Source organism: Vidua macroura, chromosome 2, assembly GCF_024509145.1.
Source record: "Vidua macroura isolate BioBank_ID:100142 chromosome 2, ASM2450914v1, whole genome shotgun sequence".
Lineage (NCBI taxonomy): Eukaryota > Metazoa > Chordata > Aves > Passeriformes > Viduidae > Vidua > Vidua macroura.
The window spans coordinates 14,930,857-15,056,035 of NC_071572.1; the positions used below are offsets into that span (position 1 = coordinate 14,930,857).

At 37.9% G+C, this 125,179-nt stretch overlaps 2 protein-coding genes across 4 annotated transcripts; both read left to right on the forward strand.

Moving 5' to 3' along the window:
- Nucleotides 1–38,287: 38,287 nt before the first annotated feature.
- Nucleotides 38,288–109,520, forward strand: RPS6KA3 (ribosomal protein S6 kinase A3). Of its 2 annotated transcripts, none has more exons than XM_053969929.1 (22): nt 38,288–38,483; nt 51,298–51,354; nt 69,901–70,017; nt 72,145–72,226; nt 75,905–75,985; nt 76,949–77,028; nt 79,495–79,601; nt 82,591–82,628; nt 83,004–83,146; nt 86,244–86,314; nt 90,625–90,713; nt 90,979–91,043; nt 91,142–91,244; nt 91,429–91,553; nt 93,305–93,430; nt 94,888–94,977; nt 99,337–99,495; nt 102,113–102,274; nt 102,460–102,536; nt 103,615–103,732; nt 104,447–104,587; nt 105,710–109,520. In XM_053969929.1, exons 1-22 carry the CDS (start codon nt 38,412–38,414, stop codon nt 105,830–105,832), a joined length of 2,226 nt encoding a protein of 741 aa, XP_053825904.1. In that variant the 5' UTR covers nt 38,288–38,411; the 3' UTR covers nt 105,833–109,520. The 2 variants fall into 2 exon arrangements, with proteins under 2 accessions (XP_053825904.1, XP_053825905.1); XM_053969930.1 differs by having other exon boundaries at nt 93,308–93,430.
- A 1,461-nt stretch (nt 109,521–110,981) lies between these two features.
- EIF1AX (eukaryotic translation initiation factor 1A X-linked) lies at nt 110,982–120,232 on the forward strand. Of its 2 annotated transcripts, none has more exons than XM_053971259.1 (7): nt 110,982–111,134; nt 112,007–112,090; nt 113,681–113,784; nt 115,153–115,203; nt 116,622–116,703; nt 116,811–116,902; nt 118,520–120,232. In XM_053971259.1, the coding sequence occupies exons 1-7, from the start codon at nt 111,119–111,121 to the stop codon at nt 118,523–118,525; spliced, it is 435 nt and encodes a 144-aa protein (XP_053827234.1). In that variant the 5' UTR covers nt 110,982–111,118; the 3' UTR covers nt 118,526–120,232. The 2 variants fall into 2 exon arrangements, with proteins under 2 accessions (XP_053827234.1, XP_053827235.1); XM_053971260.1 differs by lacking the exon at nt 110,982–111,134 and adding an exon at nt 111,427–111,505.
- The last annotated feature ends 4,947 nt before the right edge of the window (nt 120,233–125,179 follow it).

The window sequence follows — 125,179 nt, forward strand, 5'->3', positions numbered from 1 at the left end:
ACTGCGTCATGACAAATGTGTGAACTATTTTCACCCAATTATGCAGCATGACGCAGTCAGGAACCAAAGCATCACACCCTGAGCTCTGCTCCAAGATGATGGAGTCATGCAAACTCATTTGAAAAAAATATGGCACTTGGCAATGAGCTGGAAAAATTGCACCTTCAGAGGAGAATCCTCCCAGAATCCTTTAAGAATCATGGGCCTTGAATATGACAATTCAATATTTTACCACATATATTTCCATTTGCATATCATGTCAGCCTCATAATCTTGTGCCATTTTCCCTTATTTAAGAAATTTTGTCCTGATGTTCCTTTCATACATCATCACAATCAGCTATACCTATACCTATACCTATACCTTGAATATTTTCATTACTTGCTATGAGGAATGCATACATGCATAGTGATTCAGGAAATCTACTTCCGTTCAGGTGAAATTATATTATTTTTAACTTTAAAACTGAAGTATCATGGAAAATTGCTCAGTGAATATATTTTTGTGGTCTGTAAGTGGTAGTGGTTTTTTTTAGAAGGGGAAATATCCAATGACAAGGGTTTAAGTGAAGTCAGCAAAACAAATTTTCTTCTTCCAGAAAAAAAGAGAATGTATTCTAGAGCACAGGAAGTAAATCAGTACCCAAAGAAAAAAGCCAAGCATTGAATAGGGAGGTCTGCAAAGCTGCACTAAAATCTTGTAGACTTCATTTGTATGTATTCTACAGCATTGAGGACTGTCTATTCTAAATAGACTGTCTATTCTAAATATTCTATTCTAAAGAATTTATTTGTGTATTGAGAACCCTCTCATTGAATTCACAGCTTCTAATGTAATGCAACAATATTTTCTTTGTGACAGTGATTACTTTTACTCTATGTGCACAGGTATGTATCTGTCTATTTTTATAGACCATTCAGTAGTATATATGACCAACTCAATTCATATAATTTCAATAGTTTGTCCATAAAAAAACCAAATCCAAATAAAAAATGTAAGAGGGAAATCCTGTTTCCATTAAAGTTAATGAATACTTTGCTATTGTTTCCAGCACGAGTGAGCTTTCCCCATAAAAGGGAACACTTACATAAACTCAGTTTGATTACTTTGCAGAGTCACACAATAGGATCAGCATAGCTTTAAGGAGAAGAGACATCTTCTTGCAGTCATTTTTAAATTTGAACTCTATGTGATGCTATTAAGAAAGCTTTATGTACTTTCCTAGTAGCTGGGATATTTTAAAAATCAAACAGTGAAGAAGCCAACCAACTAAGATGCATTAGACACTCTTGTTCTATTGCTTTTCCTCTTTGATAATCCAGTGATGAATAGAGCTATATAGATACAGATATATGATCATAAAAATATTTCAATTTGCTACAAATCCCCTGTTGGAGTGATTCTATTGCCAATATACCCAGGTGATTGATCAGCTGACAGCTAACAGCTGACAAATTTGGGTTTCATCCAATGGGAGCATAGAAGGCAAATAAAAGGATTAGATTTAAACTGGTTTTCTGGTGTTTCTATATATGTCAGGTGTATATTTGTGCTGCTGAGGACAGTCACTTAAATTCATCTTCCACAGATTTTTTTCTGTATTCCTGCAATGACGAGTGCAGCCCTCTGCTCTGACATGAGATATGTCAGTGTCAGTAGTGGGGGCCTGAGACTGGCAGAAAGCAGCCAGCTCAGCCCCCTGAGCCAGTGGGCAGAATATGTGTCAGCAATGAGCTGGGCAAGTAGCTGGAGGGAACCAGGTGTGGACTTCAATTATACTGCTTCACCTTTTCTGTAGCTCCTAACTCCTCCTCTGCAAAGGAGCAAGCTAAACTAGAAGGCACAACTAAATTAGATGCATCTTAATCCTATCTATGGCTGTATAGAGAAATCGCTGTAGCAACTGTGCAGCTTAGAGTGTCCCACTGAGCACTGCCCTCAAATCCCAAAGTAACATCTGAAACTAAATCCCAGCACTAAAATGCAACTGTAATAGAAGTGTCTGGTGTGTGTGCTAGCAGAAGGGATAAAATGTCTGAGAGTGCAAAACCAGAAAGTAGTAAAACAGACAAATATTCTCTGCATGTTGCTCTCCACGTTGGCAACAGCAACTCTACAGGTCTCATCAAGTTGTTGTAAAAAATGGCATTAAATTTTAGGTACCTTGTTGCACAGGTTAACACCACTAACTAATATGATGAAAAACAGACATGTAGACAGGCTGGCAATCAAACAGAGGAAAAATAAGCACCAAAAATAAACTTGTGGAGATCACGGAGAGGAATGCTCCAGATAGAGAAAACAGATATGCTAAATGTACACAGAAATATGCTTAACATACTAATATGACATGGAAAATAATATTTAGATTTAATGTAAATCTAGTTTCTAACAGTCAATTCTGTCATTCTTATAAATCATTGTCCAAAAGGCATACTAAATAAATTTTTAAAAACTTCTTACCTCAAACATCTTTTGGTAATTCTGAAAAAAAAGGCTTGGATCAGAGTTTCATTAACATGCAGGTAAAAGTGATGACCCCACAGGATCAGTAATTTCTAATTCATCCAGCTGAACTGTATCTCATATTTTCTGGAAGTCTGACATCACATGGTAAATACTACTGGGGAAAAAAATGTTAGATCAATTAGCCATCCACAGCTCCTTATTATCTGTGTGCTTTTTCAGCTTTTTATAACATGAAAGCAATAAAAATGACAAGAGCCATTTCACAGATATTTATGGGTAGATGGTCCCTCAAGAGAAGAAATTATTCCCTGCCATTGGGATAATATGTTCTCCATTTAGCAAAAGCTACAGCTTACACTTTAAATATTCATACAAACACTATGCACACAGATTGCATCATTAACAGTAGGAATTTTTTTTATAACTGTAATAAAGTGAATATATTTATATATCTTATATACAAAAGAGTGTGATTGTATAATGTGGACACCTGTACATATTTTATATAATTTCTTCCCAAGAAATGAACCATTTACAGTGTCTGAGACAGAATTCAGCTGTCAGACTATTTCTGTGCTTTCTGTAACATTTATTTCTCAATGGTTATATAAATAAAGTATCCTGTAATCCGGCTGAGTCATTATTTAAACAATACTTCACTATGGACAGTTGATTTGCTCTCTTTGCTGTTGTGAATTTGATTTATTAGGCAGGGGAAGAGTTAGGGAGCAGTAACCATGTGTTTATCCGAATCAAGCTTCACTAATTTTCGATTCCTCACTCACACTAAGTTGCTGATGCAAGCAAAATGTAAGTTGTTTCATGTGTATTCTGCAATTTGGGCAACTTTCATAAAAATTAATAGAAGATACAACCAAGAAAAAATAGCTGTTAAAATACAGAGGGAAAGGGGCTGAGTAGACAAGTCTCCTCCAGACAGATCTCAATGCAATCCTCAGTGGTTGCTGACTCAATCTACAACAAGAAAAGTAGGTTTTGGACAGGAAGAACAGTCCTGAAAGACTGAAAAGTCCTGAAAGAACAGAAATTTTTCTGCATTACAGAATAAAAACACAACCCAAGCATCCAGCCAAGCAGCTTTAGTTTGGTCCAATTCAATCAAGAATCTATTTATGATTAGTATAACTTTTCAATTAGACTCTCCTGTATATATTCTTACTGTACACAAGGCACTGAGGAAAACAGCTGAAGAGCCAGGAGAAACAGGGACTGAATAAATATCCAAATTAATTTTAATAAAATGTAAAACTACAGCAATATCAACCTCCTTGAACTGTCTCTCATTTTCTGTTGGAGGTGTACCTGAGCAGTCCCAAGGGCTTAAATAGGTGGAATTGGCTCCTCTGCCTTGACAGCTGATTAATTTGCAGTCATTCCAACCATTCATGTTTTTTTTCAACTGGCAAGTTGTGTTAAAAAAACAGATGGGTATTTTATGCATTCAGTTTTGCTTTCACTACAGTGCAATTCACCATATTATTTTCCAGACTGGAAATGATTATTGATTATGGCCAGGGATGAGGAATTGGGAGGAAAGATAACTGAGAGGGGACTTCATCAAGGTCTGTAAGTATCTGAAGGGGAGGTGGCAAGAGGATGGATCCAGGCTCTTCTCGATGGTGCCAAGCAGTAGGACAAGAGGCAGAAACTGATGCACAGGAAGTTCCACCTGACCATGGGGAAGAACTTTCCTGTGCAGCGACTGAGCACTGGGAGAGAATGCCCAGAGAGACTGTAGAGTCTCCCTCCCTGGAGATATTCCAGAGCTGTCTGGACACAACCCTGTGCCATGTGCTTTGGGATGACCCTGTCTGAGCAGAGAGGTTGGATCAGATGATCCCAATGTGGTCCCTTCCAACCTGATCCATTCTGGGATTCTGTGAGAGGGTTTCAGAATTCTGTGGGTTTCAGAATTCTGAGGGTTTCAGAATTCTGTGGGTTCAGCAACAAAAAGCAACAAGCAGCTTAAAAAGATAATAGATAGAAATGGCCATGAAATATGAGTTGCATGTTTGTCATTTCTCAGAGGAACCCTGATAAGGAAAATTGCTTAGGAAGCATTTTAAAACCCTCCAGTGGCAACACAAACGGTTATTACTATTATAATTCCCTTCCCTCCTGCAGGTTGGATGGGTTAGTCACTGGAGGTTAAAATGACTCATCAAATGGTCATGCACTTGTGCCTGATTGCAGGCTTGGAGAAACCTCCTCTGAAGAGCCCTGAAGATCCCTGGCTTTAGCAAGGAAACTTAGGAAGAAACTGGTGTGCTAGTGCTGCTATGCCTGCAGCAGGCACCACAGAGCCCTAGAGAAAAGCACAGGGGTTCAAAAACTGCTTTGCCAAAGTTCCATGTCTTTGTTTCAACAACTGCATGCCCCCAAGAGTTGAATCAAAGCACCCAGAAAAGAGGAAACCCAGAGAAGGGCCTCTCCAATGACAGGTCCTCAGGCGCATAGGCTGGGCTCTGCCACTCAGATACAGTCTCATTTTGGGTGCAGCCATTGGACTCAGACTAGAGGACCCTCAGATGATGGCTCAGCCAGCCAGTGACAAATGAGCATTAGAAATAGGCTCAAATAATCCTTCCTGTGGTTCTCCCAATCCTCACATTGTATTTTTTCCTGTTTACAGGCACCCTGCACTTGTGTGCATACACTGCCTTCCCACTGCCAGCTTGAACACAGTCCTTGTTTCCCACTGGGAAAAGCAGGTTGGGATGTTCTAGCTAAAGGTCAGGTACAGTGACCTGAGGGAATTAAATGACTCAGAGATATTTTGGGAGACAATGAGGGACCTCATGCTGAGAGGTAATGCAGGTCCAACATCTGTACCCAGGCAGGCAAATAAAAGAAACTTCCTTTGGCATTCACAAGTGCAGCCCTTGGCAGCTGTTAGAGCTAGCCAATGCCCTGTGTGGATGCACTAATGAAATATGCCCTGTAATTGCTAGTAACCCTGTCAGTAAGTGATTGTTCCTTAAATGCTGCAATAACATTCATGCATGAGGAGCACAACACTGAGCAGAGGTTTCACTCCTGGCCAAATCTATCCTTGCTCCGTATTCCCTGATAAAAGAGGTGATAGAGCAGGCGTTAATTGTGCCTGGTATGTCTAAGTGCTTTGGACATTAAGGCAATTGCTGTCTTTGGCAGAAGGAGGAATGTGACTTACATAAGAACAAGAGAATGCATATCCTCTTGCAAACTAATAAGTACATTTTGTCCCAAGACAAAGGCTACAGGAAGCGGAGGTGGCAGCTATAGCTGGGACCTCCAGTGTCCTTGGCCATGCTTCTAATGTGTCCTTGAGCACTTACTTATGTGCCTGTGTAAGCTAAACATATCCCAAGAAATCTGTAGCTGTGAGGATGAGTGGAGCACAACATCTCCAGAGGAGCAGAGCACAGCCCTGACAGATGTGTCCTGTGGGCACCTGCAGGAGCAGCCTGGGCTGCATCCTGGCTCACTTTCTGCACCATTCGGGTGTGTGGACCACTCAGGAGATTGAACTCTCCTTTGTCAGAGCACGGGGTGCACCACAGGCAAGTTCTTCTTCCATCCCCATAAATAGAGATAGATTGGGAGGGGAAGGAAACATTGAAACTCCCCTGCAGGGTAGGAAGGGAGGATGTGGGCAAGTGGGCAAGTGGAGGATGTGTGCAAGTGGGCTTTTCTGCAGGATTCCCATATTTTCTGGTAAACTCATAAAAGTGACCACCTTCAGCACTTTCTTCATATGGAGAGCATTAATCCCAACAATGGAATAAGCAGAAGACACCTTACTTTGCATTTTCCAAAGTAAGAGTGATATGCCAGGAATATCCTCATGAATAATTCAAGAAAAAAAATCCAGGAAGCTTTGTCAAATGCTACACATCAGGAAGCACTTTAATCCACATGACCATAAAACCTTGTGTTCATCTCTGCTTTCATGATAACAGGCTTTCCTATGCTTTAAAAGCTAAAATACATTGTTACATCTACAAAAGGACTGGTGACAGTTGTTTTGCATGCATTTCCTACACTTTGTCTCACAGATCATTTCTCAAAAAGGTGATTGATCCAGGCATTTATACACATATGAGATAATAGTAATTCAATATTGCAAAGTGAAAATTGCTTCCCATGATTACCTCTATAATCTCAAAATTAAATGGGTTTGAGGATGAGGATTGTAACTCCCACTGTGTTATGGTTCCTCAAACGAAAAGCTGATGTAAATCTTCATCTGCTTTACTTTTAGCAACAAAAGAACATAAAACTGCCACCCAGAAGCACTGTTCTTTTTCTCACTTGACCAGCTAGCTGTTGAATGGAATTTGCCATGTAATTTACTTCTGGGTCACATTTGTACCAACCAAAAGGGTCCATATGCCACAGTGGGAACCCCATGACTTTAGAGTATATTTCTGGCAAATGCAATCACCACCATTGCCAATGTGACGACACCTGCAGAAGAGGCCTGTGTGATCTTCTCTAGTGAAAGGGAGCCTTGGAAGAGACCTGAGAGAAGCAGTCGTCCCATTGTAGCTCTTCTGAAATTTCCTTGCCAGGGAATTAAGGTAAAACAGTTTTGAAATTTCTACCCCAGGACATCAGAAGTTTGCACAAGTATGCCTACAATGTTACTTGGAAGTAACATATATATATACATATGTAAGCAACAGTGATTTTGTTCCTTTTTCAGCCTTTACCATTATAATGAAATTACTAAAAAATACCTGTCCTACTTAACAGCTTCTTAGGGTGACTTAGTGTCATTGCATAAGGCACTGGAGAAGTAATTAGAGCCCAAATAGTGGTATACAACTTATATGCCCTCTTCAAGGCCATAATTTACCAAATTAAGAAAATCCTGATATGGGGAGAGGCTTTCCACGACACTGCTGTGACTTTGCAGTGAGTGTGATGGTCCCTAGCTGCAGTTTATTGGCTTCACTGTAGGACGTGATGGGGACAGTGAAGGACTGCCAGCAGTGAATGATGGGAAACTCTATTCCTGTCACTTGCCAATTTTTCCAAGACTGAATGCAGGCCTGCCCATAAAGAGCACTGTAACTTGGCTAGCAAGAGAAGAGGGAGCACAGGAGGGCAATAGGAATTAGTACAATAAGAAGTGAAGTGCCCTGTCCCCTCAGGGTGCAGGCAGGGAGGCAGGTCTGCTGAGGGAATGGAGCTGGGGTGCATTTTATGTGGACTCAGGGAGGAGGTCATGCCATCCCTGCGCTGGCAGCTCAATGGGCTGCCCCTGCTCTCCCTCCACCTGGAAGGCTTCACTGGGCATGAGCAAAAAGGGCACTTTTCTGCTAGTTTCATTCTGCTGAGCAGGAAGAGTGTGTGTGTGGTCTCCTGGCTTATGAAACGCTTGGCATGTTATTGCTCCTCAGCTTTAGTGTAACTGAATTGCAGCAGTTTTTCTGCCGTCCAGGCCAAGCATGTCTCAACTTGCATAAAAGGAAATTAACACTGAGGTTTTGAGCTAAAACCATTTCTATACTAAGGCAGCACTAAAGCACTTTGATACATTCATCTAATCTGTGCTGTAATCTCAACAGTAGGAAAGAACTCCCTCATGTTAACCCGTGAGCAGCCAATATTCACTACAGCTCCAGTTCCTTCCTCCATATTGGGACTGAGTCCTCTCTCATTAAAATTTTGCCACTGGCACCAAGATGGGAGGAATCCCTGAGGATTTCAGCACACATTCATTCATACTCATGAAATGCCTGTGAAGCAGGCACAGACCCTCATCTAGGCTGAAACATTCGTGTACAGAGAGTCTGGAGGGAACAGGAAGAGCTTCACTTTATTAAACCACTGCAGTTGGACTGTCTGAGCTGTGCTGAGCATTAATCAGCTTTATTTCATTTATTTCTTTATTTTAGGATGGGCTAGTGAATCTCACCTACAGTAAGAACTATAGCAGTGAGCTATCTCCACTAAGCATATTCATCAAGCATTCAGACAGGTTTACTGTAACATCACTGACAGAACATAACGCAAAGGGCAGGCCACGTTTTCATCTTTAAGGTATTGACTGTGGCTGTTACCATTCTTAGAAAAGCAGTGAGATGCCAGTAACAAGCCAGACCACGTTACAGTTTTGCTACTAAATTATCAACATAATTCTAAAAAAAATTAAATTATTTACAAATAAACCACCGAAAGTTAAAAAGCAATGAGCTATTTATTTTGCAACACCACCACATACAAATTTACATCTACCCATTTCTGGGAACCACATTTGTACAGCAAGGGAAAGATCATGCAATTATACACACACAATCTGTTCCTGTGGAAATTTATACTAGCTGGAAAAGGAGTTGCAATCATACCTCACTACGTGGGATGGGGAAAGACTCTCTCTTCAGCTGCCCCAGGAGGAAAATAAGCCTGTGCTCTCTGTAAGCCTTCAAGTTTCATCTTAGGTCCAGTACTAGCAGGAGTGTAAGTTTTCTGCAAAGCATGTCTGCATCTTGTCTTGTGGCTTCTGAGGGTTTCAGCTACAAGCCAGAAGCTCACGTTGCCATTGCTCTTCTAGGAAAGGAAATGTTTAAACTACAGAGAAGAAGTCAAGAGTTAGAGCCCAGATCCTGTGGCCAACCTCTTGAGACAATGAGCTCCTGTACACAGAGGAGCCTGTCTCTGCTACAGCTACAGAGCTGGAGTTTCCTGAGGGATCCAGCAGCTTTGTCCAATGATTATAATTTGCTAACAGATCAATGAGGTCTTTCAGTTAGGCAAGTATCACATAAACTGTTAGCAGTGGAGTTTGTAGTCAGGCTATGATTGAAAACCAGAAATATTGAATGCTTAGAGAAAAGTAATTATTCCTACTATCCGACAGAGGTGCCATGGTGGTGAGTTAGGGCCTGCCTGAAGCTGAAAGGTGTCTTTCAAATACCCACTCTTCACTGCATTGAAATTCCTTCCCAGCCCAGACCAGTGCTACTGTTTTGACAAATCTCCACTAAACACATCTCGAGGTGGAAGTGCATGCTGGCTAATTTGGCTTTACTGCCTCCAGAAAAAGAAGACAAACCAAACCCACTGGTTTTACTCTGGACTTGCCTCTTTCCAAGTGATAATAGAAGGGGCTATTCTAGAAGAGCCAAAGGTTGATGTCTTTGTTGCAAAACTGGAGATGAAGTTCCTGGAGGCAGAGCACAGCAATTAACCAGGTTCTAGCCTGGCTTAAGCTGCTCACCAACAGATTGCTTCAAGACCATTTTCGTGTCCTTCATCTATGATTCCTAAGTCAGGACTCAGTCAGTCAAAGTACAGCATTCAACTACTCCAGCAGCACCCCAAGAGCTAAATGCCAGCCTCTCCTACACTCTTTCAAAACTCCTTCCTTAGTACAAATGAGGTACTCAAGCTTTACCTGGAAATTGTTGCTTTTAATACTTCAAGGTTGCTTTTGATGTTGATCTTCTTTGAGCTACTGGTTCCTTCTACCAGTTCCCTAATTGAGGTGGAAAATTACTTGTGTGTATCATGATCAGGTCCTAGAGACCTGTTCATGTACAGGTGAAGAATTCATGGCTTATCTTGGGTTGAGAGTTATCTCAAGTGTTCAAAGCACTTCCTTGTTATTACGACATTCCTAAGTCTGATCCTGTGCACTACTAATTATATTTTAGTTGTACATACTCTTACTAACTATGTGTCATCAAACAATCTTTACCATTAATTTGACTTTTCATAGAGATTGCACATGACACACAAGTATTCTATGTCACAGACTTTGTTAAAAGGTTTTTAGTCTAAGTAACTTCCACTCCACCCCACCAAGGCACATAATACTACGGCGCCATGCTGAATGCTTCAGATAGGAGGAGATGGTAGCCATGAAAGCCACAAGTCTGACATCTGCCAATACTGATCTTCTGTTTTGATAACTGCTCTGCAGTTGCTGAGACTGGCGCTGCTTGGATGAACTAAAACCAGAAAGGAATTACTCCTTCTCCCGAATTTAAAAATTAGAAGAAAACTCAGCTCATAACGGATTTTCAGCAGAATCTAATGCTAGTCATAGATCAAGACCTGAGTACATGAGCCTAATTACTGTGCAGGGCTGTTTCTCCAAGATTATCAAGTGCAAAAAGAAGTCACGCTGCTTGACTCTGATTCTAAGCTAAACAAAACTGGCAAATACTGCTTCATGATCCTGAATCTGCTGACATATTTATATTAGTTGCTGTGTGATTTCCTATGCAATTTTTAAGCAAATTGAGAAAAGTGGCACACACACAGACCTAGAACTAAAAAGACTTTTAAATTCTACATTTAAAATACGAGGATACCCAGAGAAAAAGAAGAGTTTAAGTCTGCAAGATATTTTGTTGTTGGGTTACTTTCAAAAGCTGATCTGTGCAACCTTGGCTTCCTGAAGTGAAACTGTTTGGGGCTACTGGAACAGCATGAGGGGAAGATGTCCTGGAGTCAGAGCCACAAAGAGGGCTGTGCTGCTTGACTGTGCCAGTACATCCCAAGAGCAGCAAACACTCTGCACTCTATAATAACCCCAATGCAAGCGTTGGGTCCCTTTGGTTATGCTTGACCTAAAGGCATAGCTTGTGTCAGGTCACTTCCTCTGGCATTTTAGGCCCTCTCTGTGATGGCTGGAGTCCAAGACTGGCTTCAGGGCAGGTACAGCCAGCAGTACATACCAGGGCACCAAAACCACCAGGAGCCAACCGCTGGCTCCATTCCAGGCTCTGCCCCTCACCAGACCATGGGTACAACTTATGCAGAGCTATAACCATTATGCCTTTAACATTAACAGCAATGGCAATATGAGTTATCTTTGGGGTGCAACAGGTGCAAGGAGTGTCAGCCTTGGCAGGCCATAAGCTGGCGCTGAAGATGCCATTTTTTCACTTGCCCTCTAATCTCTCTATTAGTGTTTACTGTCTTTAACATCTGCAGCTGTGTATGGGTGGTTCTTAAATTCTACTGGTGACCATATATTTTGTGAACTCAATCTGAAACGGAACTCTTGCTTTCCTTGGCATTTATTTTTATCATTCTCATTTCCTTTTTCTGGGTATGTCACTATAGCACATCCCTGGGTGTTAAAACTTTCCAAAAGCTGTGGTAGATTCCTCAGGAACTCTGGCAAGGGGAGCTGCGTATATTTGGTGTGTATTCAAGAGGTGAACACAGAAGTATTTGACTCCTGAAGACCCCAGCTTTTAGGCATTGCAAGATGTGGTTTCCTCACCCACCAAGCTGGCTGGCAGACAGAGTGGTCAGGGCACTTGCGGGACAGAAGCCAGAGCTGTTAGACAGAACTTCAGTGTTTTCAGCAGCATATCCACAAAAAAGATAATTCCCCCAAGAAAAAGGAAAAAGTCCCCACAGGGTTGGGGATTTATTGTCAGCAACCTCATTTACTAGTAAATCTGCAGCGCTATCACATACCTGTTTCCAGGTTCAAACCTTATTAAATAACTTTCACATTCTGCAAAATTTCCAGACCTTGGGTTGTGCCATCCTTCATTTTAAACATCTTAAGAAGCTTGCTGAGTCATTGAGATGGCAATCTGAAGGGAAGCTGTTATTTCTCTGAGCCAGTGCGTCCAATATGAGTTTGTGAATATGACTCTTTGAGGGCTCTCAGAATGAAAAAGGAAAAGGATAATGTTCCAGATAATTAAAAAAAAAAAAAATCAGGGAACCTCTCTAAAGTACTTCAAGTACATGCTAAGTGGAACAGACTGTTGAAACCTGGATCAAGAATATCATGGCATTATGATATAAAAGCAAAATAAACAGAAATAAAATCCAAAAGCCAGAACAAGGAAGACAAAAAACTGCTTGCTTGCATACATTAAAAAAGAAAAATCCCTTTCATGAATCATCAATTGGAAAAAATGGGAATGATTCTATTTATAAATATGCTGCATACTTTTTTTTCCTTTCTTTTTCTTTTTCTTTTTTTTTTTTTTTTTTTTTTCCCCTCTACCTTCCCTTTTGGGACACTTGCTTCTATTCCTCAATAGTGAAACTGGTAAAACCTTCCATACACAGTGACTGGTTTTGATATGTATTATTTATTCTAAAACTATTATCCTGTCAGCTCAAGAATTGTGTGTGCAGGTTGCAAGATAAAATTCATTCATGAAATGTCTGCGACACTCACTGATCTGGAGTTTCTCAAAGAGGTCAGTGCCAAGTTACTGTTTATTTCTATAGCAACTATGTGCCAAAAAAAAGGTAAGTGCTGTCAATGTATAACACTTCTTAAAAGTTAGAGTCATCATAAAGGACTGCTGGGAGAGGCATTGCCAAAGTCCGCTAATGAGACATCTCTTACTTTACCTCAGCATTAAATAGAAGTTTCTGTTTTACTTCAGTTTGGGATTTTTTTATGTTTATGAATTTGTTTAATCACTTTTTAAATCAAAGTTAACTTTTAGTACTTCATATTTCCCCATGTCTGGTTTCTACAGCTGAGCTATTGCATAGTGATTTCCTTGGATGCTCCCTCTTATTTTAGAAGAGCAAAATCATCCTTCCTTATTGATCTTCATCCCATATATGATTTTACAGCTCTCTTTCATATTTTCTCTGAGTCAACATTTTTCATAGCTAGAGTCCTTCCATGCTTGATTTTTTTTGTATTGAGCCTTTTTACCTACAGTTTTCCTTGTCATTCAACCATACTCTTTTATAAATACATACATATAATGTATATATATATATATATATATATATATACACACACACACACACTCTGATATGAAGGCTAAAAAATGTCCACAGCCTTCAAGATACCATAGCGTAATATTGTTTTATGCATCGTTCTCCCTCCCTTCCCTAGTAATTTGCTTCATACTTGCTGCCATTCAGGACTATGCTGATGTTCCTGCAAATTTGCTATTATAACTTCAGAATCTCTGTACTAGCTGATAATAGATTCTTCAGGGTCTGCAATAAAATATATTAAATTCTAATTCCTCTTGTGAACTCTTTTTACATTTTCACACATTCCCTTTCCCCATCCTGCCATGTTACTCAGTATCACAAGATGTTACAGCAGTCCTTCAAACTTTGCTAGCTTTTGGTTTTAACACAAAGAAGAGTTTAGAACAGTCACTGAACTTTGTCACTTCATATTCCATTCATTTGTGAATGTAATTAAAAGCAGGGCTCATCAGATATACCCCTATCGGACCACAGTGTTAAGTTCCCTCTGGCGAGAAAAGTAACTTCTTTTCATTGTTCTCCTACCCACGTCAGCACTGTCCATCTCATCCCAGTCTTAACTTCTTTAAGACCCTTTGGTGAATGATCTTGTCCAGTGACTTTCAGGAATCCAAGGAGACTGTATCAGCTGTATCTCCCATGCCAGCATGGCTGTTCACTCCTTCAGAGAACTCTGACAGATTTATGAGAAATTTATTACCTTTACAGAACCACCAAGAATCGTTCTGAATGTAGCATATTTGCCTACATATCCAGTAATTCTGCTCTTTTATTAATGTACCAAACCAGTTTGTAATCTTCTAAGACGTCTGAAACTCCATTCAACATCAGGCAGCATGATTTGTTACATTTCCTTTCCTCTGTTATCCAGGTTACTGGATAACAGTAGGATACTGGATAAGGTGAGAAACAAGTGGCTGTACACTAAACTAGTAGTTCATTTGCTTCCATTTAGAGCTCTCAGATGAAAAATATGGTCCTGCTGGTAACTCTCTACTAACTCTCTATGCAGTGGCCATTTAGGGTAATTTGAGTTTTCATGGGTTTGCCATTGCCAAGGCTCGGTTCTCCAAAACTCCTTCAGGTCAGGACATTTTGAAGTCATTCTTTTATTCCTATAAAATTAACTGAAATGAGAGTTGTGAAAAGCCAGGAGAGGAGAAAAAAGTCATAACAACCTGTCAGTTAAAGACCATATCAGAATGCTCATTTAAAGGCTGAATGTTTAAAACCTCCTGATTTCATTTTCCCATTGAAAAGCTCTGAGAATCAGCAGGAGAGAAAAACAAGAGCCTGTGTTCACAACTGCCTCTTTTCCTTTTCAGTTGTGTTTTCCTGTCTAGATTCAGACCTGTCTGGATTCAAAAGGAATGAACAAAAAGATAGATCATGGCACACAGGCATGCTTTTCTCAATTAGGATGGGCCTTCATGAAATGAAAGTTTCTGTAACAAAGGCTTTTAGACACTGGGGCTTTTTATACATTGCTCACATATAATTTAGCAATGAGTAGTTACTAATGTAGTCAGGCAGTTATGGACCCAATTATCCAATTACTGCAACTGGCACATAGACAGGGTAATTGTACAATGAACGCACTCGCGTACTTGGCATTGGTGCCTTTGTGAGCCTGGTGTCACCCTTTCAGTGCTGTGCCAGAGTAGGGATGTTTCATCTTGCTTATTAACACCTCTGTCCTTGGGGAAGTTTTAGCATGTGGTTTGGGGAGAAAACATTCTGGGTTTTCAGAGAAGACAGCTAACAGTGGAACTACCACAAGATAGCTGGCAACCAGGAGCCTTAATTCTCTCGAATTTAGATGACATTGAAATTAAATTTGCTAGCTTCTCTAAGCTTCCCCTTGTCAAAGTTGTTCGTTGTGATAATTCTATTCCTTATAGATGTCGAAAAGTTATAGCAGCCTCATCAACCAGAAATTTGCATGTGACTGAAACAAACTCAGTTAAAACTGAATTTTATGCTTTGTCTTAACAGAATATTAGTTTAGTGTATGCCACAGAATACAAACACAGACGTAGCTCAAAACAAATTTCAGCATTCTTAATGTTATTTCTCTTGATATTTGAGTTTGGCATGAGAAGGGAGAGGTGCATCCATCAAGTCTGTGCCTGTGCAACAGCAGTATAATCAGGCAAATTTTTCTTCAAGACACAAGTTCCTGTGGAAAGCTAAATAATAAAAGTAGGTTGTTTGGGCAGTTGCAAATAAATCAGATCAGAACTTCATTCCAAGTGGAAGTGGGATACATATTCTTCCACAAACTGAAGCAAAGCATTTCCCTTCACACTTACATTTCTGACTGTGAATTGTTGTGTGGGAAGTCTAATAACTTGGGACAATTACTGAATAAAATGGTACTGCAAGAAAGGAGATATTCTTCGTGGGATGCAGCAAAGGTAAAATCACAGATTGTTCTAAATTGCTTGTATAGAACATACCTTTATAAGCATAAAATATACATGTATTTTTGCCTTGATACAATATCCTTACAGTGTTCATCTTTTCCCCATTAGTCTCCTGGATTCCCACAGTGCACAGCTCCCTTCCATTGGTCCCTTATCCTAAAAAGTAGTTGATCAAAATCCAGACCATGTTTATCTTGCTGGAGGCAATTAGTTGGGACCAGCTGTCAAAGCCACAGCCGGTTCCTTGCACATGTGTGCAGCCTGTCAGCAGGCACAGTAACAGCATATGCCTTCCAGAAGATAATGACACTGATCTTAAACTGAAATCACGTTTTGTTGGGTAGAATAACACATGGAGAACCAGATTACACCATAACCAAATACTATGGTATTTCAATAAATGATTCAACTTCAGGCCTACTTTTTGTTTTGTAGACGGTTAGCACAGCAGCTGCTTGTAATATAAGCTCAGTTTATCTACGCCCTCCCAGTATTTAGAGGTTTGAAACTTCTTTTGAATTTACTGCCATCTCTATTTTTAAAAGCTCATTTATCAGATAAGCACAGCTGAAAGACCAAGAAACCTCTAGGCTTTGAATGGATGGATTAAAGTGTTGGGCACAAGAAGTGAAGATTTTTTTCAATTATGCAACTTCCCCTGCACATCAGTGTTTTCAACACTCTGTCATATTTAGAAACTGTTTTGCTGCTATATTATTAGAAACAGTAGTTAAGTGTTACTTATGAAAGAAAAGCAAAATAATGTTACCCATTTGTGAGCCAGAACTGTCTACCTCCTACTGAATGAGAACTATCAAATAATAAAAAGCTCTTTGAAATCTATAAAAATACTCCTGTGCTAATTATGTTTTACATCAAACCTTTGTAATTCCCAACAAATTCATTATGTAAAATTGATAAAGAACGAGTGAAGATTAAGCTCGCAGCGATTACTAAGTACAGGTCAGAGATTCCATTCCAGGAACAACTATCAGGATTGAGAAACTTTGTATCTGGATTGAGATACATTTCTGGGGATGAGCTTTACTCCCTTGCATTCTGAAATACGCTGCCTCCCCCTGAGCGGCTGCAAAAGCCCCAGAAAGGAACCACAAAGGCCAGAAGATTTTCTGTGAAATTGTCTTTAGGAAGAGAAAGTGTTATTAGACCCAACATGACTAAAGCAACTTAGTGGGAAATTGAGACAACCATCTGGGAGGGAAGTCCCAACCCAATGCAGTGATCTCTTCTGAAACTAGGAAGTAGAAGAAGAGCAACAACAAACTGCTAAAGCTTTGAGCCACTGGTAACCACATTACCTTGCAATCAACAGGGACCTAATTAAAAGCAGACAAGGTAATGTCTTGGAAAGAAGCAGCACAAGGAGGACTTTCCCCTTTTCTGAATCACTAGTGTCTCAAGCTCGTTTTGGATGTGTGGATGTGCATCATTGGATTTCTGCCTGTGCATCATTTTGACTGTTAACTTTGTTTAAACCAATGCAAAACTCCTGAGCAGCAGAGGAGTTCAGATTTTGTTATTTGCTTTTGAATTGCTGAGTTCTAAACTACAGAGATGATAGCCTCTTTAACAGAGGCTATCCCTTTTTTAGAGAAGGGAAATGGAGCTGGAAGCTCACAAGTGGGGTAATTTTGAAACTATCTCCACACTAAATCTAAAACTATTGCAGCAGAAGAGGCAAGATCATAGCAACCTCTCTCTTTTTTGGATAGCCCTCTGTGAAGTGCAAGACAGAGAAGAATATAAGCAAGAGAAAAAATAGGAGATAGGAAAGGAAAATTTTGAGCAGATTATGAAAATTATCCAAGTAATTTATTAAATGAAAGTAATCCTTGACTATGAGCAGCAGAGGCTGCAAGTAGATGAGACTTTTGGGTAGAGAATTCCTCTTACTAATCAGAAGGAGAAGCTCTGTGCAAGCAATATAAAAGGAGAGTAATAGTATTAGTCACTCCTCATGCTCTGGGATTAACTTATTTCAAAACACTGATTACAGCTCTAAGTACAGCCCAAAACTGGAATTTATAAATCAGATGAGAAAGTGGCATTTTTGGTAGTTCCATTTCAGATCCCAGCCATTCTCTTTCTGCATAACCAAGATCAGCTTTTGTAAGCTTATGAAGTTCTACCAGGTATAGTTACTCATCCTATATAGTGAATATTCCCTGTAAGTCACATTGTGCTTCAGCTGATTTCACTGCTTATTGCCTAGAACTGGAAGTTGTGTGGAATATGGCAGTCCAACAGCCAGCTCTGGCCACTGCAGACCTCAGTGCAATGTCTTTATTTGGCTTTTAAATCACATCAGGCATCTGCATACCAGGCTCAAAACAATTGAGCATGGGTTTCTTTTGCCTCCTTTCCTGTGTTTGCCCTCCCAGCTGACACTGAACCTATGGGAGGACACAGGGCCCATTCTTGCATGGAGCACAGGGTGAACAGGAACAGTGAAGCCTGACCAGACACTTCACATGCCACACTTGGAAACCCCTGGCTCTTGGCCAGGGCAAAGGAGTTTTCAGCTCTGAATACTCAAGGTCAGTGATAGCTAAGCAATAAATTATGTCATAAGAAGATGCTGAGCCCCTGACTAATACATCTGGATAGAATAACAGAGAAGATCCACTTTTGGAAAAGTACAGGAAGAATTAAAAACCAGAAGCAAGGAAGGTTGTCAGTCAGTGGACAACCTTCTGTCAGAAGAGGCCTAGTCTGATTTTTTTTTTTTTTTTTTAATTATAGCCTGCAAATTTAAGCACATTAAACCTAATGTAGAAAAATTGCATGGATTCTTATTTAACAAGCCCATGTTTTCTTTGACTTCTCAAGGAACTAAGTTGCAATGTCAGGTCCTGCCTGGTTCATCTCCAGATATCTGGAGGTTGCACATTGCAGGTATCTAGAGCCATTCTGAGGGTCTTAGGAAGATGAATTTGTCTCAGAAATACTTCTCCCCTTCTCTCTTTACGTTTTTTCTCTTGTGCCTGAATATGTGTGATGAATCATGGCATCACTAGGCACAACTCCAAGAAGGGGCATGTTTGTCCAGCAGAATTCACATAACTTTAAGCTCTTGCCCAAATTAAATGTTTAACCACTGTTTAGCTCATACCCTGCCAAATAAAGGCATAAGGACTAATAACCCCAGTGCTCAATGGTTATGAAACTGTGTGGTCAGACTAACAAAGCCAGTGCTCATGCTGTGCTGAATCTGAAGAAGCAGGTTGAAAATTTGTTAACATGGATATGTCACTAGAAAAGATCTAAGAAAATTTTGGACTTAAATATTAGGAGACCAAAGCTCAATAATGATATTACAGTCATTCAGAATGTACAGCAGATAGCCGAGATGAAAGTGAATTTATCTCAGTATATACACAGACACTGTATCATCCCTATGTTCATTAAAAGCAGTACATTCAAAGAGCATGTAAATTGCCTAAGCACAGCAAGATGTAAAACAGTAATGTTGAGGTTATGCATTCAATCTTAAATTAGTCCCTTTCACTGTTTGTTAACTGGTAATAAAACATTTCTCTCCATTTCTCTACTTATTCCAGTGTATCAAGTAATTTATTTTATATTGCCACCTAGCTCCAAAGGAGCCGTTTTTCCTTTGTTTCTCAAAACAGTTATTAGTGTGTCAATAGATGCCCAAATATTAATATCAAACAGAATTTTTTTTTAAAAGGAACAAGCATCATTGCTTCTTTTATATTGTCTCCTCTTTACTCTGTTTAAATTACAACTTTTCCATTTATGGTCCAAATTAAATATTTTTCTTTGAAATGCCTAGCTGAATTAGGGTCCAGGTCTGTTCCTATTCAAACCTAATGATGGAAATGAAAAGGAAAATGAGACATTTTGGTATCTTTCATTCCCAGCCTCAGCTTCCTTTTTTCTCTTCCTTCTTAGATTCACTATACATTTATATTGGTTTCTGAAGGAGATAGGGATTATCTGACCACATTGTCTTTCTGCTCACCTTCACTTTTGAACCCTCTAGCTTAATGTACTTTAACTTGAGAGTGCTCCTGATCTCCAAAAGGTTATATTTCTATGCCTTCTGGGGAAATAACAGAGACATGCAGATTAGTCATTCCACTAGGAGAAAGGTGGCAGTGTGAGGGGGGTTATTACTCCCCCCCATTTTGCCAGGCTGCAATCCCTCTAGCAAAGGCAGTACTTGGAAGCACAGATAGCACCGTTGATAGCTGGGTATTACAGAACACACAGAAGGATGAGTCAGGATGAGTGTGATAGGAGCCTTAAGCAGATCAAATGCCAGACTGGAAATCAGGATTCACAAGTGACAACTCACAAACTGGATGTTCTGTTATTTTTTTCTATTATTTTACTTTTATTCTTTTGAGGAGGAGGAATCAGCTTGATTATGACTTGCAGTCCTTTGGAATATCTAAGTTCTGAAGAGGAATCCACATGAGTCGGACAAGCGTTTCGCTGAGCTAAATCTAAGCAGAAACTTAGCCCAGTGGCCTTGAGAGCTCACTTCCTCACACCATTTCCTCCCCAGATTGCAGATGAGTATTTCACCAGGGTACCAGCTTATCTTACCTAGGCCAGCTGTGAAAGCTCATACCAGGTCCAGCTTCTAAAAGTACTGTTTCGCCTGGTGTTGGATTTTTCCCTCTTCCCTCAGTGATAAATTCAGTAAATCTTTCATTTTTGTTTCAGAAATATGAAACACCAAATCCCAGGTCTTAATGAAAGCTGCTATATGTAATATCTTATAAACATAAAAGTAGGACAAGAGATATGAAAATCAAATCCCATGGCCCACTCAGTTGTGGGAATTTCTTTCATTATAATAACCAGTGCAGCTAACATAGCTCAGCTACATCTAAAATTGCTCACATGCCTGTTCCATTTTCTTCTTCATAGCAGCTTTGCTATTAAAAAAAAAATTAATTTAAAAATGTTTTGTCCATATACTGATCCCACAATTACACGGGTCAGGTTCTCCAGCACCTTCAGATAAATCCTTCCTAGCCCTATCCCCTGGTATTGAGTACAGCCAGCTTCTTTCAAGTCTCTAACTTGTTTGATCTCCCCACTGAGGAAGGGCTGTCCTTCTCCATCCCACATCATGCCAGTTCCAAATCAGCTTTTCCTTGTGAATACTGAGGCAAAAAAGTCACTGAATACTTAAGCCATTCTTGCTCGATTTTAACCAGTGCTTCTTCTCCATCCATCCCTGGGTCCTGAATTTACTTTGAAACTAACATTCCCAGAGTCTATGCTCCTCAGTAGTTTCAGCTCCAGCTGGGCTTTGGCCTCCCTAATTTTGACACTAAGTTTCTTACACTGCTCCATCTATACTACCTGTACTTTCTACATCTTATCCACTTCCTTTTCGTGAGCTACTTCAATGAGAAGCTCCCCACCTAGCCATGCAGACCTTCTCCAGAAATTCAGTCTTCCCACATGGTGGGATTCATTCCTGAGCTCTAAGTAAGTTACCTTCAGAAACCAGACAGCTTTCCTGGGCATTCTTCCCCTTCACAGCAGCTCCATAAGGGATCATGCCAGGTAAACCTTGAACCAGTCCCTGTTTGCTACCCGAAAGACCAGGGTCCTCTGCTCACCTTCCAGCCTTCCTCTGTGCCCCAACCTCCAGCATCTTGTGTCGCTGCATCCTGGGCTGCCCTGTGTGACCAGAGCTGCCACCAGCTCTTCCCTGCTTGTGAGGAGCAGGTTGAGTAAATCACTGGGGTTCTGTCAAACCATCACCCCGAGGAGGAGAGCCTGCCTGCAGGGTCATGCTGCGGGTTTGGAGCTTGTGCCTGTTCCCAAGGAGCGAGCACCTTTCTGCACAGGTGAGTGCTGCCTGTCTGTACCACCATGTATTGCCAGCCACAGACACTATTAAACTTCATAAGATTGTTCCATAATAGTTGTCTTGAAGAAGTGAGCTGGTCCTCTAGTTTTAGGTAAGTGACAGCTTTTCTATCGATTACAGTGATACTTAATACAGTGAAAATGGTATTTCTTTTAAAATCTGGACTTTGAATGCCTTTCTGGAAATAACGGAATATCAGCTCAAATTACTGCTTATCAATTACTGATGTAACTGTTTCATGTGAAATATAGCTTTCCAGTTTGTTTTCATTTTTAACTATTTTCTGGCATGACAACCACAGGTCTTACTGTGCTCCAGTCTTGTTTTTAAATTTTGATACAGCATCTGAGTCTTAGAAGGGGATTCTGACAGTTGAAAAAACAAAATAGTATTGTACAGAGATTTTTTTTTAGATCTAATTAAGAAAATTACCATGTCTGTAATTCAACACTTTATTAAGCACAACTACACTTTGCTCAATATGTGATTATGAAACCATTGTTTGTACAAGCAAATATACATTTGAATGCATTGTGGGGGCAGAAAAAAGTTTGCAGCATAGTGGTAAATGGAGTCTTATATCCCCGAGAACAATAGCTTGTCTGAAAAAATCTCACTCAGGGATAAAAATGGTATAATTGTAGGGGGAAAAAAAGATACATTGGTTTGGCACCGGCAGCAGTTTACCAGGCTGGGTGGCTAAACCAGTACAGTCTGCACCAGTGAGACATGATCTTAATACCATGTTGCACTTCAATAATGTTTTTATAGCATCTGCAATATTCAGTATTGAAATTTAGATCCAAAAATGTAAAACGTGATGAAAAAGTGGTTACCTTTGAGACTTTTCTCATCTAAAAGATTTTAAGACTTCTTTTTCTACAGGAGAAAAAGATAACAGCTCTGTCAGAGCTGCTGAGTGTGGTACATGTGTTTTAAGCAAGTTTTAGCCTGCAGGGCCAAAAAATAAAGGTGCAGAGTGTTGGTTTAATTGTTACCATCTATATTCTTCCTTGGCCATTCTTTTTGATCCTTGAGGTTCACACTGCAGATTGTCATTACCAGAAACTCTAATTTTATCATCAGAGATCCTAAAAGGAGATCCTTATTCTGGGGGATGAAGAACACACTAAAGATAGATAGAAATGACAATAATTCTCAGGAATAAGTATCACAGAAATTTAGGAAGAGACAATTTGGCCCATCTAGTCCAATATTTATTATTCCAGTCATATGTATCAGCCACCAGTAAGGTTTTCTTTTAGAGCTCAGAAGGTGTGTGGTTCTTTGTTGCCTTTGTTGCAGTAGAGTGGAACTCTGCAGTCCTTGAGTATTTTGATTCCCTATTTTACCCTAGCTGTCTTTATCTAATCAGGTTTGCAGGTTGCTACTCATGACTAAGTACCTGAATGCTACCAGCAGGAACTTGATTCTAGTATCTACAGGAGCATATTGTGTCCTAAATAATCACTCACCCTTCCATAGAAAGCCACTCATATTTCAATTTTAGTTTAGCTTTATTTTTTTCTGTTATGGGCACTTGCTATATCTGCCCAAGTATAAAGGTTAGAGACTGACCAGGAGCAATGGACTGGATGGGATTTCCTAGTGCATCAAATTCTACCTATCTCGTATTACTAGCAAACAACCTGCATCTTCCTTTTTATAAACTGACCAACTTCTGGTTTAAAAACATGTAGATTCTGTCATCCCTTATTTCCACTGTGGTTTCAAAGCAACCAAAATCTTATTCCTCTGGTAGTTATAAACCAATTTAGTTTTATTCACAGACAATTTATACCCATTAGTTCCTGTGCCAGTATTGTTCTCTAGCACAAGTAGCTCTTTCCCTTCCAGGTGTTTTACCTGTTTAGCATTCCCAGAGAACAACCAGGTCCTCTTTCAGCTTTTGCTTTTCTAAGCTGAGCAAGCTCTCTAATCCAAAACACTTTCCATTACTGTAATCCATTCTCTGCACCTGTTCCAGTCTGAATTCTCTCTCCCTCAGTCACTGATGCTCAAAAGTGCACACAATACTCCTGATAAGGTTTTGGCAGAAAACACACCTGCATGAATATGTCTCTTTTTTCCTTACAATTATTTCAATTGACAAATCCAAGCACTGTGCTTCAAGGCAGCTTCTCATTAGTAGCTCATATTCTGATTCTGATCAGTTAATACAGCCCATAGCACTTATCTTTTCTGTAATTCCTACCTGGCATTCTCACAACACTTTCTCTAAGATATTTCTGCAGGAATAGTTTCATTCATACAATTTTAACAATTTGAAAGTTAGTGGTCAGGCTCATCAACTTTAAAGTCAAAGGCAATTTAGATAGGTATGTCCCACTGCAACTCATTCCATCTATCTCCAGTAGATTTCTAGTACTAATTTGATGTCTCCACCCAAAGGTCACACAGAGTCTGGGACACATGGGTCATATTCCCATGTAAATATTCAGCCATTGCCTAATACATTGGGGCCATTTTGTCACATGTTGGCCCTATAAGTCTCATTTCCTCCATCATCTTCCCAGTTCTCTCTGACTTTACACCATCCCTGGCCAACCCAAACATGTAAAAACCAAAGCTCCCACACTGACAATCAGGTTCACTCACTCTGTGTAAATACTATAACCCTAAGCCATGAATTACCCAACACCAAAGAGATACATAAGATGTTTTTTCACAGAAACCAGTTGGGATTGAGCAGGATGAACTGGAAGACAGCAACAGAGCTTGGAAGGGATATTAGCAAGAAGATAAGGACTGGACTACAGCTCATCTTCCTGAACAGTTGTGTGGACAGACCAAGACCTGAGACAGCTTTAAAGTTTGGTGAACCAGGGAGAGCAGAGACTATGGGACAGCCCAAGCCATGGCTGCAGGGGGAGTAAGGGGAGCTCCTGAGGAAAACACTTTCTCCTAGATATTAAAGAAACAATTGAAACTCCTTACCATGGCCTTTCTCACTCAGAAACATTAAAGACGAAAATGTTTATTGGCATTTCTTTATGATCAGAGCACAGGCCTTTTTTACAGAATCATTTCTCAGATGATTATTGAGTATAACATGGGAAGGCCAATCAGGACCAGAGTAGTGTTTGGGGAAACAGCCTTTGACTACACTTGTCAGCTTTTTTGTCATTTTTTGCAATGGGCAAAGCCAGAACCGACATGGGACAAGCCCACACTATCTCTGTAAAAGCTGTTGTTGCTGTCTAAAATAAAATCATGGTTAGAAATTAATTGACTCTTTTACATGTATGAAAAACCCAGGAGCCCAGCAGTCATGTCTAATTTGATAGGCAGATCAGTAAGGTAAGACTAAGTCTGTCTGTTCATTCCAAGGTCAGGGAAGCAGGGCTGAATCTGCTTATCTGAGCAACTCTTGGTTGTTGTGGTTTACTTAGCTGTCGCTCCAAGTTTTGCTCTCAGGCCCACACCCATCCTTTGCCCTGACCACAATCCCCCCCTCCCCATTCTTATCACTGCAAGTATTCTGGCACTTGGAAACGCTAGGAGTCACTTTTTCAATTTCTTTGGTTTTGAGGTTGTGTTGTTGTTGTTGTTTGGCATTTCAGTCTAAGGAGTGAAGGCTGATCAGCATATTGCTGACCTATTTAGATGCAGCCACCAATCTGCTCCTATCAGTGAGGGTCAGCTCTTACTGATGCAGTAGGACGCCTCTTGCATCTGTCAGCTTTGAGGCTGCTGTCAAGTCTGTCCAGACATCCAAGGCTATCTTTAAGACGTGGTGGGCTGGAAGGCAAATGGGCATCTCCTGCCATGGCACCTGACGTGTGGCTGAGATGAGAAAGGAAAAGCGACTCTTGCATTCTGGGCAAGAAGAGTTCAAAATCAGGGGTAGAGCTGTGTGGGACTACACTAAAGGATTCCCAGCAAGTCCTTATAGTGTCTGGGTAATTTTCTTGTACAGATTCTGTGCAAGAGAAGAGACTTCTGCCACTATGGTCTCTCTTTCTCACATCTGCCTTGCCCTAGTGAAAAGGAATTCAGGGTGGTAAGAAGACCTGTGTGTAAGAAGAGCCTGAGACATGGGCTGTGCCAGTGGCTGTCCAGGGGCTTGAAAAGCTTGGAAGAGGCTAGATTTTTCTATAAGAAAAATCCTAATTTCTTGCTCCACTTGAGAAAGCACTGTCTGAGTGCAGAAAGCCTCGTCCAGATACAACACTAAGCTTGATTTCAAGTGACTGACATTTTTCCTCACATTTTCAGGTTCATCTTCAGCCAATGACACAATATACAACTACAGGTGAGCTACGTGTGTACCATCTTTCTATTGTTGGCATGATTTAAAGACTGTTAAAAGCTAACAATGCATGTCTCAATATTACAAAATTTCCAGTGATAATGCCACATTATACTTTACAATTTTCAGACAGTGAAGTTCAGTTGCCTTACCATAAAAATGTGCTACAGATGTGCTAGAAGAACCAACATTTCTCAGTCTTAATGAACCCTGCTCCTCCACCCCAGAGAAGTTTTTTTTTAAAGTATGTAATCTCAATGCCTCTGAAAAATAGGGCCTCAGATATGTTTCACAAAGCAATACAAATTCATAAAACTGGGATTGCTCTGCATTTCTTATTCTCTCATAGTCCATGCATCCACCTGGCATTTAATGCATCATAAATGATATAATAAGCATGTCAATGCACGCATCTATTTAATTTTGGCAAGTTCTTGATTGCAGTCTTTTGTATGGAGGCAGTTGCAGATAAGAATTGTGACAGACAGTAAATCTAACAGACTTTGAATTGGCAACAATAGCTGTAATGAAGATTTGCATTTTTAAAGGCGTGTAATTAACACCAGTATTAGCTTCCTCCTCCAGCTAAAAAGCTGAACTACCTTTTGCTGAACTTGTGTTGGGTTTTGTATTTCTTTTGCTTTGCTGACAAGTATAAAGCATACAGATCAGCTGCTGCCCAGGTACTGCTCTGAATATCGCTGTTACAAATGGTTAACCTGTGAGAAAGAAAAAGCAGGACAAATGGGCAGATGTGCTGGGAACCAATGGATGGAACAAATACTTAGCTTATCTCAGGGTCTGATCTGAGACGTTACCTTAGAAAACTTGGGGTTTACTCTGTTTTCTATGGCAAAATTACACAATGCATAAGGCAATAAGAATTTTCCTTCCATAGTTTCTTCACTTTTATTGTATTGTATTGTATTGTATTGTATTGTATTGTATTGCATTGTATTGCATTGTATTTCATATGCACATAATGAAACATAGAAATGGCTTTGGTGTCCTTTATGTTCCCTCAGCCTTTAGACTCTCAGTTTGAGCACACCCCTATGAAGGCATGACATTCAATCCATTATTTCAATTTTTGTAAACATCACCAAATACATGAAAGAATAATATTATGGTAGACAAAGTACTAATGATAATGGTTTTGAACACCTTAAAAACTACATATCAATCAGTAAGTCTAAATTTCCAATTTTTTTACTGCTGTTTACTTATTATTTCTATAATTTTTCATTTTCCAGATATTGTTTCTTTAGATGAAATCTCCTTCAGCTTGTTTAACAAGCTCAATAACTGCCAGTAGTAACAATAAAGAATTATTTACTTGAGCTTTCTCTGGGCCAGAACCTGAGATTTCTACCTAAAGTTTAGTCAGTTCTTTGTCAAACAAAACATCCATGAGATTTGATTGGTCCTTGTTTTTTGAAAGCTATGAGTATAAGCTGTTTTATAGGATGCAGAGCAGCTTATGTGAAGAATTCATCAAACTGTACAGAGAGTTAAAAGCAAGACTAAGCATGAACCTTGTAGATGCCACTGTGGGATCAGTGAGATGAAGTCCTTCCCAGTCTATGACACAGCATAGAAATTTTGGTTCTGTAAATTAAAGCTCTTCACATGTCTTTTAAATGCATGGTGTTATACCAGAAAGCTGCTTTGAAAACTCCTAATTTGAAGGATGCTATGCAGCAATCCTCTATGACCAGATGAACTGTCCCATTTAAAAATAAAAGTTTAAGAGCCAGATTGATTTTTGCTCCTGTAGGTATTTATTTGCATTATGCTTATGGTTTCAATGAGAAAATAATTCTATTCATTGTTTAACTGTGCTAGTATATTACAGAATCAGAGAATCACAAAATATTCTCAACTGGAAGAGATTACCTTTCCATGTACCTGATATTTAAATTAAATGTTGACATTAGTTTTCAGCTTTTTTATAAGAAAGTACATTATACAACTGACATTAATGTCTAGAGGGAAACTTCTGAAAGAGTGAATTCATCAAGAGGAAAACATGCTTGACCAATCTGACATCCTTGTATGGCACGAATGGCCAGGTAGATGAGGGAAGAGCAGTGGGTGTTGTCCACCTTGACTTCTACTTGGAGGGTGAAAAAGCACTGCAATACACAAAGCACTCCTTCTCTGGTCATATTTGAAACTTGCCTGGGCACAATCCTGTGCAGCCAGATCTAGGTGAAGTTGCCTTAGCAGGAGGGTTGGACCAGATGACTTCCAACTCCAACCATTCCCATTCTGTGATTCTGTAATTCTGAGATTCTGTAAGTACTGTTAGTGTTGTTGTGACACTAATTTCTAGAATTCCTTGTGGGTTTTTTTTTTTTTTCCTACAGAAATGCACACACATGATTAAAAGTGTGACAAACTAAAAAATAATTCATGGAGTGCGTCCATGAGAATTTAGAAGTATGCCAGCATGTTTTTCTTCTGCATCCTAACAAAAGGGTGAAAAACAGTAAGGAGCAGCTTCCAACCTAAACTTTAAAAGGAGAAACCAAAAACAAACAATCAAAAGACAGAAAATTAGATGAGATCTGATATGAAATAACTTCTAAGGCTTACAGAAAAATAAAGTGAAAGTAAGGCAATTCTACTTAAACATCCTGAGGAAAAACACACAAATGAAACAATTTCTGTATTTTTGCTTATTCTTATTTCATATGTGTGTTCTACCTTGTTCTGAATATATAGAGCCATTCATTGCATTCAAATATACCTTATCTTTTGATTATGGACACAACTCCATTCTGCTTAGGCGAGTCAGTGGCATCCCTGAAAATGCAAAGTGGTCAGAAAAGCTAGAGCCCCTTTCATCATCTGCCAGCAAATGATCTGACTCCTGGATACTTACATACATAAGGAGAGCCAAAAAAAGTATGCTGTCAGGAAAAGCCTCCATTTGCTACTATTTTGTTCATCCAAACTAAACTGCAACCTTTTTTTTTCCTGTATAATGTGCATAAAATATGTCATGTAGAAATCAAAAATACTCTTTGTGAGCAGGAGCAATTCTGCCCAACCTTACAGCTACATGGAAAAAAAAAAAGATAATAAAACTGACAAAAGAGGGTGCATTTGCACACTCATTTTCCACAAGACGTTTTCACTTTAGCTTGCAGAGGTATTTTGGGGCAGGCCAGGAAGGAAAAATAAAAGCATCTGAGCAGTGGATGTGCAGCCAAACCATCACTTGCTGACACCACAGGCCCTGTGTCAGCTGAGGTGAAGGTAGCAATTCAACCATTCCAGACAATCAACAACTAGACCAACACTGTGGCCTGGTATGGAAGGAGGACAACTCTGCAAAAATTGTATATATTTCTGCTTTCAACAACATCTGCTGTATGATAACAAAGTGCAAAATTATTTCAGTCTTTATTTACATTTTCCTTCATTAATAGGAATACCTGTACCTGCTACAAGGAAGGTGGATATTTAAAGACCCAAACTCATGGCCAAAATAGATGAAATAAGCATAACTACTTGCTTCAGACCTAACAAGTGAGTCAGCAGTCAGATTCTATTTCCTTTGTTGAAGTCAGAAAACAAATTAAGCTGACAGCATGCCTCTAATGGTGATGACATCAGTGAGAGCAGTGCTATTTTCAGTCTCTACAGCACCGGTAAAGGAGAAGCATAAAAGTGAGAAAGGGAAACTTTTTAGACATGCCTACTCCCAATACATTTGCTTTACATCCCTTCCCTCAGGTTAGGTATTTTTTGCTTTTGTCATTCTGTGTTTAAAAGTAGACATGCATTTTTCAAAATCTTGTAACCATATAAAACATTTTCTTTCTTTCTTTAGGAAGCACCAAAACATAAGATTTACAGCAATTTTATCATTGTATGAAGTGGGAACAAGGCCTCCAAATACTTTAGAATTGCATCTAAATAAAGCAGAGAAGAGTCTAAACCATTTGCCAAAATGTTCAAAAGTGACCTTATATGAAATCTGTCAGTCTTCAGATGCCCAACCTGTGAGCCCTGTGGGCAGTATAGAATGTGGCTCTACATCTGCAAAAATACCTCCCTCTCAACTGTGTTGCTTTCTTTTAAAGTGAAGGTGGAAAGGTTTCTGCTTTTTGACAGTACAAAAATTGTGCTTTGAAGAATTTTCTAACTTGGAAAAAAAAGACTTTCTGGGACAGTGGCCGAGAGACACTATTAAAAGGTGGATACAGGGAGACTCAAAGGGATTTGGGGAAAAGCAGGCCTTTCTACATAAGAAGCCTGAAGCACAGAGTGACATAAAAAATGCATTAGGCTGAGAAGCAGTAGAAAAGAAGATGCATGAGTATACAGGTCCATGAACAAGATAAAGGAGAAAATGAAGAAATAAGCCAAGACAGGAGTTCTGCCAAGCTATGAGGCTGAACCTGAGTAAGAAGCAGAAAGAAGTGAAAGTGTAGAAATGTCAAGGGAGATGGGAGCAGCCTGGCTGTGTTGGTGAGTGATGAGATGTGAGGTGATGAGAACATTGCAGCAACAGGACTGCAACTCCTGGCATTGGCAACAGACAGGAAGGAAATGCTGAATAGCCAATATGCAGTTCCTGAAGGTACATGATTTAGTGAGAAGCTGATGACTTGGCAAGGAGGATTAGAGAGGTTGGTTTCTTGTGCAGCAAGTAGGAAGTTATTGAGAGAAGGGGAAGAAAATTTTTGGATGCACCACATAAAATATGCAGACAATTAAAAAATAATGATGACAGGGCAGAAAGAGGAGTCATAGTAAGCAAGGAAATAGATGTACATGAGGTGAGTGGGCACCTCAGATCTACCTAATATAATGCAAGGAGAGCAGGCAATCTTCTGCCAAGTGCCAGATTTAAGCTGTGTGACAAAAATTAAGAACACCTTGAAAGAAACACGAGAATGAAGTTAAGAAAACCATGTCTGTCTTCAGAAGCTGAAATGAAGAAGAAGAAATGTACAGAGGACTAAGAGGACTGAGAAAGGCAGTCAAAGCTGGCCGGAAGGAAATTAGTGACAGATTTCCTGCTTGTCTCCAAGGAAAAAATAAACCCAGTGCAAAATGTCACATTTCAGACAAGAACATTCATTACATGATATGTTGTGAATGTACAAGGTGTTCTGTTGACTAACAGAATTTAGTTGAATAACAATAATTTGTTGTGTACAAATTTTGTCATACAGATGAGTGGTGCTTTAAGGAGCTAATAAAAAATTTCTTTGTCCTGAGAAACTATTAAACCAAAAAAAAAATCTGTAGTAATGAAATTAATAATTAAGGAAGCCTTGCAACAGACCAATTCAGCACTCTCTGGAGAGATGGCCATCTTATTGCAGTTTACACTCTCTCTTAACCAACATCATTAGTAGGGGTTCTAGAAAGCAAAAAGTAATGAAGCACTGAAATACTGCAGGAACACTGTCAACACTGATCAAAGCCCTCATCATAGCTTTTGTTCTACTAGGGCAAGCAGTGCATTTGTGCACAGCAGAGGAGCATTCATTCTGATGAAGCAGGCAAAATAACTAAAGTCATTCCTTCCTGAAAATTGCGATTTTTAAAATAGCTTCTTTGAAGTCAGACAAAGTTTCAGTTTGCTGAAATTGAATCAGTAGAGGAAGAATATAATCCTGACAACTCATTTAATCCCTTCTACTGTCTGTGGTGATGTAATACCAAAAACTCTATTAACTTATACGTCCACTCTTGAGCTGAAAATTTACTTCTTAGTGCAAGCATTAAGCTAAGGCATTGGAAATTGTATCCAATTGTAACAGATTTAATGAGACAGTGAATGGTTATTTGTTTCATTAATCTTGTATCAAGTGACTTTAAAAAAGAAAATACTGACTGATTTCTACGAATGTTTAGAACATCTGTCTGGCTTATCACTATGAACACAACAGCCTTTATGATTTTCTGTGACTCACTAAATATATATTGAAGTATATATAGATTTAACTGGCTATTCACATCCAAGACACAAGCGCTCCTTATGGTCTTTAAAACTGTTCTGCTCTTTTCTCTGTTTAAAAAGCCACCTTCTATTCTCAGCATTTCCTCTCCATTTTATCCTACATCTTACATTACCATCCTTGGCACTTAATGAAGAATGACCAACAAGCCAAAAATCTTCCACAATCTCCCCTCCTCCAGTATCTTGCCCATCTAGTAGTAGATCAAGTCCATACCCCTCATCAGCTTAAGCCCAGAATCTTCAACAAGTATCAGACAGCACAGACTTTACAGTTTCTGACTCACCTGTCACATATATACCATTTTGCAATACTAAGGCTCTAAATAAGGAACCACATCTTAACACAGTCTTCAGCTGCTCTGCAATACAGGATAAATGTTGCTTCCTCCCCACCCTGCTACTCCTTTTGGCAAGTTTGGGACTCTGGAGCAAGACCTTGAGCATGTCTTTGCTCCATCAAATAGGACAAAGTGGGTCAACACAGCTGGGGCAGATTGAGGGGGGAACAGGGTTGTTTCATCTAACATATTTCTCTTCACTGCTTCCAGATAATGCTTCGAGAGCTGTCTTCCATCACAGTCATGCTTCCCTTCAGTAAGCGCTGACTTTGGGGGATAGAAACGTGCACTCACTGTGGAACTGTGTCATTGCAATGTGCTGAAATGATTGCTGGGGATGTAAAGTATCCATATTTAGAGTAGGCACCTTTTCACCAGTAATATCACTTGTAGGACACAAGGAAGGGTGCCAGTATACTTTGGAGTCTGATAGCTCCCAGCCAATACTGACTGCTGAAAAAACATTTCAGGGTAAGACAGCCGTCAGTGAAGTTCCTTTTTGATGTATCAACAGCACATAGGAGTGTGAATCCATCATTTCACTGAATCACGGAGGGGCCCAGGGCTCATACAGGGAGCTGAGGAAAATATTACCTCTACACAGCCTCTTGTACAATGTACACAATTATGATCCTTACTGATTTACATCTGATGATGTAACAAGTTCTGTTGATCACTGGAGAATATTTTTGGACGTGATCACAAATCTGGGCCCCCTCTGGCACTGCTTTGCTCACCGCAGGGCAAAAGTCAAGGCACAAAGGTGAGATGCTGATGGAAAAGCAAGTGAATGGTCTTGAGAGAATACGTGGATCTTTCAAACCAGTAGAGGTAACAAACTCTATTTTTAGGCGCTTCAACAGCACGTATCTTGGAAATATCCCCAGACTACTGGGAATGAGCATCAGGTGTTGTCAGGTAGGATAAAGGACAGCTGTTAGCTCAGTCTGGAGAATCCTGTTCAGTATAATTAAGGGCCAGTAAAGAGAAAGTGAAGCTTTCTAGATTGACAAGGGATTCTTGGTTAAGAGGTGCTGGATAATCTATAAAAGGAAGTGAAGAGTAAGATTGTTAGAATAGATTTGGTAACTAGTTTTCAAAGAGACCAAGGCACTATTCAATTGTGAGGGCATAAAATCAGGAAATTTAAGTAGTGAGGTTAAAGAGCAAAAAAGTGAGATAAAGTAGACTTTGCTTGTCAGTAGGCTGTTTAATTTCATAGCAATATAAAAGGGTCTGTGACCCTTAAATTCCTAGATCTGGGGGGGGTAGGGTGCATAAAGATTGCTGTGGCCTCCTCTTGACAGTGTGTTTTATAGCAATGATTTGTGAAGCTGATGAGTTTTTTATTGCTATATTATATAATATAACATCATATTCTATCTCTATCAGCACTGTTTTGGTTTTGGTTTTTTTTGTTGGTTGGTTGGTTTAGTTTGGTTTTTGCTGGGTTTTTTGTAAATAGCTATCTTGTGTTGTATTTAATGCAAGAGAACTCTGACCCTTGAACACTTATGCATGTTCCTACTCCACCATTTCCTTTTTGTCTCAAAATACCACAATCTGAAATTCTAATCTGCTTCTCAAAGTTCCACTGCAATGGGGTGACAACTTGCACTCTGTATTTGACAGCAGGTTTTCATGTAAGATTTCAAAGCTCAGCAAGAGGTTTCTTATACTCTGTCGTGAACAGGATAAATTTTGTCATTCAGACGATAAATCTGAGCTATCTCTATGTACAGAAACACTAAAATGAGAACATATGTTGGAGACAGGTATGCTGTAATGAGACCATATTTTATTGAATTCCAGATTTCCACTCAGGATGTAGAAACCACAGGCACAATTATTTCCTGCTAGCATAGTGACCACAGATAAAACTCGGATAAGTAATTCCATCGAGCCTGATGCATTATGCTTTATGCTTTCAGTGCAATTTTATGTAAACATACTTACATCCAGAAAAGCTATAGCTTTAAGCAGTGAGTCAGATATTGTATCTCTAACATATAGAGGATTTAGAAGCATTTTTATTGTCATTATCACATCTACTACACTTGCAGGATTAGAACTTCAAAGGAGAGCCTGCCTGAGGAAAATGCAGGAAATGTTTGCATTCCTGTATGATTCCATCATCCAGGGGCCTGTAATGGTGAAAGCACCCTTCAACAGATGTTGTTTGAAAGGTCAGGTTAAATTTTAATACACAATAGACATTCATTTCAGTTCTTCCCTTTTTAGTTATTGATTATAATTCTGATTCGTACAGCAAATCGTTCTGGTGTCTCTGCTATGACAACTCACACCAGCTGGAAACTTCTTGCAGCACTTTGTCTCTCTTCCCCTGGTCTTTGTCAGCTTTCCAAACATCACTGAAACCATCCTTCCAATATCCCAATGAGGTTAAGAAGATGTTCTTTCTATCTGCACCTAAAGCACAGAGCAACCAATTCTAACTAGCACTAAGGCTTCCTTAGTTTATTTTGTCAGGATGTATTTATGCTTCTTCAATCAAGGCCTCCTCACACATTTTAAAAGATCATGAAGAAAGACTAGGTTTTCTTAGTTGAATCTCATCTATATGAAGTGACTGACTAAATTACACAATTGTCCTTTGTGTTCTGCTAGGAATTGAATCCAGGTGTCTTGAGAGTAAGAGACTCTCTTTGTCTATCAGCTATACAAATAAATATTATTGATTATTTTTTTAACTCCTTGGAGGTTTTTTCCCATATAAATTCAGACAGTACCTTCTGTATATTTTCCTGTGCATTAAATTTAAATTGTACCTCTCAGTGCTATGGTCACAATACTTGAAACAGAATTTCACACTTTCACATTGTATTTACTGTTTCATATTCTATTGAGAAGATACTGCATCATAATTCCCACCTAATGCACTACTAGACCTTCTAGATGAGTGTCAGATTGTGGGGTTTGTTGCCATAGTTTCGTTTGGTTTTCTCCCCGCTTTTATGTATATTTTAAAAATGCAAGTTGAAGTTCCCAAATATTATTCTGATCATATTATTAGTAAACTATTTTTGTTTTACACTTACTATTTTGGGGGGCATGGTTATGGTGATTTACTAGCTCTGCAATTAATTCTGCACTAATTGCAAAGACTAAGTAGGTCAAAAACTACTTCAAAGCTAAGCAAAGCATTAGATGCAACCAGCCATAAGCAAGCTTCCCTAATTTCTGCCACATATATATCAAGAGCCTGCCTGTGGGAAAAGACAGGTAAGTACTATAAAGCTGATGTCTCCCTTGCAATCGAGCGACATTTTAGTGAGGTTTGTTAGAAACAAGTGGAAAAAAAATGGTGCAGCATGTGAAGCCCATCTAATTCATATGACAAGTTAATGGGATTTTATACAGCACTGTCATTTCAGTGCCATATGCTACCCTTTTCCTAACAAACGTGATCAAATTTTCGGTTGCAATGCATATAAAACATTCGTGTGGATGCACCACAATTGCAACCACTTATGCAAAGGTGAAATCAACGCCCACAACCGAGCCTGGTGACAGACAGCTATTAGCAGTGACTGCAGTCAAGCAGAGATAGCTGTGCCTAGAGGGAAAGAGGGTAAAAGGAGAGGTCTGCTGCCATAGGTGAAGGCACTACCTCACTTTGGCCTGAGACAAAAGGAATGAAAAATAGGAGCCGCTGTCTTGAGTAAAATATCTTCAGCATCTTACCTCTTGCTGGGAGGATGATCCAACTCTGAGCTTAGCAGGATTTGAAAGTCAGAATCCCCCGCATCTCCCAGAGATTAACTGATATGTTTGTCTTCCCTGTGGAGACACTTTGCAGATGATTTTCTTGCCCTGAAGTCTGTTCTTGCATAGTAGCTCCTACTAAAATCCTGATGCAGCTTTCTCTTTTATAAAATTTAAATGCATGGTGCAATAATACTGAAATCCCTGAACAATGAAATGGCATACTTCTACCTACTCTGTACTTCAGTGCCTCAGAAAAGTTCAGATTCCTATTGTTTGCAGCTCTTTTACCTGCTAGTGCAGAAGATCTTTGCCCCTGTTTTATTTTGGATTTGCAAGATGCATACAGGGAAGGACAAAAGAGGATCTATGTAAAAAATTCAGAAATCATAACCAAACTATGACCCCCCCTCCCCTTCTAAAAAGAGTTTAAAATTCAAACAAGTAATTTAGAATATGTACCCATGGCAAGAAAGGACTAGACAACTATGAAAGGAAAAGAGATCATGGAGTTTTTTAGTTAGAGGAAGGAAATCTTTTATAAAGAGGCACTTATTGAACTATGTGAAATGCAAGCTTAGGTTCAGTGTATTGTTCTTGTGATTGCCACTTTTCAGTTCTCAGGTTCATCTCCCTAATGGCATCTCTGAGATGTATGTACCTGACAGTGTAGTTGATGCAGGTACGAATGCACGAGCTTTGATAAAGTGAAATATTCCTGTGAGGGAATAGAAACTTGTATTTCCATAGGGATGTAAGGTAACTTTTTTTTAACATCATGAATTTTTACATGAACTCAGGGATTTTTTTAACGTCCTGGTTTGTGTGTCAACCACATAATGTATGATTGCTGTAAAAAAATTAGTTTTATGCTCAACATTCCAGCAGCCAGTCTGAGACTGAAGCGACCTGCTGCTGATCAGACTATGAAAAATTATTTCTTGCATTATGCTTAATATCATAATGTTTGCATTGTTCTAAATTTCATATCATTAACCAGCCAGAGTTCTGCAACTTGACCACATTGGAAGGAAGCAGTCTCAACTCCTCTTCAGCCTTCAATATGGTGGGTTGGTTGGATGGTGGGGTTTTTTTGAGGACAACAGGAGGTAAAAAGGTACGGTAGGGTAAGTCTTGATGCGGATCTGTTCCCTGGTATAACTCACCAATTGACAGCACAAGCAGTTGCACCCCTTTGAAAGAGAGGCCGATGCAAGGGCCAGACTGAATTGCAGTGAATGAGGGCACATCTACTCCTCCTGGCTTCAGGTGATCATTCAACTATGACCTTTTACTCCAGATATGGAAGTTTCTGTAGGAACAACTGAAGACTGATTCATTATGAGCAACTGCCTATCCACTCCTTCGTTCCTCTTTGTAGATAGGTATTTATACTTACATGAACATGAAGATCAAAACTGCTACCAAGCAGAAACAGAACCAGCCTGTACTCAGCACAACAGTGTGTCCATGCACATACACACTTTTAATTACTTGCATTCTTGCTATTTTTCACACTCCAAAAAACCTTCCAAGAATTTAAAGAATGTTAATTTTTATAAAGGATGGAACAAATCATGTGACCTGTCAAAATCTAGAAATGTTCAGGGCAGTGGGGGCTGTCAAAAACTAAGTGGCCTTCTCAAAGAGTTCTGGAAATTTTGCCTTCAACAGCAAGAAGTCTGACACCAGTGCTCACCCACGTTCAGTTGTTGGTCTCATGTTTCAAGGATTCTTCAACATCAGCCAAGCCATCTAATGTTGCAAAACATGGGTGCTTATGACAGTGCTTAGCATTTTAGGAAAACCATGTAACACCCCATAGGCTGTGGGTCTCAGTTTATATGTTTGCGTACCAGCTAACAGCTGAGAATAAAAAGTAAAATAAGGGCCGTTTTCTGAACCTGTGGGGTTTTTTTTTTTTTTTTTTTTTGACAGCTTTATCTTAATGTCTCTCGGCCTGAGGGAGTATGACTTTCCCGCTTCGAGGCAACTCCCACTCACGCAGTCCAACCACTACTTAAACGGTGTAGCTACAAAAACAAATTCCTACACCTTAATTCCTTTCCCTCTTCGCCTAATGATATTCTGCACAACACCACGTCTCACCCGCCTCTCGATTTCTCCCTCCGCGCTTGTCTGTGCAAACAAACTCTCCGTGTCTCCACTTCCCCGCAGCCCGGGGGGCGGTAGCAGCCCCGGTTCCCGCAGCCCCTCTCCGTGGGGCCGGGTCCGCCCCGGCGGTGCCGGCGGCGCTGAGGGCGCAGCCCCTCGCGAGCACTGAACGGCGCCGGTGGGGGTTGCCGGGCGCAGGCGCGGGCGGGACCCAGCCGCCGCCATGTCGTGAGCGGAAGCCGGGCCGGGCCGGGGGAGGGCGGCAGCGCGGCCCCGCCCGGCAGCGGGGAGGGCGCGGGGGAGGGACGGGCGCACCGCGGCGGCGGCAGCGGGCAGCAGTCGCCGCAGGAGCCGCCGCCGGAGCCAGCCGGGCTGTCCCGCGCCCTCCGCAGCGCTCGCTGCCTGCCTGGCCGCCCCCGCCGGGTAGCGGGAACGCGGAGGCTGCGGGAGCCGGACGGGAAAGATGCCCCTGGCGCAGTTGGCAGACCCTTGGCAGAAGATGGCTGTGGAGAGCACGGCCGAGAGCAGCACCGAGGTACGGGGCGGGCGGGGAGTGCTGCGGGGAAAGTTGTGAGGAGAGAACGGGACCGGGACTCCCGGTACCGCCGTCGCTCAGCGGGTGGGCAGAGTTTTCCCCCCGCGAGGTTTCGGGGCGGGCAGCGAGCGGGGGCCGGGCGGCAGCGGCCCGGCGGGGGAACGCGGCGAGCGCCAGCCCCTGCACGCCGCTTCCTCTCCGGGACACTGACTCACGGCCGGCACCGGCCGGGACTCCCCCCGCCCGCACCGGGCTCGGGGTGTGTTTCCCGGGACCGGGCTGCTCCCCGCGCGCTCCCTCCCCTTCCGCCCCGTTCCCGGGAGGGAGTAACCTGCCTCCGCGGTGGCCGCCGGCTCGGGCGCTTTTGTTCCAGCGCGGTGTCTGGTTACTGTCACGGCGAGTTTCCTTTCCCGGGGCGGCCCTCCGCCTCCGCGGCTCGAGGTGGGCAGGAGGGCCAGGCCTGCCCTCGCCTTGCCCGGTGCCCTCGCCTTGCCCGATGTCCTCTCCTTGCGGCCGCTCCCCTTGTGGGTCCCCGCCCGGTGCCGCTGCCCCCTTATCTCGGCAGGATGGGGTTGGCGGCAGTTTCGCAAGAATTTGGGAAACCGCAGGGACGTGAAGGGTGGTGAAGCACGGGTGAAGCTTTGTGCTCGGCGGCGTTGCCGGGAACAACCCCGGGGTGCCGCGCACTGTGGGTTTCCCGCTGTGGTACCGGGGAGTGCGTGTCCTTGTTAGGCAGGACGCGTGTCAGCTTTCCTAGGCTGGAATAATGAGAGCGCCTGGAAATTAGAGTCACTTGACACCGAGGCCATAGAAGCTTTCAGCTATTTTAATATTTTTCCTACTACTGTTGGTTTGGATCTGTGTAAACACTGAACCTACACAGTCAGTTTTGGTTGCTCCATGAGTCCCTAGTAGCCCACAGCGCGTGTGCTACTTTGTGACCAGATTCCATCTGAAAAGAAAAAGCTGCTTTTGACAGTGCAGCTTCGACCTGAATCGGCTCCAGCTGATATGCAGCCAGGCCGCTTCAAGTGATGCTGATGTGGAACGGTGTGGACCCAGGCCAGCTCACAACAATTATTCGCAAGGTTAGGACTCTCTCCTTAGTGAGACGAGCATAGAGGGACCAATGCAGAGTTTCTGCAGTATCAGGATTTGTCCTTTTGATCTTTGTCTTGTCATTCTTCTGCTGAAAGTCACTGTATCTCAGGGAGTCAGAAGAACCTACAGTTCAGATCTGACAGGCACATATATTTTTTTAATTCTTGCCAGGTACTGTAGTTACTTTTAAATTTGTGCTAGTTTTTCACTGACTTCTGGTGTAGTGATCTTAGATGATTTTATATTGGGAGTAACTACAATAGTAGTGTGATGCTTGAGGGTGGGGCAGAAGGTGGTAGGGGAAAACACTTAGGTTAATCATTTAAAGAAAAGAATTGTTGCTTTAGTCTTTGGTGCTCACTGCGTACAATGTAACTTCAATAATAATATATATGTTAGATATATAGAAAAATAGATTATGTTATTTGCAATATGTGTACATGCATGATTATAACTTCACTTGTTTTAACATATTTCAGACATCATTTGTTTCTAAATTGCTGTCATAAAATTTTTGAAACAAGTGTATTTTATCACTTCTTTAAAAAATAATTAAACTTGTATATTGACATGAATCTACAGTAGTTTATCACCAAAAAATGTCTAGGACCAATAATAGAACATGAAACAGCATGAACTGACAAGTTTGCACTCCAAGGCCCTAGCCTAGAATAAACAGTTCTTGAAAAGACCAGGCTGCACCTGCAAAAGCTTCTCAGATGACAGTCAAAAGGAAAAAGTTACTTAGAAACATTGCTTACGTGAAATGACTATTTAAGAAAAGATATTTTGGTAAAAATAGGTAAGTTTAAATCAAATACGTAGACAAGTGACCTAAATACATAACTTGGATTTTTGATTTGCATGAGTTGTGTTTATCTGTAGCATAGCAATATCCTAATTACAGACCCTATTCTGCAAGAGTATCCTTGGGCAAAAATGTTCTTACATTTGCCTGAAACTCATTGTGATTTCAGTCATAGTTTGATACTAATAATGTCTTTAGCTGTAACTCTGAGTAAAGCATTTCTGGTAACCTCTAAGATTTGCTGACACAGTTCTTGTAATGCTGTATTATCAGCATATGGAATTACAAATTTTTGAGCTCTAAAACTCAGCTCAGACACTTTCCTGGTTTTAATGACTCTTGGAATTTTTAATTGACTTGATTTTTCATTTGTTTCCCAGTGCAGTCCTGTAGTTACAGTGGTACTGCCAAGGAGATGATGTTCTGTGATGGGTGAGTGGATTTAGGAGGAGGACTAGAATACCTTTAAATAGCTTTAGTTTGGAAGTGTACTTAACCACAAGCAGCTGCTGTAACTTAGGTGTCCAGAACAGAAGTGATCCTCATTGTATCTCTGACAGTTTTTTTAATGTGTAAAGTTGTTAAAATATTTTTAACATAGTGTGTCTGTATGTGTAGTTTCAGTTTCATGTTGAAATCAGAGCACCTTTAAAGCTTGTGGAATGATGCTGTCTCTTACTGACTCAGGGTCTACTCAGGATTTATAACAAGCATAGGTTCGTTTTTCATGGTGAGAATATGCCTGTTATTGCAAGTCATCTGCTTTTGAGCAAATTAAGTATTGATGACTTGAGTTTGCATTTGAATGCCTGAATAACTAGCCTGATCCTTTGATCTGCACTCTCAGCTATGCATATTAATATCAGCTGGAGGAGAATGAATGCAGTTATGGCAGCCAAATTTTGGGCACTGGTATGTTGAAAGAACTGGCCATCATTAAGAGATGCCATTTGCTAGACTTTCTGGGAAGCATTTGTGACAGCTGTCATTAGGAGTTTTAATGTAGATGCTCCAGACTGGCTGTGGAGAAAGTTCATTTTTTTTCCCACTGCTCTTGACAGGTTTTATGGTCATTTGTGCAGGTGTTTAAATAGGTGCTGTCAATCTTCCTTCACAAATTTCTTTGTTTTATATTCTGTATCCAGGATTATTTGAACTTTGCATGAGACAAATGATGCTAGCATTTAACAGTCATGCTGATACTTTAAAGAAACTAGTATAATGCAAATTTTGCTTTGTAATTTCATTTTGATTGTCAGTGTGGCATTCTCTGTCAATATATATTTCTGGCCTCGAAGCTGAAATTTGTCAGATGGCTTGCCACCTGTAGCCTTGAGCCTGTGGTTGTGATTGTCTCTTCACATTCTGTACCATGTAATCAGTGTTGTACTTGTCTTCCACAGGAACACAGGCTATATTTACAGTCATTTCTGGTATAGCCAACACAGGTAAATAGTTAAAGCCAAAGGGGAATCACCTAAATGGACTGGTCTGTGGGGATTTTGAAGACTATTCATTGTTTCTCCATTATAGACAAAATTATGTGCAGCACCTGGCTGTTGCTTCTCATGCAGAATTGCTGTCAGCATGGTGCATTCTGAAGTCTGAATTTTTCACTGATTTGTGGGGTGATGTTTTCTTGTACTGAGTTAAAAATGAAAATTGGAAATTTAATTCTGATTTAAATAAGTAGTATAAATTATATTCCACAAACTGCTGTGATAGACAGATAACAGATCTTATATGTATGTAAATACTGCCTTGAGAAACACATAATCTGCATGAAAAGTGTTGTGGGGGGTGTTCAGATTTTTCATATCCTTATTGGTACCATTTTACCTGCTTTGTTTTTCAGTTAACACAATTTTAGTCCATGACATAGTAAGGATGTCCTGTGGTCAGCTGAGTGGGGCAGGAAAAGGCAGGAGTTTTACTTTGTTGAATTCACGACCTTCATGCACTACTGTGTGCTCTCTGCGGTTCTTGGTTTTCTTGTAAAGGTGTTGAGTTTCACTTCTTTGAATGGTTCTGTTGCTTTTCTTATGACATCGGCAGTTCTTATCTTGTTATTATTGTTTTGTTCTTTGTAGTGTAGGCAGTATTTCTTGCCTCAGCTGGGCCATGTAACACAAAGCAGATGTAAGCAGATTGACACATTTAAAGGCGTGTCTGTTATCTTTGAATTGGTTGTGGTCTGTCACACTGACTGTAGTTGTTTGTCATTTGAAATGCTAGACTTAAAGTCACATTGATACATAGACTGAGGTGGGCGTTTAATTATTTCTGAACATCAAAAATATTAGCTTTGTTCTTTTGACTGATCTTGGCAGTTGGCAGATCTACCGGCTTTAAGAACTTACTCAAGATACTGGTTTGGAATTGTGGGTTTTTTCTATAGCACTTGGTTGGGGGAGGTGTTTTGTTTTGGATTTGAGGCTTTTTTTTGTTTGGGTTCTTTTTTCCACCAGATAAAATTCATAGCCATATTTCAATAGTGAAACTCTTAACCTGTTTTTCAGGCCAGAGTAGATTCATATAATTGGGTTTTTTTCAATATTGATAACTTTCAAGAGGAGAACAGTTTAATCAGTAAAATTTGAAAAAGTTAGAATCCCTTCAAAGAACTTTTAAGTTGGGGTAAAGTGGTTGAATACCACAGTTGCTGTGCTATATGCTTGCATACGTGATACTGTCCTGCTTATTCTCTCCTTATTCTCTGAAATAAGATTAAATGCCTCACCCACTAGAGGGTGGGTGAAATAGAGGGGAGAAAAAATCCTGTGTAACAGGTGGGAAAATGAGGCTCAACAGCTTAGTGACCCCATCTAGCATCATTCATTGAAACTGTTCTAGAACTACATGAACTCTGATTTTTTGGGACCTACTGCCGTGCCTTGACCACAAAGGTACTGCTAGTTCATTCCTATCAGTAAGAGTTACCATGTGTTGCCTTTGATGCAATAAACTTCTGTGGTATGCTTAATGCTCCACTTAACTATTTTTGGAGGAAATGTGCTACCCTTTTTTTTTATTAATTAATTTATTTATTCAGTGAAGTCATTCAATTTTGTGTAAGTATGTATCTTAAAAATACTTTATTATGGTCTAGGTCTGTTTCTTAGCAGTTTCTAAGTTTAAATGAAAATAAACGTTAAAAGAATATTTAAATAATTTAATCTTAGCATTAATTTATTGAAACATGCTTAGCTATATGCAGATGATATGAAGAAATGGTATTTGGTGATTTTAAATATCTAGCAATACATAGCTCTGAAAAATAAAACACTCTTTGTCCTGCAAATTCAAAAGGTGGTGGTTTTTGGATGTAAATGTTATTTGAATTATTTCTTGCAAAACATGTTTGCCAAAATTAGTTACTGTTAGAACTTAGAATTGTGAAAAAATGCTTTCAGCTTCATGGAGATTCTTTCTCCTTTTGTCTTCCTGTAGCTGACTTTTGTTACATAGTCAGAACTATACTTCAGAAATCCTGAATTTTAGAAAATAGTGAAGTTGTTCCACAGCTTATTCTCTCTTCTTAGCAGAATGTATCAAAATAAGTGTAAAAAACCTGCAAATTTCACCTTTTGAATTTATCATGAATTCTGAGAAACCAACTCACTTCTGAAAACCTCTGTGTGTGTGTGTGCAACACAGGGAAGTGCAGTGCACAGGTTTGCTGTGCCTGCTGGCTGCCCCTGCTTGTAGAAGGGCCTGGCACATCCTCCCTGTGTGTGTCTAGTCCCTTGGCAGGAGCCCAGGAAGGCACAGGGCATTTCCATGGGCCTAGGACTGCAGGAGGCAGGGAAGGTGAGGTGCACCTGCCTTCTCATGCAGATGTAGGCTTGGTAATTAGATTTGTACACTATCAGGTGCCAGAGTCACTCTTAAGATTATGTGTGCAAGCAGAAGGAATTTCTTCTATTTTCAGGTGTGCAGCAATAGTTGGATATATTGAGGTAGGTGATTTCTAATGTGTTTATTTCTTCTTCCTCTTTGGAGCAGATGAACAGAGATTACGTGTTGTGGGTTTTTTGGCTTTGTTTTACTAAGGCTGCTGAATTGATGTGTTAAATGTAATAATTTACTACCCATCCACTTGTACAGGTAGGAAACTTAAGTGAGACTTTCTCTTCCCTGTCTTTTTCTTATTTTCTTGGGTTGTTTTCTTGGGTTTTTGGTTGATTGGTTGGGTTTTTTGTGAATACATGACTACATGTGATTTGGAGCTATATAGACTGCTTGTCCAAGACCAAGATTTTATAACAGTACATGTACAGCATCTTGAGTAATGTTGTGGCACTTGTTTGACTTCAAGATGAGTTAATTCAGAGAATTAAACTTGCTGAGAGCTGCAAACCTTTTTACTATTCTTTTCCAATGTGACTTGGCACAGTGCTGGGCAAATGCCAGCCAAGGAAGGCATTGCAGTGCAGGAAAGGGGACTGCTTTTCTGTATTGTTCAACTGTATTCTTGAGTCATACTAGATAGGAAGAAGGTGGCAAAGTAGATAGGATTTACAAAATCACATAGTTAAAGTTGCCCAAGTATCCTAACTTAAAGAAGTTTGGCTTTGTACCTAAATGATTTGCAAGTTAATGGATTTTATCTGAGGTTGTCTATGGAGAGGCAAGTTTCAACATCCTGTTGTTTCTCTTAATACTTAGCAAAGGAAGAAGTCAGTCACCTTAGACAATAAAATTGAGAATAAATTATGTGGAAACCATGGAACTTGAGTTAACAAAGTTTTATATAAAAAATACTTGTGGGATTTTTTTTTAATACAGAGTTTTTAATACTTGCATGTACTATTTCTAACAGTATATGCAAAATGTTTTGAATAAGTGCTGTAAGAGAACAGCTAGAGAAGTCTAAGATGATGGCTTACTTCTGCTATTTACATCTAGTAAATTTTAATCAGGTCAGGATTTAGTTAAGTGCTTTGGATCTGTGTGGCTTCGCAGCTCAGAAGTTAGGGCACAAGTCATTAATTCAGATCCTATTAAAGCCTTATATTTTATTTAAGCACTGGAATAGATTGTGAAAACTCCTGAAGATTTAAGAAGGGCTTATACATAAATGTCTTGTGAGCAGCATTGTAGGAATAGCTGATCGTGCTTTGGTGTGTGGAGATAGATTGCTTGACCTCTTAAGGTCCTTTTAGTCTATTTTCAACTATTTTTTGCAGACCTACAATTTTTTTCTCAGGGTAGCTCATTGCTGCTTAGAATAGCAATTTTGAGTGTGCACCATTCAAAAGGTTTTTACTAAATGTGGTTCCACACAGCGCCTTGCATTACTAGCAGCAGATTTGTTATGAGTGTTTCAGTGGGAATGCTGCATTTTGTGCTGCTTTGAAACAAGCCAGAAGCATTGTCACAGCTTTACTCTATCCAAGGACCTCATGGTTATTGGGCTTTGTCAATTGAGAGTCCCTTGAAAACACTAGAGAGAAAGAGCTTGGATCTATATAAACCCAGTGTTTTAATGAAATAAATAATATATAATACTGGAAATAAATAATAAATAATACTGGAAGTTCTCATGTGTTTAAATCCAGTAACTGCAGTTGTTGCATAAGTCTGGAAGTTTTGGTAGTTGACAACTAGGAGTTGCCTGAGAGAAGCTTCATCACCTGTGTTACTCATTGGCACGTTAAAACATCCACGTAATGTTTTGTAAGGGGTCTGATTCAGACGTCTTATCACTTTTGCTTATTTGTCCTCAAAGCACCATTCTGCACTGATATACAGTTTCATTCTTGATTTAACTCTTGTTAAGTCTTGGTTAATTGCTAAGTCTAGGAATAGAACATATTTTGTGTTTACTGAATTTTATGGTTCTTCCACAAGGCACCAATTACATGGAAAAGCCAATAGTTGCCAAGTCTACTGAACTCCGTTAATAGTATAAGGACTGCCTACTGCTCAATTCCAGTATTAATAATTAGGAAATGTTGAGTTTAATGGCAGAAGAATTATTTCAAAAGATGCAATTGGTATCAGTTTTAAGTAGCTGGCAAACATAGTTGAGGAAAAAAGTTAAAATATTTACCAGAAAGAATACTTAAACATCCTGGAATAGTTTAACAATAGCCTAAATGCAAAGGAGAGATATTCTGGGGATGGAAGAAGGTGTCGAATATCAAAGAAGGTCTGGGGAAAAACTTAATGCCCTTCAGAAAAAAAATCCTTTTAGACTGTAGAAAAGAACAAAGTTTTTAGCAAGGTAGGTCCAAATCAGTGGAACTTTGATTTGCAAACAGAATGTAGGAATGGAGATGATAAACTAACTGTAAAAATTTCAAGTGTATACTATCTATCATATTATTGATGAAACTGAGGGGAAAATAGGAAAAATGAGTACAATAGGAAACATAATGATTTGCCCACTTAAAATTTCAATTTATATGGTTTGGATACATGTAAAAAACACTGTACTGGGAATGATGGTTACCTGACATTATTATTAAAACAAGATGTCCTGCCCCAGATTGCTAAGTCCTAATTGTATTGATGGATGCTAGGTGCCGTATTGTACATACAAAATTACCCATCTGGATCCAGTGCTAATCAAAAAGGTTCATGTGAAAAGCATTAGGTTTATTGTGCAGGTAAGTTTTGCCAGACTTCTGAGACAAATTGGATCTCTTGCAGTAAATGCTGGAACCATAATTAAAAAAAAAAAAAAGTGGCATTACATCTTGCAGGTCAATATGCAACCATAGTAGGTAAAGTACAGGATATTCAGTGCTTCAAAGGAAGTGGTTAATTGATTGTAGGGAGATGTGGGCTATGTTTCTTGGTGTACTTCTTTCTTACAAAGGGTTTGGTATGACTATGTTTTCTTGATGCCAGTACCTTAACATATGACGCTACTTGTGACTGCATCGTCCCTGCAGTGGTTTTTATGGGTGTGCATTACTGGTCCAGATTTGAAATAATTTGAATTTTAAAAAAACTTTCTTTAAACTGTCTTTCTGCCAGGGAATTCCTAAGAGTTTTTATATTCCGAGAATTCAATGGGTTGAAACCTGTAATTTTTGAATGCTAGAAATATTGATGTTTGATTGACTTTAGTGTCACACGTTCTGTCACATCATTTGGGGGACATTAATGTACTAGCTGCCTGATAAAGATTCACTGGTGTCTGCTTTATATCTAGTAGAGAACCTGTAGGGTCTCTTTGTGTTCCTGTCCATGTGCCTTCAGGAAAACTACTGGAGCCCAGCTGTGTTTAGGTATTGATTTCTACTAATTTAGTGAGATATGGCAACAGGTTTAAAAGCTTTGGGGAAACAAATTTTGTACCTTAATTAACATGATTTTCCCACTGGAAAAGAGAATAGGAAGTTGAATTAGAGTGGGTTGGAAGACCATTTTTTAGGTTGCCTTTGTAAGGGATGTGTGCCCTCCATTCCCTGGCAGAAATTGATTGTTCAGGTTGAAATTGAAATGTGTTCAGGTATAATTAGAAATTTTCTGTGGACCTTTTCTGTTATTTTTTATACTTCTCTTGTGTTGCCACCTGAAATATGTTTTACTCTTGGAACCAGAATATTGGGAATAGCCAGATCTTGGATCAATTCTGCTTACTTAGTTGTCCTGCTGTGGGAGAAGAGCACCTGAAGAATAATCAAAGACTAGAGTCTCTGTCCTTTGAATTAAACTAATCTGAGAACATGAAAGATATTCAGCCTTTTCTTACATCATATATATATCTGCTCCCAGCCTGTTATGTCATTGAGGCATGCCCTTGGTTCTAGTTCAATACTAGAGGGAATCTACACCCAGCAAAACAAAACATATTTCATTTGCTCACTTCTTAAGTGTGCTGCTGACCTCCTCACTCCACACTGTTTTCAATAGTGCCATTTCCAACAGGAACCTTTGGGCTTTACATTTTAACTCCTAAGAAAGGCTACAAAGTGCACAGCCTTTCTGAATACACAGCTGCTTTCCATTTAATGGTATATACCAGCAAACCATAAATCGTATATACATATTCTTCTTTACCTTACATGGCTCAGACTGTTCTGAGAAAAACTGGTTCTACCATCCAGTGATTCCCTTAGCATAATCATTGCTCGGGTAGACCTGTTTGAAACGATCTTGCTAATCCAGTGCTCTGGCTCACACAGGACTGCGTGGCGCTCATGCTGATTCCTTGAATTTGTTCCTAGTTCCAGTGAGTGTGTTTTGCTTGAATTCAGCTGAAAAGTAACTGTAAGGAGTGCAGGATTAAACAGGAAGACCAGATTGTACAAAACAATTTATTTATTTTGCAGAAGTTTGCTGTGGTTTTTCTGGTTGACTGTTGAGAAAGTCAGTGAGGTTGAAGATTAGAGCCTTTTTAAAAACAGGAGTTGATCTCGCCTTTTTGTCTTTAAAGGGAGGCTTGTCTGAAGTTTCTGAGAGTGCATTTCACTTCCAACAGATTTCGGTTGTCTTAAAATAGTAAATGTGAAAACCTAAACTTACTGTGTGGTAAATTCTTATTTAACCTGCAGTTAATGTACATTATTATTTAGCAGAATGACTGTTGTGGCAAGAATAACTATTTCTGAAAATCTGCATGTGGAGTGGAGTCAGTGTAGAGCACATGGTTTTGATATACAAATTGCCCTATTTTAGGCCCCAGAGTTTAGCCATTGTTACTGTTAGGACATCACAGACTCCTCCTTTTCAGCTAAAGTCAATTATTTTATTTGTTTTACTGCTTTTTTTTTTTCTTTTCCTTTTTTTTCCCAATTGGCAAGATCAAAGGAAGCTATCTTGTAGCGTGAACAGAATATAGAGATGTGTAGCTAAAATACTAATGTTAATTTATGTCATAAATTTGAGAAAAGGGGAAGTATGTGACTTGTGGCCTTGATGGTAATGATATATGTGTACTCAATATACAGCTTGTCCCTGTAAACAAGCTTTATTAAAAACACTCATTTCTGTTACTTAACTAAGCTGGTGTTTTTCTGGTCTTCCATTTGATAATATCACCTTTTTATGTATCTTAAGGAAGGATAGTACAATACAATATTCACTGCCTGTACACTACAAGTAAAAGATATTACAATGTGGAGAATGTGGGCTTTTTGGAGAATCATCAAATTACCCTTTGCTGTACAGATAAAAGGTTGTATTAGCTGCCCTTAACTGAGACAGTTTTTAAAGATTATAGTCACTGCTGTAATAATATACAGCATATGACCCTGATTTCTTACTAGAAAGAAATCTTTACGTCATGGAAAGATGACTTTTAGAGTAAACCAGCGTCATGTGAGAAATCTCTAGTATCTTCCTGAAGCAGGAAAGATGAGAAAATAGCACTGCTACCATGTGCCAGATGTCTGCACTAGGAAGACAATCAGAAAGCCCAGCCATTTTCCCCTCCCCACCATCTAAACAAAACAACCAAAAAAAAGAAAAAAAAAAGAAAACACAAAAAAAAAAAAAAAACAAAAAAAAAACCCACCCAAACAAAACCAAACAAACAAAAAAAAAAAACCCAAACGACACAAAAAAAAAAAAAACTCAAAAAAACCCAACCCACTTGTGTCATATTTGGGAAATCCATGATTCCTATAATTTAGCTTTTTCTAGCTGCATCTTCCAGGGGAAAAAAAAAAATTCTCCAGATAAAAGTTGCTAGAGAGCTGGTAATCATGTGATTGAACATTCAGTGTGCTTGCAATATTTGAAAATTAGAATTTGTAAGTGGTTCAGATTTAATCTGTCACATATGAAAAACTAGCCATATGCAAGCTAGAAGATTCTATTAATCAGAAGTTATTTACAGAAGATGCTAGGAAGGCTCTGAAGAATTCTGCTGAAAAACTGTGTAGTGGGAAGGAAGGTGTGAAATGAAGGTAAAATCTGAAAGTCTGAGCAGCTTTTATTAACTTTGTGGCATCTAAAAGGTAACTATCTATATATGTATGTAACTTTTAAGTAAATTAGGATTTGAAAAAATTGATTAATTAGACTTTGGGTTCTCTAGGGAAACAATGCACAAATAAGCTCAAATTCTGTCTCCAATGGTAATGGAAAATGGTAACCATTTTTAATAGTTTTTCATTTGTTTCTAAAATGATACTGAATTGCTGTTAAACTTTAGGAGCAAACTAAGAATTGATGCCTGAGGTGATGCCCTGTGCCATAACTTAGGAAATACATACTTTTACTTAAAACTTGCTATTGGTCATGTTTGTTGTGTAAACAAAGTCATTCAAAGTCTTTCAGGGAGAATATCTCTTAGAAATTCTCCAAGTGTAGCATCATTGACAAGCAAAAGAAAGCCTTTGTTGACCAACAAGGTATTTAAGATTTTTTTTTTTTTAATCTTTATGGCGAAATTTTAAATTCAAAAGCCTTTTTCTGTTTGGCTTGTTAGAATGGCCCTTGGGAAAGTACAGAAAGTGGTAAATGCTGTAAAATTGATAGTAAAATTGCATTCAATATTTTTTAAGTCTATACTGTAGTTATAAATTTTCCTTAAGGTGGAATAAAGGCTGACTTGCTATGTAAGCTCATGCTCTTAGAAAGAACCCCTTTATCTGTTCATTTTGTGTGGCTTTTTGCTATTCAGTCTTCATCAGGTTTAACTGTTTTGCAGAAGTGGTAGTAATGGAAAATAATGTCTAGCTGTGTAGTAGTGAGGCTTCAAATGCCAGGTGATTTTATATATTTCTTGCTGTGACTTCATCCAGGTTGAGAATACACAAGGCTCGAAGGAAGAGTGGCGTTACATGCCAGCAATAGGGAGTTTTCCATGTTTACTTTCAATTACTTGCTTTTGTAGAATATGTAGAAGAGAGTACAGTAACATGCTATGAAAACCTATCTCCAGTATATTTATTTCTGTACTTGGATTCAGTATTTATTTTTACTTCGTGTCTTTTTTTACAGAATGGACAGCAAATTGTGGATGAACCTATGGGAGAAGATGATATCAATCAACAAACTGTAAGTATAAGATGGCTGTAATGAAAATAGTACAATATGGGAGCACACTGACATCACTTAATTCATAATGGCAGTTTGCCACTAGTGTTTTGTTGTTTGAGATTACTGGACATGGGGTGCACTTTCAGATCTTAATATTTTTGAGAGAGGTTTATTTCCTTACTGCCTCAGGTCTAGTTTGGCATCCTACTGTTCTCAAAACTCATTCCTCAGCTTTTAATAGTGTTTCAGGGCAGGTCAAGCGTGAGGAACAACTGTGAAAGTGTAGTTTCCATTGTGCTTGTTATTGGAAGGCATTCATCAAAGGAATTCTTAACCTAGGCTTCTTAAAAATAGAAATTGTTACTAAAGAGAGGATCAATGAACCTTCCTGACTCTGATAATTTTGAAGGTTCCTTGTCTTCATGTCAGACTTGCAGTTTACAAAGTTTCATAATGTGAAGATACAGAGTTCAGTTTTCTTGTTGCAATGCCTGTGAATTTTGTCAAACGTGAAGTTTAGCTGTACTTTCGTGTTAGAGAGTACTAGCTGAATGCTACGTCTGGTGATAAATGCTTTGCCAGTAAAAATAATTTTTGAAACCCCATATTTGGTTGGACTTCAGGGTTCATATGCTGCTATTGCATATTGTGCAGACTTCAGGTTGTGAGTAGATGATCCAAGCTGTTTCCCATTCCACCTGTGCTGCTTGATAAGGGAGGAGGTAGAAGAGTGGTATCAGCCTGAGAAGAAGGGGAGGGTGGAGAAAAAGGTGGTTTTAGTTTCATCTTTGTTTCTCACCACAAAGGTGAAATAAATATTCCCTAAACTGATACTCTTTGGCCCATGATGGTAACTGGTTTGTGCTGTCCCTGTTCTTAAGGCAGTGCATGAGCTTTTCTCCTACATGTCCTGCTGAGGAGGGAGATTGAGAAAGCAGCTGGGTGGGTGTCTTGCAGCCAGCTAAGGTTTATCCCTCAAAATTATTCAATTTCTCTTTCAATATTTGATAACTACAGGATGCTTACACATGTTTCCCTGTATTTCCTTTGGAAATTTCCAAACTGCTGCTTTTTGGGTGAGCAACTGATTTTCATACAGTATAACCATCAAAAAGTTAAAACATTACTCTGGTATTCTTTCTGTCATGCTTGAGCTGCTTGGTTAAGATTGTTTTAGATGTTTAATGTCTCAGACCAGTATTTTAGGAGTATACTTTGCATTTATTCTAGGCTGTAGTGAGTAAAAGGTTGCCAGTTGTGGTGTAAATTAATCTAGGGGTTTTTAAACAAGATGTTATTTCAACTGCTCAGTCAGTTATAGCTGGAAGTTAACCAGTGTTGTCAGTTGGGTGATAAAATACTACTACTTGAGCTGGGATGTGAGATTGTCAGTGCTTCATAATCTGTTTTGGCAAGATACAGACAATTTAAAATTAACATTGAAACTCATTTAAATTGTTCTGTTTAACTTTGGACTTACATGGACTTGGGGCACTTACATAGTTGCTAACAATTTATGACGTTTCTCAGCTGTAACTGAGGACAGTAGATTGCCTAGGGTGTACTGGCAAATCAGGTAAGAACATGAAATATGTTGGTAGGTGTGTAAAGCATGCAAGGTCAGGACAGAAAGTTACCATACTTCTGTGGAGATAGAAGGTGAAAGCTTGAAATCTGCATCCTTTTGCTGTCTGAAGTGGTTGGATAGAATGCTGATAATGCAAATGAGATAGGAAGTTTAAGACAAATATTAAAACTTAACACAGTTCTATGTGCATAGGAGCTCTCTCTAGTATTCTGTGTATCATAAGATATTGTTTCATTACATCTGTGTTCTTCTGGTCAAAAGTAAAGTTAATTACAGGAAAGCCTGAGTTATATGGCTGTGATTCAAATTTGATGGTTGTTTTAGGAAAATCAGGAGCTATAAAGATACCCATTTCTTAGGAGTCCAAGATGCTGCATGGTTCAAAGTCTTGCTTCTTTTAAAATGGGACTCATTCAGTACTCTGGTTTTATTGCAACAAGTGTGCTGATTATATCTGACTTTATTGCTTGTTACCAACATTTTTTTATCTGTATCTCATAAATGACCTGGGACCAGCAGGAAATAAACGTAAGAACAGCTGGCTGAAGCTTAACCTGATGTGAAAACTTAAGTGAACATTACTGAAAGGGGAAGCTATTTAAAGCCTTTTGTTTGCTACCTTTCTCACTCTTGTGCTGTCTGCCATTGCTTTTTGTGCCTCTGTGTCCGTAGAGATTGAGTCAGTTAACTGAGCAAATTAATTGTTTTGAGCTGTTGCAATCATGCTGCATGCTTTATTGCTAGTTAAAGCTAACCAGAAACTGCAGCTAGTCTAACAGGTGGCTTCCCATTTTATGCGTATGTGAAGAGCATATCATATTTGTGCTGTGTTCTTTATGTTCTGTTATCTGGATTCTATACAACTGATTAAACACTTAGTACAATTGATGCATTACCATTGCATTCTCCTAGCTTAAGCCTAATTATTAAACATATGAAAAATATTAGGTTCCAAGAAATTGTAAAAGTTTTCTTTTCACTAGAAGTGAAGTTTTCATTTGTAAGTTTCCGGAAAATTTCTTTTTGGTAACCTGCAAGGACTAAAGGGTTTGTTTTTCCCAGTACTGGCAGAAGTGGAACCTGCTCAGGCTCAAACCTGGGATGAACCTCTCTTCAATGCAGGTGGTGGGGTTATGTTACTACCCTTGACTTCTTGCTTTGGCAAGAAGAATTAAATTTTAAACAAGCAGAATTAAAGCATACATAGAATTAAAACTAAATCAAAACAAATCATATTGAAATATGCTGATTGGAGTGATAAAAAATTAAATCTCAGTAGCTGTCATCCTCTTACTAAAAATACATCACTAAGGTAACAATGACTAGTCAGTGGGTAGTCAAAAGGTAGGGTAGGAAATTCAAAGAGAATTCAGTAGTTTAAAAGGTCTTTTTCATTTATGTTTTCCTGGTAGAATTTAAATAACACATCTGTTTGCAGTCAGGAGAGATGAAAATTACCATTGTCTTCCTAGTCAGTGTTTTTTATTAAAAGAGTTTATAAGAAAAGCGTGATCTTAAAAAAGGCTTCAGTGTGCATTGGAAAAATAATTTGAAGCATGTGGACAATACGATCTCTTTGTTGAAGTATTGCATTTGATTGGTCGGTGCTGAGATTCTGTGTTTTACATGCATATATACCATTCAATTTACACTAAATCTATAAAGCACTGGAGTGGGGATGTCAAGATAAGGAGAGGGAGCTCATTCACCAGTTACAGCCATGGGCAAAACAGCCCCCATCACTTAAGCAGTAATACTAAATCCAGAGTAATCTGGGATAATCTCATTTGTTGTGTCTTCATCTGTGAAAATAATTTAGGATGAGAACATTATTCAGGAAAATTCAGGGAAAAAAGCATAACAAAACTGAATGATTTTTAGATTTTAAAACTTTTCAGAGAGGCTTTAGCAGATTTTTAGTTTTACCTCCATTTCTTATAATCTGTACTAGTGAGAATTCAGTGTTTCAGAAACACTTGTTTGTCTTTTGGCAAGTTGAAGCACCCTTTCAGGACTGCTCTAAACTTCTGGTGGATATTCCTGCTCAGGTGATCAGTAACAGTTTCCATGTTTAAGAACAGTCATGTTTGTTAACATGACAATGAAGGCATTTCTGATTTTGATATGTTTGTTTTACTTTTGCTGATAAAACCTTCACGTTTCAATTTTCTTTGTGTGCATGTTTATCAAATATTTGATTATTCTTGGCTCTGTGGTAGAGGCTTTAAGACATAGCTATAATTTCTTCAACATTAGGGAAATGTTTGGATTCACAAGTGTTTGTAATCCATAATCCAAGTTTTGGATTTCTCATTATTTACAGACTGATACTTAATTTTAGTTGAAACAGCTACTTGTGTAGCTACTTGTAGCTTGGGTTGCAAATACTAAACTTGTACTTGAAAGTATTCTGTGATTCTTACAGTACTTTTAGTGTATTCTACTAAATATACTTAGATATATGTACTCATGTATTTCATTTTATTTTACAATCAAATAACTTGATTCTTGAACAAATAAGGTTTTTTTAGGCAAACAATTTACATCTGTAAAAATTAACTTTAGTCATTTCCTTCTCAGTGACCAGACTGTGCTTTGTAAAAGGCTGAATACTTTTTTTTTTTGTCTAATATGATGAAATTAGAAATTCATTATCTTCCAAAGCACTCTACTCTGCTGAAACTTGAATGAATTTTGTTAGCAACTTTGTGACATGGTGCATTTTACCTCTCTGAGAATGAACTTGCAGAAACTCATGTAAGAAGTTACAGCATCCTTGTAAACAATGCAGACCGTTTGCTCTGAGATGTTAACTCTTAGATATCAGACTAATATATAAAGAAGGCAAGCCCTGGAAAACCTTTTTCCCCTAAGATGTCATCAGGTATTGAGGAAAGGTTACAACAAAACTTTCATTAATATGTTCTACTGGATTTTCTAAGTGACTTCTTTTGCATTTGGTGTCTTAGTTGCAGGGTACATTCTGGATCTTGGTCAGAAAATTTGAATAATTTGAGAGTATAAGCAATGTTCAAAGTCAAGCTGCTTACTTGTTATATGGAGAGAAAACAGATGGTAGCCCTGCACAGCCTGTAAACTGACAGATGGAAGCTGCCACACCCTCTGTTTAATAGAATATTGCTGCTTTGGCTATACAAATGTATTTATTATGAAGAAAAGTATATTATTCCACTTCTGAAAACTGAAAAAAATAGCTCTCTGTTCCTCAACTGTTGACCTTTGTCAAACAAGGGCTTTTCATTCCATATGTGTCTTGCTTCTTTGTTTTTTGCAAATAATTGAAAGCAATCCATACTACAGAGCCTTGCTTTTCTAGCACTGTAAAGACTTAATTTGCATTGTTACACTTCTCAAACTGAGGGTATAGGAGATTATCAGTTTATCTGAAGGACTCCACTTAGATTGAATGTTTCAGCATTTAATAAAACTCATGGATTTCCAAATGCTCTGTACTGCTTTGAGAGTTCCTCAGCATTTTTCACTTCTGCTCTCTGTAGTGTCTATGAGCTCTGTTCTCTAGAAAATCTAGACAGCATTTCTCTTAATTTTTCTAAACTCAGATCATCCAATTTAAACAATGAGGAGGGGATGATGGGAGATGAACTCACTTTATATTTCTGTACTGGAGGAGAAGGAAATGCGTTGTGCAAGTGGCGTTCTGCGATTGACAGGACTGTGACTGACAGGCATACCTCATATTCTCTTTGTTTTGGAGACAGCTGTGTCTCCTGATAAACAAGTATAATATAAATCCTTATCAAAGATTTTAAGTTAGGGAAGCAACTTGCTGGAGCAATTTGTTCTTTTTATCAGAGACTTCCCTGTTGGGGACTGCTGCCCTCTAACCTGTCTCCTTCATATATGAAGGTGTATATTTAAAAGGGCAAGCTTTCTTCTGAGAGATGCTCAAAGTGAGTTGTGTAGCTTATATCTTAATGTTTCTGGTTGGCTGCTGGTGCTCTTTGGGAACCATGCAGGCTGTGTTCTCCCAGAACATAAGAAATTTCTTCCACCTGCCAGACTCGCGCCAGTTATAGGAGAGCTATTGTTGTGAAGTAACCCCACTGACCCCTGAGCACAGTGCTTTGTACTTCTCTGGAAGGTCACATAAAAGGTTTGGGAGAGCTGTAGTCAGTAATTGTGCAAATGTTTCAGTTGAAATGCCTTATTCCCATCACCCTTAGCAGATACAGCATATCTGCAGCAAAATGCACTCTTACCTTTACAGCCACAAGATAAGAAAATTATTATTTACCCACAGTATCTTCTCATCTTTAAGGAATATTGTATTTAGAGCTGCTCTTACCATTTACTCTCCATTTCTGCCTTTAGCTCTTTTTGGTACAACAGGGTTTAATTTACTGACTTGAAGATTCCTGATCACTCTGCTTTTAGTATAATTGTATCTATTCTTGACAAGGTAAAGGCAGAGAGCTTGAATGGTCTCCCATTTATTTATTTAAATTTCTTCGAAGTTTTCCAAGTGCAAATAACTATATTGCTGTTAAACTACAAAATTTAATTCTTGAGGTATTTCAGTTTTGAAGAAGGAAGTAGCTACAAGTTAGAACCGATTGAAGAGAGGAAAGTTTCAAGTAATTTTATGCTGTTTATGAAATATTTGAAATCCTTATGTTGCAGTAAGCTTATTGTGTTCAAGAAGCTTTGTTCATCTTGAAACTAATATTTAATAATTATTCATGCTGTCTTACTGCTACTGTAGGAAAGACTGCTTCTTCCAAAAAGGTTGTACCACACTGGACTGTAAAAAGCACATTGGCAATGAGGACTTCTGAGCCCTCAATTGAATCTCAAAGTCCTCCTTCGTGTAGTAGTAGTTCCTGAAGGCCTGTGTTTATTATAATAATAATTGTGTATATTCAGTACACAGATTTTGAAAGATTGTCCCTGCAGATGTGACACAAATAAAGACCCAGAGGAGTACAAAAGAACACTAAAATGGCACAATTTTGCTTCTAGGATATGGCTAAAGTCAGGTCTTTATTTCACCTCTCCATTTTGACAGGAGGATCTTGGCTCATGCAGAGGAGATGTTTAATCCCAATTTAAAGGAAAAGCTAGAAACTGATACTGTAGGGAGCCAGGATGTGGGATAGAGATAGCAATGTGTTCTGTCATTTAAGTTACTGGCTTTGTCTTCTGAAGAGGAATTAAAATATAACAAAAAATGAAGTAATCCAGATATCTCTTAGAGCCCAATCAAGGAAAGCTGTCTGCAGGGTGGGTTTGTTTTCATGTCTTGTGCAGGCAGGACTACAGTATTTTGCTCTATGTTTCCTTTGATACATAGTCACTAAACGGAATCACCTGGATATGTTTATAGCTGAATACTTGTATGTGCCTTTGACTAAAGCTTTTTACTTGCCTTTGTTTATTTATTACTTGAAAAACAGACTTATTCCACTGAAGGAGCATGCAATTCATTGTTTTAACAAGTATCAAAAAAGCTAAAGATAGTGTCAATATTCAGGAAAATAGCTCCCATAGTAAATCTAGAGAGATCAAGATAAAAATTTCCCCTCTTATTCTTTGCAGTAAATAGATTGAATTCTAATTCCTAAAACATTTGAAGTGTTTGGGGCTTTTTAAACATTGAAAGAAAGCTTAGGGATCTTTTTTACTTCAAGAATTTCACTTTCTACAGAGCAATACAATATTGGTGCATAAGTCAGACATTTGAGCTGGGCAATCCAATTTAAATATTTCTCCAGTTTGCCTTGGCCTAGAATATCTGTGGAGCATTTTCTATGTGCAGGATTTCAAAGGACTAGGTCATTTTGGTCCTCTAACTAAACTCTAGTAAATAAAAACAATCTTTAGGCATTCTCTGCATTGAAGTCTGTAAGATAGTGATATGTGAGATCTTAAAACATTTTGTGAAGTTAAACTCATAAATATACAGTTATCACATATAGGACATAAAATACTTGCTATTGTGCTTCATCAGTGAAATGTTATGTAGTAGTGTGATTTCTGAAAGAGATGCTGGTCTCTTTTGTTCTTTTCTGGGAACCAGGAATCAGTAACATCTGCAACAGCCTGTTGCTATCAGGCAATCTGCTTAGGTTTCCTCTGCTGATCTCTGTTAAGTATCAGCAATATGAGTACCACTGCTGCCCTGTCTTTTCTTTATCACAGCTCTATGTGTGTGTGTGTGTGTGAAATCAATGTCTATTTTTAATATATTTTTTTTTCTTTTTGACCTTTTTTCCCCCCTTCTCTCTCCCCACCCCCCAGCTGTGTGTGACTTGCCTGACAGGAAATTTTCTAATTGCCGGAACAGCTGGTCACAGCAAAAACGCCAGGGTTGGTCTTCCCTGCTAGACTTATGATCGCTCAGTCAGAAAATCCAAACATCATGGTTTCTTAGTCATGTTTAAGTTTCTGGCTCTGCGTGTTCGCTCTCTTCGGGTGAGCTTAGTTTATTATTTAAGAGAATAAGGGGAAAAGGGGGAAGTTTTACCTTTATTTAACTTCTAATTTCAGAGCAGTTTTAGTTTTTCGCTGCTTAGGGATCAATGTTGTTTGGATACAAAGTGTTTTGTATTTCCTTAAAAAAAAAAGTCTGTAGTATATGTTGTAGAAGTTTCTAAGGTATCTACTGATAAAATTTAGCCTTATTAGGAAATTGTTACCTGTATGTAAATAATGTAAAACTTATGTTTTAGGGGGAGGTGGGGGGTGTTAATTGTGAGCTTAGCTGTATGTTTTCTCACTGAGAGTCAAGTTTTATTAAAAACCTTTGTATTTTTAATACTTAGTGGTTATTTTAATAGTTACATCTTCATATAGTGCTTTAAACTGTAAGATATGGCTCTGTGTGGTGGTGGCTAAAATAACTCAGGCATATTAATATCTTAAATTTACTTCTGAAATGGCATGAAGAGTAGTGATGCTTGCATAACAATGTTAGGGTTATTTCAACTTTGAAATGATAAATTAGTCATAACAAATGTTTAATTTGTGTAATTTGTCTTGTTGGGCCTATATTGAAGCATTAAAAAGTTTTGTTTAAGTTCAGAAAAATTACTAGTGGAGTATTGTATCGTCCCAAGCACTGTTTCAGAACTATTTAACATTGCATGTAAACATGCAATGGGACAGAACATTCTATCATTGGAAGTCAAAGCAGTTTTCATGTTTATCCTTATGTAGGTCTGCAAATACTTTTCAGTGAGGGGGTAAAAAACCCAAAACCCCATGACCTTCTTGTGTATTGACTTAACATCTTAAGTGAAGGTCTATTAGCTTGTAAAAGTGGTAGACACCTACTAGCCCATGTAATGGTTTAAACAATTTGTATTAGTTTTTGCAATGCATATTAAAAAATTAAATTGAATTTTCTTGCCACAAGTGAAACACCAGAACAAGACATGAACGTAAAACAGTAGAACATAGCTTGCATTAAAGTCAAGGGGATTTTTAATGTAAACCTTAAAAAATAAATACTTACCAACTCATAGTCCTGAATTATAGTTCTTTTCCACAGGCAACATGAAAGGTATTCCTCAGAAATTTTGTCAGATAATGACATTGTTTTATTTTACATACAGGAGCCTGGTTAGGTCGTCTTTAACATTCTGTTGATTTTAAAATGCTAGCTATTGCAGACCAAACTCAAAGTTTTCAACCCATATAGATTTCAGTATATGTTTAGGAAATTATGATAATAAAACAGGATTCATAGCGTTCATAGATTAGGACTGAGTATGCTCAGGGATTATTTCTCCTTCTAAATAGTTTGGAGCTTTTTAACTTGATTTAGTCTTTTAGTTGCAATTTTCTGAAATGTTAGTGCTTACAAAGTAGGAAAAAGACTTATATCAGAGTTACTGGAAAATGAAAGTTCCACCCAATGAGTATTTTTTTCCAATGCTGATGAGCACATTTCAGTTCATGAGATAATTTTGTGCTGTTTGATCAAAAGACAACTGCATTGCAAAACTGCTTTTGGTGACATTGAGCTTTTAAAATGCTTTCAGGAATTCCTCAGCTTACCTGCCAAAAAACCTAACGCTGACAGTTCCTTCAGGAAGGAAGGGGTAGTGTCCTGTCTGTTTGTATTTTCATTCTAAAGAAAGAAAGCATTTTCAGAATTACACTCCCAGCCTGGTGAACCACATTTATCCATAGGGTCTTACCTGCTCTCTGGCTTGTTTCTCTGGGACAGGATTCATTCTTCAAACTCCTATCTGGCTTCATCTGTACGACCAAAAGACAGGGAGGAGTTCTGTCTCAGTAACCAGGTCTGCAGTCTTCATTCTGTGAGTTGGCTACGTGGAACAAATACAGACATAGGCATCCTTCTAGATCTCAAAATTGTTGCAGAAAAAGCCAGAAATTAAAAAGAGTAGAAAGAGAGCAAGGAATAAATACATAAATACATTTTTTCTTTGTTATCTCTACAAATTGTTTTCCTCTGAGAGACTTAACAATTTAAGAATTAAAAGAAAAAAACAAGCCCAGACCCTGAAACTAAACATTTACAAATAAAGTTTTCTTTTAGGAAATCTTATTTTCTATCAGGTAAAACAATAGATACTGTCTGCAGCAAGTGATATGATGTTAGTCGAAATTGTAAGTTTTTCCATCTTCTAAAAAGAAGCAAAAACATAAATTGTGATAGCCTGTGTTTCTGACTTCAGATGTCCACATTTAGAAATTCTGCTCTACTCTTGCTTTTCTTTGGTAGTAGTGTAAAATAGACAACATACAGAGAATATCCTTAGATCAGCTTGACTTAATTTTATGCATGGTACTGCTTTGCTTTTTGTTATATTGGAATAATTGCTACTTCAGAAGCAGGATTTTTAATCAGCTTTTTAGAACAATTGTTTGTGTATGAGCAGATAAGTAGTGGTTAGTTCTATTAAGTGACTCGAATATTAGTCACAGTCATATGGAATGAATTTTAGTCCATGGTTTAGCTCACTAATACTGCTTACCAAAGTAATGGGAGATTGTGAAGTACTTGTTGCACTGTGAGTTTGATTTTTAAGGTAGTTTTGAATTTGAAGGTAGGAGTATAAAAAATATAAAATGTATGAAAGCATATAAAATGTGTCTAAGATATTTAAAAACACCTAGACTGGTGCACTCTTCACATTTTTAACTCCCATTTTTACCTTAATGAATATTTCTGTAAGCTCTAATAAAAGAGGTAAAAGTAATTGGTTTTCAGTTTGCTTTTCTTTATTGCTTCAAAAAGTATAACTCAAAAGGAGGGTTTTATTTCTGCAGATAATGCTGAAAATTCATCCTGTGTTCATAACAAGTTGGGAAAGAAAAAATGCATCTAGGACACTTCCTGACTCAAGGGAGGGGAGGAAAAGGAAATTCTGTATATGAGCTGGGGAACTGTGCCAACGTTGAGTCATCCTTTTAAAATCACTTGATATCCAATAAGCTTACTGTCCTTACAGGGCATAACTGCTTTATGTAACTTCAGTACCAAGGTTTAATATCATAGTCAATACTTCAGAAGTAGTTTATTTGATTATGGGGATCAACATTATGATGTCTGTGATAAATATTTTGCCAAACACAGCCATGTTCAGCAGAGCTCTTAGCAGTACAATGAAGGCTATGAAAGTAGTAAAAGGCAACCTATACCCATTGTTGGAGCAGTGTGAAGTAAATTGCTGGGGAATCCATTCTTCCGTTTTCAGTATTATCTTTGCTTGTACTGAATGTACATGTGCTTCAGGAAAGTGCACTTGTCTAAAGGAAGCAAAACATTTATGAAAGGAGATTGAGAGGGCTGAAAACAAAGCTGCTACTTCATAATGAAAATGGAAAAATCTATGTTGTTACATAATCAATACTAATAAGTGAAAAATTATAAAAGCAGTATCTTTGCAGCTGCACATTTGGATTTTTTTTAATTGTATGGTCAACAGCATACCCTGATTTAAGGACTGATACACTGATTTAGGTCTTTCCTTGAAAAATGGCTGATGTTTGAGGGAGGTGTTCACCAATATGGGCAATATGGTTTTGACTTAATTTTTATGATCAAAGCTATCAAAAAGGATTTTTTTTCTCTTATTCTGATTCCTGACTATAGAAGTTGAAGTTCCAGAACTGTGATCTTTTCTAATGGTGATTCTGACTGTTTCTCACATGTAAATTAGCTTTGCTCTTGGTATGATGAAAAAAATTAAACCTGCCGGGTTTTTTGTTGTTCTTTGCATAGTTAGTCAGAAAGATTTTTTTAATTTGATTTCTTTTAAAATCTCATACTTATATAATAAAATAAAATCTTCCTGGACCCTTCCAACCCCCAGTCATGTTGTGCATGCCTGTCTTTGTTAGGAATCTTAGTTTTTTGGTATCTTGCTTTTGGTCAACTTTCTATTTAGTTTAATTTCACTGAAGTGGGCAGCAGAGACTATGCAGTCAGTCTTTCTGTTCAGGATGGGTCCAGTTTACTTTTAGAGTCACGTGCTATTGACTTTAATGTTTGAATGTCTTAAGCTGTAAATGTTTCCCTGTACTTTTTTTTCCCCTTTACCTTTCCAATGCTATGTCACTTCATGACTTTACACCCCTTAAATGTCATCTGTGTGTAGGAGCAATATAAATACACCAGTCCATTATTATTTTTGCACTAAAACTTTATATTTTTTCAGTAGCTGCTGCTTTTTTTCCTTTGGAGTCATATGTGCATATCATAATTTTAATTTATATTTTCAGTATATTGAAAAGTGTATACTCAAGTCTTTGTCACTCATCATGAAGCTGATGAACTAATTATTCTTTTAATAACTGTTATCTAAAATATGTTGTCGTTAAGATTTAAGTGTTTAAAATATTTCTATTCATATTCCTGTAATTTTGAGTATCTAGAAAAGGAGAAATCTGTCTTCCAGAAATACCTTTCCTAAGTATGTGTTCCATAGCAGTTTATTCTTTGATGTTCTGTTTAAGTTAATTCTCATCTAGTTCTTACACCTCTTTAAGAGTAAATTCTTGCTGAATTTCCTATTTCTGTGCTGGTATTTTGAAATTTCTTTGCCAAGCACTTGTCATCATGTGTGTTCGCGCTTTGCTTATGCATTTTTTTCGGGAAGTTGAGACTGAGAATTTTAGGTGCAGTGAGACTCCTGTGGTGTTTGGGTATGCTAATATTCCTTATTCTGAATGGCTTTCCTCTTCCTGCTACGAGAAAGAGCACAGATCTGATTCTGTGCTGCCTAATTAGATGATTTGGAGTATTTCCTTGTGAATTATTTTGCCAATACTGCAGCATACATTTATGTATATTTTTAAATTATTTTAATCTTTAATTGATTATTTCTCTGTCCTTTTTACATAAAATTTTTAGACTATGAATGCTTCCATGTTTTGAATGTTTACTATTTAAACACTAATGAACGTCGCAATGGTATTGTGGATTTTACTGGTAGTTCTCCTAAATACCAGTTCAGAGCCCAGTTTAATAGACATAGACCAGCTTTTCAGCTGTCCCTAGAACATACTGCTCAGAAAAAGGTCTGCAGATAACATACAGCTTGTTCTGCACTGATGAGCTTATGCCGTCCAGCTCTGCATGGGTCACTTCTTTACACAGAGCAGTTTTCAGGTCTTCTATTGAAAATTCAGAATTCTAAAGGGTATATTGCAGAAGAGTCTATGTATAGATAAACTCATGTTTTTCTCTTGCTTTTCAGGGCTTTTTCATTACTACTGAGAAATATGTATCTAGTAAGACTCTCTTTCTACTTCCTTTAGGGTTTGAAGTCTGGTTTTCTTTTAACAAATTATCTATTAGTTGTTCCTGTAATAAGATCTCAAACAAATACAAATATTTTATGTTGGAGCAGAGTTAATTTACTTTTGAATTAAAAAGTGATGGTAAAGGAAATTCACATAATTTCAATTACTAGAAGCAAGATGAGTGTTTAATGTTCATTAAGTACCTAAAATATTGATTTTTTTTTTCCCCAGCAACATGATTAGGCTTTTATTTTTATAGCCTGATAAAGATTAAATAGTTTTTCACTGCTTCCCTAGAAGGTGTCTGTCATTTTTTTACTGGCAAGCATGTTTCCTATTCCAATTTGCAACTGATTACTTAAGATAAAAATGAGTTGCCCTTGATGTTGCAGAATCCCCTCCCCTTTTTTTTATAAAGTTTTTAATTCAGATTTTGTCTGCGCGATACAGTCCATTTGGTGTTCTTTCCTATATGTATGTGTGTGTTCTCATGCACAGACATATATTGTGAGGTATGTTAGTATAAGCTTACTTATACAGAGATACTGCCCAGAATATTTCTGAGTTGCAGACTAGATCACTACAGGAAATTATTATGAAATATGGTATTTTAAATTCATACCTAAACTTGTTTGTCACTCACTTCCTTTCTAGGCCAGCGTTGATTTAACACTGTTACATTGTTAAGAAAACTCAGTAGTGTTACCTTCTATTTGTTTCCTTGTATTCCGTATTTAGTTTCACTATAGCGGAAGCCAGTAGCAGCCACTTAAAAGTTGACTCACGTGGTTGTTTTGGGGGTTTCTGAGGTAGTGGAACTTTATAGTGTGAAGAAGGCCTTGAGAGAACTGTGTGCCAAGAAGAGGAAATCATGTCTTGAGACTTTTATTTAGACGCTGCTGCAGTATAACACTTGAGAAAAGGGAGCTTTCCAAGCTTATAAATAACATAAATAAAATGTGGGCACTAGGGTATAGTTGTAACTGGAAGGAAGACCCCACCATTGCAGCTGGTGAGTTGACTGCCTGTAGTTGCGTTATCAAGGAAAGTTATCAAGAAATGGAAGAAAGGAGTAGAGGACCCAAGTATTCCAGCATCTCATTTATTTTCAATTCATCACATGGGACAAATGGTTTTGCCAAGTACCAAGAAATGATCAAACAATTCAGTACCAGATGGAACGGCTGGCTTCTCTTGCAGTTTACTGCAAGATGACATCTATCATCTGATGTAATTAGTGCAGTTGGTTGAGAATAGAGATCTCTTTCTACACTGTATAAGACTTGTATTTTAATTCAGGTAGATAGTGGGGCTTGATTACCTCTGCATATAATTTGTGTTTCTATAAAAGGTTTAGCTTGCAGAACACTGTTTAGGTTAAAATAACAAGCATTCAGCAGTTATGTCAGAAAAGGAAACTGCAAATTTGTAGGCAACCACTCATCATAAATCTTGCTCCCAAACGAGAGTTACTGACAAATTAAAGTTGGATATCATTAGAGTTCCTTTTCGTTTAAACCAGAGTTCTATTAGGTCTGCCTTTTATGGACTGAAGAGTAACTGAGCCCTGAGAAAAGTCTGGGAATATTCTCTTGGTATCAGGAATGTGAAGTGGTGGTTTGGGATTTGTGTTGTTTTTTAGAGGATGCTCAAAATAACCACTGGAAAGTTGGTTGCATAATAATTGCATAGCATTCAAAAATAATAATTTTTGTTTGTGTAGAGAAGCAAGTTAATATATTTTCTTTTCTTGTTCTTGTTGAGTTTTGTAGTGCTTTTAAAGCAATATAGAATCATAGAAGGGTTTGGTTTGGTTTGGAAGGAACCATGAAGGTCACCTAATTCTAACCCATGTGCCCTGGGCAGGGACACCTTCCATTAGATCAGGTTGGTCATGGCCTTAACCATTCTGGCTTTCAACACTGCCAGGGCTGGGGCATCTACAACCTCCCTTGGCAACCTGTTCCAGTATCTCACCATCATTGCAGTAAATAATTTCTTCCTAATACCTAACCTAAATTTCCCATTTTTCAGTTTGTACCCATTACTCCCTGTCCTATCACTACAGTTCTTGATGAAGGATCCCCCTCTGGCTTCCCTGTAGTCCCCTCCAGATAGTAGAATTTTGCTATGGGGTCTCCATGCAAACTTCTCTCCTGTAGGCTGAACAGTTCCAGCTTTCTCAGCCTGTCTTCAGAGGGAGATGCTCTAGTTGTTTTACCAACTTCATGGCCCCGCTCTGGACTTGTTCCAATAGTTCCATGTTCTTATGTCCACCTGATTGCTTTGTGTCCCTGAAGGCAGTAGATAAAAGAGATTTGAGAATGTTGTGCTTCACATGTTTTTGACTTTCCAAGATTGCCAGGGAGAAAATAGATAAAACCATTAAGTAGAAATGGATCAAAGTATCTGAAGACATGTGTGCTTGGCAGTCTGTTTTGCTGAGCTATTCTATTCCTCCCTTGGGATTCTCTAAGATTCAATGGGTGGTTTAAGTAGCATGTGATCCAACTGATCACATAATAATTTAAAATATAATACCAAAAATGTCCACCAGCAATTTATTCCTTTGACAAGTAAAAGGAAACAGTATTTTTTTCAGACTATAAAGATTCAGCTGGTAATCAGTGCTGGTAGCATTTTCTCCTGAAAAGACAGAGAAATTCAGGTTATTAGATGGAGTACTCCGCATGCCTATGTGCACACACATATAAAATTTTGGCTGTCTTAAAATGGAAACAGCCACCCAAACTTAGAGGATATCTTGGATTTGTCTTGGATCTTCTAAAACTATTCTTAAAACTATATTCTTCACATTGAAGTATCTTTTTGCACACTCTGATTTTAAAAGTTGCCAGCATGTTCTGTGCATTATTCCAAATCACATGCTGGAGTTTTTTAATATATACAGACTCTTACACACACTCAGGATTTCTTAGGTGCAGCTTGTTTTCGACTTTGTAATCTTTTGAGAAAAAGAATCTTTTGAAGAAGAATTGTCAGTTTGGGAGAAGCATGTGTTGGAATATGCTGACCTGGGTGGACAGTTGCTTTGCATTTATATACAGTACTGAAATGATCAGATGCAAAAGGGTACTTTCAGCACTAATTAATGCACATAAATTTTGCAGAATGCTTGAAAATTTACAAATTAGTGCTTCAGAAACACAGCTTTAGAACTTGGCCTCTACTAACCTACTACTATAACTAATCAGTACACATTTTGGTGCATATAGGTGAAGGGAAAGACTGGAGCAAGGAAGACATACTCTTAGAGGAAAACCATAGAACATTCTGAGGTGGAAGGGACTCATCAAATTCATTGAGGTCCAGCTCCTGGTCTTGCACAGCACCCACCAGGAGTCACACCATGTGCCCCAGAGCATTGTCCAAATGCTTCTTGAACTTCTGATCTTGACAGATCAGGCTTGGTGCTGTGACCACTTCCCTGGGGAGCCTGTTCCAGTGCCCAGGCACCCTCTGGATTAAGAACCTTTTCCTAATATTCAACCTAAACCTTCTCTAACACAACTTCAGGCCATTCCCTCAGGTCCTGCCACTGGGGAGAATACTTAAGCAAACAGGGTGTATCCAAGTCTGTGGGCCCTGGTGCAGCACATGAGTGCTGAGGGAGCTGGCAGCTGTCACTGTGAGGCCACTGTTAATTATTTTCTTATTAACACGATGACCAGGAGAGGTGACTGAGGACTGAAGGAAAGCAAATGTCAACTCCTGTCTTCAAAAAGGGCAAGAAGGAGGATCCAGGGAACTACAGATTGGTCAGCCAGGCCTTAATTCCCAGAGAAATAATGGAGAAACTAAGCATTCCTGTATACATGGAGGACAAAAGGGTAGCTGGGGTTATTCACTATGGATTCACAATGGTGAAATGATGATTGACAGCCTGAAGGGAGGGTGCAAAGAGCTTTTTTTCAGTGCTGCTCAGTGGCAGGACCAGAGGCAATGGGCAAGAAGGAGTTTCTGTCTGAACATCAGGAAACACTTCTTCACTGTCAGGCTGGCTGAGCCCTGGCACAGGCTGCACAGGGAGGTTGTCACCATCCATGGAGATATTCAGGTCCTGGGCAGCTGGCTCTGGGTGGCCCTGCTTGAGCAGAGGGTGTATAGGGTTAGACAGGATAATCTCTGGAGGTCCCTTTCAATGTCAACCAGTCTGCAATTCTGTGAAATGGGTCTATGAGTTCCTCAATAAATAGATTAAAAGTATTCTCAGATTTATTTTATTCACTATAACCCATAGAAGAAATAGAAAGAGAATGAACAAGAAGTTAAAACTGTAGATAGTATATTGCTTTCTGTATGTTAACTAACAGTCAGTTGTGTGTTAACTTACAGTAGCTTGGATTGCATGTAATGCCTAGATAGATCTTCAGATGACATTAACAAGAATGCAGGTTTTTTACTTACTTGATGATAACTTCTGAAATTCCTTCCTTGTGTGGCAAGGAACGTCAGTTTTCAGGGATTCTCAAATTCAGTGCAGAAAACACTGAATTAAATGCAGAGAGCAAGAAGATAAGATTCACTGCTGCTTAGAGCTTTCTGGTGACCAGCTTCTCACAAAAGGGGAAAGGATGAAGACTGGGTAGCTTTCATAGGATAGACTCTCCTTGAGAAGAAAGGCAGAATACTTTCTTCAACAGAATTTTGTCAGTGGCAGGTGAAGCCTGCTGTTGAAGTGGAAGTGGAAAATGTTGCTTTGTGTGGAAATGTCTTGTGTCTCACACTGTCTTAAAAGGTGAGCATTGGCATTGCTGCAGCATGGTGGTCCTCATTCAAGTGTTTAAAAAGGGGGGCTTTCCAAAGACATCTGGGCCATTTGATACATTCTAGGTGTGCTTTAAGATTACTAAATTGTTAAGAAGATTGGTTTCCATTAATTGGTTGTGAATCTGGAACAGAAATACGAACCCAATAATATGGGCCTAAGAGAAAAAGCTTGAGGATTGCTGACTTCGGTCAACTCTTTTATTGTCTGGATCTCAGTGCATCTCTTAAAGTTTAAGCTACATTGTTACTGAAATAGTGCTGTCTGTCTTAATTATGCAAATAACATTGCTAAGTGGTTTTTTGCCTATATTTGGCATCATCTAGTTCATTGGGTTCAGTGACACTGGTATTTTTCAACATATTGTGGATTTGTAAATATTTGTAAACCATTAATCTAAATGTATTCCTCTGTTTTCCTCTGCCAGGAAGAAGGAAGTATCAAAGAAATTGCAATAACTCACCATGTAAAGGAAGGACATGAGAAAGCAGACCCTTCACAATTTGAACTTCTGAAAGTATTAGGACAAGGATCCTTTGGAAAGGTTGGTAACTGAACTCCTGTGGAGCCAATTATTCAGGAATATAGAATTGAATATTGGTTGTGAAATATTTAGAACAGTCACAGTTTTGCATTAAGGCAATGTTGCAAGTGAAAACTGCTTTTTAAATTAGTGCTAACTAGGCACTGTAATTGTGGCAGATCTTTTTAAAGCAGTATGTTTTTTCTCATGTTAGTATGATATGTCGATTTCAAAGTTCAATAGAAAAAATGTCTTTATATTAAATAATAGGGTATTTACTGTTAAAATTGAATGTCATTCTTCTCTAACTACTCTTCTCTATTTGAGAGGATGAGGGTTGAAATGGTTTTTTGGATAAGTATTCCTTGTTGCTTGCTAATTGTAAGACGTCATCAGTACAGAAGCCGTTTTTTGTAGCATGTTGCAATTGTAATGAACAAATTTTAGGCAATAATAGTTACTGAAGTAAATGTGATACACCCCAGTCATGTTCATTATCTGCTGTAATTTGGTTAAGGTACAATGTACCTTGATATTTATCTGAACATCTGTTAAAGACTCAATGTTTCTAGCATTTCATGAGTACTGAGATCTCACTAGGCATAATTTTTTTATACTTTTAGTTGTCCAAATCCAACTTGAAAGAAAAACATTAAGTTCACATAGCAAGACAGATCATCAAGACTGAATGGAATATGTAAGGCAGGACGGGAGAGCTTTTACATCCACTTTCAACCTTAATTGCAGTTCTGAATGTGATGTTAAGCTCTAGCATGTTTAAAAAACACCTTAGATATGGTGGGAAATTAGAAAAATACGTCCAATTCTCTTTTGGTGGCAGTAAGTTACTGTTAGTCACATTATTGTTCCAGTTCAGTTTGGAAATCTAGGTGCTTAGAAACTATAAAATGTTGTACTCCTGCTAGTAAGAATTCACTGGGAAACCTGATTCCAAAGGTTTGATTTAATCCAGAATCATAACCAAGTTTTTATTTGGAAATGTTCAGATCACGAGAAGTAAATCATTCAAGGGCAAGGAAAAGTAAGCTAATAAGTTATCATTTCAGCAATCACTTTTATTTATAATACTAAATTCAGTACTTTAATGGGAGGGAGAAGGGGGAATGTGATTTTTTAAAAAGCAAAAATAATAAACTGTCTAGCTGACTGAAATTTCTGCAAAAATGCCAGTCTTGTCCTCAGTTTTCTTAGCCTTTATGCAAAAATCATTAATATTTTTAAAAAATCCTTAAATCATTTTATTCTAATAATTTGTGAAGATGTCAGTGTTTCCCATTTAGTTTAAAAAAAAGTAAATCTGCATGCTTTTCAAGGTCTCTTGATGATGATTTGGTAGTCTCTGGGTAATGGAAGGAATGTTAACGTAAGTGACAATTGGGCACAAAAGCAGACATCAAACTGATTTCACATAATATGTTAAACTTCCTCATGTACCACAACATGTCTGTGCATGTCCATAGCCAGAAAACTGTGACACTTGGTTTTGGTGGTTTTGTTTTGTTTTGGGTTTTTTTCATTCCTAAATCTAAAATTTGTCACTGGAATTAATTTTGTGTTAAGGGTATTAAAAACAATACCAGTCAAGAAATCCCATGATACTGAAGAAGGAAATGAAACACCCTTTAATTGAGCCTGGTTGTTCTTTATTGGTATATGCAAGACTAGGATATTGTTAAAATTTATTTATACATTGATTTATATGGATTTCTGAATCAAATTTTGTTCACATATTTATGGTCATATCTGAAAATTATTTTATTAGCACATTTGTTGTGCCATCCTATGAATTACAATAAGATAAAACTAGAGATTAATTTTTTAAAGCTGATTTTTGTGTGTCAAATTTGGATGAACTTCTGAGAGAATACAATTTTTTTTTTACTCACTGAAATTAGACCAAAATTAATTTGGCAGAGTATCCTCTGAATGAACTTGAGTGAACCTTTTAGATTATGAATAAAGGAATAGAAGGAAAAAATATGAAAGGAGGTTTGGCTTTGCAGAATCTAAAACTGTCAAATAGAGTTTCATTGAAATCATAGTGACTTACTTGGGTGTCATAGCAAAATACATTAATCTGACTTGCTTTTATTTTCTTTTAAGAATTTTTTCTAATTTTTAATGCAGGTCTTCCTTGTCAAAAAAATCTCAGGATCAGATGCTAGACAGCTTTATGCAATGAAGGTTTTGAAAAAGGCCACCTTGAAAGGTAAGCATTGTTTAGAACAAGGGAAGAGAAATAAAAAAGAAAACTCAGAGACTTTATCCCAAAACCTAATCTTTACACAGCTGCTGCTCTACAGATTGTGTCTTACAGCTTTCTTCTCTGAAACAGGAAATAGCAGAATACACTCCTTTGTCTTGTAAACCTGGAAGGATTAAGGATTAACAATACCATGTTGGTAGTTAGAGAGCACAGCAGGTTCCTTCCCATGCCACTTTCCTTAGGTGATGGTGGGTTAATGGAGTGGTTGTGTTACATCTGCCACCTGACTTGCTCCTGAGCTGTTATTTGAAACTTAATATCCTTCCGTTTTTCCTTTGCTGTGTGTCGCCAAGGATACAGTTAATGCCTTTTGCTCAGTTTATAATTAGGTCATGATATTTCAAAGCACTTTATATTGGCTGTTTTATTCTAGAAGTTCTTAAGCACATGACTTATGTCTGTTTCAGAAAAAGACTATACAGTACACTTGCCCCAAACTCTGGGCACGTGGTGTCAATGTAGAATGTGTTTCATAAAATCTTAAGTTGATAATCTAAGTTACTTGAACAAAAACAAATTATGTATTTATCTGTTTCTTGGGTGGTTTTGATCTTGAATGCTGTCAGTAGCAAAATAAGTCTAAGCCTGAGCAATCTCAATACTGTCTCAGAGAATTCTGTAAGAAAAAAGAAATAAGGTATTTTTTACCATAGATCAAAAGGAAAGTCATCTGGTTCAGGCACTAATGCCTTAACCAGATTGTATACTTGTTCTTTTATGTCATTGTTTAATAGTTTTGTCTATGTGAAGTTCTTCTAATTCATGACTGTACTGAAACTGAAATGATAATTTTGGGATGGCTCCAACAGCTTGTAGTGCTTTAGTGATGTTATTGATTATTATATTGAATTTCAGTTTTAATGTATCCTTTTATCATAAAATATTTATAGAATGATGGAGGGAACAAAAACATTGGTATATGAACGTCTGCTAAAATGTTGACATTTTTTCACTTAAGATCTATTGCTGAATGTCACAGTTCTTACGCTTAAAACTGTTACAGAGGAGTGTGTATATGAACAGTTTCCTATATTTTGATTCCTTTGTGTTTTGTGGCACAAGTCATTCTCATTATTTACTTCCTATTTTTCTGAATTTGATTTCCACTCATTTAAGGTACATTAATATCCTCAACAGGCTTTCATTTCCCAGCCTGTTAATAGCTCAGGACTGGTCAAAGGTCACTCAGCAGTTGCTTTTTTAAGATGTTCGAGGGCTTCTTTCCATCACCTTTTGATTGCAATTTAACCTTGTGTAAAAATTACAGTCCAAGCTGTGGTTCTAGTTTTGCCTGCAGATGGGAGAGACTGATAAATACTGAAATTGAGAGCATGACTTTTAATTGGGAAAGGAGACCCTCTGAGACACTAAGAATTCAAGGATGTGAAAGGCTTGAGCAGAAAGGTGACAACATCAAGAGGATGCCACAATTCTCAACACTTTGTATCTGGATTATCAGATGATTTTCATGCACTGCTTGCTTGTGATTAATGTTTTAGAAAGAGCAGAGTTGCAAGCAAATTAAGATTACTGTTGAAACTTTAACTGGAATTAATTCTGCTTTTCAGAATTGCAACTTTTTTTATATGTAATACTGTATTTTTAAATAACACAGCATATTACTTGATTTGTCTGTGTTTCATTAGCTCTTTCAAATCTATTTCATAAAGTTACTTTTGTGCTCTATAATTAAAGATAAAAAGACCACCCTTGAAAGCAGTGTACCTGATCAACAAATCAAAATTAGAGAGAATATTTTCATCAAAATGCAGCTGTATTAGCCAGAAGACATTGATATAACTACACAGTCCAACTTTCTAATGTTTACAGCAAATCCAGTATATACATGTAATTTTGTTTACTGCAGAGACTAGTTTATTAATACACTCTGATAGAAGGTGTTATTTTTCAGTGCCCCTTTATGACGTGGAGAGAGAAACAGAGCCAAAACATTGCTAGAGCATCTGGAATCAAATATATTAAGAAAAATCAGTGCTTCCAGTAGAACCCATGTGGAAATTACAGTCAAACAGAAATCAGATGTCAAGTCAAATAATGGGTTGTGCCTTTATCTGAAATGAGCTCAGGTCTTTACACTTCTTTTGCTTGGAGTTTTAAGTCCATACTTTCCATGTAACTGCTACATAGCTGCAGGCACTTGAAAGTCTTAAATTTTTTTGTCACCTGAACCTGCCTAAAAAAATATATATTCTGAATTTCAATCTTGTAATTCAGATGAACTGCCTAAACAGTTAAACTGCACAACTATCTGGTGACATTTTAATGGCTTTAGATGCAAAGGTCAACATTCAAATGTGATGTTTGCTCTGTATTTAAGCACTTATTTCGTAAGCTTCCATTTTTAGGAATGTGTTCAGCAGACAGATGGAAACGTCATAGTTGTATTCAGTCATGAAAACGTATCTATATAACTTCTTCATAAGTTTTTATATTATTGTATGTGCCTGTTTCTGGGAAAAGATAGATAAACGCCTTAACATCATTTTGCTTCTTGTTCTTTTGCTTTTCTGCCTTGTTACATTTTAATATCTGAGAACTCTGGCTTGTTAATTGTACCAGGAATGCTGTCAGCTTAAACTTTGGACGGGACTTCATTGCTCTGGGGTGGAAGATACATTTGTGAAAGAAGCCGTAACAAAACGTAGAATAGAAGGAAAGAGAAACATGGAACATCTTAGACCACTGAAAGCAAACTTTGATAGTTCTCCCCTGTGTAAAGTACAGAATTTTGTTTGTGTCCTGGCTGATTCAGAGCTTCAGTTAGGAACCAAGCCCTGACTGGAGCTGGCAGGAGAGTTGTGGAGAACAGCTGAAGCAGGTGCTGTGCTCAGCTGACTGCCCTGCCTGTATTCCTGCATTGCTGGCATGTGATGATCATTTGGGTTTAATCTCTGGTGGCATAGGAGCACTTGCATGTCCTGTTCGGAGCCACCATGGATGGACAGCACAGTCAGCTTGAGCAGCAACTGCTTCTAATGTCTGATATATTTCTCCATGCACATTTACTCTCAGTAAATGTCCTTAATATCAAAAATATAATCTGAAGTATACACTACATTGAATCAGTGGCATTTTTAAGTCCATAAGAAAGGAAATGAAAAAAAAATTCCCTTCCAAATTGTAAATGACTTAATATTTTATTAGTGTGAGTTATTTAATGAGTTAAACCAATATAAACATCTTTATGATAGTATGATTATACTTAGACTGTTTGTTTTGCAGCGACTTTAATTCTCCATGCTTTTCACTAGGAGAATGTTTTCTATACATAGCTATGGCAGTTTTGCTGTGATGTTTGAAGGTGTAATAGGTATAGAGCAGACTGAAAGGTGGCTGTGCTTCCTCATGTTTTGTTAAATTTATTTGCCTAGTGTTGGGTTTTGTCAATAGCAAAAACGGAAGCAAATCAAAATGCATAAAGATATTTATCAGAAAAAAATGTGGAATAAATTCTCTCAGTGCTCAGCTGTGTACGGTATAATGACCTGCAGAAAGTTACAATGTTACACAATGGGAAGTACATCAGGAAATATGTGAGAAATACTGAGTCGTAGTGTATTTTTTTTTTTTTAATCTTGCTTGCTCATGTTCTTATTGTAGTTCGAGATCGGGTTCGGACAAAAATGGAACGTGATATCCTAGTAGAAGTTAACCATCCTTTTATTGTCAAGTTACATTATGGTGAGTTGCAGAAAAATTCATTTTTATAGCATGGTGTGTTTGTCAAGATAGCTTTTAATATTTGCTTTGTGGTTCAGAAAATCGTAGAACTTTAAGGTGTTAAGTCCCAGTTGTGCAGACTTGCTCTGTAATAATTCTCAAGCAAAAGAAGCTTGAGACTGACTTCATGTGGTGTTAAATCTTTATAGGACTAAGACTCTGTAGTAGCCCTCTGTGTTATTAAAAGAAGTTATCTATTAATGACTATCCATTATTTTCCAGAACCTCTAATCTTTTGTATGACATACATTTTTAAGTTATTTCTTACAGTTGCTTTGTTTATTCTATAGAAAATGTATGCAGTGGTTGGTGGAAAGCAGCCTTTTAGTTTTAATAGAATCAGCAGCTGTAGCACAATCCTTATGTGTAAGAGGGGGAGGTATCAGTACTTTTAACTATGTGGGGAAAAAAAAGGGCAGTTTCTGGTTTGTTTGGGGTTTTTTCAGTTCATTTTTCTTTTAGGGTTTGTTTTTTCCTATATTTAAACCTCATATCTCTCTCTCATTTTCTAAAGGGGCTTAAATTATGTACCTTTCACTATTTTGTTTGCCATTCCTTTGCAGACTAGACTAAATGTCCCTGTTAAGCTGAGTTTAACCTAGAGATTTTAAAAGGTTCATTAGTTACTAGTTTCCCCTTTTAAATCTAGCTTCTTATTTTAAAATCTGAAATAAAATGCTGGCTAACCTCAGTAAAGTTTATTTTTTAAGGAACTTTATTAATGATTTGCTTTACTTTCATATAGCATCAGAATTACTGGGTCCATGGTAGAGGATCAGTTACCTAATTCATTTCAATAAATTTTCTCACAAAGAAGGAGAAATTAATTTTAATAATGAAAATAAGGGTGAATTGCTTAGTATGTTATTTTCCTGATCATGGATAAAGTTAGGTGATATTTAATTTTTTAATTGATCTTTTCAGCTTTTCAAACAGAAGGGAAGCTGTATCTTATTTTGGATTTTCTCAGGGGAGGAGACTTGTTTACACGTTTATCCAAAGAGGTACACTTTTTAAATTTGAAAAATTGTCTGTTGATAAAATTTGACTATAAATTGTCTGTATTAGGAGAATTTACATTTCAAACTCAGTTTTCATCAAATAAAATTTTGATCTGTTTTTAACCAGGTACATTTTTTGTTTGGTTTAGTTTATTTGCACAGTCACTTCATGGAAGGTCTGATGCCAATTTACATTATTTCTGAAAAAAGTCTTACACAAGCAGTCTTTCTGAGCTGTTTTTTATACCTGGCAAAATCTTCTCCTGTTGCTACTGTGTTTAAATATAAGATTAAGAACCTGGATTTATATCAAGTAAATTTATGGCTGGTTTTAATATCCAGAATTCAGGGGCAGATAAGATACTCCCTTTTTTTTTTTTTACCCATGAATGCAAAGTTGAATAATGTATGTATATTTAAAAAGTGAGCATTGTATTCCACTTCTTTTAGTAATTATCAAAAAATGAATGTTTTGCCTCCGTCACGATGGAAATATGTCTGTGTAGATATAGGAAATAACAACTTCAAAGATTTTCATTACCTCAATTCAATTTGATTATAATTCCTAAAATAAATGTTAACATCTAATATTAACTTTAAGTTTTTGTTATCCATTACTCCTGTTCAAAAACTCACACCAAATATCTGTTAGGCTAGAGATTGTATCCGATGTGTATCTGATAGCCTGGACTTCCAGTTGTAGCTGCTTTCCATTTTACTTTGCCTCAACAGTATCTGGGGCAGCTGGGTTACCACTACAAAGCTGTATTGTTATTAAGAGGAGAGTAGAATGGAATTTACTTGTATATAGATGTATCCTTACGTCTGTGCTGACCACATAAATTATTACATTTGTTTTGATGATGCCATCTGTTTCAAGTTGCCCTTTGTCATTTGTTTTGCTTCAGGTAACTGATAGATTATTAGTGCTCTAAAACTGAGATACTCTTAAAGTTCGTAGTTCATTCTTGATTCCCAAAAAAGAATTTATATTGGCTTCCTGCTGATGATTTTTTCATCCTGAGCCACTCACATTTTATAAAATTTAACGTAGTTAGATGAGAAATATTCATTATAGGTACCTGAATCTAAGCAGAGTTCATAACTGGTGAGTGAAATCGGCAAGCTGGATGCTATTAATGTCATCCTCATACCACACCATGTGATTTTGAAATAGGTCAGATGAACTAAAAGTTGTTGCTTTTTTCCTGTTGACTACAAAGGAAAAGGTGATTAATTCAAAGCTAGATGTCTACATTGCAGATGTTTAAGGTTAGGAAAGATGAGTGCAACAATTTTAAATAACGTAATGTGGGTGTATAATCCTCCTCGTGGGATCTTTTATTATTTGAGCTTTTAAATGTTTCTTATAGAGATTTCCTTTCTTGAATATGTCTGCACTAAATATTGGCTCTTGTAGAAGTAACATCAGCAACAATCTATTGTACAAGCTTTAGTATCGCTTTCTCTCATGAAACTACTGAGGGGAAAACATATTCTCCATTCTTAACTCTTGCTTAAAATCTTCAGCTTTGCTGAAATAAATTTTTATGCTTTTGCATAAAAAAGAATTGCCATTCTTTTTTCTGGGTTTGTATGCTTTAGCTTAAGGTATTAGTCTTAGATTCTAAAAGCAAGTAAAATAACTGAGTAGTAACTGAAATAGAATCAAATCATGCAGGATCTGTTTTTATTTTTATCTTTTTCTGCAGTCTTAGAAGAGTTGAATTATAATGTGTTCTGTCAGGGGTCACAACAGTTGATATATTGGGACAATATGTTCATTTCAATGAACATAAACAGAGAGTAGTTCATCTTCCTAATCCAAAAAGTGGGATTGCTACCTGGAATCCTCCTGTGCTCTTACACAGGCTGTTCACTTTACGCCTTGTTAACTCCTGTTAGTTTACTCCTTGATCTACCTTTCTGCAGTTACATCTCCGGCTGCACCTTCGGGCTTTTACCATTGCTGTAACTTCTTTCTCAAAGTATCTAGGGACAGTCCTTCCAAAATCAAGATGCATATATTTTCTTCTTTCTTACTTCATGGATGAAATTCAGGCATTTGGACTTCTGTGGTCCGTTTGTTGTCTGTAAATGAAATAGTCCCGTCCAACAAAGAGGTACTCACATTCTTTAAGTGCTTCCAAAGTATTTCAGTTTCACTACAATGTGTCTGTTTTCTTGAACAGTCAGAAATCAGATAATCTCCCAATTTGCAGAAAGAAAAATATATTGCCTTTAAAAGTTCTTTTTCAAATATATCCAAATATTTCAAGTATGAAATAGTGTGGGTTATAAAATCCTAGTTTTTGTGTAACTAAGAAATTTGAATTTTCTAGTGTTTTGTGTTGCAATGAATTCAAGTATTGTAAGAAACCCTTCTGAAACACCAGTATTGTTATTTAGTTTGTGCTGGTGTAACCTTTACAGATTTCACATGTGAAATACATTGTGTTAATTTTTCAGGTGATGTTCACAGAAGACGACGTTAAATTTTATCTGGCAGAATTAGCACTTGCTTTAGACCATCTACATAGTCTTGGAATAATATACCGGGACCTAAAACCAGAAAAGTAAGGCTCCTCTGTGAGAAATGCAGTGTATTAATTTCATTTCTGTAGCACTTCTTCCTATGCACTTTTTCCCAACTGTTAAACTTTGGTAATTTACTATATAAATTGAACAGAGGAAGATGGGGGAGGTTTATGAGCTATTTTCATTTAAAATGTTGGTTTTCACCTGTCTCAAAGAGGAAGAAAGATATTAGCTTAGGACTTACAGGGGCTTGTTGAGGGAACTTTAAACGTGGTTTGAAGGGGAATGGGGACAAAGCCAGAGGTAAGCCTGCGGATGGCACGCCACTCTTTGAGGGACAGTGTTTTACCAAGGTCCTTTGGTCTGCCATGGAGGTTGAGTTAAGGAATGGAGGTCCTTGCAGCAGCAAGGATGAAAGGAATATCAGTATGTTAGAAATCCCAGAAGCAGAAGACAACAAAAAATATTTGTACAAATCAGCAGCAAAAGGAGGACCAAGGAGAATCTCCATCTTTTGTTGGATGTGAGGGGAAACATAGTGACAAAGGATGAAGAAAATGACGAGGTACTTCATGCCTTTCTTGCCTCAGTCTTTAACAGACAAGTTGTTAAAGTTGTTAAAGACCTGTTGTTGTCAAGGTGCCCAGCCCCCTGAGCTGGAAGACAGATTGGGAGCATAAGGAAATGCCCATAATCTAGGAGGAAATGGCCAGCAGACTGCTATGCAACTTAGACCCCTAAAAGCCCATGGGACCAGATAGGATTCACCCAAGAGTTCTGAGGGAGCTGGTCAAAGAACTCATCAAGCCACTTTCAATCATTCATCAGAAGTCCAGGTTAACCATGGAGGTCCCAGGACCCTGGAAGCTGGCAAATGTAGCACCCAACTATAAGAAGGGTTTGAAGGAGAAACCAGGAAACTGCAGGCATGTCAGCCTGACCTCATTGGCAAGGAAGGTCATGGAGTCATCATCTTGAGTCCCATCATGTAACGTGTGCAGGACAACCAGGGCTTCAGGCCAGGCCAGCCTGGGTTTATGCAAGGCAGGTCCTGCTTGACCAACCTGATCATCTTCTATGATGAGGTGACCTGCTTAGTGGATGAGGGAAAGGCTCTGGATATTGTCTACCTAGACTTTAGTAAGGCCTTTTGTGACATCCAACCCTTAAGGGGAAAGGACCACCCAAGATTTGTAAATGCTCCTGGTGGAAAGGAACAGCATATGTCAGAGGATCTGAAAAAAAATCACAAGGCTTTATTAGTAAATTATATTCCGGGCATGGAAATTGGTATTTTAGTCCCTGACCTACTATAAAAGCACATGCAGTGGGATTTAGATAAAGGGGTAAGATGAAAAGGAAGAGAGAAAAGAAAAGGTGAATTAGAGGGAGAAAGAGAGAAAAAGAGATCACCAGTCTTGGCTACAGTGCCAGTCCAATTGATGGGATATCCAGGATCCGGGGGGGTCATCAGTTGGGCTTGGTGGGGATATGTTTTTATAGATAGGTTTTCCTGCCATGAAGGTAAGTTTCTTGTTTTCCATACAAATTAGTTGTTAGACAAAGTCTGTTCTTTCAGACCTTTCTGGAAATGGGTTGGGGGTCTTTGGGAATATTGGGTGGTCTTTTCTTCCCCTACAGTCCATGCCTGCTTCTCAACCTCATTCCTGCACTTGTGCTGTACTGGGTTGTGCTTATCTTCAGGAATTAGAACGTGGATGTTTGTCCCAGAAAAGTGCTGCCCTATCTCTGCATGGCCTCCTCTCTGGGCACATCTTGTTCTTTCTCAGTGTATGATTACCAGCAATCCTTGCTTATTACTAGCAATCCTTATCTGTTGCTACCAACAATCTGTGGTTGGCCCCAGAGCCAAATGACTTTCAGCGTTTGAGACATAACGTTATCCCCTTATCTTGTGTGATTCTATGCCTTTGACACCATTTCCCACAGCATTCTTCTGGAGAAACTGGCTTCCCATGGTGTGGATGGGTTCACTCTTCACTGGGTAAAAGACTGATTGGATGACCAGGCCCAGAGAGTGCTGGTGAATGGAATTACATCCAGCCAGAGGCTGATCACCAGTGGTGATCACCCTGGGTGAACCCAGGGCTCTGTATTGGGACCAGTCCTGTTTAGCATCTTCACTGGAGATCTGGATGAGGGGATTGAGTGCACCCTGAGCAAGCCCACAGACAAGACCAAGCTGTTGGTCTTCCAAGCTGTGGAAGTGTTGATCTGCTGGTGGGCAGGAAGGCGATGTTTGCATATGGCACTTTAGGACAGATTTTAATGGTTCCTGCCATGCAAACTGCAAAGACGAAGGGGATGGGGTCTGGGTCATGTCTTACCCCCAAGATGAAATACAGATGGAGGAACTAAATCCACTGTGTAGGGGGTGTTACAAAATCCAGTTCTTGAATACTTTGCATGCTTTGCAATGCAGTGATATTCAGTGGTAGTCAAGGACAGTTGGCATCTCGGAGAAGTGTGGCCTTTCTTGTGATTGAAGTGAAAAGGTGGAAGCCTAAGGTCTGCTCCCAGTATAGGGCCTGTGGGTCCTGTCCTTTGGTACAACATGAGGATATTTATTACTCAGTGTTACTTGAAGTGGTCAACAACTTTTGAAATGGTAATTAGAAATTAATACCTGTTATGTATACATATGAAAACATACCTGGTATAAGAGAAATAGATCTATGCCTCTGTTTTTAACAATTACAATAGTGCTTGCTGCATGTGCTGCAGATGGCCAAAGCTGTTAGTACATTTTACTACATACTGAATATAATCAAATAGTTGAATAAAACTCCAGTAAATTTGTTTCTTAATCTTTAAGAAGAAAGAGTAGAAGGAAAAGAAAATGTGTAGTTTGAATGTACTTTCTAATAATTCATTTTCATGCAGGTTTAATTCTCCCTGTCTTTGTGTATCCTCTACTGTTTATTCCTAAATGTTGTCAGTATGTTGTCTGAAACAATACTTAAGATATTTTAATTCGTTTTTAATATTATTTTTATTGTTTTTTAGCATCCTGCTTGATGAGGAAGGACATATCAAATTGACAGGTGAATAAAGGCATTGCAATATTCGGATAATTTCTGTTAATAGTAAAATCTTTGCATTTTCCTTTTGGTAAACCAATATGATAAAATAAGTAATGTTAACTAATTGGTAATTTAGCTGTGGAAGCAAGTAGTGTAATTAGGTTGAAATAAATGAAATCTGTAAATATTTCAATAATATACCTGCTTTACAAGTATATATGATTTATGGACCTATGATCATGTGGGGAAGGAAGGAGAATCCTGTAATTCCCATATTAGTGTTCAGTTGTCTGTACAAATGATAAAAGCATAACACTTCATATTATGGTAAAAGTATTAAGCATGAACTTTTTTTTTTTAAATTACATTTGGAATTTTTTTTTTTTTTCCTTTCAGATTTTGGCTTAAGCAAGGAGTCAATTGATCATGAAAAAAAAGCCTACTCTTTCTGTGGAACAGTGGAATATATGGCACCCGAAGTTGTTAACAGACGAGGCCATACACAGAGTGCAGACTGGTGGTCTTTTGGTGTTTTAATGGTAGGTTTCTGGTAAATGTAAATAATAGCAAAATTGTGATTTGCAAGGGCTGGTGAAACAAATCAAACCCTAACCCCTAAGGTGAGCTTTACATGAATTTTAACTGCAAAGGAAGTCTGAATTGTGTGAAAGCAATAACACCACAGAGTTTGAAAAAGAACATGGACTAGGTTTTATATCAACACCAATAATATGCCATATTTTATTATCATTTAATTCAAATACATTATATCTATGATAGTTTGAATGTTATGGAGACCAAGAGAAATACAGAAGTATACAGAAAAATGCTGTCTATTCCAAAGTGGGGGACAAATTCATATTCAAATTTTAAATTCGAATTTACATTTAAGAGGAAAAAGGAGATTGGTAACTTTCTAATTAGAGTCTGCGGTGTAATTACAAGTTAGTGGAATAATGACAACTGTTCAACTGTTGTTCTCACACATCAAATTTAACTAAATGACACTGGCCTGATATGGGATATAGTTTCTCAGTTGCTTATGGTGTTTCTGCAAGGGGTAATTACTGTAAAGTTGCAGAGTCAGGGGAAATATTATGTATATGGAATATGAACTGGAAAAGAATAATCATGTTTAATATTTAAGGAATGCTGAAAGATCTAAAATATTTGTGTGCATTTTTGACATGGAAATTAAATAATTGTATAAATGTATTCATTTCTTACTGCTTTTGCTACATAACTGTAACAGTACAACTAATGTGTGTGCTTTATAGTACAAGGACTCTTGTGTCTGAGAATAGGTCATCCTATTGCTTTATGATGATTAGAATGCTGTTGTGATCTGAAAACTGACTATGTAAAAGTAGCACCTGATAACTGAACTCTCTCCAGGCAAGCACACACACTCCTCACAACCACACATTTTATCATTAAGAACAGTTAATTAAAAGATAATTGCAATGTAGTTGCAGAATATTTGTTGTTGATAACACAAACATAATTAAAATTCAGCTTTAATTTATAAAGCTAGGAAACATAATTTGGTGTTTATCAAGTGGATATGGTATAATTGAAAATTGCTGTAAGATGTTAGCTGTGACTAGGTGGCTTTCATAGTCTTAAGTACACTGCATGTTAAATATTTTGGCTTCTACTTTGAATACCAAAATATGACCTTAAAAACCAAATTCTGTAAAGTAGTATATGAAATACAGTGCAGCTTTCTCTAGGACATATTCTTGTTGCTTGCATTTATAGTTTATATTTTTTGTAATCAATCTGTAAGTATCCCCTTTTAACTCATTCTTAATTTCTGAGCTGAACAAAAATTCAAGTGATGGTTGGTGTGGTATAAGTACACAGTAACTAGAGTAAACAAAAGTTATAGCATAGAAATGGAGACTTTAAAGATATTACAACAAATCATTTGGCTTCTTTTCTTGTGCTGCTAGACACTAAGTTTGATTAAGCCATTGTTAAGAACTATATTCCAATTTGTCCTTTGAAACAGCAACAGTTTTAAGGGATGTCATACAAGTAAAAACATTCATTTAAAGTTTTCAGAAGTACCCAAGTACTCTCCTCCTGAAATAAAACATAAGTAGGAAAGCCCAATGTTGGCTTATTCTGTAAGCCTATTATTATTGGCCTATTAATGTTGGAATATAGTATTTGGGAGGGGTGACAAAGAATACACATGTTGAGCTGTTAATACAAGTATGTGTGCTTGTGACAAATCAGGAGCTTGTTATAGAAACTGTATTTCTTGCAAGTGTAAGTGGAGCACTCTGAAGTTACCTTTTAAAAAAAGTTTTATTTTTTTAAGTGCACCTTGTGAAGATCTTTCTAAACCACAAATTTTTTTTTTCTACTTATAGTTCTGGCTTATCCCTCTCACATCTTCCTGACAATTGTCTTAGGTGTTAAAGTTAAAAATAGTCTTTTTTTGTGTTGGCATTATTATTAAATTTAATTTTTTTAATATATCAGTAAAGAAATATTATCTAGACTATAAAGTATCTACCAGTAGTGAAGAGATGGCAGTAAGAAATTCAAATTTTATTTCAATAAAATGGTGTTTTAAAGAATACTGTTAGTGCAACTTCATGCTCTTATTGTAGATCTACAAATAATGTAGTCAAACATTATTTATTCAAGTTATCCACTCCATCTTTTATGTTTAGGAGGCTGAATATTTGGGTCATACCAGAAAAGAGGGGAATAGAGGATACCTTGTGTTCAGGATACCATTGTTAAGTTTGCATAAGCTGTTCAGAGGGTTCCTTTATAATTATTTTAATTTTGATGTCGTTAACTGTATGCCATGAAATTGCATTGAACTAAATTATTTTGCAGTTTTTAAACCAAAAAAATCTGATTTCTACCTAAGTGCTGGCTGCCATGACTGCTGCCGGACTGCTTTCACTGCCTCACTTAGATCTGATATCCCTGCAGCATACTGCAGTCCAACAGGAGTGCCTTTATATTTATCTATTTTTACTCAGTCACTTTCAGAACAAATCAGTATTTTAGCAGTGTCTATTGCTTACTGCCAGGCACTGTAGAATGTGCATGCACATACTGTGTAACTCTTCCGTGTTCCTTCAGGCTTTATTTCCACTGTATGCATACAGTAACCACTTTTCATCATGCATGTCTTTGTCAATCAGCTAACCTTTTCCCCTTCCCAATGAAGGCTGTGTACATGCCAATTTTTAAAATTTTGACCTTTTTAAAAACTTCTGCATGAGGAGAAATCATCACTAACTTTTGAAAGGAAAACCTTTTTCCCTACTCCATCCCCTTTGTTTAAAACTAAAAATACAGTTGTACAGATCAAGTCTTGCTAGAAGAAAATTTTTAGGCAGAAATGAAACACAGAACATTATAGTCTAAGTTGTTCAGATAAAAGGATGTAAAGCAAGTTACCAATATAGGAAAATATTTTGCAGCTTTAAAAATGGCAAAGGCTGCTCAATGTTCTTAGCAATTGAAACTGTACAATGAAGTTGTTTTGCACAGACTTGATTGTTAACATGCATGAATTTTGGGAAGGTTAAGATGCTAAGTAGTTTTGTCAAAAATTAGCTTTTGTCCAGGTAATGTAATTGATGAAAGTTTTACTCTATACAGTTTGAAATGCTCACTGGTACTCTACCTTTCCAAGGGAAAGACAGAAAAGAAACCATGACTATGATTCTCAAGTGAGTACACTCTTATTTATATATCTCATCAGGTATTCTACAGGGATGCCCTCCGGGCTGCAATATCTAATTTCTACTCCTCCCTCATTTTCAAAGGTACTGGTAAATCCTCACTCCCTATTCCATATTATTAATTCCCTTTGCTGCCTATCTAATTTGCTTCACTATTCCTCCACCATACCAGGTACAAAGGATTTCATAGCAGCTCTTTAATCTGTAATAATAACTTCTCCAACCACATGATCTCTCACATCTTATTTCCATAATATTTTTTTAACTTTCTTAGCCTTTTTGATAACATATGCATTTTTTCCTTGTTGGGTTTTTTTTTCCCTTTGTTTTAGGTTTTTGGAGTTTTTTTGAGAAAGTATTTTCAACTCCTCATCGTTCTTTATCTTACCAGCTCCTCACCCTACCTCTGTATATTAATGGTGCTGCCAACAACTTGCCTCCCCAATACTCCTCCCTTCGGTACTCTCCTATGATTCGCCTAAGCTCCAATTTTTCCCTTTGCTATTTTCAGCATAGATTTTGCATTAGCTCTATTGTGAGAATTGCTTTCCTTCATGCAGTTAATGTTCTTGTTTTTGCTAATGAAGGTCTGCTTTTTTCCTTGCCAATTCCCCACATGTTCTCTAAACTAATACAACCTATGGCATAAATGCCCCATTTTTGGGACTGTAGCCAAACACTCTGCAAACAAGTCTGTTTCCTCATATCATAGGTTCACTTCTCTGTTTCCATCTATTTTTAACTAATACAATTTTTTTCCATGGAAGTTCATAAAATTATCTTAGTTTTCTCATTTGTTTTCTGCTTCATTGTTTATCATTGTTCTCAGTCCTGTTAACTACTTGTCTACCCATATATCAAAGGTGGAATTTCTTTTGCACTGAAAGCCTGTTTTGAAAAATAAATATATGGAACTCTTTCATATTTTCTCTAAATTATTAGAATGTGAAAACCACTAGAAAACACACTCATTATTTTCCTGGCTTTTGCTTTCATAACGCATACATGTTATGTTATTCTTTGCCCTTTTTTTATTTTCTTCATCTTATTTGCAAATATATTTAGTGATGCTAGTTTCTTCTGCTGCCTCAGCACTATGCCAGATCAAATCTTCATGTTGTGATTATTCAATGTCTTTTAACTAAAAAGTTCTATCTATTCACAGCAAGCATAAACTCCTTCTGACCACCTCCTATTTACAAGAAGCTAGTCTGAGATAGTTCTGCTGCACTCTCACTTGGTTCAGGAGCCATTTTTTTCTGTGTGTGTCATGAGTCATATCTTTCTCTTCTTCTCTTTGCCTGCATGTGACTCCGCTCTGTTCCTCAACAGTCTTTTCACTGTTGCTATAAATATCTTCTGTATTCAGCTGCCATGTAGAATATCCTTGCATTTCTCCAGGTAATTGATGTTCATAGTCATTCATAGCCCAGAGAGTGAAATCCAGCTGATGGCTGGTCACAAGTGGTGTTCTCAAGGGGCCAGTCCTGTTTAACTTCTGTATCAACAACCTGGACAAGGGGATTGAGTGTCAGTTTGCACGTGCCCCCAACCTGGGTAAGAGGGAATATGGATCTGCTGGAGAGCAGGAAGGCTCTGCAGAGGGATCTGGACAGGCTGAATCAATGAGATGAGGCCAGTAGGGTGAGGGTCAGTGGGGCCAAGTGCCAGGTCCTATACTAAGGGAACATGCCAGGCTTAGGGAAGAGAGGCTGCAAAGTTGCTTGGCAGAAAAGCTCCAGGGAGTCTTGGTCAACAACTGCTGAACATAAGCCAGTGTGTGCCCATGTGGCCAAGAAGCCAAGGGCATCCTGGCCTGTGTCAGCAACAGTGTGGCCAGCAGCTCAGGGCAGTGATCATGCCCCTGTACTCAGCACTGGTGATGCTGCACTTCAAATCCTGTGTCCAGTTTTGGGCTACTCACTATGAGGACACTGGGGTGCTGGAGCGAGTCCAGAGAAGAGCAATGGAGCCAGTGAAGGGTCTGGAGCACAGATCCTATGGGGAACAGCTGAGGGATCTGGGTTTGTTTATTCTGGAGCATGTTCAGGGGAGACCTTATCACTCTACAGCTACCTGAAAGGAGGCTGTAGCCAGGTGGGGGTCAGTCTCTTCTCCATAGTAAGAAGCAACAGGATGAGAGGAAATGACTTCAAGTTGCACTATGGGATGTTTAGATTGGATATTGGGAAAAATTTCTTCATTGAAAGGGTTGTAAAGCATTGGAACAGGTTGCCCAGGGAAGTGGCTGATTCACCATCCTTGGAGGTTTTTTAAAAAGATGTGGCACACAGGGATATGGTTTAGTGGTGGACTGGGTGGTGCTGGCATAATGGTTGGACTTGATAATCTTAAAGGTCTTCTCCAACCTAAGCAATTTTAGGTTTCTATGATTCTGTAATTACTCTCAGATTTCATTTGAGAATGTATCTCTTAATAAGATCCAACTTTCCAACTTCTTTCCAACTTTTTACACCTTCTAGTCTTTTCAAATAGCTGCACAGAAAGTGTGCTATGATGTAAAGACATTTTACTCTCTTTTAATGTTTCATATTCTTATGAATATTATCTTGCATATAAGTGTTTTTCCTTTGGTCATAAAAGCAGCTGAAAACCAGAAGATATTTTGAAGTGTTTTCTGATAAGTCCACACTTTTTTTCTGGTCTATGTTTTCTTTTTATTTTCCACATACCTAGTATATTTTTCCTTAAATTTTTCATAAAACTTTAAAATGGACAGTTGTGCATATGAATTCTGGTTTCCATAGTGTATATTTACAATATATTGCTCTTCTTACCTTCTGTTCCTAAAAATCCACAGAAAATGTATTCTTCTTACAACAAATTTTTTGAGCTTTCTTTAGTTCTTACAACATTATCAAGACAAATTTTTGTTTATTCTTGTGTGTTTCACCTAAAACTGGAAAGCCCTGCAGTTTGAAGTAATGATAGGTTGCTGAAATTTTAAACATTTTTCTCCTTTACTTAAGAGGTATGCCTTCATATAAAATTTTGCCATTGCCCATCAGAAATGTCAGAAAAAAAATGCTGTCATTCATGTAGTTGCATAATATTGGAACTCTGAGGAAACCTGGCAATTGCCTTTCCTTCTCCCCTGTCATGTGCCTGATACAGGATTTTGTGAAAGGTGGTGCTGCGTGCCAGCCAGGAAGAGTTGGATGGCCCACTGCCCATTTCTTCCCTCCACTGGTGGCCTTGATCTGTCCATAGTATGTTATTGAAGAGCCTAAAGAAGCCAATGTTTTTCAGATTTTCCTCCTCCCTGCCCTAGCTTTTTTAATGCTGAAAGGAATGGAAAATTTACTAAGTTCTAGTTTTAAAGTAATGAATAATAAATCAGTGGCAACACGTATGCATTTACACAAGTGATGCAGATGTGAATATCTACAAATACCTGGAATACAAGACAGATCGGGTTCTGACTGAAACACAAGGCTTGTGTCATGGACTGTTACACAAGAATACAAACCACAGTTTGAATTAGTGATGGAAAGGAGGGAATTATATCCCTCCTTACCATTATCATAGTTACAAGAAAAAGTAAGCTCTATTAATCCAGTAAGCCCAGAAAGAATGAAGGCTCAACGTTAAAGGGAGAGGAAAAAAATATGACAAGGATTATAAAACAAAATGAAATTAAAGAAGTACAAAAACTCAAATCTAAAAATTCAAGGCTGGCAAATTGTAAAAGTGTTATTTGAAATAAAATGGGGAGAGGAGCAAAAAGGAAAAGAGGAATGTTTTTTTTTGTTTGTGGGGTTTTTTTTGTTTGTTTGTTTTGGTTTTTTTTACCAGCTAATCCTACAAGATCTGTCCTACCTTAATTGAATTTATGTATTCTAGTTTGCTTCCTGGGTCATCTTGGTGTGTGTCATAGTGTGGTACTTTTCTTAGTCCTTCTATTATATAACTATCAGAACGCTTTGTTTGGTGTCATTTGCTAGTAACTGGACCTTTAAGTGGATCAAAGCATATTATGAAAATTTAGAAGTTTATAACTGCTATTCTCTATCTATTCTTCTCTACATGTTTTTCCACCTTTTCCTCTATAAGTTCCTGAGTCATTACTGAAAATACTACTTTAAAAAAAAATTAAAAACCCAAACATGTTTACATGACTGACAGCACTTTTGCTCTGTGTCTGATGTCTGAAGGCAATTTCTCAGTGATGCTACTTCATTTATTATGGACTTGTGGAATGGCAAAGGACAGGGGGAATGCAGAGTTAATTCTTACCTAGATATGTTTGTATACTATTAATTATTTTTATTCTCTAGGGCCAAACTTGGAATGCCCCAGTTCTTGAGTCTTGAAGCACAGAGTCTCCTGCGAATGCTCTTCAAGAGAAACCCAGCAAACAGATTAGGTAAAGTTTTTAGCAGAATATTTAAAATTTGATCATAATATTCATAATATCAATGATCATTAAACTGACTAAAATTTTGTTTCCTATATAAAATAGGCTTTAAAGGAAGAATGTAGTTTGCCCTTCAATTGATCACCAAAGTATTATCATCTCTGCTAGTCATGCATCTAAAATTAATGCAGAAGGAATAAGAAATGTAATTTTGCTAGCCATTCCTTTTACCAAGACGAAAATAATTCTTAGACATTTTTCTTCCTTATAAAAGGAGCAGGTCCAGATGGAGTAGAAGAAATTAAGAGACATGCATTCTTTTCCAAAATAGATTGGAATGTGAGTATCTAATTAAAAATCAATCCAGTAAATTTCTTGGTTAAATCTTTTATGGTATCATATAACTTTTCCATTTACCATTTGTCCCTTCTCTTCAGAAATTGTACCGGAGAGAAATTCATCCTCCCTTTAAACCTGCAACTGGCAGACCTGAAGATACATTTTATTTTGACCCTGAGTTTACAGCAAAAACTCCGAAAGGTAAAGAGATATGAATGAGAGAATTTACATATTCAAGACAGAATTTGAATTTCATTTTTTTTTCATTCAAAATTTAATAGAAAATGTTGTCTTTACAAATTCAAGATGCTACCAAAATTTCAGTACTTAAACTCATATCTACATGTTAAAGACTCTGCTTATAAGTATATGATGTATTTTTCAGATTCACCTGGTATTCCACCCAGTGCTAATGCACATCAGCTTTTTCGGGGATTTAGTTTTGTAGCTATTGCATCAGATGATGAAAGCCAAGCAATGCAGACAGTTGGAGTGCATTCAATTGTCCAGGTGAGTACATCTAATAAAAAAAAAAATCAGTGTTGTCTCATGGTGGATGGATTGTTTCCTTGTCACAGAATGAGATATCATGATAAAATCATTGTCATCTTTTATACAAGAAAAGTAAAGATCAGATTATTTCATCCAAACAAAATCTCTGAAGATACAGGACCTGTATAATTACTGAGCAGCTAAGGCTTCAACCTTAAATGAAAACCTTCTACCATCTGTACTGTATGAACTCTTTAATGTCAAGCCATAACTATAAGGTGGAGTGGAATAACAGATATATTGATTTGGTTTTTTCCCCAATACATAAAAATGTCAGTTGACTCCTGCAATGCAGTAGTAGGAGGCACTGGAGTATGATTGTGAATTGTATCTGGATGTTCTGGACTGCTGGAATCCATGGCTCAGGACATATTCTGTCCCTCCTAAGCCACTTGAAGTTAGTTAGCTAATCTGTGCTTTTTGTGACTGATATCAGTGCATCGTACCAAGTCAGTGTTACAGTGCACACTAAAGCTTTGGCTTCCTTGATGTATTTCAATGACTCTAGTAGAGTCTCCTCTATTAATAATTGTGAGGTTGTCACCTGGAAGAGGAGACCTCTGTAAAAATTGTTACTACCTCCTCTCTCTGCTTTTAATAATTACTGAGTCATGAAAATCAACTTATGATTAAATTGTGTTGAAAACTTCTTAATGTATGGGTAGGAATAAATGATTGGATTTATGATTGGATTTATTTGTATTATTTGGTTTATTTGTATTTTTCAGTGCACTGGTATTTTTTGCAAATGTCTGAGAAAATTTTTTAAATCCCACAATTTATACAGAACGTGAATAATAGCCCTTGAATTTCTTTGACACTCTCGTGTCTAGAATTGTCACAACATGGTTTTCTATACATTACTGTTTCAAGTGTAATAAATTCTTTAAAATAAAACTTTAGATCCTTTTTTATTCTCAAGAAACTTTCTGATTTGATATATGCATCAGAATTATTTCTGATCCTGGCATCTTGCTAAAAGTTTCTGAAAGCTGCTCTGTGCTGCTTCATTCCCACATAGTTTTGTAGATGGCATTATTGCTCTTTGTATATGGTTTCCTTCTCTTGTAAAGGTCTGTTTCTCTGCTGCCTTTCCTCTGTGCCCCTCAACAACTTCCTCACTCCTATTTCCTCTTTTCTGTGCTGCAGGATACCCAGATGGTTTCCTGCAAATGCTTTGCATCCTTTGCACAAACTCCATGCACTAGAACACCATTTCCTTCCCTTACAAGAGTGAGCACTTGTCCTCCTTTCAGCTTTTTATTTCTGTGAAAGGATTTTTGACTGCCATTCTATGCAATTCCAGCCAATCTGATTCTATTCAGTATGTCTGAATTTTCCAGCTGGCATTCTATCTATTCAGATAATAAAGACAGTGATACTTCTTTATCATTGTTGTATCACTATTTTATCTTGAAGTCTTCTGATTTTCTTTGGTTTTGAGTTTTTATCTTTAAATTAGTAAAGCAGCAATCAGAAAAATAATGTTGTCAGTTTCTAAAGTGTGGATTATTTACAGTAGGTGTAATATATAATTTATCTTACACTAATTTTGAACAGAAGGTACTGGGGATTTAGACCACTTTGACTTAGTAGAGTCATCAGTTAAAATTTTAAGCAAATCAATATGAATTTTTTAAAAGTTATTTTAATATAAAAATCAGTTACATATTAAGAATATTCATTAATTGATAATGTTATTTTGGTAGCAGTTGCACAGGAACAGCATTCAGTTTACTGATGGATACGAAGTAAAGGAAGATATTGGAGTTGGCTCCTATTCTGTCTGCAAGAGATGTGTTCATAAAGCTTCAAACATGGAATATGCTGTAAAGGTAATTACTTTGTTATAAACCACATGTCCACATTTTAACATTGGGCATCTTTTATTTGCTGTAGAGAAACAGAGATTAAGGTTAAATTTTTAATATTAAAATATTTTATAGGCAGCTGTAAAAGTAAATTCATAAATTCTCAAATGGGTAAGGAGTTCATAGCAGTCTTTAGTCTGGTCTCACTTCCAGAATAAACTTCAACTCTGTTTTGGCTTCCTCATTTTCAGCAAGGTTTTTAATGTTGTTTTCATTATACTATAGGGCTTTTTAGCACTTTTATGAAGACATTAAGTTCTCAGTTGAAATCAGTAGATTTCCCAGAACTGCAATTATAAGTTTTTTTGTCTTTCTGTGTAATAACCTGGGTCCAAATGGTTACTATAAAAGCAAGAGTATGGATTAGCAGACTTTATAAGTGGGGGGACAAAAAGCAATCTTTAAATAGTATTCTATGAAGCATTTTTCTTTTTGAATTGTTGAACAGCTTACTACTTAACTATGTAAAATTCAAAGACAAATTCATTATGTAGATTGCCTCCTCAAAACCTTCCAGTTTCAGTCTGGTAGTTGTTTTTATTCTGGTTCTGGTCAGGAACAGATTTGACTTCTGTGCTTTCAATTTGAAGTAATCTCTTGAAACTACAAGAAAGTCCTGGCATAGCTGGTAATTCCCTATCTAGCTATGACATTTGTTGTGAAGAGTCACTTGCTTTTCTATTGCCTCTCTTAGGGCATTTTTATCCCCAAGGAATCTCGGAAAAAAACAATAAGTTATCAGTGTCTGATGTGTTATCAGGGGATGTGTAGCAGTATGGGCATAAGGATGAAGGGGTAAAACAACAGTGGAAGAGACATTATAGAAAATTCTGCAGTTCAGGAGACGAAAAAAGTGAGAAGAACAAGAATACATTTAAGTAGGGCAAACTGTTATTTTGTTTGCTTGAACAAGGTGAACTTTAGAGCCAGAGAGTCAAAAGGACTTTTGTAATGAATGTGTGTTTGAATTAACTCTGAGAAATTTTTACTTTTTCTATTTTTTTATTCTCTTTCTCTCCTGCTTTCTTTTGCTGCACCAAATATTTATTTGAGATTAGCATTGTGAAAAACAAGTCATTAGCATCATCTGAACAATATCTTGTGTTAAATTTGGAACTTCCTGTTTTATTAAATAATGGATCACTAAAGTCTTATCTACTGAACAACCTTGCATTATTTATCACAAAGAGGTTAGGTCACTTATCCTCCAAAATCATTTTCAAAAGAGATTTTTTCATTTTTCCCGATATTTTTTGCTTTGCCTTGGTTTAATTTTCCAATTTAACAGACTTGGTTTTGGTTATAATCCATGCCTTTTGCAACAATAAATACTGCTTATCTATTGATGCTAACAAGCATACCAAAGCATTACACTAGATCCACAAAAAGAACTATGCCTATGTCTGTACATGCTCTTACAGATTATTGACAAGAGTAAAAGAGATCCAACAGAAGAGATTGAAATCCTGCTGCGCTATGGACAGCATCCAAATATTATTACCCTGAAAGATGTAAGTAGTGTTTTAAAGACATCCTTTAGTGTATTACAATTGTGAATCATTTCTAATTTGAGAGATGAGAAGCTACATGTTTTAGATTTATGTTAACGTTTTTCAGTATTTAAAAATAAAACAACACAGTTTATTCAATAGTGTCTAGTTTCTTACTGGAATGTCTTGCGTTTTCTTTTAAAGATGCATATATTGTGGTATTGTGTTATTCTAATGAGTCAAATAATTCATCCTTCATAAATCCTAGCAGAAGAATAATTTATTTCATGTTGGCTGTGTTTTTAAAGGATCAGGGATGTTTTTTGATTGTTTAGTTAACTTTAAATCTGATTTTCCCTACATTAATGAAAAGCAATGTCTATGTACATTATTATATAACAAAGGACTCGCTGTTAGCATAGTACCCAAAATAATTTTCATGGACAGTAGCAAGTATTGCTCAGTAGTAGACAAAATCTTTCCATGTCCATAGTTTTCACTCTTTTTTACCCAGTATCTTTAGCTGGCCTCTGTATGAATACTGTCTAGGTGTTTTTTCTTTGTATTATTTGCTCTGACCATGGAAACTCTTTGTCCGTAAAAAGTGAGGAATAACATAAGCTGGGAGGTAGAGGGTTTTCATAGTGAACAGAATATTCTGATGACCTAACTGAAAAAGAAAATTGTGTTTGTCTCCGTGGTTATTCATTAGAGAGGATTAAAAATTAAAAAGGTGTATGCTTAATGACTTTCTTAGACTGCAGGGAAATATTCTGGTCCCCCAAACCAAACCTCGGGCAAAACAGCAAACCATTTCCAGGAAGCTGAGCTCAGCTGAAAGGAGATTGTCAGACATGTTGAAGTCATTAAAGCAACAGCTCATAAATACTGTGGAGATGAGCACTAGAGAACTCTGCATTAAGTTGATCTACTATAATCTGTCTTCACTTTATTGATATCATACTGTTTGGCCCTTTCTTGGACAGACAAAATAAGGTCGATCTTTAGGGGAGCCCACTAGGGAGCTTATCTTATTGTAAGCAAGATACCACAATTACAGTCCCACTTTCTGTTCTGTTTCATATGGTTGGACAATAAAGCTACTTGAAAGAAATTGTGCTGAACAGAACCTGCATCAGCATTCATGGTGCTTTTAGTGCTGCATGCTGGGCTCATGTGTTACTTTAATTCATAACACAGTTTATGTTGTTTAATCAGGAAGACAAACATGAGAATGTGAGCACTCTAACCTGAACTTAAGCATGATGAATATTTTACATTGAGAACAAAAATCCAGGCAGTTTTAAACAGCTGCCATATATACTGAATTATTTCACTTTGTAATTAATCTTTTATCATCATCCGTCATCTTCCAGCGGGAGCCACCTTTCATGCACAACAACAGCAGTACACAAATAGAAGACTACCAAAAAAAAACCCCTTAAGCCCACAAAGGGAGAAAGGCTGTAATTCTCACTCACTCCTGCTTCAGATCAGTTCCCCAAGCAGAAATTATGGTAGGATATCCAGTATAAGAGAGATATAAAATTCATATGTAATAGAATCTTGTATAAATCTGTGAGAATTTGACATTAGGTTTTTCTTGTCCTAATACAGACCCATGGGGCAGATTGCTTGCATATCCCACATTATTGTGGTGTGCTATTATAGCTTTCAGAGAAGATAAGGAGTATTTTGCCTTCGGGTCTCAAACTCTAGAACACCACTGTGCACCAAACTCTAGAGTACTATTGTAAAAATAAAAATCATTGTTGATTTGCTCAATTTTTCATTTAGTTCCACATCAAAACTTAAATGTTTCTAATCTGAAGTGCCAAAATAAAATATTTCAGCATTTAAGTACTTGCTTTAAAAATTACTGTTCTGCAAGAAATAATTTCTATGTTTTCTTCTATTTCAAGAAGAAAAGCGGTAATATTTGAATTTTGCTTAAGATAGAAGTTTTCATTCTTGCTCAGCCTTTTTATGTAATTTAATTCTGAAGGTGTTTGGATTGAAACAATGGATATTCAAGAGACCAGATTTTTTCTGCAGTGCACAGTCCTCTAGGGGTTTTCCTTCAGATTGTTATCAGTGGTCTTTTTCTGTTACACAGTATATAAACAAAAGCAGCTATATTGTGCTAATTCAGATATCCTTCTTATCCAATATCCTGCCTCTGACAGAAGCCCTTAGTGGATGCCTAGGAAACAGTGTAAGAAGGGAGGAAGCACATCGCTTCCAACAAAACATTACCTAGAAACTTCCTGTGCCAGACCATTATAAGTATTTTGCCCTTTTTATGTAATAGTTACTGTTCTGTAACAGAACTTTTGTCCTGCTTGGAGTTATTTAAAGCATTGCCTGAAGAATCTTTTCAGAAACATTTTAGAAACCTGAATACAAGATACCCAGTCTCCCGGTCCAAGTGCTTATTTATGATTTCAAAATAACCTCATAATATGTCTGTAAAATCTTACTTCCCTTGGCAAAACCCTTTATTTCTTTCTCCATTGCATTATGTATTATGCATTATGGTCATACGCCTACATCTGTTTCTCACTATAGTTTCTTCCACTTTACCTTGTAGAGAAAACATACTGACTGACCTGTGGCTTGTGCTCAGTTAATTTTAAAAAGTAATGTCACATTTGTGATCTTAGTATGATACTGTGCATCTGTGAAGAAAACTTCATCAGTATTTATTCAAAAACAACTTGAGTTGGAAATACCATTAGAGGAATTGGTGCAAGGGGAATGATTCATTTGGGATGAGTTATCTCTGGGTTTTTTTGGCTGGCAGACAGGACCAGCAGGTAAAATAGGAATCAAATGCAAATTTTGCTTGAATTCTGCAATCCTGAGATGTTATGCTCTGTCATGTCAAATGAAATAAGCTGATCTCATCTTATACCAGGATGAGAGGAAGCATGCCTATTAAAAAAAAATCCTGTTTAGAATCTAGAATTAGATAATTCTGCTTTTGAATACTGTGTAATATTTAAAATCTTAATACAAACACATTCAGGTGCTCAGCCATTTATATTTCATGGGGGAGAAAAATTCCTATTAAATGAGAACACAGAAACCCATCATGTCTTCATCTCCATAAGATCATAAGCTTGTAAGGCCCACAGAATTATTTAACATTCTTTTTTTTTTTTTAATTTGGTGAGAAAGTAAATCTTTTTAGTATTGTTAGGAGAACAGAAATTTTGATGCTTAGAACTTTATTAGCAACTTATTCCTAGGCAGCTTAAGGCCAGGGAATTGGGATGAAAACCTTTTTTTTTGTTCTTATTTTCTGTTACTTAGCTGATTTCTATTCCTAAATTTATTTTACTATAATTTTGGTAATTGTTTCTACTTAAACACAAGTTATTTTTTATTTCACACATTTTACTGAAAGTAACAATTGTGACATCACCATAAAATTAGGTTGAAATGATTAAAGGGAACAGTTTGTAAAAGATTTCACTAAGCAAGAATTGTTTGTGGATTAAGTTGGAACTCCCAAGCCAGGTTGGATGGGGCTTTGAGCAACCTGATCTAGTGAAACATGCCCCTGCCTATGGAGGAGGGTTGGGACTAAATGATCTTTAAGGGCTCTTTCAACCTAAGCCATTCTAGGATTCTCTGGAAGTGCAACTGAAATGAAATGCTGAAGTGTAAGTACCCTAAAATGTGCTTTGGTATCACTCAGTCTGTAGTGCCCTCTGGTGAAAATGTAAAGAATTCTCAAATGCTCCCTTGGACAATAAAATCCATGCAAAAATTAAGCCATTTTCCATGACTAGAAGTAAGGGATAAAATATGCATATTTTAATGCTTTTAGACTTTGGCATAGGCTTTATGTGCAGAGTAATGTATAAGTTTTAGGTTTTTGTCATAGCAACTTCATATTCACTGTTCATAGAGGCTATTTGAGATAAACTTATAATTTTTTTTCCTTTTTTTTGTCTGATTGTTGGAATTAACTCTTTATATTTTTAATTTGGTGCAATAATTGCTGCTTGAATTGGCTCTGGTTTTGCCTTAATTAGACTAGTTTCCATTTTTACTACTTCATTTCTCACATCTAGTTTCCTTTGTTTTAGTGAACCTGTTTGGGGAAAACTACCTGTTATTTATCCTTTTATCTTTAAACACTTTCATGCCAGTATTTCTATGTTATTTTGGTATGGTATTGCCTTTTTGTAAAGGTTTTGTGTTCACTTCTGAAGATGAACAACATTTAGATAGTGTGTGGGTTATGAAATACAAGGAAAACAATTGAAGAAAACAGCTTGTGGACACACCTGCACTATCTCTATGTGTTTCACCGGAAGATAGCAGAGAATAAATATTTTGAAGTTTAATTTTTTTATGTACGTTTTGCAGGTGTATGATGATGGAAAGTATGTGTATGTAGTAACAGAACTTATGAAAGGAGGAGAACTGCTGGATAAAATCCTTAGACAAAAATTTTTCTCAGAACGAGAAGCTAGTGCTGTTCTGTTCACAATAACAAAAACGGTTGAGTATCTCCACACACAGGGGGTAAGTTTTCATCTCAGACAAAATGTTTTTAGCTATTGATATTCTTCTCTTTCAGAAGCATAAACTTGTATCTTGATACATTGTCCTGTGTGGTAAGTAGGTTTTGGTAAACAATTACATTGCAGCAGGAATTTGTGTTGAAATCAAAACTTCCCTTATCAGCTCTGTATGTGTTCAGATAACTGAGATGATGCAACTGTTTCTGTTGTTCTTCGTGCAGTCCGTCAGCAGTTCTGTGGAATATGCAGATAATTACTAACAGAAAGGATATGAGGGGAAGAAAGTCCAGGAAGAAGTGCTAGGACCAGTGTTGTTGCATAGCCATGGGACCTAATGTAATTTCAATATTTTCCTGTGATATACCCTGAAAATTTATTTTCCACCTGTCATACTTGTAATTCCTTTGATTTCTTGTTTTTGAAGAACATGGTTTATGACTTGTAACTCCTGTGCCATAGGGTCAGGAACTTGTAGGAGACAGAAAATTAACACTTTGGGAAATTAATTTGGAGACAGAGGAAGTAGTTCAAATATAGAGAAGGACAGTGTGATAATTGCATAGCAAGAAAGACAAGTTGTGTTGCATTTTTAAGTAAACAAGAAAAAGGGCATGGAGGAAAAGCAGAAAATAAGGATGCAAGGAAAAAGTCAAGCTGCTAATACATGATGTTGTTACCCAAGAAAAGATGCTTTTTGAAACATATAGTACTCAAATTATTTTAAATAACAAATAACAATTCAATACACACTGTCGTGGCTGGAAGCTATTATTTCAGAAAACTTATGATCAAAGTTATCTGGTATCTCATTCTGTGATTCATCACTCCAGTCACTTTCTCATGTGTGTGGTATTTTGAGCCTGTGTGCACAGATTATAGTCTTTGGCCAGAAGCACCCATGAAAATTATGATCAAACCTTGATACCTTCTGTATGGAAATACAGATAATAGCATAACAAATCATAACTTGGTTCATTCTTGCCACATGTGGCTAAAAGAGGCCCAGAGTCCTTGTATCAAGGGATTTTAGGGGTTTTCATTTCTTTTCTTTAGATTTCCGTAAATATTGCATTCTAACTTGTATTAGACCACATGCACTTCAGAATGTTTGCTTTTGTAAATTTTCAAGTCTTACATTAAGTACACCTCCACAGGAAAGCTGGCCATATATGTAAATAGTGGGCACTTAAGTAGTCTAATTCTTTTTTGGAAGAGTTCCTCATATCTTCAGTGGATTTTCCTGTGAAACTCCTTTGGACACTGGAGGAGCTTATTTGAATATGGTATTAGGTAATAACTGGTTTGACAGTCTGTGCATCTGTGTGCAGTCTCCACAACCCTTCCCAGGAAGAGTTTCCTCATGGACATCCATAAAATATTTCTGAACTGAGAAACTAGCTAAGCAAGGAATGAAATCCTCAGGATAAGTAGTGCTTCCAGCGCTCACTCAAAGCGTTCTAAAAGTAGGAGGGCCAACATACAGTGATTAAGGATTGGCACAAGAAACATCATAAAACAGATAAATGAGAGGTGTCATGTCCTCTTGGAGCAGCAGACTTGTGAATGCTGATGGGTAATTGAGACTGCTGGTCAAAAGCGCAATGCTAAGAAATAAAGGACTGAAAGTTCCTGCCTGTTATTTTGTTCTTTTCTGTTGCTCTAAAATAAAATGTTGTTTCTACATAAAATAGAAATATTTTGCAATCTCTTCCATTTAAATTTAACCACAAAAAGCTGTGTTTAACATTAACGAAACACACAGCACAACCAGGAAGATAAAGGCTTCAAGCAGGAAGATGTTCTGTTTCAATATTTAAAGGACACTTGGATCCACTCTGCTGTCTTACAGTGGTATATGCCCTCTTCTTCACAGAGAGCAGTCTCTGGAGGCTGTAGGCTAACTAGTCTTGTGAAGAAAATACAGCAGGTCATCTGATTTCAAAGACTGTCCTTGTGCATTCCAGGTTTTGTTAAGGCTTGTTATTATATAGCTTCAAATTCTGCCAGAATGTTGGCAGCTTCTCCAGTATTGTCAAGCATTTTATATCTCAAGCCCCTGCAAAAGCAGACACTTGGGCACCAGTACAGGCTTTTTTTGGTACTTGGAGAATACCTCTTTGATATTTTGTTGGGGGTTTTCTTCTTATTATTATTAAAATTCCTACTTAATCAGGCTTTAAGTGTTTTTCTGAGATTAATTCAGATTGTCTGAATGAAGAGAATGGAATACAGTTACTCCAGCAGTAAATAGTCTGTGGTTACATAGCAAGGTGGCATATCAGTAGCTATGGGCACCCCGACTCCAAAAGATACTAGAAACCAAAGGTTCTGATTTAAAGAGCCTGTTAGTTATGCATATTAAAAGGAAATACATGATTCAACCATTAGAGGAGACATCTGGAACTGTCTGTACAAATAAATTAGGGTGGTGGGGATGTCTGGAGGGGGTTTTGTAGTTAAGAGTTTCCAAGTTGGAATTGTCATGCTCCAGACACCACAGAGCATCAAAACACTGCAGTTGATGGTGGAAGCAGGAACTCTGGAAACTGAGCATGCAGATGGGAGACTTAATTAGCATATTGTATTTAATGTTTTCTTGCCTTTTTTTTTTTTTTTAGGTTGTTCACAGAGACCTGAAGCCTAGCAATATTCTTTATGTTGATGAATCTGGTAATCCAGAATCAATTAGAATTTGTGACTTTGGCTTTGCAAAACAACTGCGAGCGGAAAATGGTCTTCTGATGACTCCATGCTACACAGCAAATTTTGTTGCACCAGAGGTAAAACCCAGTATAGTTTATGTGCCTCGATATACTCTACTGTGATTTTTTTGCTAGATAGATTTTTTTTTTTGTTCTTGTGCAACAAGTAGAATCACTCTGTAAACAGTGAAAATTTGAAATTTTACCATTTTTATAGCATAATCAAAGCATTTCCAAGCATTTTTTTCATTTGTCTCCCTCAGGTTTTAAAGAGGCAAGGTTATGATGCTGCATGTGACATATGGAGCCTTGGTGTTCTACTTTATACCATGCTCACTGGGTAAGGGTAGTGATTATCATTTGCTTTGCTGTAGAATACCAAACCAAAGCAAACAAAACCAGTAATAAATGTAGGCCCACTGTTGCAGATGTTTCTGTCAAAGCACTGATGAATCTCAACTTTGGGGTTGAGAATATGCTTTGCCTTTAGTAAAATCCAAGTTTTCAGGGACTGGTGTGAAAAATTCTTTGCTTCTAATGTCTCCTCTATTTTAGGGCTTTAATTTCTGCTTAAAGGTGACTTTGCACTAAGAATTTATTGTTTCATGTGAAAATTAAACGATAGATTAAGCAGCATATATATTGAAGAAAATAATATTTTGCAAATATAATTGCAATGCATTAAAGCATGTTTCTGTGCAAAATCCAGCCACTGAATGTTTGAAGTGGTGCAGTTAAATTATAATAAATGCAATAGAAAGGCATTTGTATATGTAACAGAAATGAACTGGGTAAAAGATGATAAGGAATTTAACTTCAGTACTAGAAGTTCAAAATAAAATTATTTAGCAGATGCAATAGCAATTATTTTTTTATGCTAGGTTATTCAGGTTGCCACTTTGGTTAAGAGTTAACATCATCAAAGATTTTTGTATTTTAAAATAAATAAGCAACAAACTTACTTGTTTTTAAGTGTATCTTTTTTTTTGGTTGGGGGCATTCTGATAGCAGCAAGAGTATGTACAGTCAAGCAAGGAAAACTGGTGCACCTTTCTTCCTCTGGCATTAAACCAGCATTTATTCTTTTTCAGACATTTAGATTTACAACAGAATGGATTGGTTTAGTACTTCACTAGAATATGAAAGCTTAAGGAATACTTTCTGTAATTCAGGAACCACCAGTATTTGAACTGCTATAGGAAAATTCTGCTTTTCAGACCAGATACAGAGGAAATACATGCAATAAGAACATATCTATAGTCAGTGCCATGTATTTTCACATGTTAAGAATAAATTCTTTTTACATCTATTTGGCTATTTGTTGCCTATAATTATGTTGAACTTGCAATCAGATTTATAATACTTATTGAGACCCAGGTTATGGAAGTTGCTAACATTGAATTTGTTTGGTTAAATAGCTACACTCCTTTTGCAAATGGTCCTGATGATACCCCAGAGGAGATTTTGGCCCGAATAGGAAGTGGAAAGTTCTCCCTCAGCGGTGGTTATTGGAACAGTGTTTCAGACACAGCTAAGGCAAGTATATTTGCTTTGTCTCTTGGGGGATCAGGGATGGATTGCAATGTAACATTGTTGAATATAGTGTATATGTTATATCATAGATGATTGGCTAAGTTCCACCCATTGTTATATTAAAATACTGATCTAATCCCTTATGTGCCTAGAATTGTGTTCCCTGTTTTTGATCAGTTCATGTTTCAGCAGTCACTTGCATGTAGGAGGAAAGAACAGGTGTGACTTACACTGTAGCAGTTAACAGCTGTCCTTAGAATTATAGTGTGTTTTATCAGTATTCATACATACAGTGAGCCATGGTGAGAAGTGCTTTGATAAAGCTTCATGTGGAAGCATGACATTCAAAAATCATACAGGTAGTCTAAATCATGATAATGAAAACCAATGAAGAATTACATTTTTGAGAATTCTATTTTTGACAGCAAATAGACTATGAACCTCAGTGTGCAAAATCCCTTATGGCCCTTCTATATGGATACTTAAAATGCTAAAATTTTCCACATTAAATTGGATACCACGCTTCTGTATTACCAAATGTCTATAAAGTCACATAATTAAAAGATAAACTGTTAGCATTGCTGGGTGGTTTTTCATTTGTTTTAAACTGACATGATGAACATATTTTTATACCTCTAGAATCTTTTATAGTTTTGAACTATTAATCTGTTTTAAAGTTGAAATTCTGTTGTTATTTCCATTGACCTTCATTGACAGGACCTTGTTTCAAAAATGCTTCATGTTGACCCTCATCAAAGACTGACTGCAGCCCAAGTTCTCAGTCACCCCTGGATAGTTCACTGTGACCAGTTGCCTCAATACCAGCTGAACAGGCAGGATGCTCCACATTTAGTGAAGGTAAGTAGATTTTTTTTTCAGCTTGCTGTTTGGCCAAAATTAGTGTAAACAAAAGGGGTTTTGTTTTTAAGGTTGGGGGTAGCAGATATATCTTCTAAATACTGTGAAAAAGTTATTACCAACTGGATGTTGCACAAAGCCATAAAATGAATTTGTAATATGTAATAGGATTTAATGTGAAACTACTTACAGGTGATAAATCTAATACATTTGAAAAAAAAAAATTCTTGTGTTGGAAATATATTGGGTTTACTTACACTGGGAGGTTTAAGTGCTTTTAGAAACCAACCTAAATCATTCTTTTCCAAGTGAAAAATGTCAGGTGACTATAGGGGAGCTGTAAAATCGTTTGCTAACTTTACAGTTTCAGAGGAGGGTGCTTGCCAGTAACTGAAGGAAAACAGCATACTTTGTGATCACAGTAAAAGCTGAAGAGAAGTCAAAAGGGCAGTGTTAATTACTATGGTATCACACTTCTGCACTGTGTCTGAAACAACCTGGAACTTTTTCCTTTGAACAGGCAGAGGAAAGTCAAAAATAATTGAATTCTACTTCTTCGTATTCAATCTTGTTTTCAGTCCTACTTTCAAGAATCTCTTGTGCAACATAAAAGGGATCTGAAGAATATAATTAACACTCTCTCTGAGTCAGCTATTAGAAAGTTCTAGCATCCAAAACACAAGTGGGAAATGGGAGAGTTCTGATCCCACAGCTCACAACTTGCTAAATTTTTTTAAAATTAATTTTATGTGCTGAATAATGTGGGTGATTCTTAAATATTTTGTTGGAAACTAAAATGGTTATGTAAGTGATAAGCAGAGACAGTCTACCAATGGGATTTCATTCCCCAGCTCTTTCACACACATAGTGATAGAACTTAATTTAGCAACCTAGTTTATGCCTTCTGGGTTTGACTAAGCAATGTAAAACTATTTATTACCCTAAAAACCACTCAATTCTAACACTGTTAGGACTTGAGCAATGCAGTAGTATGTTTCTGTTTTGTAGATGAAAATAGACTGAAAGGTGAAATTTGTTCAGAGTTTCTGGCATTTAGCACTGCTGTAGTGTGTGCGTCAGTCACAACCTACTCTTACTGTTCTTTTCCCCTCTACTCCACAGGGTGCAATGGCAGCAACTTACTCTGCTTTGAATCGTAATCAGTCACCAGTTTTGGAGCCAGTTGGCCGTTCTACTCTTGCTCAGAGGAGAGGTATTAAAAAAATTACCTCAACAGCCCTGTGAAATGACCTCAACCAGACACTTGGTACCACAGCATAAGATGATAGCACAAATCATGGCGACAGGTAGCACATATCTGACAGATACCTGCAAGCACATTCTGTCCCAGCTGGTACCTATAATGCTGCTGCTCCTGCTGCTGCTACTGCTTTCATCTACTCTCGCTCTAAACTGTTGATGGCAAGTTACTGATCTTACTGGAGCTGCAAATGGAGTGACAAGTGGAAACAATGAAAATTACCATGTTCGCGACTGAATAAACCAGAATTACAAATGCCACCTCTGTCAAAAATACACTGAATAAAGCACTCTGCACCACATAGCATTATTTTTATAAGGAATATTTTTTTGTCCCCTAAAATATTCTTTGTTACAGGTCAAGATGGACAGTTTATGTTAAGCACTTAGCTTAAACAATCTGTTTATATTAGCACTATACATTGTGCCATCCAACATTTTGTATGTTTTTGTAAACAGTTCATAAGCAGTACATTTCCGTGCTGTTTTCTTTAATGTATACATGCCTTGTTTTACTTAGATATTATTAATCATTATGACAAGTAAGTCTGATTAAACAGTTCACCTGGATTAATCAGTATTGTTTGACAGCTCTAAAAGAAGCCTGACTGTTAAACAGCTATTGAATGTAATACTATAGATAAGTAGTTTTCCTTGCCTATGTCTTTTCTACATTTCTGTGTTTTTGATGCCACATGTCATGTTATGAAATTTAAGCAGTGAATCTCTCACTATACTATATATCCTATAGGTAATGTAACCCAGAGAAAAGATAACTTGCCCCGTATCTCACTGTCTTTGTTACCCCTCCCCTCCCTTTTAGACTCTCCCATCTAATCTCTGGACTCAGGAATTATTGCTAAATACTTTCTGATAGAGGACATTTCTATATGGTTTATTCTTATAATCCATTGTTAATAGTTTATCTGTATTCTATGACTTTTGTTTAAGCTGCAAAGGAATTGTTCAGTGAATGAATGTTGGCATTACAGAAGAAAGGCAGCATTTGAAGATAAAGCAAAACATATTGGTCGCTTATAAGTAGCAGCCTGCAAAGAGTAGGTTTAAACTGCATTCATTGCAGTTGCAAAACTGATGGATCTAATGTTCTGCCAGTTACTTTCTGATAATTTTAATGAACACTGGAATGTGTCTGAATACAGTGAGTGTTCCATTCCACCAAAATTAGAGGCTATGTGAAGTCCTTCCAGATATGAAATTACTATTGGGAATTCTAGCTTTAATAAAATATGGATCGGGGTGAATGGCTGTTGGTGAACAATGCAATTTTGTGTTTTGCATAAGAAGGTATTTTTTTGGCTTAGTGGTATTAACTTTCTTTTATGGTGCTTAATTGGCTTATTTCCCGGAAATGATCAGTGGTTTGTTGATAGGAACAATCATCTTTATGACACCACAGATTTGTTCTGGATGGGAGTGTTTCTTCTGCCAGAATTTCTGAGTTCCTTGGGGAACCTTCCTTTGCTAGATCTGCAAAGGATCCCACTTTTTTTGCCTTTAAAATTTTGCTAAATACTTCATCCATGATAGAATTGTGAAGAAATTGGTTTTAGGATTCTTAAATTAGCCTAGCTCTCAGAAATTTTAAAACACAGCTCTTCCCAAGCAAACAGTATTTTTCCCTTACTTGGTGCTCTAGCATTGAAGTTCCCTTTAACTGTACAGATGCATCTACCCTTCCTTCAAGAAACATTTTTAAGTAGAGGCAGAAAAAGACAATCTCTTTTTTTTTTTTTTTTTTTTACAGTGTCAGGAGTTCCAGAGGAATTTAGTAAAACCTCACCTCTCAAAAAAAAAAAAAAAAAAAAAGTATTTTTCAGCTCTGTGAGCAATTTTAAATCAGGCTTCTCAAAATCTAGAAACTGTACTTTCTGGTGGCTTTTAAGGTGTTAATTAGAAGATTGTCATATCTAGTCAACCAAATTATTTAAATGCTATTGAAATAAAAGGATGGCAGTACTTGCCAGTGTGTCAGTAATAACATTTCACTTCAGGAAGGAGTTCCTACTTTGTTCAGTGTGTGTATATAGGTACCCGGCAAAGAACAGACCAAAAAGAGGAAGTGTTAAGCTGCCTCACTATTGGCAATAGCCACATTAAAATAATATAAAAATACTTTCAGTAGTTTTATTGTAGCCTTATTTTGTGGTCCTCAAACTCATTAGCCAAACAGTGAAGCAAAGTTAACTCCTGCATTTTATATATCTGCACTCTCAAGTGAGCTGTTCATTTAGTCTAGACTTTACAAATGTTGCTATTAAGCCATGTATATATATATCAGCAGAGGATGAACATTTTAAATTGTAGCAAACCAGGAAAATTCAGCACACCTAAGCTGAATGGATTGAAGTCTAGATCCACTATATTTTTAAGTTACTTTCTAAATCAAGGTATAAAGGACCTGCCTAATCAGGGAGGTGTATTTTACAGCCAGGCATGGTTTATGTACCTTACTTCCTGGTTTGGATCCATGTTCATGATTTCCACTTTTTTTTATGTTTTTATAGCTGCAGTTGTTATAACCTATAAAGAAATCCACATAATGCTTCTCTGAGTCTTGGCACTTTTCAGTTAGAATGTGAGTTTATGACACACTGTGTAAATGCATTGCTGGACTGCTGCTTGGTCTGCAAAGCATTAGCAAGTGACTCAGAGAGTCATAGAGGATAAAAAAAGAGAATGCAGATACAGGTGAATTCTTCTATGTGTTGACCATGGTTTGTTTTTAATTTTTTTAGTGTGAAATTACCATTTACTGTGCTTGAGAGCATGAGGGAACAGAGGGAAGAGTGAAGTTGCAATACTCATTAAATGCCATCTGTGTCCAGTAATGGCAAAGTTCTGTGTTCATAATCACGATAACATTGAGTAAAACTTAAAGGCGTTTTTCAAGAAAATAGTTAAAACTTTCTTCTGAAGAGACAAGGCCATAAGAAAATAGATTTACATGTCTGGGATTTTTGTGTGTGTGTGTGTTTTGCTTTTGTAAATGTGGTGTTACCAACTAAAGATGTGCTTTTCTATTACTGGAAGGAAAGGATTCAAAGTGTGCTGGCCCTTACTAAGCAGCAATGGTTCATAGATGAATTTTCACTTATGAAAATTATGTAAATGATTAGCTTTATCTTGATACTCTTGACCTAATCAAAGGGAAGGTGTACTTATGAGGGATGTAATTATTTTGCAACCTAGTTGGGGGGTAAGTCTACTTAAACAATTTTTAAAAAATTGCAAAATCACAGATAAAATATTTTTCTACTATTCTATACAATCATACTTTATACTAGTTTTCTCAGCATGGCATGTAAGTGAGTCTAAGGTACTGTTCCAGGAAATCAGTGGTATTGTACCTTGTTCTAGACCATTACAATAGCATCTGTTAGATGCTTGGCACTGCTGTCATAGAACTGAAATGCTAGTTTAAAAAAATAATTAATTGTACTGAATGCTTTAAATGATTGTTTTATTCAGAGTCTGATCTAAGAGATGTTCCAATCATGCTATTAATGTGTAATTAAAACTGTTCCAGATGTAACTATGAACAGTTTTGGAAAGTATCATTGCTTGTTTTCCTGTCTAATGGCAGGTTTTGTAGTCTTCAAAAGAAATTGAAATTTCTACTATGAATAAACTTTCAAACATATTAAAGGGTTGTTTTGTGTAATCATTTGTTCTGACCAGTTACAAAATTCATTGCTTGTTCATCACTAACGCTGAATTACCTTCACAGCACACTGAGTGTGCTTTGCCAACCAGAAAGGTTTTGTAAAAAGCAAGTGTCTCAACATTGCAGCATGTTGAGGAAGGTAAACATGGAGACAAAGGAAAAACTCCTGTTCAGCCAGTGCTTATAGACCTGATCTAACATACAACAAGACCACAGTGCAAGGATACTGTATTTAAACGCCCCATCAGATTCCAGTCAACTCTAAAGTATCACTTAATGGGAGGCTGCTAAATAACACTTGCAATGCCTGCCTTGCTCTGAACACTGAAAATATGGGCATGTTGGATAATTAATGCACTTTGTAAACATTTGAAATGTAACAGTATCTGCAGAAGCACCCCATAAACAACAGGCCTGTGTTTTAGCAGCTCATACAACTTGGAAGGATACAGCTGTGATTCTTTTTAACCTTGCAACCTGGAAAAGATGAGAGCTTTTCAAAGGTTGCATAGTGTACAGAAATTACAGTAATTGTGATAGAGGATTTGTGAGGAATGTAAGCAGAGGTTTTGCTAAGTGTACCAAAAGAAAGGTAACATGGAGAGGTTTGGTAATGGATATGGGGCAAGGGCACTGCGATTTCCTCAGTGAAATTCACACCTGGGATGAGAGGTGTGCATAGATGTGGCCCTTTGTTCACACAAGACTTTGTGCTGCCTGTCTAAAAACATTTTTTAATTTATTTACAAGTAAACTGGATAATTTGTAAACCTCCAGAAATTCTGCAGAGGCAGAAAAGGCGGCTGGTATGCCACAGCTCCTGCTGTCAGCCTTCCTCACCTTCGTACCCTCTTATTTACAGAATCATAGAACAGTTTGGGTTGGAATGGAGCTTGAAAATCATCTAGTTCCAATCCCCTGCCGTGGCAGGAACACCTCCCGCTAGAGCAGGTCGCTCGGAGCCTCATCCAGCCTTGCCCTGAACACCTCCGGAGATGGGGCATCCACAGCTTCTCTGGGCAGCCTGTGCCAATGCCTCACCACCCGCACAGTAAAGAATTTCTTCGGAATGTCTCATCTAAACCTACTCTCTTTCAATTTGAACTCACTCCTCCGTGTTCCGTCACTACGAACTGCTGTAAATAGTCTTGCCCCATCTTTCCTGGCAGGTACTGCAGGTACTGGAAGGAGTTATCACTAACACCGCTCCTCCGAACGCTGTGCGGTGTCCCGGGGCTGCCTGGGTGCGCACTGCCCGCTCCTCCTCCTCCTTTTCCTTGAACTCCGCCACAAAACGCCGGGCAGTGCCCAGGCGGGGCCCTTCCCGAGGCCCTTCCCGGGGCCGGGGCCGGGGCCGGGGCGCGGGCCCCGGGCGCGTCCTGCGCCGCTGGAGTCCGCCGGGCCGCAGGGGGGCGCTGTGGCCGGGTCGGCGCAGCGGCCGGAGCGCAGCGCACGAGCCCGCGCAGCCCCGGCCCCGCCGCTGGTCCCGCCCGGAGCCGCCGCCGAGCCCGAACCGCCGCCCCCGCCCGGAGCCCCTCCCGCCGCCCCTCCCGCAGCCCCTCCGCGGCGGAGCGTTCGGCGCCATGCCTAAGAATAAAGGTGAGTCGCCCTTTCCCTTCGCCGGGCCCGCGGCGGCGCGGCCGGGCCCAGGTGCGGTCGCGCAGGGCAGGCCCGCGGGCCCCTCACGTGGGCGCCGCCGGAGCCTGCGGGCGGAGGGGCCCTCCCGCCAACCTGGCGGTCCCCGGGCCGGTTCCGCCTGCCGGGCGCGCCTCGGAGGCCGCTGAGGCCCGGCCGGGAGCGGGAGGCCCTGCCCGCGCCTCGCTTGTCAGGAGCGGCCCTGCCGAGGAGGCGGCCGGGCTCCTCCGTGCCCTCGCTGGGCAGCGCTGCTGCCGCTTCCCTTCTTTCTTACTCCGGAAAGAAACGCAGAAACCGTGAGGGAAAGGGAGCAGCAGATTTTAACAGCGGGGAAAGTATGAACTGCTCTTACGTTTTTCGTGAAGAGCATGTAATCCTGTTGCCACGTGTGTGCCTTTTAAAAAGGGCAGCATCACTTGGAGGATAAGCTTCCTCTTGAGTATTTCAGGGATTTCAGCAGCACAGTAACTGAAGTTATTCATCTGCTCTTGAAAATGATGTGCATCAGCCTATCCCACCGTTATTTTTGAGGTATTTGGTAGCAGGGATCACAGAAACTGAAAATGGCCATCTTGTGAAAAACATTTTGAAGGCTGCTGTCACTCCAGAGCAATCAGGACATCTTAAACAGTGGAGATTCTAATGTTTAATTACTTTGTTACTACCCAACTAAAAATTTAGACTTAAAAGTAAGCAAAAAAATCTAGATCTGGGTAGGATACTTAAAATAGCCATATAGAGTACAGGCATAAAAATCTCCACAAGTCTGACTTTTTTCATTCACTGTATCTAGAGACAGTAACACCTGCTTTTTACTTCTTCCACTTCTAATTTAGGCAAAGGAGGTAAAAACAGGCGACGAGGTAAGAATGAGAATGAATCAGAAAAAAGAGAACTGGTCTTCAAAGAAGATGGGCAAGGTGAGTCTTTAACTATAATACAGCAATGTCATTGTTTTCAGTCACGTACTGTAAGTGACAGAATAGAGAGGTATTCTTATTGGGGTTGTATTTGAATTCCAAATGACATATTGAATGTAAGGAAAAGACAGGAGGAGAAGGGAAATTTTCAATATCTTCACCACTTAAGAATGACATTTTTCTCTTCTTGACCTTAGTGCATGCTCTGTGTAAAGCAGCACTTAAACATTTCCTAGAAACCTCTTGATAGCTTTGTATGAAGGTCTGTGAGCAGCTGGCTTAGCAGATGTGGTTCAGTTTTGCCAGTAATTGTCCTTGGGATGCACAGTCCCACTTTCTGTTTAATGTGGACTCTAACATCTCTTGGATCCTTCGCTGAGCTGCCCAAAGTCACTGATGTGGCAGAGCAGCTCATCTCACTGTTCTGTCCCCTGGTGGTTTAGTTCAGTTGGCTCCTGGGCTGGAAGTCTAGCAGTTATTAAAACAGGAGATGTAAGTGGGAGCTGAAGTAAGGCACAAGAGGGTTCAGCCAGGGGATGACTGGGATTCCCATCTGCCCTGCTTTTGGTGACAGTGAGCTCACCTCCCTTTTAGCTCGCCCTGTCTTGTGTGTCACACTCTGGTAGTTGCTCACGTAATGTGAGTGCTTTCCTAGTAACCAATTAATCAGTTGGTTTGTTAGAAATATGGGAAGGGTACTGATTTAAATCACTGTAGAAGTGCCCCTGAACAAATTTCTGGTATTTTGTGTTGGTTGTAAGCAGAAAAGGAGTTTATTTTTATGTACATCTGAAACTTAAGATCCTTTACATCTCCCAAGCAAAATCTATGTAATGAAACGTTAGTCTCAGTTATGAGCAGTCTCGTGATTCATTGCACTATCTAATTCTATGGAGTTCTCCAGTATGTGATTTTTTGCAGCTTGGTGAGGGAGAAGATGAAATACAAGGTGAAGAGATTGAGGGTAGGGTTAGAGAGGTGCTTCACAGACCTCAGCTGAAGTCTGCTGTCTGCCTTCCAGACAGAGTCTGATAAGGGTTATGTCCTTTCAAGGACAGTGGGGTGTTGTCCACAGAGCCTCTGCAAAAAGGATTCAGTCTCAGTGGGTGGCTATACAGGGCAGCTTTCTCCTGCCTCAGTGACAGCACTGAGATGTTGTCCTTTAAGACAGGTGCTGTGATGTTGTGATATATTTTCATACTCTGAGTGTGACTCAATAGCTCTGAGATTTTCTGTAGTAAACATTTGAGAGGGAACAAAAGGGTGGATGCAACCAAGAAGGAGCAGTATTTGAAAATGTTAACATCAAATGATACAAAACTGTGATACATTCAGCAGCCTGTGTGGGTACTTGAAGCTCTTCTCAGCAGTTCACATTTGATAAAATATTACAGCAGATTTGGGTTACAGTGGAAAAGTTATTGGTTGTGTCTTGAAGCTGGATTTGTTCAGAAGTTTTGCTCTGTGGCACTTTGGGACATGACTTAGTGGTGGACTTAACCATGCTGGGTTAATGGTTGTACTTGTTGATCCTAAAGATCTTTTCCAGCCTAATGATTCTGTGTTTCTGTATGTTACCATCTCTTTCAGAATATGCCCAGGTGATCAAGATGTTAGGCAATGGAAGACTGGAGGCATTATGTTTTGATGGTGTGAAGAGGTTATGTCATATTAGAGGGAAGCTAAGAAAAAAGGTAATTCTGAAGCATTGCAATAGGAAATAGTGATGTTATGCATAAGTAATTGTGAAAATTTACATATGTAGCTTGTTACAAAAATGAATGTTTCTATTGCACTTAATATTTTAAACTACTTTTTTTGATAATAAGCTAGTCTGTCCTTCTGTTTCCATTGCTGGCACAAGAATAGGCAGTCTTTGGCTCTTGGGTGAAGCTCACAGTTGAAGGGCTGCCTTTCCATGTGCATATTTCAGGGGAAGGTTTTTTTGGCTGCTTATGAAATACAAGCTTTTCATAGTCTAGAAAATTATACATATTTAAAATAATAAAAATCTCCCTAATTGCAGATGGGGAGCTTGGTGACTATTTAGAAAATACACCTCCAATGCCATTGTTTCATTGTCCACTTCATCAAGTCCCAAAATATTTCTGTTGAAAGCTAATTGCAAAGATTTTTACCTTCAGGGATGTCAGGTGTAAGTGTTTGCGTTCTTAACTTTGCCATCTTCAGATGGTGTCCCCTCTGGCCCTTGTCAGGTGTTACATCTTCCTGTCCTCTGCTGGTGTATGGTAAGGAGGAGGAGGTCCCTCAGACTGTTTCCAGTGAAAGCAAACATTGACTGTCTTTGTTCTGGATTGCTCCATTTTTTGGACAGCAATGAATGCACATGTCTTGGGATCAGTGTAAGCAGTGCTATAGCTGCCTGCAAGAAACTCTTGAAGATAGTGGAGAATGTGCATAAATAAACACTAAGTGCTGCAGAATGAATTTCTTGCTACAAAAGGCACCACTTAGCTATTGGAAATTCCAATATTCAGCTATTCAGTTGGAAATTCCAACTGAAATTAGTTCAATCTCCAAAAAATCAAGTGGATGTGGGATAGAACCCACATAGAACCACCCTGTGCATTTAAAAGCATATCCTCTTCTGCAGATTTCTGGTTAACATAGTTTCTAGAAACAATTCAGTTCATTTTCTTGTGCTCTTCACTGTTCTTGTCCGTGGTTCATCAGGTTTTTCCTTAATTTTTGCCCTTGAGGAGCTCAGTTCACAGACTTCACAACTGGTGCCTTGATGCATTCTTTCTGTTTTCTTAGATGTTAAGGCTTATTAACCACCCTGTTGGCTAGAAGCTCTTCAAAGAACTTTGATTACCCTGTAATAGCTCCATAACGTGTAAAAATAATGTAACTATAAGTATTTGTGACCTTGGGTTTGCTGTTAAAACATTAAATTGTATGTTTCTAGCATACTGGTTAGAAAATGAAGGTGGTAGCTGTAGTGAAATGTTTTATGTGTCTCCATAAATCTAAATGTGCTGTTTGGTTCTTGTGTTATACAACAGAAGTTGAATTTCTGTAACACATGTTTTCTCCTCCAGGTCTGGATAAATACATCTGATATTATATTGATTGGCTTAAGAGACTACCAGGTAAAAATTCAGTATAATATGACACTATAAGGAGTATCTTACAAGTAGCTTTATTTACTGTTAAATTGCAGCAGGTGTTGTGAGGAAATTCCTGTCTAATTTAGCATTTGTATTTAGTTATGCTAAATCATGATTTTTAGTTTCCTTGTACTACAGGAAGGTTGTAATGAGTAGACAAATTCTGGTTTGACTTGTTCTTCTGTTTGACTTTGTGAGTGAAGGTGCTTATTGTCATCAAGCTTGACCTGTTTTTTTCCAGATGTAGCTGCTTGGTGCTTGCATCCTGTGGTACAAAGGGAGATTGAGTCAAGTAACAAACATTTTATTGTAATAATTAGAATTGTTGGTAATCAGAATTTTGGGTCCTTGATGTTTAGGCTTTTACCTTAAGAGGCAAATTAATCAGTAATTAGTTTTTACTTAAATTTCCAAAAATGGAGTGGCGTAACTTTACGTAATATAAACAGTAAAGGGAAACAGTTGTCAGGTTTTCATTAGGTGAATGCCTTTCATGAATGTTAGTGTTGTCAGCAGTTGTTGAAGATAGATTATGCTTCTGAAATGTGCATTAGGTTTATAAAACATTTAAGATACTGTCACTTATTGTATATATTAAAGTACTTAAAACCATGAATTTTTTGGTTTTGACTTTGCCAAGGGAAATATAGGTTGGATATTAGGAAAAAGTTTTTCATGGAAAGAGTGATAAAGTACTGGAATGGCCTGCCCGGGGAGGTGGTGGAGTCACCATCCCTGGATGTGTTTAAAAAAAACTGGATGTGGCACTCGGTGCCATGGTTTGGTTGAGGTGTTAGGGCTGGGTTGGAATCGATGATCTTGAAGGTCTCTTCCAAGTGATCTTGAAGGTCTCTTCCTGGTGATTCTGTGATTCCTGATTGACCATCAACACCTCACTTTGTGTATTGTCTGAAGAAAGGTTCATTTCAAAGGCATGAAACTGAATTTGTCAAGTTGTTGAATACTCAACATTTCTCATTTGTCTCAAATTCTCTTTTGTATTGTTGCGCAGGGAAGTTGTGGAGGCCCCATCCCTGGCAGTGTTCAATGCCAGATTGAGCACCCTTCTAGTGGAAGGTGTCCCTGCCCATGGCAGGGGGGGTTGGAAGTAGATGATCTTTAAGGTCCCTTCCAATCTAAACCATTCTGTGAATCTATAAATTACTTGTAGTTGGAGATAATTAAGTTATCACTGAGAAGAAATGAAAATACTCCAATGTGTTTACTTCACATTTAAAGGAACTGGAGGGGAAGGAAGAACAAGATGTTCTTCTATAAATATTATAGGTGTTAATCCACTGTAAATAATATAGTTGTTGTAAATAATGCAGTCTGCTGAGGTTAACAGTTTTATTTTTCCTTCATAGATGACTAATATGTTCTAATAAATTCTTATTTAGGATAACAAGGCTGATGTTATTCTAAAATACAATGCAGATGAAGCCAGAAGCCTGAAAGCATATGGGGAGCTTCCAGAACATGGTAGGAATCTTTTCATTTCAAATTGGAAGTTCATGTTGGATAAGAATACTCAGTCTGTCTTGGCACAGTGTGAGTGCACTCCTGAACTTCTCTAAATTCCTTCATAGCTAAAATAAATGAAACAGACACATTTGGTCCTGGAGACGATGATGAAATCCAGTTTGATGATATTGGAGATGATGATGAAGATATTGATGATGTAAGTAGTAAATGTGTATTTTTATCATATGCTTGAAGCCCTCATCTTTGGCAATAAGCTGTTGTTTTTGTTCTACAGCAAGGAATACATGGGTGTTCAGCATAGCTTTGCTCTCAGGGACTGCCTCAGGATGTGGTGTGGTGCATTCATGTGCCAGCCTTCTGTCCTCTCTCCTGTCCTACAGTCATTCCTGCACTGGCCTCTAAACACATGGCACACTTGGTGTCACGCTGCTAAAACACATGTGGAGAGCAGGCTGAAGGTGCCTAAAAGAAAATCAGTCGTTTGACACCCCCCTGTTCCTCTAGGCTTAACAGCCTCACTGTCCCACCAGAACTGCAGAAATAATTTAAGGGATTTGTTTTTTAAAAAACAAAGGGTTTAAGTTTCCATTTCTATTTACATAATAATTACAAAAAGCTGCATCCTAATAGTTTTTCTAAAGTTAATCTTGACTGTCACAGTTGCTTGTGTTACTGCTTACCACTAAACTGTAGTGTTGGTCGTGCACACTCTGAAATTATAGTAGTAAAATTGTTGCAACTCAAATTTTATAGTAAATTGCAGAAGCAGTATCTGCTGTGTAATGTTTTCTAAGTTGATGCACTTTAATTTACAGCTGAGAGATGAATGTGTGCAGGGTCAACTGGCTGAGAGGATAAGTAGTAACTCACTGAGCCAGTGAGTTAACTTAATTGGATAGACTGTTCTAAGAGTACTATTACGCTTTAATTCTTCATCTTTTTACTCCTCTCTGAGTTGATAATATGACTAATTCTTTTAAAATGCTTCCATTATTCTGACTTTTATGAGATTATCAATATATGATTCATTAGATCAAGTATTTTAAAAATATGAAAATGCTGAGGAATTTTTCTTCAGACTTTTGAAAATTTCACTTTGGGCCTGTCAGTGGTTGAGCTTACTGAATATTTAGCTCATTGAAGCTAGACAAACTAGTACTGCATGCTTTTAATAATGAGGCTGTTGAAAGACATAAAAGAGATAAGTAGCTGTAAGACAAATTTGCAAACTAATGGATCTGTGTGTGGGGTTAAGTGAGCAGCTGTGATTGTGAGCTTTTGTCAGCTCTTCAATAAAACATTAATATCATGCTTTAAGAAAGTAAAAGATACAAAGAAAAGATGTGAGTAACCTCTCTGAGATTCCGCGTCATATATCTGGAATGAAGTGCAGTTTCCAAGGTCATTATTAACAGGAGGAACTCAGTGGAGCCTTTCCTTTGTTTTTTATATCAGAAGGACAATTAGAAAGTCACCACTTACTGAAGTGACTCTCAAAATCGATTTTATTTTCATTTTTGGGAATCATGGCCTAATTTATGGCTGGTCTAGTTATGTATAATTGTATTGTAGATACTGTGGTTAGGCAGAATTGCTCACCTGCGTGACCATAGTATTGTGACAGGGCTTGTGGGGACAAAAGCAGGGAGTAATTGTTCATGTGTTAAGAAGACAGGGCATGAGCTGAGGCAAAACAGGACTGTGCTAAGTTCAGCAAGTCTCCTGTTGAAATGTAAAAGTAACTTTAAAAAAGAGTTGCTTGATGAAAAATACACTTGGATGAGCTACACGGTGTTGTGTTTTTGCTTTTCAGATCTAATTTGGAACAGAGGTTTACATTCCAACCTTTTTCCTCCAAGGATTGTTCTACATTGATACTTCGATTATTTTTTGGGTGACGTCCCTTACTTTTAAGAAGACTGAAAATTCTCAGTAAAGAGTGTAGTTTGTTACATCAAAAGGATTTATTTTCAATGTTTGTTTTAAAGTATTTATATTTCTTTAGAAATGGATAACGCTGGATTATCACAAAGGTTCAGTGACATGCCACAAATATTTGTCTCTTCACCAATTAGAGCTTTTATCTCTGGATGTAAGTGAGATACAGTGACATGGGCTGTAAAAGACTGCATTTTTCCCTCTTCTGCTTTCATCACTACAATTCCAGTTAAACTTGTATTTTGAAATAAAAATTGTTAACCCTGTAATTATCATGGATTTTGATTAAAGGCAAATAACCCAGTTCAGATTAGTATCAAATCATACTATGCAGTGTCTGTCCTTATACCCCTTGCCTTGATGTTAACTTTAAAAAAGATTTTGATAATATAAGAGGAAGGCAGAAATCTGCATTTAAACTCACAATGCATGATGAATCTGCTTTTTGCATCTAGTAGCATGCTGCTATTTTTATACTGATTTTGATAATTAAAAACACTCATTATTTCACAGATGTCAATTTTCCATGGTGGAGGAAGGGGTGGGAGAGGAGTAAAGATGAACAGTGAGCAGCATCTCAAATTTGCAATTTTTTGGAAACTGCGGTTGGTGCAGTGGCCGAGCTGCAGCTGCAGACGATGAACACTGGGTGGCACCCGACTGAACAGGGAGACACAAATGCAAAGCCTTCACAGTGGGGTTTGTACTGAAAAATGCAAAAAATAGGTTTTCCCCAAAGTAAATGCTTAACATTCTTGATATGTTAAACATGTAGAATATTTTTACATTATATAAAAGGTTATGTTAAGAGTAGAGTTTTATTTTAATCTGAAATTCCATACATTGTAAGGTGCAACATAAAAGCTTATGTGAACTTTGAGTAACAATATAAATAAGAAAATAAGTTTGTGTCAAAAGTAGAAAGAATCTTTTCATCCAGAATAAATCAATGAAACAGACTACTGGAAAGATTCTTGTCCACCTTCAGACTGGAGGAGTCAGTTGAGAAACTGAATAAAGACTAACATCATCATGCAAATATTATTTTGTGGTAGCCTTAGTGTCTTTGTCTTTAATAATGTATTTAACAGCTCTGAAAGAAGGTTAATGGAAAAATTCCTTTTGTGCCATAAAGATCTGATTCTTGACACTTGTATTCCTTATACAGTCTTTTTGGTATGATGTAAAGTGACTACCCCAATAGATAAAAACAAAATGGCTTTAAATACAGAGTGGCCTCTTTGCTTTATATGTATTTTTAAGGAGATTTAAACATCCAGAGCTTTTGTAAAAATGTCTTCTCTTTTTCTTTCATTGTAGTGTCTATTTTCCTTGCATGGATCAGGTACCCTGCTCTAGGAAGAACATTTTCTTAGTATTAAGTAATTATTTAATGGATTTTAACATTTTTATTTGTTGTAAAAACTTGGTAAGTATTGAGGGAAAGATACTACCAGTACAGCATTCTTACTCAACTGATCTTAAATGTATCAATTTACTGTCTTTGTATGTCTGTAAGGTTCAATTGTGAAGGAACATAAATGGTGTAATGTTTCTGAATAAGGCTTATAAACCACTCCTAAGCTCATTGGTTTCCTCATTGTATTCAGCAGTCTAAGCAGCTCTGAAAATGTTTAAAAGCTCTCAGAGTTCTTGAGATCCAAGTGCAGAAGGTGTCTGTCCTTTCAGTTGTACTAGCAGGAAGGTTAGTGATTAAATTGCAGAAAACGTGTACTGAAGATTCGGTATTATTGGAACTGTACTTGCCAGTCTGATCTTCTGTATGTGAAATTAAATGCACGGTCGGTGGTAAGGGGAAACATGTAGACACTGCTGCTGTAGGGAGCCTACAGTTCTCACTATAGCACAGACTTCAGCTGTGGGTCAAAGATGGAATTTCCTGTCAGAATCGGTTGAGGTTTGCCCTGAGGTTCCTTCCACTCTTCATTGTTCCCAGGTTCATGTCTGGCTTAACGTAATCTGCAGATTTTAAGGAAATTTCTTACTTAACTATTAATTTCTTAGTGCACCAGCTTAACACCCTTAGGTTTCTACTCATAAGCTCTGCTAAAGCTCCCTTCACAGTCCAATCTAGGCAGCTTGATATCATTCCTATTGCCTTTTTTTCTTTGGGGCTGGAAAAACAGCTTGCACAAGAAGCTGTCTCCCATGTCTGCATTCAGAGAACAGTGGTAGAAGAGCAGCTGCCAGCTAGAGCATTGCAAGGTTGTTGACTCTAAAGCTGTGAAAGGCACTCCATCTGTAAAAGTGTTTCCTAGATAATTTTTTCATTATTCTTGCGTGAGAATTGCTGTTGGCTTTTTCCCTAGAGTGCAAAATTGAAAGCAGGGATACAAAAATTATTCTCCCACAGCTAAAATACAAACTTTGTGTTCTCTGTTTCCCACTTCAAGGTTTTCTCTGTGATTAACATTTTGAAAAATTATTTTTGTCCATTGTTCCAAATCTTTTCATCTTACAATAGGGGCAACTGTACATTGCTTGGAGAGCCCTAATGCTTTTTCCACAGACACAGCAAATGAAAATGTGTATGAGATACAACCTCTTGTTCCCTTCTCAAAAGGAGGAGCTGGTTACCCATGACTGCTGAGCTCTCTGCCATTTGTTACTGCTGATAGGTTGTGTCATGGTTGTGCTCTGCATGTGCCAGCATGCACATCTGAGGTACTGTGTGCTAGTGCCATGCAGATACGTGATACATGCCATAAATCTCGTATATATGGTACCATATTAAACACACACACATCTAAATTAGTGTACAGATAGAACCTGCAAAGGTTAGGCTGGCACAGGGGTTGCTCTGTCCTCTGGGTGATGTCCATGAATGTCAGTGAGCTGATGACCAAGGCTGGCAGGTTGCTCTGTGTGGTATCTGGCCACACTCCACAGGTTCTTCATGATAAACTGGTAGGACTGGTGGCATCTCTGTGTGAAATAATGCTGGGACTGCTGCTCCCTGGGACCCTCTGGCCATAAGGTAAGTCCTGCTCTCAGGTGAATTGGGGTGTCAGCTGTTCCTGTGGTTGAGCAAGCTCCACTCTAATCCATAATTGTTTGCTGTTGCTGGATGTGAATATCAGGGAACTTGAGTTACCCTGTAGTTCCTTAGAGGACTCAAACCTAGCTTTTCATCTGTGGACACTGCTATCCTATAGGCAGGTTGGCTGCCTCATAGAGGAAGACTTAAAATTAAGTATAGCTTTTTGGAAGATGTGTGGGAAGAGGGAAGTACTATCTGAAATAATATTGTTGTAGTGTGAGTGCAGCTTTATTTGTCCCTTTAAACTTGAGGCCCATGGCTGGCTTTTCTGCAGGTAGCTGTTGGCAATGCTTTCTCATTTTGTTGAAAAAATGGGTCTTCAGAATTTACTTCTTGGACTGTAATTGCCCTTCCTTTTGGAGAAGGAGAGAGAAGAAGTAAGGGAGGGTGCCTTGGCTTTGTTACATTTTTAATCACAGCAAGCAAGAGTCACAGTTCCCATTGATTAATTCAGGTTATAGCTTGTGCCGTCTTGCCCATCCAATTGAATGCCAGAGCTCAGCACTGTGATTATAAAATGCAATCACAACCAAATAAAGAGGCAAAGTGAAAACTGTGATGCCATCATTTAGTAATTGCAGCTAGTTTAGTGGGACAAAAAATACTTTCAAAAATGCACAGATGAGACTGTTTCACTTTTTCCTGTGTTTGTAGAGAGGATACTTGCACAACAGTTTTATTTATATCCAGGCTGCCAGCTCAAGGAAGGAAAGCTTCAGCAGAAGCTGACAGAGACTTGAGGCCTCTTACTGCGTCACTTACTTAGCAGTAAATTCTCTTTTGAAGCCCACTCACTGTGTTTTGTAGGCATTCATTTTTCCCTCTTGCAAAAGTTGGTGGCTTGTTGTTGTGTATCTAGGCTGTGATGCTGTAGGAGTCTGTTGTGTGGTCACCAGCCCCTGTATTCCTTAATCAGCCCTACTCATCATTATGGTTAAATTAATGAATTTTATTCCCAGTTGAGGAAGATGATCAGCTAAATGCCTTTGTGTGCTTGGCCTCTGGAGGGAGCAGAGAAACAAAAAACCAAACAGACCTTGACATAGAGGAGCAAGCAGGGTGCCTCAGCATCTCAGTAGGAAGTTTCTAGTCCTGGCTTTCAGGAACTCTGAGGTGCCCATGTCTGCAGTAAGTATTGCCAGCAATGAAAATATACTTGAGGTTTTTTTAGGGTTTTCAAAGTAGGTCACCTTCTTCTTAAAGAAGCAGCTGATTGAAGCATGTCAGTATGGGCTTAGGCACACCGCTGGCACTGGCAGGAACAACGGATACTGCTGTTGCCAGCTGGAGTAAATACAGCAAAGAGCAGCAGAAATACTGAAGGATCCTCGTGGGAAACCCAGAACTGTGTAGGTTACATATGTTCCACTATCAGTGGTACTGGCTGTCAGAGAGGATTCAGCCTCAAGACAATGACAGGACACTGTGGGGGCTATGTTTAACCTCAGTGCTTGGAGAGGAAAGCCAAGTGCTGCACAGGGCTTGAGGCTTCTGACTTACAAGACTTTGAAACTAACTGTAGTAGACAGTGGTGGAGGGTGGAGAGAGGAGCATTAACGAGGTTTCTGTGAAAACCTCGACAAAAGACAATTTTAGTCTTTTGCTGCCTGACCTAGTGGAAAGATCCACCCTGCTCATGAAGATGTATAAAGAAACTACAGTGATTAAAGCTGTATTCTTGAAGACTTGTCAAGAATCCCAAGACCCTGAAAGGATGTGGAAGACTTTGCTGCCTTTTTACCCACTGGACAGTGACTATCCCAACTTGCCTTGCCAGGTTGCTCTGTAATACATTGGAATGTTAATAATGAGCTGTTGCAGCAGTGGCTGACATAGAGGGAGTCTTTCAGCAGCTTTGACACAGGGACCTTTTTGTCTTGAACAAGTGACAATATGCAGTTAGATCATAAGCTTTGCTGAAAATGGCAGAAGTAGCCAGTGCTAAGTAACTGTGTGATGGAATATACAGAGATGGACCTTCAGATCTGATTCTGGCAGCCCTGTTAGTTGAAAGTATCTTTAAAAATGTCCTAAGACTCATTGGTATGTTGTCCAATGTTACTGTATTCCTCTTGAGGGACTGGGTCCCAAGGAATGGGCACCTGTATCTCACTGTGGTTGTCAGCTGCATCCCCTTAACTTATACAAGTTCCAGCCTAGTAATGTGTCTGGATTGCTGCTGTTAACCAGCGTATGGGCGAGTGAACAGAAACCTCTTCCCAAAACAGGGTGTTTTGGGAACACTTCCCAATTTCACAAAGGTGTTGGAAATGTGCAACAGCCTAGGAACTGTTTCATTAAAAGTGTGGGTGTGCCACGTGTAAGTGGAACAAATACTGTTACTGGTGTATTGTTATCCTGGCACAGACTAGTGAAACAGTTGCTGGAAAGTGGAAAAAACTCGTGCTTTTTTTGTATTAAATTGTGCTTTACCTCAACAACTCCTATCTCTGCCCTTCCTCTCCCCAGTTTGAATTGATGCTGTCATATTGCCAGGTGTATGCTTTGTCCACAAATGTAGAAAGAGTAATCTCAGGCTTCGTGAAAGGTTTTAAACTAAACATATGTAAAGCTACTGTTTGGGACCACAAAAGTCTAGGTTAACTGTAATATTTAGTATAGGATAATACAGAAAATAATGTATGGTTACAAAGAAAGAGAACATAATACAGCTAATAGCTGATTGTGTGTGTTTACAGGCAGTTTAGGTTAGCCTATAAATAGTTACTTACATAAGCAAATATTGGAGAATCAAAAAACACTGAAGACATGTGTCTGGTCTAGAGCATGGGGAGGCATTTGGAGGAAACTGCTTAAGTGCCAAGTAGCCAATAATTTTATATTGATAAGACAGCATGAGTATCTCTGATTACTTGCGTAAATTGCCATCTAAATCAATTATAAAAATAACGGGGGAAAGGAAGGAGAGTATGACACCTAATGGTTTCCTTCTTTATTTCCCAAGCCTTCCTTATTAATGGTTTTCAAAATATTATTTACTCCTGAACAGGTTTTGGGGATTTGTTTTGATGCGTGCATGCCTAAAGAAGGTAAGCTGTAAACCACTGAACTTTCCCCAGACAAGAATTCTGAGAAATTTAAACTTTCAAGATAATTTGGAAGTTATCACTGATCCTTAGAACAAGCTGAAGAACACAGTATGTGAGGAGAAAATGAAAGCCAGTGGAGATCTATGAATCAAATTCAGATTAGGGGCTCCTGCCTGTTTACATATATTTTAATATTTTTCACTGTAACAATAATGAATGCACCTAGTTTGCACAGCTGAAGTACTACATCCATATGATCTCTTCAGCAGATATTATTACTATATTGTATTATTTATTATTCAATAAGAAGAAATCGAAAGCTGCAGAAACCTTTTTCTCTCTTGGGCTAAGCTGAATTAGCAGTAGTCTGGGAATCTTTGCAACAAATTTCCCCACTGTAATTCTTCTGCAAAAGTAGTCCTTT

Excerpts from the sequence above, each read along its gene's own strand:
- EIF1AX (XM_053971259.1), top strand. Across the intron at positions 112,091-113,680 it reads CTTCAAAGAAGATGGGCAAG|AATATGCCCAGGTGATCAAG; the intron begins GTGAGTCTTTAA and ends CATCTCTTTCAG. Across the intron at positions 116,704-116,810 it reads TGGGGAGCTTCCAGAACATG|CTAAAATAAATGAAACAGAC; the intron begins GTAGGAATCTTT and ends ATTCCTTCATAG.
- RPS6KA3 (XM_053969929.1), top strand. The coding sequence starts at position 38,412 with ATGCCCCTGGCGCAGTTGGCAGACCCTTGGCAGAAGATGGCTGTGGAG. Across the intron at positions 72,227-75,904 it reads GAAAAAGGCCACCTTGAAAG|TTCGAGATCGGGTTCGGACA; the intron begins GTAAGCATTGTT and ends TTCTTATTGTAG. Across the intron at positions 103,733-104,446 it reads GTGTTTCAGACACAGCTAAG|GACCTTGTTTCAAAAATGCT; the intron begins GCAAGTATATTT and ends CTTCATTGACAG.